This window comes from Urtica dioica, chromosome 2, assembly GCF_054948205.1.
Source record: "Urtica dioica subsp. dioica isolate 48M chromosome 2, U.dioica_male_clone48M_v1_H2, whole genome shotgun sequence".
NCBI classification, from domain to species: domain Eukaryota; kingdom Viridiplantae; phylum Streptophyta; class Magnoliopsida; order Rosales; family Urticaceae; genus Urtica; species Urtica dioica.
Genome location: NC_142757.1, coordinates 51,848,448 through 51,971,544, shown reverse-complemented (window position 1 = coordinate 51,971,544; position 123,097 = coordinate 51,848,448). Strand labels below are relative to the sequence as shown.

Below are 123,097 nucleotides of genomic sequence, written 5' to 3'. Positions count from 1 at the left end.
TGGTCCTGGTCGGGACCGTACATAGGAATTTGATTGTTGCCAGAGTAGGCGTCCATGAAACTTAGGATTTCATGACCTGCTGTGGCGTCTACTAACTGATCAATTCTCGGCATAGGAAAACTATCCTTTGGGCAAGCCTTGTTCAGATCTGTAAAATCCACACAAGTTCTCCACTTCCCGTTGGGTTTCTTAACCAAGACGGGGTTGGCCACCCACTTAGGATATTTAGTTTCTTTTATTGATCCGTTAGAAATTAGTTTATCTACTTCTTCCTTCAGAGCAGTATACCTTTCGGAGTTTAAAGCTCTTCTTTTCTGTCTGATAGGTTTTTCTTTAGGATCTATATTTAACCTATGACATGCTATTTGAGGATCTATCCCTGTCATGTCGGACTGCGACCAAGCAAATATATCTAAACTATTAGATAGGAGAGTAATTAAGTCACTTTTGGTACCTGATTCAAGATACTTTCCAATCTTGAGCTTCTTCTCAGGTTGATTTGGATCTGGGGCGACTTCCTCGACCTCGTCTCCTGGGCCAATTTCTTCTCGGCTCGGGAGGCGTGGGTCAAAATCTGGATCGATCATCATAACCTTGTGAACATCTTTGTCCTGACTCTCCTTGAGATAATTCGCATAGCAGCTCCTTGCGATAGCCTGAGTTCCGACTACTTCACCTATTCCATGCTCGGTAGGGAACTTCATCTTCAAATACTCCACCGACGCAACGGCCCCGAGGGACTGCAAGGTGGGCCTGCCAATGATCGCATTGAATGAAGATTTCCCGGGGATCACTATCCATGCTGTGTTGATGGTTTTACTCCTCGGGTTTTCTCCCACAGTTATTGGGAGTGAGATTAATCCCTTGGGCTGGATTGAATCTCCCGTGAAGCCATAGAGATTCTCGGGGGAAGGAGCCAACGCGTCTTGCTTAAGACCCATCTTGTTGAATGTGTCTTCATAGAGTACGTCAACAGCGCTTCCAGTGTCCACCAAAATCCGGTGTACGTTCCTGTTGCCGATTAAGGCCGAAATGACCAATGGGTCGTTGTGAGGATACATCACCCACCGAGCATCTTCTGCTGTAAAGGTGATAGGTTCCGAGCTAGACTTGGCTATCTTGTTAGGCCTCTGCTCGGCTGTAAACAAGATCTGCCGGGGTCCTGCGTAGGCCTCTCTCACATAGCTTTTTTGAGCGCTCCTTGATGTTCCTCCCACATGTGGTCCTCCGACTATGAGTGAGATTTCGGCATATGCCTCTCTTTTCTGCTCCTCTTGCTCCCCTTGCTCGGCCTTGAATTTCTTCAATGCTCCTCTTCGGATCAGGGCTTCTATGGCCTCTTTGAGGTTGAAACAATCGGCAGTACGGTGACCGATGTCCGCGTGGAAAGCGCAATATTTTGTTTTATCCCTCTTCGAGATATCTTTCTTGATCGGCTTTGGCTTGGAGAAATCTTCCTTGTCCTGTGTAAGACTAAATATCTCCTCTATCGGGGTATTGAGCTTATGATATTTGTCGAACTTACTGGAAAAAGGTTTCAGAGGTCCTGCTCCTGACCGGCTCTTCTTTGGTGGGCGGTGGTCCTCAGAATGTCGTTCCCTATGCTCTTCTCGGTAGCTCTTCGGCGGCTTTGCTTTTCTTGCCGCCAGCCTTGCTTCTTCCGCGTTGATATATTTTTGAGCTCTCTTCAAGAAATCGTTGTAGTCCTTTGGACTAGTCTTCTGAAGAGACCACCAGAATTCTGATTCTGTTCGGACGCCGGAAGAGATGCCGAAGAGCTTAAAGTCTTCGTTCAGATCGTCAACCTGAAGTGCTTGTTCCGAGTATCGATTAATAAAATCTTTCAGGGACTCGTCATGGGCTTGTCTTACCGCCAGCAGCCTTTCTTTGGGAGTTTTTCCTGAACTGGAGCCGACAAACTGTTCCATGAATTTTCTAGACAGCTGTTTCCAGGATCCTATGGAGTTTGGCTTTAGCTTTCTGTACCATCTTTTGGCTGAGCCAGTTAAAGTGATAGAGAAAGCTCTGCACATAACTTCTGGTCCGGCTCCTTGCAGCAGCATCCAAGAGGAAAAAGTGTCTATATGGTCTCCCGGGTCGGTCTTTCCGTCGTATACTGGGATGCTTGGCATCCTAAACCGATCAGGCAACGGGTGTTCTAACACGCGGGCCGTGAACGGGGAGATAGCTTCTCCAACCTTCGGAACAGACTCCTTCTGACCTAGAGCTACCTCTTCAATCCGACGTTCCAACCTTCTAAGGTTTGTTTTGTTGGTGCTTGCACTGTCTTCAGTCTCCGAGCTGTCTAAGCTGTGCCTGAAAGTGCTTGAATATCCTTTGTCCATGCTGGGCTGGTACCGATCAGGAATCTTTTCCTGACTGTACTGCTCCTTTTCGGACTCAGAAACATCTTCCATCCTCTCATACCGATCTCTGGCATGTTTCCGAGGTTTCTTAACCTGCGGATCTTGCCCGACGGGTTCCTTCCCTGATCGGTGCGAAGGCTCTTCATCTGGGATCACTATTGCACTTCGCAGTGTGACCCTTTTTGCCTGTAACCTTCTCTTCAAGTCCCTGTTATTTGCCTCTAAGACCGAGAGACGCTCTTGCATCTGTCTGAATTGTTCTTCGAGGCTGGGTTCCGGAAGGAGCTCAGCTATTTCTTCCGAGGTGAGAGGCAGGGTGCGGTTATGGTGCTCTATCTCCGTCTCCTGGTTAGAGACAGCGTTCACGGGTGCGGACGAACTAGCCATATTCTTCAGCTGGTCCCCCTCCTTCTAGCGCCAACTGTTGACCTGTAAAATTAGTACAACAATATCTCACGAAAATATACCGACTCCGAGTACAAGGCCTCCGAGTACAGAGGTGATTTAGGCAAGATTTTCTCTTTATACAGACGAATCTAATACAAGAGAGCAATGTTTTCTAGAGATTCTAAGTGACAGAAAAGTATCTGAAAAAGTCCGTGCTTCGTTCTGTGCTGCTGCCTCTATTTATACTCGTCTGGTCGTGTCTTTGACGGTTATTTTGAGGAACGTGGGGTGATCAATCCCACGTTCTGGACGGTTATGGGTAACTGCTTTTCGCCTCTCTCTGAGGTAGGCGGTTAATGCTCCTCGTGCGGTTTCTGAACCGTCGAGGTGTGCGTTTTAGAGCTTGAAACATGTTTTCTATTAGTTTTGACTAGTCTTTGACCCACGTTCTTCTCTTCTCTTCGAAGTTCTGATCGGTGGGTTTCGTTCTTAACTTATGAACGGTTCGTTCCTTTTTAATGGATGACCCTTGGGTTTACTTAACCTGAGCTCGGTGCTGGATTCGTATTTCTGCTCGGCGGTCCGACTAGCCAGGTCGGAGTCTGACTAATTTATCCCGTAACAGTGTCCAAACTCCTATTACGGGAGCCCATATAATTACTTTATAACTTAATATTACATTTTTCATAAAAAATTACTATAAATAAGTAACAATAACAGACGAATTGAGTTAGTTATCGTGGGATCGAGTGACACCGGGGATATTATTTTCTTATACTTAAAAGTAATTAAAGATGAAATATGGAGTAGTTGTGGTTCTCCCACTATATGATATTTAAAATATATGTTTTTTTTTTCTATATATATATATATATGTGTGTGTGTTTTTTGATCTTCAATACTGATATAGCATTGATTGTGACGATAAAAAACCGCTTCGCACTGAAAACTATTCTTCAAGTATCTATTATCGGAAATCCTTTAAAAAATCTTATTCTGATTTCAACAACTTGGCTATATCTCTATTTTACCTTGCGAAGCATGACTCGGGTTAAGTTTTCTATTTTGAAATATTATGTCAACTCACAAGTGAAAGTGAACAATTCGATTTGTGTCTGACCGAATTTCAAATTCGATATTTAGAAATCATAGTTATAAAAGAGAGCTTATGAACGCTAATTACTTGTTAATCTTGGCTAAGTAGATAAGTAGATGTGTACTGATCGTTTAGATATTAAACACACATTTAATCATAAGACTTTTAAATGTGAGTTTTTTTATCCATTAAAAGTCCAATAATAATGTTCCACATGTTTATGTTGGTTAAACACGCCTTTCCACCACCAGACCTCAGAAGAAAAGAAAATAGTACGAGAAATTAAAGGAATAACAACAATAAAAGACAATAACTTAAGTGGAAAACTCCAAAACTGGATAAAAACTATGGCCCACCTGAAAAAAACTCCATTATGTGAAAAATTGTTACAATCACATAAATTTCTCTCCCCAACCTTTCTCACAACATTCACCAAGAAATTACAAGAAAAATTTTTTACTAGAGCTAGTACACTTAGCTTATAGTGTTAACAATTGAGATTATTTGAATACAAACTATGAATCCCCTTTTATACCTTTTGGAGTTCACAAATTTATTCTTCCTTTCCAATGTGAGACTTTTGCACTTCTAATATCTTGCAAAAAAACTCAACATATTCCACCTTGACAAAATATTTGAAGAATCTTGTAGCTCGTGCTAACGCCATTGTCTTTGTCGACAATCATAACTCTCAACCCAGAGTACGATAACCTACTCCACCATCAAAGTAGACTACTTGGAACGCCAACATCCAAGTTTTCCTTTATTCGGCACATGTCGATAAAACCATGCTGAAAATAATGCAACATCCACTTGCTCGGCTCTCCTAGAAGTTTTTCAGCCATTGACATAACTTCCACCACACATGTCTTGATAACTGCCAAAACCAATGTCCCAAACCCTTGAAACCGCTAACATCACGTGCTCTATCATTGCAAAAAACATAAATACCATGATGATGCTTTTCGTCAATCTTAAGAGGAAGTCACCACCTCCTTGAACCAGGGAGACATTGTCAGCATCCGACCTAGAGCCCTTTGCCAATCCTTCTCTGTTCACACAATTTCTTCTTAGGTGTCTAGACTGTCCACATTTCCAACAACATGTCTTCTGCATGTAGTCATTCTTCTTCTTGAAGTTGCTAGTTATCATCGTTGAATCTTCATATGAAGTTCGCCCTTCACTTGTTAGACTCTTTTCCTCTAACATAAGTTTTTCACTAACTTCGGAAAAATTCAAAGCTTCCTTTATGTACATCAAGATTGATTTCATGTACTCGTAAGAAAATATAAATGATAGGATGAGTCTTAGGGCCTTATCTTCATCGTCTATCTTCACTTCGATCGTCTTCAGCTCATAATGATGTCATTGAGAACACTTGGACGGTCTGAGATTTTTGTACCTTCCTCAATTCACAGTGCGTGAAACTGCCCTTTCAGGTACAAATGATTTGAGATGCCCTTCGCCTGATATAATTCATTGTACATTTGCCACTACAACCTGTCAATGCTTTCCTCAATAATACACGATATTGTCTTTGTCGTTTTGGGTTGTGGGGCTTACTTTTCCATACACCGTCGTATTCCACTCACATACCTAAAATCCATAGTCTCCCAATCGTCATCACTCACGTTGGACATCTTAGAACCTTTGTTGGAAATATCTCCTCCCAGTATTGAACCACTATCACCGCTTGAAACTTCGAAACCACCACCAAAACCCTTCAAGGTCTTGCGTAACCTTGATTGTATCAGTGTCAAGAACACATTCTTGACTTGCACTTGCTACAAGCCAGTGTTGATCTTTCCATCGTCAAACTTTAGTGCTCTTATACCACTTGTTGGATAGAGAAATCTGTGTGATTGTAAGAATTTTTCGAATATGATAGTTTCTTTCTGGTTAAATTTGATGGAAATAAAGATTAACTTTGCCTTGTGGCAAGTGAAAGTCAAGGATGTGTTGATACGATAAGAGTTACACAAGGCCTTGAAGGGAAGACCTAATATGTTGGTGGTCCCGAAAGTTTCAAGCGGCGATGGTGGCTCAATAGCGTCAAGAGATATTTCCAACAAAGGTTAAGAAGTCCAGAATGAGTGATGACGATCGGGAGGAGATGAATTTAAGGGCTGCAAGTGCAATATGACTGTGCTTGGCACAAAAATTGTTACAATCACATAGATTTTTTTTCCCTAACCCGATTACAAAAACCAGGCCCGGCCCACCTTCTAGGCAGCTAAAGCAAAGGCTTTAGGCCCACTCTTAAAGAAGACCAAAAAAAAAAATTATATGTATATAATGTGACAATAATAAAATTGATGCTCCTGGAATCAAAGAGCAAGTGAACATACGTGATTGTACATGTGGTTACTTTGACTGAATGTACATATGTTATTGGGCCTTTGATTAGAAAAGCTCATTTTACCTTTTATATCATAGTAAGACAAAATAAAATGTAACGTAACGTAAACCAACGATTAAAAAGAAAAGAGAAAAGGAAGTGAGACACTTCATCTGTGACTTCTCCAAACGCAACACATCTTCTGACTTCTCCAAACTCCACACCATTGATCATTGATTGACGTTTGAAGAACAACAGCAACCTATACATTTTTAATGCTTATGAAAAAGAAAAAAAAAACTCTTATATTTCAGGTTTTATTCATCTATATTTTTTTTCTTTCTCACGTGTGTATTGCTTATTTGCTTGTTTGTTTTTTAAATTTAAATTAGTTTGTGATGTGTGTGTGATAGTGTGTTTTTTTTTTCCTTCTTGAAATTGTAGTGTTAATTGCCAATTGTTTTTTGTTTGGTATAATTATGTCAAGTAAAAACATATTTTTGTTAAAGATTTTTATTATTTGATGGTATCGCTATTATGATTTCATTATAATTTCGCTTTAGGACTCCGATTCTCTTAAACCGGCCCGGACAAAAACACTCTCCCAAAACTTTACACTATTCACACCTGTCTCACTAACTCTCACCAAAAAAATTATAAGAAAATAATTTGGCTAGAGCTAGTACACTTAAATTATAGTGTTTCTAACTGGGATTATTTGAATACAATCTATAAACTCCGTTTTATACCCCTTGCAGCTCACAAATTTATTTTTCCTTTTTAATATGGGATTTTTTCACTTCTAATATTTTTTGCCAAAAACTTAACAGTTCATCCATTAAAATTTTATTTATTAATTAAAAAAAAAGAACAATTTTGGTAACTGTAATTAATTTCAATTTAATGAGTGCTTAAAAAGGACACAATACACGTAAAGAATAATCACATTACATTTACTAAAATGATGCAGTTTTTTACAGAAGGTATGTAGCACCCAAAACGATGAGAAAAAGAGGTAACACCCAAAAGAATTACTGATGCAGAATCATTTATTGTTCTTGAATCAAACCAATTAAAAGGGTAAAAAGAAAAAGTAAAAGTAAAAGAAATTATCATAAATGTGATGAACCAACAAACTTGACACTCCGCTAAATACTTTTATTTTATTTTACATATTTATTGTGCAATCCATGTCCTTCTACGATCTAGCACTTTGGGAAATCGGACGGTGGAGGAGGAAGGATAGATGATTTGGTGGGCCCGTTTTGAACCTCAAAAGCCATAGCCAGTCCCCACGGCATATGCGCGTCCAGATGGCAATGCATGAACCACACACCTATTATATATATAGTCCAATTAATTCATAAGGAAAAATAAGAAAGTAATACAAAATAAAATGTTTAAAGTTTATTAATCTAACGACCGTTTGTGGTATTTCTTGTCTTTTAAGTTTACATGTTTGCTTACTAAAGAGTTTTATTTCCTACGATATATCACGATCGTTTCTATAGTTTGTTGGACTAAAATATAATTAAAGAACAACTGTTTTCCATCTGCATTAATATTTATTTATTGCCCACAATTATTATTCCTTCATTTTATTTATTGACATCAATAGGCAACGTACAGCTCAACCGTCAAGCATATAAAGTCCGGCTGTTTGTTGCACGGTCATATATGATATATATGTATATGAAACTTAATTGTTTAATAGTTATATAAGATCGTTTAGGTAGATGCAAAATATGCTAACTAACTCGTACATTACAATAAAAAAAAACCTAGCTAGAATTAAATCATTGTTTTTGCTAGTAAAAAAGAAAACCGTAGTACTTGATAATTAGCACTTGTATATCATGTTAATCACTTGTTTAAACCATAACCAAGACTTTAAGTCCATCACATTAGTTAAATCATTTACATTTTCTCTTCTTATTTTATAATTATTATCATTTGTAAGACAGCAAAAACAAAATTTGTTGTTCTTGTTTACTATATCTCGTTTTCCTTCAAAACAAATTTCCTTTAGTAAATGAAAACAATGCTGTAAGTAGGGTAAACACACTATTTGACGACCATTTTACTTATAAAAAAACGTCCAGAGAAGTTAATTCGTCAATCGCATGACTAGTTAATTTAAGGTCTATTTGAACTTAAAAAACATAATATTTTTCCACCAAGTTTTTTGTTATTATTTAACATTTCTCGTTCTTGTGTACTATCACGGTCCAAAAAACCTAGGGCTTCAGACATAGACAAACCTGGATTATTGGCTTGGAATCTGATGACAGCCCAACCACCAACCGGAACTCCAATAGTGTTACGGATCTGCGGATTCTTAAAGTTGAACTTCTTCGAATCCCTATTCGGCTCGTAGTTTCCGAACCCCTGAGCCAAGACGTGGAAGTTGAAGCCGTGGAGGTGAATCGGGTGATTCTCGATCCCGAGCAGAGCCGTGTTCTGAAGCACCATCTCAACCACGTCATTAAACCTAACATTCTTCACCTTTGTCCCTTTCGGCGCGAACAGAAGCGCTTGGCTACCCCCGAGGCTCGCGTTCGTGTAGTCGAAGACCGTTGGAGGGTTATCGGGAAAATCCGTGGTGTAAACTCCGGCGGTCTTCTTAGAGAAGAAGGCGCCGAGCATGGACGCCCCGGCGCGGGAAGGGACCACGAAAGATTCGTTGTTCATGCTCGCGGAGAATTTCTGCCCGAAGACCCCGCCGCACGAGGTCTTGTTGGGCCGGTCACAGGGCTCGAGGCCGAGCCCGAAAGTGACGAACATGTGGTGGTCGACCGGCCGGTTCGGGACCGGGACCCAATGGGGCGCGTGGACGTCGGAAGTTAGGTTGGTGAAGAACCGGTGGGCGGTCGGGGTGTCGTTGAAGGCCGGGAGGGTCGGCATCAATATGGTTGACCCGGACTTAGGGGCGGACCTAGAAACCAAATTTTTTAAAAAAAAATTAAGGACATAAAAACAAAGAAAATAGAATTTATTAAGAATTTTTTTAATTTTATTTTAGGGAAACTAATTTGTGGCTTTTGTGTCATTGAGGGGTTAATTGATTAGTAGTCTAATAAATTTTAAGGGAAGCTAAAAATATAATTGGTAATTAATGCCCTTAATTTATTTTGAAGACTTGTATATAATAGGTTGTTTGACTTAAATTATGTTCATTTTGATGAAGTTAAACTATCACATTGTTGTAGGGACCGGATAAATATTCCAAGTCTCCTATAGCAAATTAAAATGAATAGATTTATAAAATGGTAAGAATTACTTAAAATGTAAAAATATCAAGTTTTAATAATTTTTTAACGTCATACATTTTTTTTTTGTAAGCGATTAAGTCGATCATTTATATAAATCGTAATTTTTTTTTATATTTTCTTTTAGACAAAGTAACTTTAATTAGGATGCTGAAATTTTGAAATTTAATTATTTTTATATGATTACTTTGTTATTATGTTTTTTAAAATATACTCACAAAAGAGAAACACATATCAATGGAGATAATTTTTTACACACAAAAAAAAAACTAAGAGGGGTGTATTAGTAATTACTTGCGTCCTAGCCCCGGGGCATAGGAGAGGATGGCGCGGGTGGTGGTATTGTCGAAGGGCACTCCGGCGACAGAGGCATAGGCACGGGCGGCCATGAAATAAGAAGCTCCGGCGGTGCGGTTGGCACAGAGGAGAACGTCGGTAGTCTGGCCGGGAGCCACGAGAACGACGTCTGTTTCGAATTGGTCGGTGTACACGGCGTCCACGGCCACCACCGTCATCGAGTGGCCGGCGATCTTGAAGAAGAGCTGATTATTGAGTGCAGCGTTGATTATCCGTAGCAAGTACGTCTTCCCATGCACAACCTCCAAATTATACATATCTACATGCATGCCCATTATTATTATTATTATTGTCATTATCAAACATTAATTTATTAGCAATCATTGACGAAGCTAGAAACTCAAGTCGGGGGGTCAAATTTAAAAACATCATATAAATTTAAGTAACAAAATTTAAAAATGCTAAAGATTTTAAGGTAAAAATTGCAATCTTTAAAAGTTCAGAGAGATATTTACTCCTCCTGAGCCCAAGGTAGCAATTAAGAATATTTGCATGTGATAATATTTTTTTTTCTATAGTACAAAATGTTTTTATTTTATTTTAATTTTTATACTTAATTTTCGTTTTTGTCACACTTTTTTTAGGTTTAACAAGAATCAGTTGCAATGTTATTATGAGAAGTATGTAATTATGTAAAATTCAGAGTATTTTTTTTTTTTTTTTAATTTGTTACCATTTTTGGAGCAGGGATAGAGATCGCCAGGCTTTCCATTGATGGTATAAGCGTCGGAGTTCTTAGGAGCTCCGCCAATTGCAAGGGCCTGATTCTCAATGTCAACCACATTACCATTCCACCACTCCCCTGAAACATTATTCTATAAAATTAATTCTAAAATACACAAAATATTTGTACACTACGCTTCATTATTATTGGAATATCAATCTCCGGGTTATGACTCTTGTCAATAAACTGGAATTTTTTTTATTTTTTTTATTTTACTTTAGACATTTTTATGATTTTTCATAATATTGGCCAGCTACCGATTTGTAAACGACGTGTATGTCTATAAAGTGTCTAAATTGAGAAAAATGCTTGTACAAAATCAATTGTTGTAGTTTTTAGAGATGATTAGGCCAATTTAATATAAGTATTAGGAAGTAAAATTATTTGGTTAATTATTATAGTAAACGAACCTAGCAATATGGGAATTTCGGCTTCGGGTTCAGGGAAGGGACGGCTATTAGGGAACCGTGGGTGAATAATGAGAGCACCGTAGACGGTGGCACGGAGCCACGAGGAGTGAGCGTGCCACCACAAAGTGCCCTCTTGACCGGTGATCTTGAATTTATAAGTGTACGAATGCCTTGGTCGAATAGGGCATTGTGTCACATATTCTGGTCCGTCAGCCCATCCACTTAATAACTGAAATATTCCATGCCTGTTTCATAATAAGCATATCAATAATTTTAGGGCATTTACACTACTGTAAAGGGCAGATGTGAGAAAATAAGCACATAAATCTAGATTAGTAGATAGCAAAAAGTTTGATATTTTGTATTTTACAAAATATGAACACATTATTTTAGAGGCAATTAGGCTAATAGCTTAACATTTCAACATCCTTTTAAAAATAGCTCAATTTTCATTTTATTAGAAAAATAACTCACCAAGCCGAAGTTAATTAAATTAACTGTTTATTTAATTAAATTAATTGAATACTATTTCCCTAATAAAATAAAATTTTGGCTAAATCTATAAAATAGGTAAAGAATTAATTAGTTGCAACAAATACTTGCATTATTTTATTCCTAATTTGTCTCGGTTAACAAATGAAAAAAATGTTGAAAGCCCAATGACTGATTATAGCATAATTATTTAAATATTAAAAATATAATTTTATGCCTAAATATTTTATAATATGTTGCATGTGTATGTTGTCTTAATTTATACTGAATTTATCATTATTAGATAATTGGACTAGAATTTTCGGGTAAATGGTGTAAATGAACCTTACGTGCATGTGTCGGTAAAAATATGAACTTAATAAAGCAGGATTTATTTTTAGGTATATACTTAAAACATATGCATTTACTTACTTGGTTATGTGGTAAACTAGTAACACAATTTTAAAATGAAGGTGACGTGTGAGGATTCTTAATATGGAGCTAATCATTAGTGTATTAATTAATAAATATATAATATTATACGATTTCATTGACCACTTCCTAGCTACCGAACCTAGTTACGTGTAAATATTCTTTGCTAATTAAAAATACTTCTTATTACCTAATTAAGAACTGCAAACTATCACATCAAATTATTGTTGAAAACTAGACTATACCTCATCTATAAAAAAAGACTGATAAATCATGAAACTTTATTGCATACAAAGTTGATGAAATTATTATTGGCCAAGTTAAATTGCGCTAGTGATTGACCGGGTCACTTTATGATCCATAGGTTTACTATAATATATACAAATATTTAAAAAAAAAAAAAACGAATAGCTAGAAGAACAGCCTGATTGCATGTGTATTATTTTCTGCATCTTTTTCTTTTATTAAAAAGGGTTTTTTTTTAATATAGTTCAAATAAATAATTTTTTTGTCTATTTTTTTATGCACGTAAAATATGTGAATTTAAAATTAATCTATAAAATTTCTGAATTATTACCGTCTATTTATAAGCTCTATGTGGTAACAATTTTAAAAAATAACGTGTCGTATAGGAATTATTATTATCGGAGCTAATCCTTATATTAACAAGATATGTACATGGTAAACGATAATTCATTCTTATAAATATATAAGATCTCAATGAAAATGATCACTTCCTAGCTACCTAACCTAGTTATGCATTCATGCTTAATATATTATTTGCTAAGATACTGTAAGCTATCACATCAAATTGTTGAAAAATAGACTATATATTAACAAAAAATAAAAAAAAATGGTAACTCGTGAATTTTTATTGCATACAAATTTGCAAGTTTAATTGCGAAAGTGATTAACTAGGTCACAAAAAACCCCCCTACAAGAACAGCCTTCTTGCATGTGTTTTATTATTCTGAATCTTTTCTCCTTTATATAAAAAAAAAGGGTTAATAATTTCAAATTCCCACCCCAGCTATAATAGTGATCACGAATTACGTAATTCGTTGAAGTCAGTAATTTTTTTTTTGGTTCATAGTCCATGAAGATTTTGTAACAATAATACTCACGACAGAGATCATAATCAATATAATTAGTGCACGTTTAACTAGAATATATACATAATAATTGAATTACCAGTGTATTGTGATATTGTATGGCGAGTCGTTAAAAACTTCAACGACAAGCGTGTCGCCCTCTCGAACCTCTATCGCCGGTCCTGGCAATGTTCCGTTTGCCGAAACTACCACTTGTTCTTTGCACAGGTGGTTAACCGTTAGATTTTTCACCTGCGGACATATAATTAATATAAATAATTATATAAATATGTTTAACTAGAAAACCAATATTGGTAACTATAGGACCTAGGGTTTAATTTCATGCAGTTTTGCTTTAGTAAAAGTACGTATCCTTATAGTATAAAATTACATATATTTATTAAAGACATGATGCTTAAGAAGTATATGTCCTAAATGTAATTTCATGTAGTTTTTTTTTGTAGTAAAAGTATATCCTGATACTATAAAATAGGAAATATATATGCCCTAAGGATAGTAATAATAATGATAAAAAATGGTTTAGAAAAATTTACGTGTAAAGAGTGCTTCACTATAGTTGGTGATTGAGCAGAAGAAGCTATGATAGAGAGAGCAAATGCGAGCAAGAAAGTGAATGATCGTCCCATGTTGAAGAAGTAGAAAGAATATATGAAAGAAACTAAGATATGGCTTATGGCTAATAAGTGGCAAATATATTCACGTATATATAGACACACATATAAGGATATTGAAGGAAGGAGTTGTTTAGCTAGTAATGATCAGCTTGAGGATATGTTTCAATTTATTAAATAAAACGTGTGCCCACAAATGTACTAAAGATTTTAGTATTTTGATATCTCAACATATGCATTATCTATTTTTGTATTTTATAGTGCAAATGATAAACGAGACAGATAGATTGCGTGACATTACAACCAATATATTCGACGAACGGGTAACGGTCTCGAAAATGGACTCTTTTTTAGTTATTTATTTCCTTCCTTTCATGTGTTTGCAAAAATGTTAAGGAATACAATATTTATAAAAAAAAAAATGTTAAGGAAAATCGAAAGATAAAGAGAGCTAATAATGTTTACAAGGTCATGTTTTGATTATTTTATCGTCAATTTTTCACACGGTATTTACTTTAACATGTAATTTAAAATAACGACGAGGAGATAGTTTTTTTTTTAAATTTTTTATTTATTTAAAAACACTTGTAAATGACTATATACCTTCGCGAAGCTTGAATAATAACACAAGTTAACTTCATATTATCGTATGCTTTCATTCTTTGCGCGAACTATGGATATGACGGAAAAAAAGAGAACAAGAAAGATTAGTCCTATTTTATCCTATATTATTTTTCACCAAAGTAGCTGGTACTTGTAACTTATTGTATTTGTTTAAAAAAGAAATTAGCTGGTATTATGATAATGTACTTTTATCGGCTCATGAACATCTGTATATATTTTGTCATGCTTGCCACTGATAGGCTTAACCTAGAGCGAGTTGGACATATTTTATCGGCTCATGAACATCTGTATATATTTTGTCATGCTTGCCACTGATAGGCTTAACCTAGAGCGAGTTGGACATATATATATATATATATATATATATATATATATATATGAATTTGAATAATGAAGTTTTGTTTTTTTTTTTTTTTTTTTTTTTTTTTAGAGTTTGGAAAACATAATGTCAATTACGTGTTTCTAATAACATTATGTAATCTTTCTTTCTTAGCAAGCCATTGACAAAAAGTGTATATATGTCAGTTACGTGTTTCTAATAACATCATGTAATCTTGAAAAGTTCGTTGCGTTGATGATTCTAATTTTCTGTAGTAAATAGATAGAAAAAAAAGACGTTTAATCGCAAATTTTACATTACTAAATAGATACAAAGGCGCTTAAATTTTGTGGTTTTTATTTTTATTTTCTTTTACTTGCAAGACATGAAAGTAGGTTTCTATGCTTCTTCTATATTTTTCTCTTAATAAAATTCCACATTCATTAACATAGACATTGCTCTAAAAATGGAACATTCACGTTCAAATTGTGTTTTAACTGCCCTACAAAATTTGGACCTCAATTTTAACTGTTGTACAAATTATCAATTCTTTATTAGTGTTTATATTTAAAATGGTTATGTTTTATCCTTAGTAATTCATAAGCGATATATAAAAATATAATTGCATATCATCTTCTTAATAATTTAGCACACGACACATTGATATTTTAATATCATAATCCTAACAGGTCCTGGAATCGAAAGATCTTAAATCTTTTCATAGGTGTTCTATATATTTTCAAGCTTCAACCGATAGGATATAGAGAATACATCAATACGATTCCAGTAGTTTGATAGGCTAAATATTTTATCATACATAATTTTTAAATATTTTTTTTTCATCGATCTGAAATAGGATGCAGAAGTGCCGTGTATTATTTAGAACTTTCTTATTCGCCAACAGCTTTTGAATATTTTTCTTCATATCGTACAATTTTCAACGCGTTAATAGGATGATATTTTATTGGAGATTTCCTTTATTACATTTTCCTAGTTGGTTGTTAAACTGTTTTGTAACCCTTGACAATACTATTTGAACTTCGGATGTCATGACGACTACTATGTAATTATTAGTACAATTTTTATCATTAAAGATTGAGAAAACCAAATAATAGTTACAACATTGGTTGTCATGACAGCAAACGAAAATACAGGGCTTCTGGAGTATAAATACGACCCAGTCCAACATTTACTTATTTAATTTAATGTTTTGTTTCACGAATCATAAGGCAATTTGATCAAATAATACTTTTAATTATATGATTATGTATAGTTAAAATGTGCTCTTGAAATATCAAAATTATTTTTACAAATAAGGCCCAAAACCTCTCACAAAAGTCAGCAACAAAGCCTATTATTGTGAGCAGTTATTTAATGCGATTTTAAAGTTAAATATGGCCTTTAATATAAAAAAATACAACGATATAATTTTGATAAGCCAAATGTTTTTTATAGCATTAAAATGGTATTTTGCTCACTTATTTATACCTTCTTTATTCAATTTACAATATCCAAATAACATTTTTTAAAAAGTGATTTAAAGTTCAAGAGAAGAAAGAGCTCAAGAGAAACATAAAAAATAAATAAAAAAAAGGTTATATCTTCATAGCTATTTGTTTTTTTTTAATATAATATTTTTAATTATATTTAGTTGTATTGTAATTTTATATTTAATATGTTCTCTTACAATAATTTTATGATGTGTTGTTTTATTTTTAAATTAATCTAAATATAATTATAAAAGACTTATTTTATGCCAACTCGCCCAAGGCCCCCAAATTTCTTGAGCCGACTGTGTTTGGAAGTTGCAGTGTCTCATTGAAAGTTGCGGATATCTATTTCTCATAAATTGTATATTTCCTAGATAGCTTTTTATATTTTCCATGTAAAAATATATATATTTATGTTGTCTTCTCCATGTATAAATAGAGTCTCTCCTCTCATATCAATACAATAAGAAGAAAAAAATTTCTCTCTAAATTTCTACAATTTTCATTTACAAATTTATTTTTTCTCTGCTTAAACTCATTCTCAACCAACCACCCTCATATTCTTGAAGCTCGCCATCTCTTCTCCTCTTCAAAGCTCGTCTTCTCCCCTCATCTCTGTTGCCGGCGCGTCTCACCTGTCTGCAACCTCTCCTACTGTTCAAAGGTCTTCGTTTGCCCTCCTCTACGGCGAGTTCGAAGGCGTTATTTCTTTCTTGGAATCGTTGCTTGGGTGGTACTTGCTTGTTATTGATTTTGTTATTTGAGTGAATTTTCGCTTTCAGTTTTTGTCGGCTACACCGCTAGGGAAGTAAAGCAATTGCTTTATGCTTCCACTAAATCAAGGTCTAAGTCATATATTGAGTAGTCTAAATAGATACTAAGAAAAGGCTTACAAAATAAATTTGTGTTAGGCCTCAAAAATTCTAGAGCCGAGCTACTATGTATGTTTGCGGTTGAATTTCTCTTTAAATTAATGGGTTAGGGTTCTAAACTTAAAAGGGAGTTTATGATTTTCTATAAGAGGAAAAAAAGACCTTTAGAAGTGTTAAAAATCGCTTCTAAAGATAAAAAAATCGCTTTTAAATGACCTTTGGAGTAGTGTCTAAGGCCAAAGAGTGGCTAATTAGAACTAAGGTTCCGTGTTCTTGGGCACAAAAGTTTGGAAAGGAGTTCGCGTGAGACGATGATGATAGTTGTGGGTGTAGAGTTCGACCCTCTTGTTGCGAATTTTCTCGCACACGCAAGTGCACGTGGTCGCAATAGTAATAAATCGTAAGAACGAGTCGATCCCACGAGGACTAGCTAATTTGAAGATTCAAGATTCACAAGTTTGAATGAGAACCCAAAAATAATGATAGAAGGTTTGTCACAAAATTATCTAACAAGTAAATAAAATAAATAACAAAACTAAAGAACGGTTTTACAATTATGAAGACGGAGGACTATGGTTTTACGAGTTCAATCTACGGTTCGGATTCACGGAAATTACGCACGATTATTATTGTTCATATATTACTACTCGTACTCACGCTAATCGTATCACTAAATCTCTCTCGAGCATCTAGCAACCTAAACTCAATGCCGGAGTTTTATCTCTCGATCTCAACTCCTAAAAAGCACGGCAAGCATTCACAACAAGAGTACACACACGAGTCTAAAACAGCCTAGCTATCTCTAGCCTAGGAATGTATTTTAGTAATCCAAAACAAAAGCACAACAATCTAATCTTTCTCAAGCATTAGAATTGAACATAAAACATGCATAAGGTAGCTAATCTCATACAAGGCATTAAACATGGAATTGAACTAAGCAACATGACAAGAACAACAACAATAAAATCAATATATTTAGGAATCCATAACCGTCAAGAACTCGCTACACCATAGCCCTATGGAGGCTTAGTTCATGGTGATACAAAGAACAAAGCAAACATAAATCAAGAACAATGAAACCAACATAATCTTCATAAATAAATGGAGTTCAAGAGATAGAGGAAGAGGATAAAACTATGGTGGTGGTGGCTGGACGATTTCCGGTGAGATGGCACTCCGATCTCCTTCTTCTCCAAAGCAAAACCAAGAGAAACTCTAAGGAAAAAATGAAGAACAAAGAAAAGCTCTCTCTCACATGAGATGAGATGAGATCCCCAAACCCTAGCATGCCTTAGTATGATTGTATTTGTGTTTTTAAGGATGAATGAGGTCATTTTCGGAGCCATCTGGACCTTTCATTTTGATCCAATGGCCAAAATCCGCTCAGAAACGCAACATTGGAAAAAGCTGATTTCGGGACCGCGCGGCGCGCACTTTTGTCTGCGCGGCACGCATATCATTTTTTCAGCTTCGCACGGTTCGCGCGTACGACTCTGGAGGCAAAAACGGCGAAATTTTCGTCCGCGCGCCGCGCGCTTCCCGGTTCGCTGCACACCGTTTTTTAAACGGTCGTAACTCCTAGCTCCGATGTCCGATTTCTGCAAATAAACATGCGTTGGAAAGCTAAGAGGGAGCTCTATCCAATTATGGAAGTGGATCATCCAGAATCATCATTTAAAAATCCAAAAATCCTGCCGAAGAGGACGTCGTTCCTTGTTTCGCTCCAAGTTGTCCAAATGTGTATGAATCTCCTTGAAATTGTTCGGAATCGTCACATGATGCGCTAATAACCTCCTCAAGACCCAATTGACCTTTTAAACCTGAAAATCACTCACAAACATACAAAAACTATCAAAAACACTTGAGGACTCGTTAGTTTTTAGTCTGGGAAATAGGAGTTTTACGCGTAATAAACGCACCTACCAAATCCTCCCAAACTTAAACCGTTACTTGTCCTCAAGTAACAAAAAGAACAAAATCACACAAAATAAGTTATCTAAACAAAACGGGTAAAACTTAGCACTTGCAATACTCAACCAACTCGTGTTTGCCTCAATTAAAATCTATAGACTTACATAAACCCGAAAACCCACAATTTTAATGTTCAAACCAACTACCAAATGAGATAGAAATCATATGAGCTCATGTTACCTTAGACCGTTTGCAATGCTTACCCGTCTCGTGAGCTTTCGGGCACCAAGTCTCGTAGCCTTTTCAACCTCCATCGAGAGAACATAAAAATCGAAAATAAATAGGAATTTGTTTCAATTTGACACACCCATATGCCCCCTCTTCTCCCTTGATCTCCACTAATGTGCACACATCATATCTAGCTCGTCAATGAGGTCTTAAAAGGCTTGTAATGTTCAAGGTAAGGTCAAAGGTATGGAAAGAAAATTTTAGTGGCTCAAACATCAACTTTAGCGACTCAAATCTCACCCAAAAATACAACCCTCACATGAAGTTCACTCACTCACCCATCCCTACGTTCTTGGCATCAAATTTCGGCCAATGAGAACGTTTTACTTAGTGTTTTTATTTCCCGTGTTTTCCCCACAAACTTCGACTCAACAACAACAAGCGACAAGTCTCTAAAACAAAAACATAGAACACCACGCCAAAATATATGACATAAATAAACACTTTTTTATTTTTTTTTTATTTTTTTTTTTTTTCTTTACTTCTCTTTTTTTTTCAGATTTTTTTTTTCTTTTTTTTTGGGGTACATAACAATAAAATTAAAAATAAATAATCACCGGCGTGGCGTCTAATGGACTATAAAACACGTAGAGACTAGTCGAATAACATGTCATAAAATAGAAAGAATTCACTCATGTCACTCAAGAGTCGCTAAAGTCAATGAGGTTCTTTGTGGGATTTTCAAATCATCGGCTCGGCTTTTTCTGACTAAGTATCGAGAATGGATAGTGTTTGGCCTTTTGTGAGTGGGTTCTAAAAGATAAACAAACATGGGTTGGCTTTTTGGCTTGACGGGCTATACCTAATGCCTAAATCATCCTCGCTAGATCAATGTGCACTTAATTTCGCTTCGATTAGAGATCGGAGAGGGTTCTAGTGTGTTCGGTGTTCTCTTTCAAACGATCGGCTAGACTACTCCTCAAAGTTTCTTAAGCTTCGAGACATGCATTATTTGGGTCTAGTATGGCAACAATAGATCTCAACAACTTCTTTCACACAAGGTAGTTCATAGGTTAGACTCCAAAATCTAAGGCTTAAGATTATCAACATCCTTGGCAAACACATATGAATCAATCAAAGCAAGCAAGCACTTAGTTCTACCTAACACACAAAACAAATCTAAAAACAAACAACCAAAAGTTCCCGCAAGTCAAGAAAAAAATTCCCCCTAAACTTAGGATGCTATATTGTCCTCAATATAGACTTGAAAAACGTGGAGAAAGGACTTACCTTGCGGGGGTGGTGATCGCCCCTACTCGCGACCTTTTTAATTAACATGGAGGATCTTCTTTTTCCTCATCTTCCAATTTCGCTCGGGAGGCCTCGTCCATTGATTGACCCATGTAGGAATAAGCGTGATAGCATGATGGTTCTCCGAGCGTGGATAACTCGGCGGCTGTGGAGGCGTCGGATCGCGCTTTTTCTTTCTCCATGGAGGCGGTGATGGGCTCTTCTTTTTCCTCCACGACGCTGTCTTCCTTTGTCTCCAAGGAGGTGGTGGATGTGGACGAATGGGGTCGATGGAGATCGCCACGGATTTGTTCATGCTTGGCGGAATGAGGCACATGGGTTGGCTCTCATTTGTGGTAGTTTCTCCGCGTTTTCTTTCCACCGAAATTGACAAGCGCCAAGGAATTTGCAGATTCCAAGGAAGATCTCCTTGAGGGAGCTTGAAGCTTATAGCATGAAGGACAGGGAGACCATGCTTCTCAAGTGCCGGTGATGAAGTCACAACGTCAAGGAGACGTTGTGGGCATTTCTCATTTGTGGGAGAGAGGATTGGCGGTGGTGAAGTGGGCGGTGGGTTTGTCGGTGAAGGATCCGCCTCGCTCTCTTCGTCTTCACCTAGCGCGTCCATCTCGTCCTCCTCGTCTTCCTCGAAGGCAACCATGAGGCTTTTCTTCTCCACGAAGCTTGATATGGCTTCCTCTTGTTGAGCAATGAAGGCCTCTTGGCTTGCAATGAAATCCTCTTGCCTATTTGAGAGCGCAGACATCCAATCAATCCCGGCTTGCAACAACGCTCTGAGTTTGGAGTTGTCATCTTGAGGAGGAGGGGAGTAGTGAGGGTAGTTATATGAGTAATTGTGTTGACTATCCCACTCCTCCATGTAGTGGTATTCCGAGGATTGGTCTTGGAGCTCATATTGTTGTGGCGGTGGGGCGTAGTATTGTTGATGATATTGTGGCGCTCCCCACGTGTTGCACGGTTGATCATCACATGGCTCCGTGTAGTGGTGCTCATTCTCCGGCGTTCGGTACGTCGGCCAATTGTAATTCATCGTTGGTTTTCGGAATGGCCCATGAAATAAGAGAACGAACACATGTTAGACAAAAAAAAAAAAGTTCAAATAAAAACTTATGAAATGAATCCCAATTTAAAACTAATCCCCGGCAACGGCGCCAAAAACTTGTTGCGAATTTTCTCGCACACGCAAGTGCACGTGGTCGCAATAGTAATAAATCGTAAGAACGAGTCGATCCCACGAGGACTAGCTAAATTGATGATTCAAGATTCACAAGTTTGAATGAGAACCAAAAAATAATGATAGAAGGTTTGTCACAAAATTATCTAACAAGTAAATAAAATAAATAACAAAACTAAAGAACGGTTTTACAATTATGAAGACGGAGGACTATGGTTTCACGAGTTCAATCTACGGTTCGGATTCACGGAAATTACGCACGATTATTATTGTTCATATATTACTACTCGTACTCACGCTAATCGTATCACTAAATCTCTCTCGAGCATCTAGCAACCTAAACTCAATGCCGGAGTTTTATCTCTCGATCTCAACTCCTAAAAAGCACGGCAAGCATTCACAACAAGAGTACACACACGAGTCTAAAACAGCCTAGCTATCTCTAGCCTAGGAATGTATTTTAGTAATCCAAAACAAAAGCACAACAATCTAATCTTTCTCAAGCATTAGAATTGAACATAAAACATGCATAAGGTAGCTAATCTCATACAAGGCATTAAACATGGAATTGAACTAAGCAACATGACAAGAACAACAACAATAAAATCAATATATTTAGGAATCCATAACCGTCAAGAACTCGCTACACCATAGCCCTATGGAGGCTTAGTTCATGGTGATACAAAGAACAAAGCAAACATAAATCAAGAACAATGAAACCAACATAATCTTCATAAATAAATGGAGTTCAAGAGATAGAGGAAGAGGATAAAACTATGGTGGTGGTGGCTGGACGAATTCCGGTGAGATGGCACTCCGATCTCCTTCTTCTCCAAAGCAAAACCAAGAGAAACTCTAAGGAAAAAATGAAGAACAAAGAAAAGCTCTCTCTCACATGAGATGAGATGAGATCCCCAAACCCTAGCATGCCTTAGTATGATTGTATTTGTGTTTTTAAGGATGAATGAGGTCATTTTCGGAGCCATCTGGACCTTTCATTTTGATCCAATGGCCAAAATCCGCTCAGAAACGCAACATTGGAAAAAGCTGATTTCGGGACCGCGCGGCGCGCACTTTTGTCTGCGCGGCACGCATATCATTTTTTCAGCTTCGCACGGTTCGCGCGTACGACTCTGGAGGCAAAAACGGCGAAATTTTCGTCCGCGCGCCGCGCGCTTCCCGGTTCGCTGCACACCGTTTTTTAAACGGTCGTAACTCCTAGCTCCGATGTCCGATTTCTGCAAATAAACATGCGTTGGAAAGCTAAGAGGGAGCTCTATCCAATTATGGAAGTGGATCATCCAGAATCATCATTTAAAAATCCCAAAATCCTTCCGAAGAGGACGTCGTTCCTTGTTTCGCTCCAAGTTGTCCAAATGTGTATGAATCTCCTTGAAATTGTTCGGAATCGTCACATGATGCGCTAATAACCTCCTCAAGACCCAATTGACCTTTTAAACCTGAAAATCACTCACAAACATACAAAAACTATCAAAAACACTTGAGGACTCGTTAGTTTTTAGTCTAGGAAATAGGAGTTTTACGCGTAATAAACACACCTATCACCTCTAAATAAATTTATAATGGACCGGGTGGCCCGGTAATCCATGAAGGCCCATGTGACCCAAACGACATGAGAAACAATGCAACAACGATAGATTTGTTATTTGTGATATGTGGTTGCGTATAGTCAACAAGTTGATTGGGCCTGGCCCATATTCTACTTCACGAGTTCGGCCCATCTTCTGCAAGAAGCAGTCACAAAGTCGAAGTCAACATGAGACGCATCATTCCGCCTCGAGACCCGGAGTTGTTGAAGATTTCTACCTAGCTCTTCAACCAGGCGACGTGACGTGGCAAGACGAGAGACGATAAAAGACGAAGTCACCAACACGTGTACACGAAGATTTCGTACTTCACCGGCCCATAAATTCCTACTTTACGTGAAGAAATACACGTTATTTTTTCCTTACTTTTGGTTTTGACTTTCTTTCTTCTCAATTGTATCTTCAAGCTCGCTATCAATCTTTGTGATTGTTGAGTTCGGCATTTGTAATTGAGACCGCATCATTAATATAATCGTTCTTACTCCTTTTTCGATCAAGTTTTCTTTAATGTTCTGAGTTTACCCTTATTTTCATACGACGACTTTATGAGATCTACACTCTAAATACTAAAACGACATAAAAACTTTTCTTTTAATTTTCCCTGGTGATCCAGATTAAAAAAAATACAAAAATAAAACTTACATCCCGTCAAATATTCATTTGTAAATTTAATATATATCACATATAAATGATGATTGCTGTACCGTGCGAGTCATTGATGTACCGTGTCATTTGTAACTCACACGGTACATTTGTAACTTATATCACATATAAAAGCTGATTACGATCGATACATTTAACTCTTTAATGTATTTCATAATCTAGCACTTTGGAAAATCAGACGGTGGAGGAGGAAGTGTAGTTGATTTGGTGGGCCCATTTGGAACCTCAAAAGCCATAGCCATGCCCAACGGCACATGCACGTCCAGATGACAATGCATCAACCACACACCTATATATACGGTTCAAGAAATTCATAATTAGTCAAAGAAAAATGAAATCATAAAAGTTTTCAAGTTAAAAAAACCCTAATAGTAGTATAAGTAATTGCTTAGCGAAGTAAGATAATGGTTTTCATACCTTTAAGTTTGCTTTTTCTTAACTACGAATTTTATTTCCTACGATGTATCACGATATCGTTTCTACACTGGCACTAAAACATTAATATAATAAGTAATCGTTTTCTATACACATTAAAATATTATTTTCTTTATTATTGCGTGCATGTTTTCGTATCTTCAGATAGTATTATCATGAATTCATGATCGGAAAGCAGATAATGCCCAGCTGTTTCTCGCTCGGTCACATAGATGAACCTAATTATTTAATCAATACTTTTATGATCCCATACGTAGGTCTATAAGCAAATTCAAATTAGGAAAGAGCCGTGAATCATTTGATGATATATATATAAAAAAAAAAGGTTGACAAAAGTTAGTATGAATTTTTTTGCATTACTGATAATTTATACTTGTTTGCGAATCATTTGATGCGCAGAAGTTAAAATAAATTATTATAATGTGTAAGATTGTTCTTACATTTTTTGCACTGCATTTTTAGGACATTTTAATAAAATAAAATTAATTAATTTGTTAAATATTTAAAGTTTGTCTAAAATTATGAAAGTAGCGAAGTTTAAAACATTTGTAAGTATAAAGTGTCAATCAATATTTTGGCCCTGTAGAAAAAACTATAAAAGGGTGTAAATATTTTATATACATGTGTCAATATTTTTATGATCTATAGTGTCAATAATTTTTTTTTTTTTTAATAATTAAAAACATCTAATTTTGGTTATATCATTTAAAAAAGACATAAAACTTTGGACTATTTCGCTAAAAAAAGATACAAACATTGACTATTGCTTTCCTTCAATGGCCCAAGTAGGGTTTAGTGAACGCAAACCTGGATTATTAGCTTGGAATCGGATGACAGCCCAACCACCAACCGGCACGGCAATAGTGTTACGGCTTTGCGGATTTATGAGATTGAACTTCCACGAATCCCTTTCTCGGTCGAAGTTCCCGAATCCCTGAGCCAACACGTGGAAGTTAAAGCCGTGGAGGTGAATCGGGTGGCTCTCGACTGCGATGAGAGCTGTGTTCTGAAGCACAATCTCCACCACATCATTGTACTCAAGCTTCTTCACTTGTGTCCCTTTCGGCGCGAACAGAAGCGCCAGGTCGAATCTCAGCCCCGCGTCCGTATAGTTAAAAGGCATCGGAGGACTATCCGGAAAGTCCGTCGTGTAAACTCCGGCGGTCTTGCCAGAGAAGAACGCGCCGAGCATTGATGCCTTAGCGTGTCCGGGGATGACGAACGAGTGGTTGTTCATGCTCGCGGAGAGTCTGATCTGCCCAAAGATCCCGGTGCAATGGGGCGGGGGACATAACTCGAGGCCCAGCCCGAACGCGATGAACATGCGCTTGTGGACCAATAGCGGTACGCGGGTCCAGTGGGGAGCGCCGACGAGGGCGGTGAGGCTTGTGAAGAAGCGGTGTGCGGTTGGGGTGTCGTGAAAATCCGGCAGGGTCGGCATCATAATGGACCCAACCTTAGGCCTAGACCAAGAAACCAAATGCAAATAATTAGCAAACTAGCCAACTAAAACTAGAAGAATTTCTAATTAGTCAAAGTTTTATAATTTTTTGGTGAATAGCCAACGTTTTATAAGTTTAAGTAAATTTTAGGTAAATAGTCAACATTTTGATAGAGCTTTTCAGTCAATTTATACTTGTAAATATTTGATCATGACTATTTACCAAAAATTTACTAAAGATTGGCTAAATGACAAATCAAAACTATAAATAAGGTTATATATCTAATGGACCCTTACTAAAAATTTACTGAATACAGACTTTATAAAAAGCATGGCTGTTTTGCTAATCATTTAGTTTTGAATGAACATTTTATTTTATATATAAAAGTAGAGGGGGCATAATTGTAATTTACTTGTGTCCTAGCCCCGGGGCGTAGGAGAGGAGGGCGCGGGTGGTGGTGTTGTCGAAGGAGAGTCCGACGGCGGAGGCGTAGGCACGAGCAGCCATGTAATAGGAGGTTCCGGCGGAGCGGTTGGCAAAGAGAAGGACGTCGGTGGTCTGACCGGGAGCGATGACGACGACGTCTGTTTCGAATTGGTCGGTGTACACGGCGTCCACGGCCACCACCGTCATTGAGTGGCCGGCGATCTTGAAGAAGAGTTGATTATTGAGCGCAGCGTTGATTATGCGCAACAAGTACGTCTTTCCGTGCACAACCTCCAACTTATACATATCTGCCCGTTATCATTTATTAGTAACAATATGACATCATATATATATATATATATATATATATTAATTTCCACAATTTAGATGTATAATTACAAAAATCTCATTTTTCCTCCGAGAGTTAATTAGCCCTACCATTTTTCCTGTGAGATCTCATTGGTAGAAAATGTCTTTAATATTGAAATTTAATATTTACTTCCTTGTAATAGTTCTTAATAATATAGTGGTTTGTACATGTGTGATGGAAGAATAAAATAGTAAAATAAAATTTAAAAAAAAATAGAAATGGACTGTTTTGTATTTTTATTGTTACCATTTTTGGAGCAGGCATAGAGATCGCCGGGCTTTCCATTGATGGTGTAAGCATCGGAGTTATTAGCAGCTCCGCCGCTAGCGATGGCCTGATTCTCAATGTCAACCACATTACCATTCCACCACTCACCTGAAACATTATTCTATGCATTAATTCTCACATTTCCAAATATATATATATATATATATATATATATATATATATATATATATATATATATATATATATATATACATACAATGACGAAGCTAAGAAATTCTTTAGAGAGTGGCATTGTATAGTTCTTTGAGAGTGTCGAGTATAATATTGAATTAACATTTTAGTAACTCTTTAGTGAAGATGATGAAGATAATTTTATACAAATTGATATGAGCTTGGATATTTACCCAAAAAAAAAAAAAAAAAAACTCAAGATTCTATTTCTTTTTATATTGACTATTGTTTATTGTGTCACATATTCTAGGGACTTGTTTATTTTTATTGGCAACGACGTGAGTTAAAAAACTCAAGTAATAACTTTTTTTTTTTAAATGCCGCTTTCTTAAATCATTATCTCTCTACTTCGAAAAAATTGGTAGAGTCCCATCGCCAAGATTAAAAAAAAAGAGAGTACTTTAGAATATCTAAAGTGAAAGTGGTAAAAAAACAGCTCGTTGTGTTTTAGTGATAATCATATCCGCCATTTCCTCATTTTAATTGTAGCATAACTGTGATAATTTTGTACTTTCTAAGAAGAACAAATGATTTTTTTTTTTTTTTTTTTTTTTTTTTTTTTATCACTTCACTCCTCAAATAAATAATCAAATTATAAGTATAGTTATTCGGTTAAGCGTAAAGACCTAACAAGATGGGAATTTCGGCGTCGGGTTTAGGAAATAAGGGACGGAAAATGGGGAACCGTGGGTGGATAATAAGAGCACCGTATACGGTGGCACGGAGCGACGATGAGTGAGCGTGCCACCACAAAGTGCCTTCTTGGCCGCTGATTTTGAATTTGTAAGTGTACGAATGTCCGGGACGAATAGGGCATTGTGTCACATATTGCGGTCCATCGGCCCATGCACTTAATTTCTGAAATATTCCATGCCTGTTTCATAATATCTTATTAATTATTTGGCAAACTTCTCCACAAAATTTAAATCAAATAAACTAGTATATAAATACATTGATTTATAATGTCTAAGTTCAGTGACGGAGCCAGGATTTCAATAAAGGGGGGGCAAATTCGAGAAATATTTTTTAGGAGGGGCATTATTGAAAAAAAAACTTACAAATTTGGGTCAAAAACATAATTATTAGTAAAATTTAGGGGTAAAATTATAAAAAAGTATAAAAATTTGAGATTAAAAAATCATTTTCAAAAATTGAGGGGGGGCATTGGCCCACCCTGGCCCCCACCTGGCTCCGTCACTATCTAAGTTGGTTAATAACTATTTATCCGTTGACACTTATGGACCGTCCAGTTAAAATAAATTATTAATTCAGTGTTAGAAAATGAAAAATATGACAGATTTTCTCAATAAACGAAGATATTTTTGTATTTTCTTAAATAATGTGAAATTTACTAGTTATCCTAGTAAATATCTTAATTATATTTTCTCTAGTTAGCTATATGGTGATAAAAGTATGAGGTGAAGTATATGGGTAATATTATTGGAGCTAATCATTATATGATCTAGACATACATATGGTAATGGTAACCGATGATCAATTGTTATATATGATCCAAATATCATTTTCATGCTATATTTATTTGCTAAGGTACTCCAAACTATATATAGACTGAATCTCAACTAAATAATAAAAAAAAAAACTAACAAGTCTTGATTTTTTCAGGAACAGCCTGCCTGCATGTGTATATTATTTTTCTCGGTGTCTTTTTTTCTTTTTACAAAATAGGGTTTACAAATTCCAACGTTCCATCTATAATATTAATATTGACCAAATAAAATAATTTCTTCAAGAATTTGTTGCAACTAACTATTCTCTGAGCTCATTTTAAGATTTTAGTCAAAATTTCATTTTATTAAAAATAGCCAACCAGGCTCACAATTTACTATTTAGTTAATTAAATTTATTTTTAATTAATTAATTTACTGTGGACCTGATGAGTTATTTTTTTTTTATTAAAATAAAACTTAGACTGCTTTTTAAAAAGAGCGTGAACTATTGAGCTACTAACCTAATTCATAACAATGACACTTCAAGAGAGATCCTATTAATATTATTGCATGTTTACTATAATATAAACATATTAATTGAATAAAAATAATCAAGAAATAGAATTACCAGTGAATTGTGAGATTGTAAGGCGAGTCGTTAAAAACCTCGACAAAAAGCGTGTCGCCCTCTTGAACCTCTATCGTTGGTCCCGGCAATGTGCCGTTCACCGAAACTACCACTTGTTCTTTGCACAGGTGGTTTACAGTTAGGTTTTTCACCTGTGTACATATATACAATCAGAAATAATATAAATGTAAATATGACCATTAAAAGCGATAGTAGCTACGTTTATTTCATGCATAGGATGAGAATGGTCCATTAACACCAAACTCTACCCCATATAAAATTTGCTTATTTTATTTGTTAAACAAACAATTAATAAGCGTGTCATAAAATACTTGAATTTAAGAAATCAATCAACCACAATTCGGTTAAAAAATATCAAAATCAAGATCCATAGTCTTAAATATATACTAGATATATCTTAATTTTTGCATATATTCTCTATATATTTGAAAATCTTAATATACATATATAAAATAAAATATAAGAACTGGTATTGGTAGCATAAGTGATAGGGTACATAAAAATCACTCTTTTGTCATTTTGATGGGTAATATCATACCCTACCCTAAACTCGTATATGCGTTAACAGGCTAGTGCGTCAATATCTTAGCATAGTAAAAGTATATGCCCTACAACTGTAAAATCATTGCATATATTACGATGATGCTAAATAATAAGTATTATTAATATTTTCACCAAATAGAGAAGGAAAAAAAAACATGAAAAGGAAGAGCTAGTGAGAAAAATTACATGAAAATAGTGTTTTACTATTGGACTTGGCATTGCAGCAGAAGAAGCTATCATGTAAAGAACAAATACGAGAAAGAAAGTGAATGATCTTCCCATGTTGAAGAAGTAGAAAGAATATGAAAGAAACTAAGATATGGCTTAACACTAAGTGGCAAAAATATGGATGTACATATAACCAAGGAATTGAAAGGGAATGAGTTGTTTAGCTAATGATTATGATCAGCTTGTAGGTTTTAGTATTTCTATTTAATTGAAGCGATTTTGTATGAACTGTAGGCTTTAGTATTTAATAACTCAAGATGTATTAACTATTCCAAGTAATTTATAATGCATCTGATAAACGAGCTGTGACAGAAAGATCGCGTGACAAGCTATCCAATATTGGCGGGATTCGGTATGATTAATGGTTTTGAAATATTGGCTTGTTTTTATATCAATTTATTCTTTTTCTTTCTTTCTACTCTTAGCGTTTGATTAAACTTGGTTATATATATATATATATATATATATATATATATATATATATATGTATATTATATACATTCACTAACTTAAACAATCGATCTGAGATTTCGCACAAAGAAATATCTACATAGTTTATACATTGTGTATTATCGTGAGAAATACAGCGGCAAGAGCTGGACATATATTGACAAATTAATAAGACATTCTAAGTAAATTTAATGATTTATTTATTTCTCTTGCATGTGTTTGAAATAAATCAACCACGTTCTTTCTAGTAGATAACTACGTAAATGATCTGTCGTTTTGATTTTGACTTTTTATTATGCCGCTTGGCAAGCTTGTGAAGTTGAACTACAAATTTTTAGCTGGACATTATTTTATTAAGTTTTTGGGTGTTATTGTCTTTAAGCCTTAGTTTGTGATGTGGCATATTTACTGTTGCCATTTGTTATTTGTCCAGATGTATGGTCTTTATTAATTACAGTTTGTGGTTTTTTTTTCTTTCTTTTACCCTACTTTTGGCGCGTTTACTATTACTATTATCTCGTTGATAAATAAATGAAAAAGGAAAAAAAAATACATGAATACACTAGTGCTCAAACTATAAGCAAGATTTTCACTATTATATGAATCTTTCAAAGGGTGTATATTTATTTATGAGTCCATTAAGTAAATAACCAAATTAACAGTTTGACCTTATTAAATAGCCAATGTTTTATAAATTTTAGGTAAATAACTATTTTCATATATTTACAGACGTAAATCTTAAGTAAATAGTAACTTCCATTTATCATGCAACGTCATCTTTATGGCTATTTACTTAAGATTTACGAAACGTTGGCTATATAACAATTCCAAACGTTTTAGTTGACTATTATTACCTAATTTTTTGTTTATCTAGTTGATGCCTCGCGCAATTTGGACTAAATACTAGTTATTATTCAAGTTTCTCACGGTTTAAAAATAAATAATTTGGTTTTCAGGTTCTTGTGTACATCTTTTCAGCTGTTGAATAAGGTGTTTCCGCTGGCGTCGATGTTTCTAATTTTTTTTTAAAGCAAGAATCTTGTATGACGTGCAGGTGATCTTCAATGTGGCGAGGGTATTCATCGCTGTGGACAAAAGCCTATTTTAGGAACTTCGTTGGACAAACTATTCTGAGCGAAGGTCTTTAAAATGGTATATGTTTGTAACTATCTCAATTTTGAGGTGAAACACAACTTTCTGTAACGTTTCATAGCATTTGACTTGTCAATTAGAAAAATACTAAATGATGGACTGATACATCGACGGTGGATGCAATGACACAATTACGTTGGATTGCGAGAACTCACAAATGTAGAATTCGCAAACAAGGTTACTGAAATACAATGTATATCACATCATGTTTTTCTCTTTGATAGTGCGAATAATAAAGCGGACCTGGTGTTTTCATCTTAAAGCTTAGTGACAATTTGGAGACATCCTACTTTATAAGATTTCCGTATTCACAAACAAAAAAAAAGTTATTGATGTTGAAAAAACCCCTACAATTTCATATCAAATCACATATAGATTTCAGCGCGCGGCACTTAACTTGCGATGCAAGAATTGATGAACACGAAACAGAAAAGTAAAGAACACAACCAGATTTTATCCTGGTTCAGATTCAAAATAAATCCTAATCCGGTCAGGGATGAAACTCCCTATTTACTTCCGTTATATCCAATCGAAGATTGCAAGAAGATCACTCGAACTCAAGTCGCCGAGAATTACATAAAACAACACTCTAGATCCCCAATCCCTCTTGTGATTCTCTCTCTCTCTCTCTCTCTCTCTCTCTTAATCTCATGAATTACAACTGATTATTAGCCTTAGCTATTACACGTGATTACAAGGTATTTAAAGATTTATGCAGATGAATTTCAAACATGCTTTCAATATCGATAACACATCGTAAACTACTATGTGGACTAATATAATTTATTGGAGTATTACATCGAGCATAAATAATACGAGATATTTGAATATCGATTTTTTAATGGAGTGGATTGATATCAATAAAAGAATCTCATAACAAGTTTTTGAGCTTTTGAGTTCGAGGCTTTATTCTTAAGGTCCATTAGATCTCAAACCTAAGCCAAAATAAAATGATTTGATTAATTAACCGTATTTAGAATTAACTTCAAAATGAGTTCTGAATTAGAGCCAACTCTATGTCCAAAAGCTAGTTTTTGACCAAACCTATTTCTATGAACATAATAAAATCTGGGCCTAGGTTTCCTTAGAATATAAATTGAATTGTCAAGGCCCAATAATTGAATGGGAATTGAAGGGAATCAAGTGACCAAAATCAACCAAAACATAGTTTATGACACTTCTATATTAGTAAGTCAAAGCAACTACAAATTTACCCGTGACCTAATTTTTTTTTAAAAAAATTACCCATTTTCCACTTTTCCTCTTTCCAACTTTCCCTCTAAAAAATTTAAAAACAAATAAAAAAAATAAAAATAGAAAACATTAAAGACTATTCATTTCTTCGGTCTTACTCTCTGTATCTCTCTCTACGTTCTCACTATTTCTCCTTTTTCTTTGACTCTCTCTTGGCGAAAACGAGGGAAAAAAACCACCTCGCCCATAACCGTTCCTGCCGCTGATTTTATGATACACAAGGTATCGCCGAATGCCCCTAATCCTTATTTTTTTTACTTTTGTTCTCGGTATCGAAACCCTAACCTTCCATCTATCTTCTCCATTCCGAAAATCGCAAAATGAAGAGCAAAAAAAAAAAAGCACACCCGGTTCGGAGGAGTCCCAGGGCGAAGAAGGGTCATGTTGCACTGTCGTCCTAAAAAAAGGGGAAAAGAAAGATTGTCTCCCACGAAGTTGGGTGCAAAACGTCTGAATTCGCCCGCTTCGATATTGAAGCATCGCACTTCGAATTAAAGGTCACTAAAAGATCCAAGTTAACTCGTGTTCAATTGGTTAGTACGTACATGAAATTATAAGGTCACTAAAAGTTTATATATTTAATTTTGCTAGCGATCACAACAAAATTCTTATCTCATTATCAGTAGCTAATGCCTTACAAATAAAATATCAGTAGCTAATGGGGTTCTAAATGTTAGGAATCTCACATGAAAAAAGAGAATGAGAGCTAACAAGGTTTATAAAGATCATGGATTACTCATCTCATTACAAATTGGTTTTGAGATGAAACTTCATGATACTTTCACACTAAATAACTAATTTCTGTTGCTATTTCCGATTGAGGAACTAACATTTTATGTGGAGTTAGCTTAGACCTTAGATTAATATGTATACTAATCAACATTATTAAATATTTTGATTTATTTTGATTTATAATTTTTGCATAACCATATTATTTATCGTATCGCTAGATATGGATAGTAGATTTACAAGGAAAATACTAATTGTGGCTCATCGACGTTGGCTAGCCATTTCCTTATTGGCTTTACGTACCATTAAACTTCAAACATCTAACTCGATTAAATTAACTGAATTGTAAAGTTATCATATTGATGTTTAGTTCGGCTATAAATTACCAAGCTTAAAATTTTGTAGTCAACTTGACAAGTTGAACGAGCGGTATGATAAAAGTCAAACTCAGAACAATAGAGACCATGTATATGCACATGCACGAGAGATGAATAAATCATTTAATTAACGAAGAATGTCCAGCTCTTACCATACCGTGTATTATATATAATATATATTATTGATAGTTCTTTGTACCAAATCCCAAATTGATTGTTTAATAGCTATATAGATAACGAAATTTATGCGAGTAGAAAGGAAGAAAAATTAATTAATATATTAAAGAGCCAATATTTCAAGACCGTTATATGGAATCCCGCCGATATATGCAATATTATCACGCAATCCCTCTGTCACAGCTCGTTTTTTACTTGCATAATAAATTACTTGAAATAGATCATCCATGTTGATAGATATAGAAATATTGAAACCTACGATTCATACGTAGTTACATACTTTCTTTATATGGAAAGTCCTACAAGCTGATCATATTTTCCCTATATATAGATCCTTATTTTGCCACTTAAGTCTTAAGCCATATCTCAGTTTCTTTCATATATTCTTTCTACTTCTTCAACATGGGAAGATCATTCACTTTCTTGCTCGCATTTGCTCTTTCTATCATAGCTTCTTCAGATTCACTGATACCCTTTCCAACTATAGTCAAGCACTCTTTACATGTATTTTTTTTTCTGAACCATTATATATATATATATATATATATATATATATATATATATTATAGTACCATTTTATCGAATAATATTTTTCTATTATATCTTTAAGATATATACCTCTTTATAAGATTGAACTAGGCATATTATTCATTTAGGAATCAATTATCTAATACTTAAGAAAATAGATCAAACGACCACAAGAAGTATGTATGTCGTGATACAAGAGAGCTAGGGGTTAACTGTACTATATTTTTAATATACCTTAATAGTTAAGTTACAATTTTAATGACAAATATTGATATGCAATAACACAGGTGAAAACCCTGACGGTGAACCACCTGTGCAAAGACCAAGCGGTAGTTTTGGCAAACGAAACATTGCCAGGACCGACGATAGAAGTCCAAGAGGGTGACACGCTTGTCGTCGAGGTTTTCAACGACTCGCCTTACAATATTACAATTCACTGGTGATTATATTTCTTGATTATTTTGATTATGTTTTTGTACGCTCTATATATGTACATGTTTGTATATATATATATATATATATATATATATACATATTACTTTCTTGCAACAATTTTAATTCTTGAGTCGCTCGAACTCATCTCCTCGTTTGAGAGGCGACTAAGTTAGCCCTGCTTATATATATACGGATTTATTTTACTGAGAAATCTGGCCATAAAGCTCATTTTCTATTACCACATGCAATATACACACCATTAAATAATCAGTGGCGGCGCCAAAAATTCAAGTCATATATATAAGTTTGGGCGAAAAATATGAAAAATGCTAAATTGTTTAGGGCAAAAACTGCAATTTCTAGAAGTTCAGGTGGCATTTACCCCTTCTGGGCCCAAGGTGGCTTCGCTACTGTACATAATAATAGATGAAATTTCAAACTTTAATATAATATTCATGAGCTGCATGGTAATGTTACCAGTACAAAATTTTGTGTCCATTTTTCTTCATAAATCTTACAGCCGAATTCCCAAAACACTAATGTGATATTATGAAACAGGCATGGAATATTTCAGTTATTAAGTGGATGGTTCGACGGACCAGAATATGTGACGCAATGCCCTATTCGACCAAGGCATTCGTACACTTATAAATTCAAGATCACCGGTCAAGAGGGCACTTTGTGGTGGCACGCTCACTCCTCGTGGCTCCGTGCCACCGTCTACGGTGCTCTCATTATCCACCCAAGGTTCCCTATTCTCCGCCCCTTCGCTAAACCCGAAGCCGAAATTCCCATCTTGCTAGGTATATACACTTAATATTATAACTATATTGATTTTTTTAAACCCAAGCTTGCTTGGGCCAAGTGGTAACACCACTCTCCTCCCAAGGGAGGACGCGGGATCAAATCCCGGCGGGCGCAATGCCCACATTTAATTAATTCTGGGGTGTGTTTGTGTGGTTCTAGAAATAAATATTTATATTTGTCCAGCCCCCCATATTTGTAAATATCCGATCTTGTATCATTGGCTACTTATAAAAACCCTCCATAAAAAAAAAAAATATATTGATTTTTTTAAGTCACTATTTTTGTCTTTTACAGAAAAGAGAATGAGACCTAACATAGGTTTATCTCTATGATCATCGGTTACTCTTCTCAAATTTGAGATAGAAGCGCACATGCTGTTTTTCATGTTATCATATAGTCCAACAAATAATATTTTAGATTCGGCGGTGAACGCAAAATATACTACTATATCTTTAGATATTAAGTTAGAAATTTAACATAGAAAAGTACTGAGAACTAAGATAGTCAAAGTCTGGAGATTAAATTTTACGGTATCTCATTAGCAATTAGTCTGGAGATTAAATTTTACGGTATCATAAATATTTTGTTAACAAAATAGTCAAAGTTTCAACTTTTCAGCAAAGTAATCAAATTTACGTTTTCAAAAATTTTTTAACAGCCAAGATTAATTTTTTTTTTTTTATGATTATTATAAGCAATTTATCACTTTCAAAATAATTAATCTTGGGATCAAATTTTTTTTTTGAAATCAGATTATTGTACATTTTTGCTATTTCATTAAATTAAGACAAACTTTGGCTAGTTTGCAAATTTATAACTTTAAATTGGATATTTAGCTACATCACTCGTAAAAAGAAAGTGTGAATTAGTGACACTAATTGTGCTACATAAGACATAGGGAATTATAGCTAAAATACAGCACAACGATGTTTTACCAATATTTTGTGTAATTTAGACATTTTTGTAACTTATTTTCTTTGAATCTTGGTTGCTGAATTACCAATTTATCATAGACACTCACGTCTCATGGTTACTATATATTATGTCATAAATTTTACAGACACATCGGCATAAGGGCATTTTCGGTAACTAGACAGCCCAAAAAAGAGAAATATATATTTTAAAAGAGAAAGTGATAACAAGAATGTAATTAATTTCATACGCATTTTGTGAATGTGAGAAATAATATATGGAATATTATGATTTAAGGGGAGTGGTGGAATGGTAATGTGGTTGACATCGAGAATGAGGCAATCTCCAGCGGCGGAGCTCCTAATGTCTCCGACGCTTACACCATCAATGGAAAACCTGGCAATCTCTACGCCTGCTCCGAAAATGGTAACTAATAAAAAATAGTTAGATTTTTCAATAACTATACGTCTCAATTTGTCTAAAATTTTCATAAATTAAGTAATTCTCTCTTATTTTATAGCGGTGAAGGCGTACCTCTCATAAAGTGGGCAAAATGGTTAACCGGTTAAACTTTTAACTATTTTAAATGGTTAACAATTAACCATTAACCATTAAGAACGGTTAAAGATTTAACTGCTTAATCCTGTCTTTTAGAACAGTTAATTCAATATTATTTTTTTTCATGATAGTTGGTTAACCACGGTTATCCACTAAAACGAATAGTTAAATTGTAGACGAAGCGACCGGTTAATTTTAACCGATCAAAACACCCACCTTTAGTTGATATATTTTTTTTAATTAAGATCTTCAAATAAACTTTCATTAAATTAACTTACGAGAAAAATGAAAAAAAAAAAAAAATTAAATCATGTCATATTCTTACCAATGAAGTAATAATATTCTAAATAATGAAAATGGGCAGATATGTATAGCTTGGAGGTTGTGCGCGGGAAGACGTACTTGTTGCGCATAATCAACGCTGCACTCAATAGCCAACTCTTCTTCAAGATTGCCGGCCACTCGATGAAGGTGGTGGCAGTGGACGCCGTTTACACAGACCATTACACGACAGATGTCGTCGTCATCGCTCCCGGTCAGACCACTGACGTCCTTCTCTTAGCAAACCGCCCCGCCGGAACTTCCTATTTCATGGCCGCTCGTGCCTATGCCTCTGGCGCCGGAGTCCCTTTCGATAACACCACCACCCGCGCCGTCCTCTCCTATGCACCCACGTAATTACAAATATGCCATACTCTAATTTATTTTTGTTAATTGTCTTAATAATCATTAAATTTTGTAATTATTCCATCAATTTAACAAAATCTTTTTTATAAAAGATATGTGAATTATCAAGAGCTTTGCATCTCAAAATTAATTGGCACTGATAAGAGTAATTCGTGATTTTTATAAACTTTGTTAGTTTTTTTTTTTTTTTTTCCTTACGTGAGATTCTAATACGATCAAATAATTAAACAAAAAATTAGGTAACTAGCCAACGTAAACGTTTGTGATTGCTATATAGCCACTCTTTTGTAAATATTAGTTAAATGATCACAAATACGACGTGACATTCATGGTTTACTCTTTTATTGAAATAAAAAAGGCGAGGTATTTACGTCAATTTAAACGTGTAAATACATGGACGTAGTCATTTTCTTTATATTGACAATATGTGCTAGTTGGGTTCTCCAAATAGTTTTAGTTATATTTATTGATTATTTCGTGTTATTTCTCTAAACAGTTTCAACTATCATGTAAGAGCTTATCTCTACTTGAATTATGTATTCACTCTTCGTCAAAATTATCAATACTACAGTTTTTCATTCTTAAAAATTGGGTTCTCAGGGATGACTTCGAGTCGCGCCACAAAAATAAAATTCACTTTGAATCATTACCTTTATTGCGAATAATTTTGAAAATTAATTTTAGATTTTTAGAAAAATTTAACTATATTGGCTTTCCTTGATTTTTATTTTTTCTTCCTCAATTTTGGTTTTGGCATTTGATTTTTCTAGGTCCGCCCCTAATACCGGGGCAACCATATTGATGCCGACCCTCCCAGCGTTCAACGACACCCCGACCGCCCACCGGTTCTTCACCAGCCTCACCGCCCGCTTCTTAGCCCCTCACTGGGCCCCGGTCCCGCCACTTGTCAATAAACGCATGTTCATCGCATTCGGGCTGGGCCTCGAGCCCTGCAACCGGCCCAACAACGCCCCGTGCGCGGGAATCTTCGGGCAGAGATTCTCCGCGAGCATGAACAACGAATCTTTCGTGGTCCCTTCCCGCGCCGGGGCGTCCATGCTCGGCGCTTTCTTCTCTGGCAACACCGCCGGAGTTTACACGACGGATTTTCCCGATAACCCTCCAACGGTCTTCGACTACACGGACGCGGGGCTGAGCGTGGACCCCACGCTTCTGTTCGCGCCGAAAGGGACGAAAGTGAAGAAGCTCGAGTACAATGATGTGGTGGAGATTGTGCTTCAGAACACGGCTCTCATCGTTACCGAGAACCACCCGATTCACCTCCACGGCTTTAACTTCCATGTGTTGGCTCAGGGCTTTGGGAACTATGATCATGTAAGGGATTCATGGAAGTTCAATCTTCTGAATCCTCAGAGCCGTAACACTATCGCCGTGCCGGTCGGTGGTTGGGCTGTCATCCGATTCCAGGCTAATAATCCAGGTTTGTCTATGCATTTGAAAAATAATTTAAATCGTATTAAATAGTCAACTTACTCTTGCCTATGTCTATTTTCTTAACTTGAGTTAAGCTAGAATTTTAATACAAAAATTTAGCGATATAAGTCACATAAACATAAGTGTTTGCGTTTTAGCCAATGTTTTGTAAATTTTTTGTAAATAGCAAAAAATTGTTGGAAATATTTCGTAAATAACCATATTTACTAGAAATTTACTCTGCATTTTTTGTTATTTTAATAGCGTAAATAGATTTATGTGGCTATTTACAAAAAATTAACGAAACGTTGGTTATTTCAAAATTTTAACATTTCATATAGCTAGATAGCCAATGGACCCATTTTAATAAAGGGAGGTTTAAAAAATGTATGTGCCTACCTCCCACATATGTTTATATAATGAAACAAATCTGTGCAAAATGATTTAATTTTATTTAACTTATGATTTAGCAATCAAGTATAAATAATTAGTAATTTCTAAATTTTTATAGTAAATTTTGTGGACTAGATTTTTTATTCTTTTTATTAGTAAATAATTAACTTTTTCTTTATATATATATATATATATATATATATATATATATATATATATATATATATCGTAGGAAATAAAATTCTTAGTTAAGAAAAAAAGTAAACTTAAGGATATGAAAGTATTATTTTACTTCATCAAATCAATTTATGAAATCTAGGTTTCATCAAGCAATTAGTAGTACTAACGAATCGTTAGAGTTTTTTTTAAGTAGAAAACACTTTATGATTTCATTTTTCTTTTACTAATGAATTTTTGCATATATGTGTATATATATATATGTGTGTGTGTATATATATATATATATATATATATATATATATATGTGTGTGTGTATATACACGCAGGTGTGTGGTTAATGCATTGTCATCTGGACGTGCATATGCAGCTGGGCATGACTATGGCTTTTGAGGTTCAAAACGGGCCCACCAAATCAACTACGCTTCCTCCTCCACCGTCCGATTTTCCAGAGTGCTAGATCATAAAATAAATTAATAAAATAGACGAAGAGTCTGTCATCGTAATCTCGCCATTTCTATGGGATTTTATTTCTCTAATTGGTTCGAATAAAGCGCAAATAAAATGTAATCCGTGTATGTGTATGATTATTTGGTATCACTAGTTACCAATATTTTCAAAACCGTATTGGCTATATTTATTGTCGCGCAATCTCTCCGTCACAGTTCGCTTATCATTTGCCTCATAAGTTACATGAAAAAGATCATCTATACTACGTTGATCTATCCTAAGAGTATAAGTACCTATCGTTTTTTTTACTATTCATCATCGTCGTATTTGTACTGTTCATAACGCTACAAACCAATTAGATGTAGTAAGTGTGTGTGAGGTATAATTATCTCATGTCATCTTAGTGATATATGCTTTCCAAGTTTCACACTCTTTAATTATCATCTATATATATATACACCATAGCAAAGTTATGTGTGGTAGTCAAACAACAAGTTATATAACCTATATAAAATTTGTACTTTCCACGTTTATTAGGATGAAAATTTGTTTTTTGTGGGTCTATTTTACCCTCTTTAAGTTACATATATAATATTTAATGATCCATGCAAAAAGAAAAATATAATATACTATTTAATTAGTGTATAAACTCCAGCAAGACGGAGTAAACCTTGCTAGTATATATAAAAATACAAAAACCTCTTCTCAAAAAATAAAAAATTGCTAAAACCTACAGACTACAGTTCATATATGTGGTTACACCGTACACGCTCTTTAAATAAAAAGTCCCACAATCTGATAATATTTTCCTTATATATATATTATACATATATATACATATATATATCCTTGTTTTTTCACTTGGTCTTACGCCATATCTTTTTTCTTTCTACTTCTTCAACATGGGAAGATCATTCACTCTCTTGCTCGCATTTGCTCTTTCTATCACAGCTTCTTCAGCTTTACCGGCCACTATAGTCAAGCACTCTTTACATGTATCTTTTTTTTTAACCATTATACATATATGATTATTGTAACATTTTATCTAATAATATTTTTCTATTATATCGTTAAGAATTATAAGTCTTGAGTATATATACTTTTATTATACGAAAATTTTAACTAGGCATATAATCTGATAGGCTAACTATCTAATATTAAGAAAATAACTCAAAATAAGACAAGAAACATCTGTTTGCTACAAAGAGTATTGGGCATAATCTGGATTGTATTTCTAATATTTGAATACTTAGGTTATAAATTAAGGCTACTCAACTATTTCTAACAGTTTCTTTTATCATAATTTTCATTAATTTTGAAATAAAAAAATATTTATTTATTAAATTCATGTATGCAGGTGAAAACCACTGCTTTGAAGCACCTGTGCAAAGAACACGTCGTAGTTTTGGCGAACGACACATTGCCAGGACCGACGATAGAGGTCAAAGAGGGCGACACGCTTGTCGTTGAGGTTTTCAACGACTCGCCGTACAATATTACAATTCACTGGTAAATCTATTTCTTGATTATTTTCTCTCCATATACATGTAGACATATATAAATGACTTATTAGCATTTTTAGTTTTGGAGTAGCTCGAACTCATCTCCTCGTTTGAGAGGTGTTACTGAATAAGTTAGCGCATTTTTTATTTTGCATCTTTTATACTTGTTAAAGACACAACAATATAAAAGATTAAAAAAAAATGCAGAAATATAATAGACATGTATATATAGCACGGTATTCTAAAGATGCAATAACGGTTAAATAATAAATCAATTTTATTCAATTTTTAACCAACAATGAAAACTTTAACGTTGTGAATGTAATATTGCGTGTTGATATCTTGAGATATGCAAATTCAGTGTATTTAGGAAAGAAATGAAACTTAAATGCTTTTAATCTATTTGTACATTTGGAACTCCATGATTATGGCATATTATCATTCATGATCGGCACACTACAAATAATTAATATAATAAATGTGTGCATTAACGTCCATTGATGATGATTACAAGAGGAAAAAAAATCAACGCTACAATTAGTGTGTATTTAAAAAAAATTGATGCAATGCAATCGACTATTCATAGCAAAATTTCCATTTAAGGCTTTAAAAATATTAGCAGATCTCGCAAGAATATCATATTAACTATAAAGCTTTTAATTTCTGATTGGCAAATCAGTCTTTATAGATGAAGTGTATTTTGTAACAATTTGAAGCGACAGTTTACAGTAAGCAAATATATTCGCATAAGTGATCATTGAGATCGTATATAATAATTACCAATATTGAATAATTAATTTGTATGATTAGGTCTAATAATCATTGAGATCGTATATAGTTACCAATATTGTATCATTAATTTGCATATATATTTAATAGAGTATAATTAGACGATCTCCAATTGCACACCAAATATACAATTACAATAAATATTGTGCTTATTTTGTAAATAAATAAACTAATTTTCTATTAATAAAATCCCACTCCAAATTATACTGGAATTGAAGTTTTACTAACTTCATTTTATCACTTCCCACTCATAATAGAGTGAGTTGAAAATGTTCTTAACCCTAATAATATTAATAACCATCCCGATAGGCCGCATAATTTATACATGTTTACCACAGACAAATAGCCAAAAATCTTAGTTTACTGAGAAATATCCGGCCATAGCGTTCACATTATTTTCAGCAGATGCTTAAGAATTTATAATTTTAACTGACCGGTTAACATTTATACACAGATAAATCATCATCAACCAGATAATACGTTAGTAAATCATATAACAATAGTTGATGTGAAACAGATAAATGTATTAGCATGCATGAACAGTACAAAACTAAGTTTGGTAACTAGGAAGTAATTATTGAAATTTTTTTGTTATCGTTTACCATATACATATTTCTTGTTAATATATAATAATTAGCTCCAATAGTAATCCCCATACGCCATCTTCATTTTTAAAATTGTGTTACCATTGAGCAATATATATATATATATTTATTCCAGAAAGTTTCTAGATAATTATTAAAATTCACATCTTTTATGTGAATAGCAAAAAAAAAAAGTTGAATAAACTTATTTCATTGAGAAATCTGGCCATAAATTGCATATTTTATTAAGACATGCTATATATATACACCAACTAACAATACATGATAAGTTGTATGAAAGATGAAAGTTCCAAGCTTTATTAGTACTCATGAGCTATAAGTCTAGGATTTTATGTTTTTTTTTTCTTCCGAAGTCTCACGGCTGAAATCCAAAACACTAATGTGATATTATGAAACAGGCATGGAATATTTCAGTTATTAAGTGGATGGTTCGACGGACCAGAATATGTGACACAATGCCCTATTCGACCAAGGCATTCGTACACTTATAAATTCAAGATCACCGGTCAAGAGGGCACTTTGTGGTGGCACGCTCACTCCTCGTGGCTCCGTGCCACCGTCTATGGCGCTCTCATTATCCACCCAAGGTTCCCTAATAACCGTCCATTCCCTAAACCCGAAGCCGAAATTCCCATCTTGTTAGGTTTGTACACCTAACCTAATAATTTTACTTCCTAGTAAAATTGTTTTCTTAAGCAAGAGAATCCCACGTAGAAAAGAAAACGAGAGCTAATATGGGTTCGAATTGACACCGGTCACTCCTCATCTTATTGTTAAAATTGTTTAGATATAGAACTGCATATAATGATTTACATATATATTATGAGAGCCACACAACTAATAATCTTTGGGATTCGGTGTAGGATGAGTGAGCACAAACTGCCACCATCTTGTGGTGACAAATTATAAATCACATATAATAAATAAAAAGATAGTCATTTGAAACTTATTTGATTAGCAAAATGATCAAAACTTCAACTTTTTAGCAAATTAGCCAAATTTACGTTCTTTTTACAGCCAAGATTAATATTTTTTACGATTATTATAAGTAATTTATCACTTTCAAAAAAATTACTCATGGGGTCAAAAAAAAAATTTGATACCAGATTGATGTACGTTTTGGCTATTTTACTAAATTAAGACAACCCTTAGTTATTTTGCAAATTCATAACTTGAAATTGGCTATTTAGCTACATCACTCTAAATAAATAAATAAAAACCAAGAAATGACTAGTTTATTATCAATTACTTTTTTTTTATATTGAATTTCATGATACTTTACAAGGATATCATAAACAATTTATTATAGAAAGAAAGTCTAGATTAGTAAGACTTGTGCTACAGAAGGCATATGGAATTATCACTAATTTCAGGGGAGTGGTGGAATGGTAACGTGATCGACATCATGAATGAGGCGATGGCCAGCGGCGGAATTCCTAATTTCTCCGATGCTTACGTCATCAACGGAAAGCCTGGCAATCTCTATCCCTGCTCCCAAAGTGGTAACGATTTAAAAAAATTTGTTAAAATTTATGAATAATTTCATATCACATTAATAATGTCTACAACAACTTTTCATAAATTAAAGATATGTATAAGTTGGAGGTTTTGCGCGGGAAAACTTACTTGCTGCGCATAATCAACGCTGCACTAAGTACCCAACTCTTCTTCAAGATCGCCGACCACTCGATGAAGGTGGTCGCGGTGGACGCCGTTTACACAGACCATTACATGACAGATGTCGTCGTCGTCGCTCCCGGTCAGACCACTGACGTCCTTCTCTTAGCAAATCGCTCCGCCGGAACTTCCTATTTCATGGCCGCCCGTGCCTATGCCTCCGGCGCCGGAGTCCCTTTCGATAACACCACCACCCGCGCTGTCCTCTCCTACGCACCCACGTAATTACAAATCTTCCCCACTCTAATTCCTTTTTTCAAAAATTGATTTTGAGATTCCTAGTACATTTGACTCTTGGCCTTTCTTGATTTTTTTTTTTTTACTTAAATTTTAAAATTTGTGAGAATTATTTTTGGACATACTCGTTCCAAGAATATATTTATGGGACAATTAGGTCAATAATCCAATAGCACACCTTTATTTTAAAAAAGAGACATAATGTTATTTTATTCAGAGAATAGTTCAGCAGATCGAAGTAAATTAAATTAACTAAAACAGTTAATTCAATTTTACTTTGGTAAGACAGATGTATATTAAATGAACTAAAACAGTTAATTCAATCTATTTGAGCCTGGTGGACTATTTTCTTAATAAAATGAAATTTTGATTAGAATCTTAAAAGAGACTAGGGAGCTAGCTAGCTAGTTGTAACAAATTCTTCGATATTTACATTTTTTTTCCTTGTTGCTTACGGGTTTTTTTTTTTTTTTCATTCAATGTTTTCTGAGTTGATTACAGTCTCATCTAAAAATTAAGTTATTTATAATTTCTCCTAAATTTTTTTGTTTTTGTTTTGGCATTTGGTTTCTAGGTCCGCCCCCGAGGCTAGGTCAATCATGATGCCGACCTTCCCAGCCTTCAACGACACCCCGACCGTCCACCGGTTCTTCACCAACCTCACCGCCCTCGTCCGCGGGCCCCACTGGGTCCCCGTCCCGGGCCCAAAGGTCCATCACCACATGTTCGTCACCTTCGCGCTGGGCCTCAAGCCCTGCGACCGGCCCAACAAGGCCTCGTGCGCCGGCTTCTTCGGCCAAAAATTCTCCGCGAGCATGAACAACGAATCTTTCGCGATCCCTTCCCGCGCTGGGACGTCCATGCTCGGCGCTTTCTTCTCTAACAAGACTCTCGGGGTTTACACCACGGATTTTCCCGATAACCCTCCAACGGCCTTTGACTACACGAACACGGCGCTGAGCGTCGACCCGGGGCTTCTGTTCGCGCCAAAAGGGACGAGAGTGAAGAGCGTTAGGTACAACGATGTGGTGGAGATTGTGCTTCAGAACACGGCTCTCGTCGTGGCCGAGAACCACCCGATTCACCTCCACGGCTTCAACTTCCACGTCTTGGCTCAGGGGTTCGGGAACTTCGACCGAGCCAGGGATTCGTGGAAGTTCAATCTTCTGAATCCGCAGAGCCGCAACACTATCGCCGTGCCGGTCGGTGGATGGGCTGTCATCCGATTCCAAGCCAATAATCCAGGTTGGTGGGGATATATTTACATAATAATAATACGGTAAAATGAAAATAAACAAAGTGCAAAATGATTTGATTTATTTATTTAGCTTAATGATATGGCAAACAAGCATAAAATATAAATGATTAGTTATTTCTGAATTTGTATTGTTACTAGTAATATAAAAACGAAATCATAGTCTTTCTACTTGAAAAACCCTCATGATTCATTAGTATAAATTGCTTATCAAAACATAGATTCTATAAATTGTTGACTCGATGAAGCAGTTTTGTATACTAATGATTCATTTGTATTAATTACTTAGTAAAACCTAGATTCTATAAAGGGTAATTTAGCAAAATAGCCAAATCAAATATTTAACATTGCTAAATAGCCAAGGTTTTGTAAATACTAAGTAAATAGCCAGATATCATTTAAGACACTTCTACATTTACTAAAAAGCCCAGGAATTTCCCGCCCATAAGCTCACGGTTTACTTAAAAAAAAAGGAGGTAACGTGTAAACGAGAATTGAGAAAGTAATAACTGCAATTAATTACCGATTATCTCTCCACCAATATTCAATCTGCCATTAAGAAAAAATCTCTCCCAAATATATTTTCAAAACATCTCCTCTCTCCGACGAACATGACCTCCATTGGCGACAACCGACGAACTGAAACGATTTTTTAGACAACCGACGAACCATTTACTGGAACGACGAACAGTAAATGTGTGTAAATATTAAGTACTATTATATTTGGATATCTGGTAGAGTTTATTTACGCATATTTACTGCACAATTTTTCGTAGCCTTAACTTATTTACATATATAAAATGTAAGTATGTATTAACAAATATGCACTAATTTATTGGCATAACCACTTAACTCACCATGGCAAGAACAAAAATTCGAGCTATCAAAAGTAACGTACCATGTGATTTCCCTTTCAAAAATGTGCCATCCACCGAAATAACAGGCCTACAATACTGGAATCCATGGACCGAAGCCCCAAGAGCCAAGAAAAAATATTTGAATGACTTATCAAGATAAACTCTGTAACACAGTATGAACCTGTGTAAATATAGAAACAGTAAATCAGTTATGATATATTAACTGTCAAAGATGTAAATCAATGTAAATACAAATACAATGCTACATACATTTCCAGAAAAAATCAAAGCCAGAGAGTGATACTTAAAAATTGAAAATACATGGATTCTATATTTCTGGCCGAAAATAACAGATATAATATATAAAAAGAAACAAATAAATTACAACTTCCACGTCCATTTAGTTCCTAAAATAAAGGGAATCATAAATTGACTAAATCATGTTCACACCTATATCAGATTTAATCCGAAAATTCAAATATGTAATTCAAAATTCAAACGCACATGGGCAATTTTCGGAAATAAAAAAACCTATCATTGGGCCACGTCATCAGCATGGCTATTTACTTAGTATTTACAAAACCTTGGCTATTTAGCAATGTTAAAGATTTGATTTGGCTATTTTACTAATATTTTGTTCTATAAATGGATTCTATGAAGTAATATAATAGTTTTCATATCCTTAATTTAACATTTTCTTCTAAGCTAAGTATTTTATTTCCTACTATATATATATGGAAAAATGATATGAAATAGCCAATTCAAACTATGACTTTTGCAAAATAGCCGTAGTTTCATTAGGTATAGCAAAATAGCCAATTGAGAGTACTACGACTTTTAATCATGCCTCGATTAATTTTAATCCAGTTTTTATAAAGCTTACATTTTGTCTTTATAATTCGTTGGGATTAAATTTAATCCAGCCTAGATTAATTTTACTTGGGCTAGTTTGCTTATAGTTGACAAACTATGGCTATTTTGCAAAAGGTTAAGTTCTATTTAGCTATATAACCGCTTGACCCAATTATGTGTATACTTGCAGGTGTGTGGTTAATGCATTGTCATATGGACGTGCATATGCAGTTGGGCATGACTATGGCTTTTGAGGTTCAAAACGGGCCCACCAATTCTACTAGGCTTCCTCCTCCACCGTCCGATTTTCCAGAGTGCTAGGTCTTAAAATAAATTAATTAATTAAATAGACGAAGAGTCTCTGTTATCGGCCATTTCTAGGGATTTATTTCTCTAATTAGTTTGAAATTTGAATAAAGAGAAAATAAAATGTAATTGGCTTGATTATTTGGTATCATTAATTACCAAGAGTTGCTCAATTGTAACATTGTAAAATAAAAATATCTTTTTTTATAAAATACCTTAGTATAATTCTATTTTAAGGTTTTTTATTTACATAATCTTTGTTTTAATTTATTTTTGTAATTGAAACTAGTGTGCAACTATGCTATATTTGGGCGGCATTGCTCTAATAATTATATGATGAATTAGATAGAGGGAAATTCTTATACGAGGCACAACTAGGAATGACAGCCGGTACGGGTATGAACAGGTGCACCTAAACCGATACTCGACCCGTTAGAAAAAAATACCAATTAACCCGTACTTGTTTTCTCAAACAGGTTGGGTAACAGGTAATACCAGCCGGGTTGCGTGTGTGAAATTTCAATACCCGTTATCCGTTAACCTGATTCACAAATAAAAAATTAACCACTAATCAATAAATCTAAATATAAATTATCACTAAAACAAGTTAAAATTTAAAATTACAAAACAAACAATTTAAAAGTAGAAAGGTATCTAATTTTTTGAAAGAAAAAAATTTAAAAATTTATAACGGGCCAGGTTGTTCTCTGCCAGTTGTTCTCAACCAATTTCAGACTATAACTTCTACTCAAATTTTCCATGTTGAAATTTCTTCAAGAACCGGTTGGGACCGGGAGAAACAGACAACTAAAGTACATAGAGAGGGAGGGAGATAGTTACAAAGTTACTAATCAATGGAAGTTAGGTAAGAAGATCATTGGACCCAAGTTTTATAAGTTTAAAGATACTATTGCCGAAAATCATATTGAAAATTGAGATCATCAATTTGTTGGACGCCTAAAATTTAGGTGTCTTTTTTTTTTGTTTTTTTTTTTTTTGAAACTGGGACTTGCCCTTAACTCAAACGACCGCACGGTCGAAAGCCTCCCGCACAAGGGGCGGGAGATCCCCCATAGAGACAAACCCTGAAACATGATATTTCGCCTAAAATTTAGGTGTCACCAGTGTAAATAAACATTACATTCTACATGGTAGTGTAGGACATCATCCTCTTCTCAAAAGAGGTAAAGGCGATTCGGTTGCTTTTCGGGCAAGTATGAGCTTAGATGCGTGATCTTGTACATGATCTTGAGGAGCTAAACAGAAGTGTTGGGGTTGCATTATTTGCACCGTAAAATAGATTTTTGGGCAATTTTGAGCAAAGCCAAGGGCCATGATCTTCTACATGATCTAGAGTAAACGGAAGTGTAGGGGTTATTTATTTGCACCATAAAATAGATCTTTCAATAAGCTTTTTTATTGCCTATCTAATTTAGGACACCAAAGCAAGACGATATGATCCTTTCAAGCACCACTAAGCGCCGGTTTGCTTAAGTATTCTAATTTTAAATTGGAAGGTATCAAATTTAAAAAAATTACAACAAATTTGCTTAAGTATGAATTGGAAGATATCAAATTTAAAAAATTATAACAAATTATAAGGGCTCACGTTAGCGAATCAGGTACCTGTACCTGCACCCGCACCCGTTTATATCTAAACGGGTATTACCCACCATTTTGAACGAATAGTACCAACTCCGTTTAGACCAAGTAACAGATGGATCGATAAACGATTATCGGTTAATAATGCCATCCATATTTATCACTGATTCACAATATAATCCAATGAAATACCATAATTTTAGAAGGCAAAAAATAAATAAATAAATAAATAAAGAAGAAAAAAAAAAGCATTATCGCAGTAATGCTATCTCTATATATTTCTTTTGTCGGTTGGTCTTTTTAGTCCCACATGAACAAAGAAATTAGAGTGTGATAGGTTCATGCATTATAAACAGAAGTGAAATTAGAATTCTCAAGTGGCATTTCCCCATCTACCAACAATTTTTTGATGTTAAAGTTTAAATCATTATTGGCGGGAGTGAGAGCAGGAATGCTTATATCTTTCTTATTCATCCTCCACCGTTGACATGTTAATATATTGCTTTGTCAAATAAAAAAAATTCATTTTGTAGACATAACTAGCTAAATATTGAATTTGGTCTTCTTATGCTTGAAGTATCTTAACATGGACTCTTATCTCATTTTTGGACAAATATCCCTCTAAGACAATTTAAGGACTATTTTTTGTTTAAAACTATCATTTATCTCACTCTATTTCTCTTTTCCTCTTTTGGCGGCAAACCCAACTTTTATCTCCTAGACTTGTGATGGCGAGCGACAGTTTGAGACATCCTTGCGACAATCTCTGACATTCTCTCTTGATCTCCAAGCCTTTAAATAGGATTCTCAATATCCATCTTCTCTTCACTTCCTCACATTCATTATGCGTCGAATACCAACCATCGAGTTAATAAAAAATCTGTCTTTATTGGCATGAAAATTGGCTCATGATGCAGCTCCTCGATGACCCAATGTTCGAACTATACACGAACAACGAGTGTCTACTCTCTTAAACGAAAATCTGTCACATTTCATACCACCAAATCTTTACACCCCTCAACTTCCATGTATATTTAAAATTTTTATATAGGATATATCACCTGTCTTTCGAATAAAATTTCACTCTAAATTTGAAACTATTTTTTAGATCATATATGTAGATCTCATTTTTCAACTCTTTTTATTGCTTCCAAAAAAACATTCCCAAGAAAAATTTATTTTGAGCTACTTGTATTTTCAAAGGTTATTTGAAAATTGAAGACGCATATTGATTTGGTTCTTCCAGGATATCCTCGCCTTTGAACTCGAGCGCCTTCCATGATTAAGGCATGAACTCTAGTGTTTGTGCTCTCTGAGGCGGCTCACATGACGGTTGATGGGGCCGTGAGGGCTCCACAAAATTTTCCACGAATTCTTCATATTCATTGGGTGCAACAAAACTTTATAGCTCTTAACCAATGTGTCTTTCATCTCCTCGCCACTATGAGCATACCACTGCAATTTCTTTCTTTACCGAGCTTACACACAACGGAAATTTCTTTCAATTTATGTGTTTCATATAACACGCAACATGACCAACGGTTTCTACTAAGGCGGGACCCATCAGAATAGCACCCAATGTAAGGAACTTCAAGTTTTAAGTCAAACGTAAATTTGAAACTTTTCTATCAATTGAACGTAGCTAACGTCTTTTAAAACATCAAACGTAAAGGTCACAAAATATGTGAAAATCCATGTATGATCTTAATACTCCCACGTTCCATTAAATAAGACAAACATTCGTCAATAATCGCAAACCGTCGCAGTCATTTGAAACCCTCTTGAACATCGCAAATCATTCTTGGAATCGCAAACCATTGCAAATTTTTTTTATTTCATCATTAGTCATCACAAACCATCGCAATTCATAAAAATTCAAATTTTTTAATGCTTTACTTAAACTCTTAGGCTCCGTTTGGAACCCGGAAAATAAGAGAGAAAGTGCAAATAATAAAGAAAATGAAAATGTAAGAGAAAATAATAGAAAATGTCAAAATTTTAATTGTGTTTGAAAGTCATAGAAAATATGAGAGAAAATTGACGGGAAAGTAACGATGAGACTAGCGACGGAGCTAACTCAAGTCCAAGGTGGGCTCGAGCCCCCAACCCTCAAATTTTTTTTTTTACATTTTTTTGCCCATTTCTAAAAAATTTTACATTTTTTACCTTAAAATATTTACACTTTTGTCCCATTTTTTAAAAAAATTTCATTTTTACCATAATTTTTTTTAATTATAGCCCCCTAAATTTTTTTATTTACATTTTTTACCCATTTTTAAAAAGTTTTACATTTTAACCATAAAAAATTTACACTTTTGACCCATTTTTTAAAAAAAATGTAAAAATGTAAAACTTTTTAAAAATGGGTAAAAAATGTAAATAAAAAAATTTAGGGGGGCTATAATTAAAAAAAATCATGGTAAAAATGAATTTTAAAAAAAATGGGTCAATAGTGTAAATATTTTAAGGTAAAAATTTTTACATTTTTACCTTAAAATATTTACACTTTTGACACATTTTTTTAAAAATTTTCATTTTTACCATGAATTTTTTTTAATTATAGCCCCCTAAATTTTTTATTTACATTTTTTACCCATTTTTAAAAAGTTTTACATTTTTACCCTAAAAAATTTACACTTTTGACCCATTTTTTTAAAAAATTTCATTTTTACCATGATTTTTTTAATTAGCCCCGCTAAATTTTTATTTACATTTTTTGCCCATTTTTTGAAAAGTTTTACATTTTTACCCTAAAAATTTACACTTTTGACCTTTTTTTTTAAATTTCATTTTTACCATGATTTTTTTAATTAACCCCCCTTAAATTTTTTTATTTACATTTTTTTACCCATTTTTAAAAAGTTTTACATTTTTACCCTAGACAAATGTGATCCCCTCATAGACAAATGTGGAGAGATTCTCATTTTCTATTTGATTTTCGAAAGAAAATGACATCCTCATTTTAGTTATACACTTTCTCTTTCATTTTCCATCATATTTTTTTTTCTACCATATTTTTCTCAATCCAAACAACCTAAGTAAAATAGGAGGGATTTCCATTTTCCTTTCCCTCCTATATTCCGGATTCCATTCGGAGCCTTAAGTCAACATAGTAATCTAAACTTATTCAAAAATAAATAATTTACCTATTCTCTTCAACTTTAATCCACGAAATCTAACTTTTTAGTGAGAATTTGAGTTAGAGAGGGAGAAGTGGGAAAATGAAAAACTAAGAAAATTATGAAGTTAAATGCTTTCAAGGATTGTTTTGTTCGAAAATGTGATAAAAGTTCAGAGATAGAGTGATATTTGCTAGTTATAAGGTCTATAAATTGAAATTTCTCTTAAAAAAATACTATGTTATACATATAGATCGTGGGTTCTATTCCCACTCACATCAAAGTTGCTTTAAAAAAAAATTATGTACATTTAATTCTTATCTAGAACAAAGAATTTAGGTCCAGCTCCAATTTTTTCCAAATTAGTTTTAAACATACATATTTTTTTTTTACTTGTTTATGTAAAATTTAGCTTCCTCGAAGACATGATATAAGATTCTTAATTTAAAAATTAACACCAATAAGATTGCTGATTTTCGGTTTTTGCGGGTCAAGTACAGCAACAAAAAATATATTCAGACCTTTTTCCATTGTGTATTATTTATGTTTCATCTTTAATTGATCAAAAGTCAAAACAAGGAACGCCTGAAGCAAACTCCTTAAAAAAAAAAATAATAATAAAAAAAATTTAAAAAAAAAAGATGTCTTATTCTTTCAGCATTATGTTATGTAAACATTTATTATGGTCCTTGTTTCTTCAAGAGAAAAGTGGGAGTCGGTGTTCACCGGAGGCAAATGAAATGATGCTTTTCTTGAGCGGCGATATATAGTTGGCTCCGTGGAAAGCAGCGGCCCGTAAGACGTTAAGAGGTCCAAAATCGACCGAATAAGCCTTTTGAATACCGTCAAGGACCGCCATCATAGCAATGTTCTCTGGCTTCCTCTCCGCTTCGAATTTCTTCAACAGCGAGATCTGCTTCAATCCAAAAACACCTATGAGCAAAATTAAACAGATCTCACCACCAAATAACCCGATAACAGAATCTGGCATCGGAAGGTGTGGATGGTCTAAAACCAGTGTACTGGATTGTTCTAAAAGGTTTGGAAAAAATGAGGCTAGATTGGAGTTCAAAAAATTAAAAATTAAAAAGACAGGTCCAAACTCTTTTAGACATGTCCAGTCCGGTTTGGACCGTTAAATATTTTTTAAAAACTTTTATCAAGCAAACTGGATAAAAATGACTAAGACGTGTATAATCATAGTATTTTTAACATAAACATAATCACAATGTAACAAGCTCAACTTAAATTAAATGTTCAAAATTCAAATACCCACGAACTAAGAATTAAACATAAAAATATTTATACTAACTGATTTTCAAAAAAGCTGCCTATGTAACCAGTAAAATCTCAGTAACTTAGCACTCCATAAACCTTAAAAAATATTCTAAAATGGATGTGCGTTCTTCACAATTACATAAAAATATTTCGCTAATGTTTTACATTTATTTCAGGTATACCCACATGAAAAAAGAAAAAAGAAAAAAGAAAAAAAAAAAGGGTTAATAATGCTACTAATTAACAGAGTTAAGATAGAATTTCAGCAATAAGTGGATAAAGCAGTTGATCAGAAGATCTCATACCTCGCCGATGTCAGTTCCAACGGCAATACCTTCTGCGAGGACTCTTGAAAGAGCGAAAGCATCTCCGAAACCCATATTCACCCCTTGGCCGGCCAAAGGGTGAACAGTGTGCGCTGCGTCGCCTACAAGAACTACATTTTTCGAAGCATAGTTTTTGGCATGCCTCAGAGACAGCGGAAACACCATCCTTTCGGAGCTCAACTTGGTCACTTTTGGCGGGACCGCAAAGCATTCGTCCACACTCGGTTTGAGCCAAGACAACAATCCTCCGTTCTCTGAAGCGCTCGTTGAATTAGGACGAGGCCCGAAACCATCATCTAAAGCATAGTTCACTTCTTTCAAGAAATCATCATCGCACATCGCTTTGCGATCTTCTGCTTCTTTCGGGTTCATTGTCCAAACGATGTTGCTGAAATTATCCCCGACTGGCAAGAGGGCGATCGGCCCAGAAGGTAGAAATCGCTGCCACGCACAGTGATTCTCACCATTGTGCTGCACCGTACAGATGATCGCGTTCTGTGAATAACTCCAACCGGTGGTCTTGAGTCCTGCCAGCTCTCTCACCTGAGACTTTGATCCATCGGCTCCGACCTGCAATTATGTCCCAATTAAAGTTACATGAAATGGGATCAGATTGAATTAATATAAAAGATATCTACTAAAGCTAATCCCAAGTACAAATAAAATATCCAAACTTGTTACAGCCCGGGATGTGGATCTCGTGAAGAGAGTCGTTGCAACTTAGGTCTTAAAAGGGTTATTCGGAATAATGATAATGAATGATTAAAAATCCGAATTGCAAAATTCAAACCGCCAAATTACATATCAAAAACCTATTGGGTAAATATGTAACATCATCCAAGGAGACAAATGAAAATTACCACCAACTTCGTGTATACGCTACTTCCGTCACTTAGATCCAGCTTCACCGGGTAAAGCTGCTCATCCAATGATGACGGGGACGACTTGCTGTCCAACCCCATTGATGATGACGAATTCCGATGTAAATTCATTAGCTTCGATTGGTACATATGCTTTTGGATATCTGCACTCTGTTTACCAATGTATAAAGATAAAATACAAATCAAACAAATAAGCGAACACATAACGTGTTTGTTACAGGTGATAAATATCTAGGCAATACCTGTACGCATGATAACAGAGAGTCAAGCAGTACTCTGTTCTCGACTACACATCTGAATCGGGATGGTTCAGAAAATAAATCAGTGTTCTGAATTTCAAAACTAACAAATATCGATGCTTCGGAGCTTACCCAAGAGCATCTTTATTTACATCTCGCGCATGGTATGTTGTATATCCTAGGCCAGTATAGTCCCAAACCTATATGACGCGATATAGGTATATAAAATCACGGGGCTCCAAAACTTCTTACATCACTAAACGAGAATGCAAAAGAGTGGAACTACGTCTCATGCTCACCTGCATCTTGTCAAAATACGCATGTCGATGTTCTTCCACATATTTCCAAGCTCCAATATCTGTAAGCATGTCATAATGTTGAACTTCGATACGGTAACAATATTGCAAGATGGTTACAGAACTTCACATCTACTAACATTATTACTGTGGAAAAATGAAATAAAAAAGAACAAACTGAAGGTGGTCCAACACATTACATAATGAAATCGAATCATGTTAAATACCTTTGAAGAGTGATATAGTCGCTGGTGTGACTGTACTAACTCTTGGGTCGGGAGGGGCGTCTTTCTTGATTTCAACTCTGTTAAATAGTTTCGGGTTGCTATCAACAATCGCAACATTCAAGTGCTTGGTCAATGGAGTGCTTGCTGCATAATTTCATTGACACTATTAAATACACTGATATTGGCTCAAACTACATAACTATATGCATATCTTGGAATAATTTTTCAATACTCCACTGCCTAGTTTTAGTTCATCATAAATATGCGGCAATGTAAGCAAACTTCTTCGACTATAAATTGAATCCCATTGTATAGGGTGTGGCACTGACAAAAACACAACGTATTGTCGATTCATTTCTCATTGTACCCGGGAAAAAATAAATAAATAAATAAATAAGGAGAGGTCGAGTTCACAAAAGAGTAGACCGAGCAATTTTACATATTAACATCAATAGATGTATTATATACACAGTTTCTAGTCCAGAATCCTCATCTAAAAATAAAAAATAAAAATAAAAATTGAAAACCGTAGCAAATCAATAGAAACAAAAAGAAACACGTACCCAGTGAAGAAGCAAGAGCCAATCCAACCATACCACCTCCAACGATGGTGATATCATGTTGTTGAACTTTATTTGAAAATTTCGGTTCTTCCTGCAATTCCAAACAAACCTAAGTAATAGGTCGATTTCCAGTTCCCCAAATTATTTTCTTGCAAAAATAAGAGCCTAATAAGACTAACAAGACTCTAGAATCGACCAACTATAACTATTAAAGCTGAGAACATTATACACATATGAACAACAATGGTCAAGCAACAGAGATTATTACTTGCCCAGCTTGGCCAGGTTTAGAGCTGACTACTTTGGCAGCATTGCTGGTGCAGAAATTCCTGGCCTGAGGTCCCAAACTAAGCCGACGAATATTTTCAACACTTTTCCACTTGATTAACCTGTTTTCCAGTAAAAATATATATATATCTATAATACAGTCTATACGCTCGATTAACCCAAATTCTTGACGAACAGTATAGAAAAACGAATATAGAACAATAGAGAGAGCAAATTGTGCATTTGAAACGAAATAACTTTGTTCATCACCAGAAAGAAATGGAATGAAGAGAGACAAAAAAAAAAAAAAAAAAAAAAAAAGGCGTGCCTGCTCATAGTTTCTTCGAAGCACGATTGTGTTGAGTTCCAATGGCTTTTTTTTGTTGAGCTCTGTAACCGATTGTTAACTAATTTTAGAACGAGAGATAAAAGAGGAGAAGAGAAAATGGACTAGCTACCGGGAAATTCCCGAACCTGCGACGAATCAACATCAATGAAATTCGGTATCAGCGAAATCACCGGAAAGACCTAAAATCGGAGACTATCGAGCTCGCCTATAATAAATTCGATACAACGGCGTTGGCTCGTCGGATCACGTACCTTTCGAGGAAGAGGAAAGGACAACGGGGCTGAATCACGGCGAATCACGGCGGAGGAGACGAAGATTGACGCCGGTTCACGGTCCGTCTTACGGGAACAGTAACGGCGAGACTAGGCGTGGCGGGAGATAGAGATGAGTAGCGGGGCAGACTGGGCAGTAGAAGCGAATGTGGCAGCGAGAGAGTTTACGAGTGTCAAATTACTTATATATATGACGAAGGATAAATAGCATGTATATATTTTTGGTTTATGGAAAACACATTTCTACCGTAAGTTTACTAATTATAATTTTAATTTTGATTCAACTCATATTATTTTTTGAAAAATTAGATTTCGCCATCACTTATCTAACATATCTCACTCTGTCTCTCTAACACTGAAACCCATATAGCAATTTTATAAAAAGTTTCCCCAAAACAAAAACAACGGAGAAAAGGAGATAGATGAGGAGGCAAGGGAAGATCACGAATTAGACACGACAAGTCGCGTTCATATTTTTTTTCATAAAATAGACGCGACTTCATAGAACGAAATTCACAAAAACGAAGTAATACTCGCCGTGTATAAAACTTTCAAAATTTGAAACATATGCGACTTATTGCGTCTATTGCACCTAGCAGTTAAGCGTTTGTTTGTATCTTATATAGTGGCGTATGTGAAGAGCAATTATTATATACATGTTAAGAGCAATGAGTAGGAGTACTATAGTTATAAGTAATGAATTATAAGATTAATAAAACTATAATCTAACCATAAAAATTTGAATATATTTCACAACTTTTATAACTTGTCAATTTTTTTGAAACAAATTTAAATTATATAATAATCATAAAACACACAAAATTAGAACAATTTTGGATTTGTTAGAATAGCCTTTGATTAAATTCTTAGAATTTATAAGAAAGTTAATTAAGTTTATAAATACCTTTAATTTGAATTTGAGTAGTAGGTGTTGAATTTCAGAAAAAATAAATAGTTTGTTTGTTGAGAAACTTAATAAAAATGTTGGTAAGGACCAATGTTCAAAATATCGGGATATATCGGTGATATATCGCCGATATATCGTTTTTTGAAGAGTCTCGGTAAAATATCCGTTGTAATCGTTATCGTTTTATAAATATCGGTAAAATATCGATGATATATCGACAAAATATCGTTTAGTTAAAAAATCCAAAATATCGACAAATATCGACAAAATATCGTCCAAATTTGAAAATATCGTTTTTTTATTTATTTTTTTTATTTTATTTTTTATTTATTATTTCTTATTATTTATACATTTTACTTATTAATTTTACTTAGTATAATGATATTATCAATATTTCTTTATTTATATTTTATTATACATATAAATATATGTATGATACATAACGTATTATATATATAATATCTATACTAAATTACTAATAGACTAAATAATTAAATATATAATACTATTCTTTTTTTTATTATTTTAAAGAATATTTGTAATGTAGTAGAAAAAATATTACAATTTCTTTGAAAAAATATTTTATTACATTTTTTAATATTGAGAAAGTATGTAAATATTAATAATGTATATCTATAAGAAAAAAGTTATAGCTTATAGGTATATTTTAAATTTGATTGTTTTATTAGAAATTTAAAAATATAAATAGTGGTACATATTTTATTATATTTTGTTATAAGATTTTTGTCGATATATCAGTCGATAATCGATATATCATCGATATATCACCGATATAATCGGTAGTCGGTATTAAAATTGTTATAGAATATCCGTCGATATATCCGTCGATACTCGATATATCCGTAAAATCAGAACCTCGGTATGGGTATCGGTATCGATATTTTGAACATTGGTAAGGACTAAGGACCACTTTGCTCGAAAAAATAGTTCACGGGACAAACGCATCGCTAGCGTAATAGTTCGTGGACTAGTTTGCAAAATGAAAATAAAGAATTTGAAATAGAAAAAGAAAATAAAAAGAAACGAAGCACTTTCGTTGCGGTTAAGTCTGGTAGCTAGAACTGTGGTGGAACATCCCAACGAGAGAGAGAGAGAGAGAGAGAGAGAGTAACAACCATGGAAGAGGACGAAGCCACGCTCGCCACCGTAGAATCCGCCGGAGAAGAGGAGGAAGGCGGCGGAGGAGGAGGAGGAGGAGAGGAGAGAGCCGGAAGGGACAGAGTGAAAGGACCGTGGTCGCCGGAGGAAGACGCCATTCTCAGCAGACTGGTCAGCAAGTTCGGCGCCAGAAACTGGAGCTTGATCGCCAGAGGAATCTCCGGCCGATCGGGAAAGTCCTGTCGCCTCCGGTGGTGCAATCAGCTCGATCCTTCCGTCAAGCGCAAGCCGTTCTCAGGTATCGCGATTCGTCTCCTCTTCCGCCATTCCTGACCTAGAATTTCGACTTCTCTTTAGGCATCGATTTCATTTCGAGTTTTTCTTTTCTCTTTTCTCGTTCCAAACAATCAAGGTTTTTGCATCTTCTTTTTTAGGTTTATAGCATTGTGCCTTTTGTAATGACTTTCATTGAAGTATTTTTTTGAATTACTTAGACTATATAAACCTCGAAACAGGGTTAAGGAATTTTGAGATTTAAAATCCTCTGTCATTTCTGAACTCGAAGTGTGTGTAATTTAGACCCAAGCAATCAATCAATGTGTGTGGGTTCAATTAGTCATGGGTTCTTGTTCAACGTCCTGTGCTTATTCATATTTCCCTGTTCTTGGCATTAGTAGTTTCATTTTCCATGGTTTCACAGTTAAAATTCATGTTTTCGAGCGACAAAATTGTGTACTCACACAAGGTGCCGATACTGATGGATACCTATAGAGACGGACTTAATATATTTTTTTGTCAAGACGAGTTTGTACGAATCGTCATTATTATCCTCTACTAAAGAATATTGTTGCTTACTTTCTTTCCTCTAGTACTACCTTGCATTGCATGAGTTGCGAAGGTTCATAGTTCTCAGTCAATGTAAACCCATATGACTGAATTATGTAATATTAGGTTCATATTTCTCAGTCAATGTAAACCCATATGACTGAATTATGTAATATTATACAACAGAAAATGCAGAGCCGAGTTCGGAGAAACCAAAATCACTTTTTTTTTTCCTTCCTATTTGTGAGATTTTACACATAAAGAGTTTTGGGGAGTCAAGGGTTTTATTTCTTTGCACTCAAGACTGATAATTTTGTATCTTTTTTTTTTTTTTTCTCAGACGAGGAAGATAGGATCATAATTGCAGCGCACGCGGTTCACGGCAACAAATGGGCCGCGATCGCTCGGCTTCTACCGGGAAGAACAGACAACGCCATCAAGAATCACTGGAACTCCACGCTGAGGCGCCGATGGATCAGCTTTCCAAAGGCCAAGCTGGCGGACCCGACCGGGAGCGCGGCCATGGAAGAAGATTTGAGCTTGGACAACAAAACCAAAGGCTCGTCGGAAGAGACTATGTCCTGCGGCGACGCCAATTCATTCAGGTCCAACGCGGACCACGGAACGGCCGATAATCAGATTCAGACCGAACCAAGCTTCCCGACGGAAGAAGGTCAACGCGGTCAGGTTGACCCTCCGACGCTGTTTAAGCCCGTGGCTCGGGTCAGCGCTTTCAGCTTGTACAACAGCGATTCTCTCTCCTCGGTCCCGTTGGAAGGCCCTCTGGTTCGAGCCCCGAAGCCCGACCTCGGAGTCTTCGGCGCCCGGGCCGTGCCTCACCGGTGCGGCCACGGCTGCTGCGACTCGGGAGAAGAGAGCTCCCGAAAAAGAAGCTCTCTGCTGGGGCCGGAATTCAGGGACTACTCGGAGCCCGTGTCGTTCCCGAGCTACGAGCTGGCTTCGATCGCGACCGACATAAGCAACCTCGCTTGGCTCAAGAGCGGGTTGGAGAACAGCAGTGTGAGGGCGATGGGTGACGTGGCGGGTCGGATCATCTGCGGCGGATCTCAAGCTGCGACGATGGGTCGTTACGAAGATAATGTCCTCTCGACCTAAGTTATCGGAATGGTCAAAGACTCAAAGCTACTTAAGATTGCCTTGAGGCTCATAAAAAGGTTATAGAGAGACGTCCACGCTCTGGAAGGAAGGTAAAACTTTGCTGATACAATACAGAAGGATGTTCGTTGCACAGACCTGTGGATATAATTATAAACGGGAAAGAAAAAAGAAAAAAAAATACAGAGTATTTTGAGTCTCGACTTGGCTCTATTTTTTTTTTCCCCCATTAGGCTTTTGCTGTCGAGATAGCTTATTTATGAAATTGCAGCACAGTTTTCGAATTGCGGAGTTTGGAGATTTTATGGATTAGTTGAATGTGGGGTCCTGAATTAAAAATTATATTGGCGATTTGAAACTAACTAGCTAAGATTTATAAAGTTTATAGAAAATAAAGCAAAATTTGACAATGTTTTATTTGCATGTCTATAATTTTTGTGTGTGTGCGTGACCTACCTAGTATTTAACTTTATATAGAGAGTAGAGTACACAAAATATTAGCATGGTACATTTTTACAATTTTTGGCTATATTATAAGATAAATCTTGATTCTCTTACAATCTTTTTAGTTAAAAATAGTTATATAGCTTGAAGACTATTTTTTCAAGCATGATAGTTCTTCATTCACAATCACCATTCAACAGATGAGTTTAAAACTTCTAACTTCTCACGATAAATGCCTCGAACATGAGTTCCACTCATGCACACTGGAGCTCAATTTGGAATATTTGTTGTCTTTCCTTTTTATCAATGTGAGGTGTCCGGGAGACGACCAGTCGGGAGGCCGGTGGGGGCCTAATTAAGACGGGCGGGAAACGTCCCGCACGGGATAGAAACCTCCTTAAAAAGTTTTAAGGGAGTTCGGACGGGATTCGAAGGCAAAAGACCCGGCCATTCACGGGAGTCATGACAAGTCAGACGGCAGGATGTTGTTGGTCTCTATTCGGGGTACTTTGGTGTAAAGCTCTCCGCCACCCGACAGTCTTAGTGACTGAAGAGGCAGGCACGCGGGTCGGACATACATAGCCGAAGAGGACTAGTGTGTCGTTCGAGTTGGGATAGGGATGGACCAGTATTACCGTGGGGGAAATACTGCGCGCCTTCTATCCCACACGGTGGTGTGATTCCATAGAGTTTCCCAGGTTCTTGTTGATGTCGAAATCTCGACAATCACAAATATTATATAAGATATGTTATTCGATTTATTTAATGGGTCACAAAAGACTTCGTATAAGAAATAAACGATATTAAAAGAAATATTAATACGAAATAATAAAAGAGTGACTTTTATTTAAATCTGCTGTTTACAAGAGGCGAAGTGTCGAGCTCAAGTGGGCGAACTCAACAAATAACCAAGAGAATTTGAATAATAAATAATTATGTTACGTGAGCTTGTGTGTGTGAAAACGAATACAACAGTCATTATTTATAAGCAAAGGAAGGATCGTCTCTTGGACACGTGTCGATCAGCTCGTCTTCGCCACGTCGCGAACTGGTTAAGTCTTAGATCCGATCTTCTCGGCAAGATTGCGGGTTGACCACGACTTCGTCAGCACGTGCGAACTGGATGACTTCTCTACGAACTGGGCTTGGGCCTTTTCTCCTTGAACCGGACTAGATTATTTATTGGGCCTTTGGCGAATCGCAGCCCAATAAATATTAATATATATATATATATATATATATTTTATACCCCCACAGTTCTCAGTGTCGACCCCAGGGGAATCGGATTGATCATCGAATGGACATTCTCATGTCACAGACGGTAGGAATGTCCCTAACGCGAGGAGTCCGAGGTCCGACTCTATTTCTCGGGACTTGCTGCTTGACGCGCATGGCGTGAGTGAGACATGCGGGGATCAAAAGAATGAGGGATATGTTGTGAGTCGAGTTGCTCCTTCGGACATCCACTCGCATATGTTGCGAGACTGGATGTCGGAGTAAAGGACTTTGGGTGCAAGTTCCGCCCTAAGTCTCATGTACGCCTACTTGGGAGAGGCATACGATAGCCCAACGTGGAGGGGAAAATAGGGTGATGACTTGATCTCGGCCAAGGCATTGCACACGCGATCGGGTGGAGAATCACGCGGGAGAGCGCCGATGCGGGATTGGCCGAGGTGACGCGAAAGAACCTAGTAATGAGACGAGTGTTAGCGAGGCGCAATTTTTTTTACGTTTTTTTTTTTTTTAAGATTTAAAATATACACTATTTTGAAAATGTTACATTTAAAAATATATTTATGTAATTTTCCCCTTAAAACATCAAATATTAAACTAAAAGTTAAGCAGAATATTTTTAGATATCAAAACCGAGTCTAATAATCTCTAAATCTATAATTAAAAAAAAATAATGGTGGGGATTAGAGACGAAGGAATTTGGTCCTTTTTTTTTATTTTTTTGAGCAATTAATTTGGTCCTTTTAGTGAATCAGGTCAGCCTTGACCCCATGCACTCCTCTCTGTAGCAGACAGAGTAGAAAACAAGCCGCAAAAATAGTTAATGTATTAGCTTCAGAATAATTAATGTAGTAGGCTGCGTCTAAGGATTAGCATCAGTAAATAGATTTATCTCCATCATTAAATAAAGATATTTACCGTTAGCAATCCTTAATATCCACATACTAGTTCCATGATCCATCTTCCATGTATGCACTTTTTATTATTATTAGTAGAGAAAATGCCGGTAAAAATACCTATTGTTTTCGTGTACATCCATTTTGCTACCTAAACTTTTTTTTTCGCGGAAAAACTACCTAATGTCTTGTTTTTGTGTTGCCGTTACTACAAGCACCGTTTTTATGGTCAAAAGTTAACGGAAATCCACGTGTACACGAAAACACAAAAACAAGACATTAGGTAGTGTGGGAATTTAACAACGTGACTGAAGTATTTTTGGATGGCAAAACAGGAACAACACAGCAACTTCCACACACGATTACAGCCCTAATTATTTCCGGTTCAAGATTGTAATAAAGAACCAATTTGAAATTATCCAGAAACTAAACAACCTGTGCAGAGAAATGAAACAATGAATATATACGTGCAGAAAAGTAAAAGACACCAAGGATTATCGTGGTTCGGCGTCCAAATGCCTACTCCACGTTGAGCTCGGAGGATAAGCTCGTTTCACTAATCACAGAAGTCTTTACAAGCACACAAACACCGATTACAACCAGCCAAGTACCGCTGAACCAATACACACGAAAACCCCCAAACCAAACCGAAACCCTAGTTCTTTTTCCTGACTCAATCAAGAGTCCCGAGTCGGAGATTTCTCCACAAGATCACCGCGATCGCACTCGGACAGAACACACCAGGTCTCGGCAATGAGAGCAACAGATCGAGCGTATGTCAGAAAGAGATGAACAGCGAGAGGCTGCGAGATATTTAGTGAGAGAGAGAGAGAGCCGTGTAGAGAGAGAGTCAAAAATGCCGAGTGAAAACTCTGTCTAGGGTTGTCTTCTCTTATATGTGGATGTTGCTGCGTGGGCTTGCGGAATGGGCTTGGCCCAGATGAAAACCCATTGGACCTCTTCTATTCCAACAGGTAGTTTTTCTGCGGAAAAAAAAAAAAAAAATTATGTAGCAAAATGGATGTACACGAAAACAATAAGTATTTTTACCGGCATTTCCTCTTATTAGTATTATTATAATATAGAATCAGCACCTACTGTGCAATTATAAACCTTAGGAATAGGATATTTATTTATTTTTCTTCTATTTGCTAACTTGTATTAGTTTCTTTTGTAGTTTTTTTAATTTGATTTTTCATGATAAAATAATGAGACATTATAGCTTTCGTGTTGTTGGCGCAAGGCACAGCACATAAGATTCAAAGTATTGTCCCATTTCCACTAAACTGCCCTGTCACTGTGTGACATTTGGCGTGAGTTTTTAAAAAAATAAGAATGAAATACCATTTTTTTCAAAAAAAAAAGAAGGAAAGAAAGAATGGCCATTTCAATTCCTAAGAAAATGGCCATTAAAAGAACAGGTTTATTTTAATACATTATTAGATTCAATTATTTGGTCGCCAAGAGCGTTTCCTTTGTGGTACTGCCAGGTAGACACTAATTAGGATTCAGACAACAATTAAGTTTTGTCCGGATTCCCTCCGGACCATAAAGTTCAGTGAGGAAATAAAATAATAAAAGGAAATTAAAAACATGCTATAATTGAAGATAACTTGAAAACATGTTACCAAATAATAATTTTTTTTTTCCTTAAAAAAAATTATTATTTTTTTCTTTCTTAAAGGATTTAAGTGTTACAAAACATCATAACTAAGAGACAAAATCGGCAAAGTTAATTTATTTTTAGATACTACAACAAATTAGTTCATTAAAAATATAGAATTTTTAATTTAGTCAACATTTCGTTAATTTTATAATCTTACTATTAACAGAAATAAACGCTAGTATGATTTAAATGGCTTAATTAGTAATTCAAACGTTTTTAAATGACTTGCTTAGTAATTTAGTATTATTTATTTTTATTTTCACATAGATATTTTTGCCATTTCATGAAATACCGAATTTTGCATAACAAATGACAATCTATAACCTTCATGATCCAAAACTTGTTGCTCAAGAAACACGACATAGCCACCACAACCACCATCATCAATCCAAAATCAACTGATGTAATATTATGAGAGTCGTCCTAGCTTAACTTAATTCCTAAATTTCACCAAAACTAAAAAAAAACCCGGTAAAAATTCAACTTCTTTAATATCTCGAAACGCTTTTAAGCCGCGCCAAATGTTCGTCTCTTGTGCAACACACCAAATGATGCATTTTGTGCACGAGTTTATTCCTCCATAAATATTAAGGGAGATATTGGGCGTGTTTGGCACAGCTTTTTAAGCCTGTTTTTGCTGTTAGCAAAAACCAAACTGCAATCTTACTGTTTGGTAAAACAGTTTTAGAAAAAATTTCAAAAACGATTTTAAAAATTGTACATAAGTCACAAAAGCTATGAATCTTAGCTTTTAGAAAAAACGTTTTTGTATTTGATATAAAATTACTTTAATATCCCCACGTGATTATCCATAGCACTGTTAAATATTTATTTTATGTATATTTTAGTTTTTTTACTATAATATATTTATTTTACCAAACGCAAAATCAGTTTTCGTTATCAGCAACAACTGTTTTATAAACAGCTTACCAAACACCTGTTAGTTTAAAAAACAAAAAAAAAAAACAAGTTTTTTTCCAAAAATTGAATTTAAAAGCGTTTTTTTTTTTAAAACTATGCCAAACGATGTCATTGTTAGAATTTCTAGCGTTTTTTGGGTTTTGAAATAATATTACCTTTTTCAAAACGTTGTTGCGTAGCTTGTTCTTCAATATCTCGCGTAACATCATTGATTTTACTAATTAAGTTGGTTGAATTTTACTAATACTTCTCAAGTGTAAATCTGAAATGTAGTGTTATTTCGATTATTAGAACGAATTATTTTTCATCATCGCACAAATTTTAGATTACTTATCTTTGGTTGTTGATTTACTTTTCCGCACATACTCTAGTGACAAGGAAGTAAGTGGAACCACCGAAACCGGACCCAATAATTTTCCAAAGATGTGAAGTAGATGTATGTTTTTTCTTGTTTTTTTGTTTTAATATTTTATTTCTGTTTTTCCACTCCTTCTGCGACATTGGTGATGATGACCGTACAAATAGAATCACGCCATCAGAGGAGTAAGAATTTTTAATTACTTTATTAATCATTTCCGTTTCTTATTATTATTATTACCACAATATATTATTATTATCGAGTATTTTATTTCTTGAGTCTTGTGACTCTCTCTCTCCCTCTCTCCTTTTTCTAAGCAGAGTGTGAGTTCTGTCCAAAAACCCATTTATTTCTCTCTCACAAACCAAAACCTCAACTTTTGAACCTTTCCTCTCACAGCCCAACTAATCATCTAAACGAAGCTCGTCAACAAAAAAACAAAAGAAAGAAAGAAAAAGAAAAGAATATACAAAAAAAAAAAAAAAGTTCGTAGAGAGACATAGACCAAGACTTATTTTCACCGAACCCAATAAATACCCATTTCTTTATATAATCCCCTGAATTATTATCATTATTCTTCGACCAAACCAGAATTTTCTCCTTTTTTTTCAAAAAAAAAAAAAAAATGTCACACGACGATGGCGTGGATTTAGAGCAAGGACTCGATCGGCGTCGCCGCCACCATCTCCGACCCTCTCACAGCCGTTCGATCAGCGGGAGTGACGTCAGCGAGGACGAAGGATCGTGCTACTCGCAGTTCTTCTCGACAAACGGCGGGTCGTACGACGAGTACCAGTTCGGCTTCGTTGTCGTTTCCGACGGCGAGTCTCGGCGGGCTTCTTCGGCGGCGTCGCATTGTTCTTCTCCGCCGCCTCCGAACAGAGAAGGTCATCCCGGGGGCAAAGCTGTAATTAGCGAGGTAAAGGAGGGTAATTTGGGGTCTGTGAAAGTGGAGAGGGATTGTAGAATTTGCCACCTGGGTTTGGAGAGCAACAGCCATGAATCTGGACCTCCGATCGAGCTTGGTTGCTCTTGCAAAGACGATCTCGGCTCGGCTCACAAGAATTGCGCCGAGGCTTGGTTCAAAATCAAAGGAAACAAGTGAGTTCATTTAATTTAATTTCTTTTTTTTTTTTTTTTTTTACATTTGCTGCTTTGCAATGTCATGAATTTTAGGTCAATATCATCCCTTTTTTTTGTATGAGTTCATTTACTTTTTTTTCTTCTCTTCATTTATTATTCCATACATTTTATTATGAATTCTTGGACAACGACGCAACGTCAATCCAAATTTTAGTTATTCATTACTACAATTTTGATATCTAGTATAAAAATTGAAATCCCAAGTCCTTTTTTTTTTTTTTTTTTGCTTAATTATAGTTTTATAATGTTGTGGTTTTTAGGACAACATCGTCCCGATTTTTTTTTTTTTTCCATCGAGTTCATTTAATCTTTTTTTTTCTCTTTCATTTATTATTACATGACATAATATAATGAATTATTGGACAACATCGATCCAAATTTTATTTATTTATTGGTCATTAATCATTACTACAATTTTGTTATTTTAGAATGAAAATTGAATCCCAGGTCCTTGTTTTTTCTGGTTTTTTTTTTTTTTTGCTTAATTAGTTTTGTAAATATGAAGTTCATGAAGCCTAATTAGGAAGCCGTGCATGTTTAATGTCATCTTCCAAATTGGGTAGATATTCATTAGCAATAAATCTATGAAATGTTTCGCTTTTGCCGCATCAAGTTCACTTTTTCTTTATTTTTCGGTTTTTTTTTTCTTCCCTTTATTAGTCATTTATGGGGTTATTTTTTTGAACGGTTAAAGTAGTGACACATAGTGAAGTGTCATGTAGAAGACTCATTTATAGAATTGAAACAGAAAAAACTTTAGTCAATTGCGGGAGAAAAAAACAAGGGAAGGTAAAAGAAAATCAAAAGGACAAAAAAAAAACATTAAGAAAATAAAATAAAATAAAAAGCTGAGAGGTCCTTTGATTATGTCTATGGTTATCTTGTCCTATCCTGTCCTCTCACTGTCCCAAAGCTTATTCATTAGGATTTCTTTTTGTTTTTATTTTATGGAAGTCGGTTCTTTTGTCAACTAATTATTAAAAAAAATATATGATTTATAAAAAATGGGTTTTTTTTTATTTAGTCATTAATCAGGAAAATATAATATCAGTGACACAAATACATAAACACACATGAATTTAGTTTTTTTTTTTCTTATCTTCAATACCTTTTAAACTTGGGAAAATATAATTTCATTGACTATAAAACATACCGCGGACGCAAATAAATAAAATAAAGATTTGCTATGTGCAGCATTAGCGTAATTTTAATGGTATTTTGGTCTAATTAATTATACTTTTCAACTGTAAGACATTTTTTTCGGTAGAAACTATATTTTATACCGACAATATTTTACCAAAATTTTCTAGCTGAGCTCATACTCATGACTAGAAAATAAGGGTTTCATGACTTTGTTCTTCTCCCATGTGCATATTTTCTTACTCAATTATCATGCTCACTGAAAAAAAAAACATGGTTTCTGTGAATCTGTGTATAGAAGGTATAAAGTGTTACTGAGTACCATAAAGTACATATCGTAGTCATTCTTGAAATGTTTATGCCAAAGTGACATGTGTCTCTCTCTCTCTCTCTCTTGTCATAATGAGAGCTAATTTTGTTGCGTTGCTTTCCAACATATTATTGCCTAAGCCACTCATGAAAAAAGTCCGTCTGAAACTACCTATATTTTGCTTTTGCTCTTTTTTGCTCCAGCTTCTTTTTTTTTCACTTGTGATAATAATTTTGTTTCTCGTCTTGTGCTATAATACGTTGTTGTCACTTTCTTTTCTTTTATTAATCTGTGATTTTATGGAAGTACATTTATGTTTCTGTCTCTTAATATATTTGATCGTTTTTTAGCAGTGTAAAGAATCCTGGTCATTTGTCCTTTATTGATGTGATAATATAATATACGTTCAACTAATTTTAGCAGTAAAGTACAGAAAAAAAAAAGACTCGTATTATTTATTTGATTAGACGTATAAAATTGAAGCTAAGAGAAAATCAAGACACTTCAAGAAGAGTGCTTCAATTGATATTTCATTATTTTTTATTGTTTCCATATTAGCATTGTTCATTGATGTTTCACAGAATAAATAACAATAAGAGCTTATAGCTAATTAAAAGTAAATGATTTGTAAGATAATCAAGATTTATCTAAAATTAGTGGAATTGTCAAAAAAAATTATTCAGTGTCAATTTTTTTTTTTTTTTTTACATCATTGAAACTTTGGCTATTATGCTAATGAATTATTTTCAAATGGTTATTTTGTATAATTTTTCTATAATAATAAAAATATAATTTTTTTTCACTCGAATCCTTAATTTATTTTGAATTGGCAACTTGGATCAGGACGTGTGAGATATGTCAATCGATCGCACGAAACGTGATGGGAGTGAGTGAGATCGAGATGGCTGAGGTGGCGATCGAGGCGAATAACGCGACCGCCGTGTCGATCGTACCTCCCGAGTCGCGGGGCTTTTGGCACGGCCATCGCTTCCTCAACTTCCTTCTCGCTTGTATGGTTTTCGCCTTCGTCGTGTCTTGGTTATTTCACTTCAACATGTCGTCGTGATAATTATAACCTTGCAAAAAAAAAAAAAAAAAAAAAAATTAAGAGCGCAAAAATGAAAAGAGAAGAAATGGGTGTGTTTTTTTTTATCTAAAATATTTGAAATGGGTTTTAAATTAAACGATGGTTCTAAACGAAAATGGGTTATGAAGCTGAAGAAGATCTTCTCAACGCTCAAGCCTTTATACGTATAGAGAAAATTTGTAACGAGGCCTATTTTTATTTATTTATTTATTATGATCAAACTATTTATGGTTGTATAGCATTTCTTTTGCCCTGTTGAAGGAGCGTACTTTGATGATCTATATTTTAATGTAAACCAAGCCTAAAGTTCTGATGAGAGTTATAAATTAAGAGGCTGGTGTACTTATATGATAACGGGTTGTTCTATCGAGAAAACGGCTCGCTAGTACATTAATAAAAATTCAAATAATAATGCTTAGTTTTATTAAAGGGTAAAATCAAAATTTAATTGTCACTGTTATTAACGTTGAAATTTAAGTCTATGGGATCAACTGTGTTTATTGCTTTATTGTAAGTTTGTAACCATCTTAGAAGAGAGAAAAAAAAACATTTTGAAAGATATATAAACATTTTAAAGTAAACATCATATAGAAAAAAGAGTAATAATAATACTTACGTTTACGGTCGGGAAGTTACGATTTAAAATTATAATAATAATAATAATAATAAAAAAGAGTAAAACTAGGTAATTGCTATAAAAAAAGAGAAATTGCCTCATTTGCCACCAATTTCATAACATTTTCCCAATTTCCACCAAAACACTAATTTGTCCCAAAATGCCACCATCCACGTCAACAATGTTGACATCTATTTTTTCCTTTCACTATGAGATGTCAACATTGTTGACATAGATGTCAACAATGTTGACATCTCGGTGGCATTTTGGGACAAATTAGTGTTTTGGTGGAAAGTGGGAAAATATTATGAAATTGGTGGCAAATGGGGCAATTTCTCATAAAAAAAACTATCCACACACGATTAGTCATGTATTTTATTTTTTTTTTATTTTCGTTTCTAGGTATTATAAAAGCTATATACACAACACACGATTATTCTCATATACACATACACGGCCTCTTCTCCGAATCCACCAAACCCTAGATACGCCATGGAAGCCGCCGCGATGTCCCAAATTGGCCTCGCCGTAATGGGCCAAAACCTCGCCCTAAACATAGCCGAGAATGGATTCCCTATCTCAGTCTACAACTTCGAAGGTCGTCGAGACGGTGGAGCGCGCCAAGGCCGGGGGAAACCTCCCACTCTCCGGCCACTACAATCCCCGAGACTTGGTCCTCTCTCCGCCGCCCTCGCTCCATCGTCGTCCTCGTCAAGGCCGGCGCCGCCGTGGACCAGACCATCGCCGCCCTGGCGGAGCACATGGGCGGATCCGTGTGCTTCGCCAGGGCGTCGATTGTCTCGTCCACGGCGGCGCCGGCCTTCACGAGCATGACGACCGAGCGAGGCCGACGGAGAGAGAGGACGAAGTCTCGGGGACTGTGGTGGCCGGAGAGAGGGAGGTTACCTTGGCGCGCTCCACCATCTTGTCGACCTTCCAAGCCGAGCGATTGTACACCGACACCGCGAAGCCTTTTTCCGCAATGTTCAGAGCTAGGCTTTCGCCCATCGCTCCCAGACCGGCGACTCCGATTTGAGACATTTGTTTGGTTTAGGGTTTCAAAGTTCAGACGAGAGAGAAATGGGTCTGTCTAAATTAGGGATGGCAACGGGGGTACGGGTAAAGCCGGGTATCTATTCGTTATAATTTTTTCCCCGTTATCCGGATTCGTTTATCCGGATTTTGAGACGGGCTGGGTAACTGGGATATCCATCGGATAAGCGGGTTAAAAATATTGAACCCGTTACCTATTTATCCGATTTAAAAAAATAGTAACGGGTCATGTAAATCCGCTTATACCCGTTTATAAAATAAAAACCTTACACACACACACAAATACACCGTTCTCATTTAATCTCATAAATCCATATATACCTGTGCGTCGGAGGCCCGGCCCAAGCAGGCCAGACCTCAAAATTTTGGAAAAAAATTAAGGCCCCGTTTGAGGCCCAAAATATTTGTTTATGATTTATAAATTCTTAATTTGGAGAGCAAAATTCTCACATAATATTCCTCATTCTTTTTTAAACAGAAATGCTTAGTGTTCTAAATTGGGTCTTTGTTAATTTATTTCTTTTCGTATTTTGGGCCTTTTATTTGATGGCTTTATTTGTAAACAGAAATGCATCCCTTAAAAAAGCTTGTGAACAAATATGCGTAAATATGAAATTGTGTTTTTAGTTATTTATTTTTGGATATTATGTTTATTAAATTTGGGAGAGAAAAAAAACTAGTACATTTATTTGGTACACAAACAAGTTCTCTAGATTAATGGTTTCAGCTTTATTTGGAGAGTATGTTTTCTACATATTAGGTTTATTATAGATCAAAAAATAGAGTTGGAAGAAAACGACACCAATAATTGACATTTTTTTGGTTAGTGTTTTTAGTTCTTTGTTATTATATTTTTTTTATTATAAAGGGAATTGTAATATTTTGATTTTTTTTTTTTTAAATCAATGATGGTTGAAGATTTTTTTAAATATTTTTTTGTTTTTTTTATTAAATAATAGACCTAATTTTTAATTTTCGCCTAAGGCCTCGCTATATATCAGGCCGGCCCTGCGCTGTCCATGCCGAGTCTGAAGAGACAAACAGCCTGAAGGTGCAAAGCCATCAGCCAATCAGGAGACGCCACCTGTGCCTGCATCGCATCCCCCGAGCGCCTCTTGAAGCATGTCGCTCATCAGGTAACACCGTCGGACACACCATCGTCCCACTTTCTACAAACTGTTCGTTTGGAATATAAAAATATCAAACTCGAGTAGGACCTCGATGAGAACATGGATGATTAAGAAACTAATGACTTATTTCTTCCAAGAGTATAATCAAATTATTATACTAATTTACACATAATACCTTCCTAAAGAGTAAGCGGACTTACTTGTTTATAGGAATTGATCGTGGCCGCAAATTTCTTGCCTCTGAAAGCCGTGTCACCGTGCTTCTTCGAACTCAAAGCATCTTGCATTTGGTTCGCCCACATTTGAAAAGAAAGCTGCGTGTACCAAGAGGTTTATATTTTTCAATATTAAGACACAGAAACAAGGCAACGAGTTCGTAATCTTATATAGAAAATGCATAGATTTTTCGGGGGAAATTGTTTACTCTTGTTAAAGCAGATTGAGTGCAATTTGTTAAGCACTAGAGATACTATATGCTCATTTCACTTTAATGCCAAAAACTTGAAGTACGTAACTCCTCATTTTTACTTTTATCTTTACAAGAAATATGGAGGTCCAATTTTCAACTAATAATCATGCTTTAATCAATTAAATAAATGTCTATTCTTTCTCATTATTAATCCTAAAATATAAAAAACATAACTCGATCTAGACCTCAACTTTTGATAAACTTTATACCAATGCGAAATATTCGACGAGATGATTAACTGTGGTATAATAAGTAAATAAATAAATAAAAATCAACTGCTTATTTTTTTGGAAATTTCTTTAATTTTTGAAACTAGTATATTTTCTCTAAGAAAGACTCTAATGCTAATGGGTTACTCACTCATCCCTTATATTTACTCTATAAAAATAAAAATATAACCATTGGAGAGCAGAGGGGAATATAAAACCTCATTGGCGATCCCATTCTCGACCTTGTACCCGATCTTCTCCAATATTTCATGTATAGCAGTTAAATCCTTTCTCACACAAGCTTCACCAAAAGGTGTCAGTGGTGACAATAGACATCACTATCTTGGGAGATACCCATCAATACACGTGACGGAACCTGAACAAACGATGACCATATAACATGAGCAATTTAAACATAAAACTGTCCACACAAAAAGAAAAACAAAAACCTCATTTTCTTTCTGTAGTGAGATGAGAGAAGTGAGAAGGGACTTTGCGTTTGGCCTCTCGCGGGCTTCGTACTGTAAACATCGGGAAGCTAAGCGGACGAGTTCGGTTCCATCGTCGTTCGAGAAATTTCCCTCCAAGGCAGAATCAATCAGCATCAGGAAATTCTTCGCGCGTATCAGATTGAGGGCCTGAAGAGAGCTAGATGAGTTCAATAGTGACTCCGATAATCTCTTGCAGTTGAGTGAGGTCTACATTTTTCATCTGAAGCTCAGGAACTCATTTAGCCGAAAGCAAAGACGCCTAATAATAATTATTATAATATGTGTATAATTTGTATAACCTTTTTCTATCGATAGAGAGACGCAGGAAAATCGATCCGAGGACATGTTATCACTCACGGTAATAAACAGTAAATCTCACATGATTTGGGGGTATATGCTTTCCACTCAGAAGATCTATAACAATGTTCCAAAGCTGTAAATGACGCTCTCTAGTGTCACTCTACCTGCCATAAAAAGGAAATGAATAAAAAAAAAATTAGTCATATTGGATTAATTCATGCTAATCTCCAAGAAAATCTTGCCAGCAGAAGCGAAACGGACTCGAAAGTAATCCAAAAAACAGAACTTTAGTTCAAGAGGACCAAGGTCCCAAAAATTCATAACTAAGAAATAATAATAATGTTACTTCATATACCGGTTCTTAGGTACTCTGGAGGAGTAAAAGCCAAGTTTATGCTGTAGCTCTTGCCATCTTGGCTATTCTTCATGAGCCCAAAGCACGACAGCCTCGGATTTCGATCCTGATTAAACCGTAATAATATAACCCAATTAAACAAATTCTAAAGACGGATTGAGAGATTATGGATTTATATATACATATATATAACTGGTCAAACAAAACCCTGTAAGCATTTAGATCATGATACAATACATGTCCTTTACTGCTGCATTATTCCAGAGCTTGTGCCAATACAAAGCCACTCTCAATCTAATTGTTCATTTCATGGGATGAGTCTTCCCTATAAAAATTTCAAGAAGCAATCAACTATGATTAATAAATATATCAATGCATAGTTCATATATTTCCCTCTCTTTTTCTTTCTTTCTTTATTTCCATCAATAAAGTAAACGGATCATTCCAAGTACAACACTGTAGCTCCTAAATAAATGTTTTATCTTTGTTATACATCGTTAAATTTATAATCAAGACTGTCACTCTTTCGTTGGTACATTACTAAGATTCGTATATTGAAAGAGACAATACAAAAAGAGTGTGTAAGTATAGGACCACAAGAATCGTTTGAGAATTGACTCGTTGACGTTCAATAAAATATGTAAAAAAATAAAAAAAATAAAAAAAGCAGTCTTACAGTGAAAGAGATGTTTTGCGAGAATTTCATGAGGCATGAACTCAGCGACGATCAGATTCACCAGTCGCTCGCTTAAAAGACTCCCCACCGATCTCGCTACTTCCTAATCAGTTTTCGCCCGAATTTCAATCCATATAAATTCACAAATTAAATAAAATTAAAAAATCGATAGAGAGAGAGTGATCGAAATCGAACCGAATCGAATCCAGTCGAACCGAACGAACCATGAATTGGCGGGAATCAGGCCAACCGACTTTGTTTGAACCTCTTGACGGCGATCCAACGGCCGTTCTCGAGCTTTCCTCTGTAAACGAAGTTCATAGATCTCTATCCGTGCTCCGACACGATATTCTCCGGCGAAAACCGTCCCGTCGCCGTCTTCAGGCTCTCCAAGCTGAACTCGCCGTAGCTCGGCCACTGATTCGTCTCCTCTTTCGCTCCATTCTCTGCTGCAACAAAAAAAAATTGTTACAGAAAAAAGGAAGAAGAAATAGGAGAAGCGCGATGAAAAAAATGGAGGTTCGAGTCCGACTGTGGTAGCACCGCCGTGATCGGAGTGTTCGAGAACTGAGGCTTTAACGTGAGTTTGAGAGCGGAACCAGCAGAGAGAGAGCTTGGAGCTCTGAGTTCCCATGGACGAAGGAGAGAGATCGGACGGCGGAGATTGAACGATGAGGTTAGTACGATGATGATGAAGATTCGTTCTCTATTTTGAGAGATCCGACGAGTCTTTTTTTCTTTTTTTTTTGCCGTTGAAAGGTAATTGCTTTTTGTAGTGGACTTATAGATAGAGATATTTATATTAATGTGTCTTTTTTTTTCTTCTATATATATTGTGTAAAAAGTCACGTTTTCTATGTGTAGTGTGTGTGTGTCACTTTCACTGCATCACTTTCACTATATATTCTTATTTTTATTAGTTGTCGAAATTGTACAATATAGCAATTTGAAACTTAATTTACCTATTAAAAAAAATAACGGTCAAGAATAAAAAAAATTCACGATTATCATAAGCAATTTATCACTTTCAAAAAAATTAATCCTAGTTTCAAAAAAAAAAAAATTGAAACGAGATTAATGCACATTTTGTCTATTTCACTAAATTAAAGACAAATTTTAGTTATTTTGGAAATTCATTTGACTATTTAGCTACATCACACTATATATTTTATTATATTTCAAATCAAAAGAAGAAAATGAAGAAGAATAAAATGTCAAAAAATTTAATCCTGTTTTAAAAAAATTTAATCCACTGTGCGATAAATCAGAAGAAGAAGATGCAGAAAAACTCGACGACGATCTCCGACGGCGATCGAACACGTACAGCCTGCTTCGCAACTGATACGAAGAAATCTTCTTCACTCTGGTTGCGGCGGCGGCGGATCAGAGCTCCGATGTGTTTGGGACGGCAACGACGGAGAGCATCGAAGAGCTCATCGACAAAGATTAGGGCTGCATCGGTGACAGAGATCCACGGAGATTAGGATTGCGTCGTCGTCGGCGATAGAGATCCACGGAGATTAGGGCTAATTTCTACGGCGTCGGCAATGACGGTCGACGAAGATGAGGACGGCGATGGCGAGCGACGAAGACGAGGACGACGTGAGTCGAATTAGGTTTTTTATGGTTTTTTTTTTCTTCTGATCGAATGGTTTGGAGTTAGGTCTGTTTAGGTCTTAAAGGTATTGTGGAGTTTTTTCACGTTTGGGTTATTTTGCCCCAAATGGTGAAAGGTTGGCTATTTTACAAAGTCCAATGTTTTCAAATGAGCTATTTAGCCACAGAGCCCTTTTATTAATCAATAAATTTTAAATTGAGTATAATTTTTACATTATAAAAGTATATATTCACACGTTTATAACTCTCTCACACCAAACCCTATACACGCCATGGAAGCCCCGGCGATGTCCCAAATTGGCCTCGCCGGGCTCGCCGTAATGGGCCAAAACCTTGCCCTAAACATAGCCGAGAATGGATTCCCTATCTCAGTCTACAATCGCTCTGCTTCGAAGGTCACCGAGACGGTGGAGCGCGCCAAGGCCGAGGGAAACCTCCCTCTCTCCGGCCACTACACTCCCCGAGACTTGGTCCTCTCTCTCCGCCGCCCTCGCTCCGTCGTCGTCCTCGTCAAAGCCGGCGCCGCCGTGGACCAGACCATCGCCGCCCTGGCCGAGCACATGGACCCCGGCGACGCCATCATCGACGGAGGCAACGAGTGGTACAGGACCACCGAGCGCCGAATCGCAGAGGCTCAGAGCCGAGGCTTGCTCTACCTAGGCATGGGGGTCTCCGGCGGAGTCGAAGGAGTGAGAAACGGTCCTTCTCTCATGCCCGGCGGATCTCGCCGTGCCTACGACGGCGTCGAGCAGATCCTCCGGAAAGTGGCGGCGCAGACGGAGGACGGCCCGTGCGTGACCTACGTCGGCGAAGGCGGCGCCGGAAACTTCGTCAAGATGGTCCACAACGGAATGGAGTACAGCGATATGCAGCTGATCTCCGAAGCCTGCGACGTCTTGAAAATCGCCGGAGGTCTGTCGAACTCCGAGATCGCGGAGGTCTTCTCCGATTGGAACCGCGGCGAGCTGGCGAGCTTCCTGGTGGAGATCACGGCGGAGATCTTCGAGGAGAACGGCGAGCTTGAGGAATGGGACGTCGTGGATAAGATGTTGGAGAAGACCGGGACGAAACTCGACGGAGATTGGATGACTCACGAGGCAATCGAGTTTTCCGTTCCGACTCCGACGATCGCTACTGCTCTAGAAAATCGGTTGCTCTTGAAATCCGGCCGCTCCGCTGCAACTCCGACGGTACATTCGGTTGACAAGAAGAGGCTGGTCGATGAGGTCAGAGACGCATTGTACGCTTCCAAGATCTGTTCCTACGCTCAGGTACAATATAGCAATTTGAAACTTAATTTTCCTTGTCAATAATAAATTTTTTTACGATTATCATAAGTAATGTATCACTTTCAAATTGAGATTATTTTGGAATTTCATTTGGCTGCTACATCACACTATATATTTTATTATAGTTCAAATCGGTTGATTGATCATTCTTTGATAATAAGACTAAACTACTCTTCTTACATGGTAATCATAATAACTATAATATTAAACTTAACCTATATTAAAAAATTATGCAGGGGATGAATCTGCTTAGGGCAAAAAGTGCGGAGGAAGGGTGGGGATTGGACTTGGGCGAGATGGCCCGGATATGGAAAGGCGGGTCTATTATTCGGGGCGTGTTTCTGGACCGAATCAAACAGGCCTACCATAGAAATTCGGGTCTGTCCAATCTCATCGTAGACCCGAATTTTGAAATGGTTGAGCGTGAGACAGCGTGGCGGAATGTTGTTGTGCTGGCAATATCAGCCGGGGCCTCAACTCCAGCGATGAGTACTAGTCTCTGTTATTTTGATACCTATATCTCTGTCAGAATGCCTCGTTTTCTCGCTTCAGCCCGAGCCTGATCTCTTTTGTTTCGCGCCGAGTAGACTAAGATAACAAACAACTGAGTTAGCTCTTTATTTTGGCTTGTTTATGGTATCTTTGCTAGAGGTATATGTGTTTATATTATATCAACGGTCATGTTATTTTATCTCTATTTAACTTTGGCCTTTTATTTTGTCTTGTTTATGGTATCTTCAATATTTTGTGAAACAATTAAATGAATTTGTAGAGCTTTTTTTATTTTCAACTTCGCATATTGGCGTTGAAGCTCCAAAGCTATGTCTCCCCTCAAACTTCAAATATTAGGACCCACAAAAGCTTTCAGATACTCACAGCATATAGTTGACAAACAAGCCCAAGGAAAAATAAAATACTAACTATGCAACAAATTAAATAAGAGAATTGCTTAGAAGCATGGTGTCACAAGAATAAATACATCATGTAGTTGACAAACAAGCCCAAGGAAAAATAAATTCTATGCAACAAAATTATACAGTTAAAAAAGAGAATTGATTAGAAGCATGGTTCCACAAGAATGAATATAAAAAAGGGAAAATATCAATACTATCCCTCGTGTTTAATCGAAATGCGAGATTTATCCCCTCTATTTCTAGAAATATCAGACATATCTCTTTAGTTTAATATAAATGACATATACCTCCCCTAAAAAAATGTTATATTACAAATATCACCCTTTTCGTTTATTTTTTACAAAAAAATAATTTGAACTCTCCAAAATACCCTTAACATAATAAATATTTATTTACTATTTTATTAAAAAAAATCAAAATCTCTCTTTATAAAAAAAATCCTTAACTTTTTATAAAGAAATTTTTTAATTTAAACTTTTTGTATGTAGAATAGAAAATAAAAAATTATTTCATTAAGGGTATTTTGAGGAGTTCAAATTATTTTTTTGTAAAAAATAAACGAAAAGGGTGATATTTGTAATATAACATTTTTTTAGGGGATGTATATGTCATTTATATTAAACTGGAGGGATATGTCTGATATTTCTAGAAATAGAGGGGATAAATCTCTCATTTCGATTAAACAGGAGGGATACTATTGATATTTTCCATATAAAAAAAGCCTTGCATACACACAAATACACCGTTTTCATTTAATCTCATAAATCCATATTTACTCTTTGTTGTTTCTGGATTCTAAGGCTGTCCCATCTTTTAGCGTTTCCTGTGCGTCGCTGTCCATAAGAGACAAAGAGCCCGAAGGTACAAAGCCGTCGGCCAATCAGGAGACGCCACCTCTGCCTGCATCGCCTCTTGAAGCATGTCGCTCATCAGGTAACACCGTCGGAGACACCATCATCCCATTTTCTACAAACTGATCGTTCGGAATATAAATATATCAAACTCGAGTATGACCTCGATGAGAACATGGATGATTAAGAAACTAATGAATTATTTCTTCCAAGAGTATAATCAAATTATTATACTAATTTACACATAATACATTTCTAAAATGAGAGTAAGCGGACTTACTTGTGTAAAGGAATTGATCGCGGCCGCAAACTTCTTGCCTCTGAAAGCTGTGTCACCGTGCATCTTCGAGTTCAAAGATTTATATTTTTCAATATAAGACACAGAAACAAGGCAACGAATGCGTAATCTTATGTTATAAATGTACAGATTTTTCGGGCGAAATTATGTACTCTTGTTAAAGCATTTAAATAGTAAATCTCAAAAACATGATTGAGATCCATTTGTTAAGCTCTAAGATACTATATGCTCATTTCACTTGAAAGTCAAAAACTTAAAGTGCGTTACTCCACATTTTTACTTATATCTTTACAACAAATTTCATCTCCCTAGACACTCAACTCAACCCAATGAAACCATAAATAGCCTTCGAAACCCAACGACTGACCTTTGGAACGCCAAGACCAACTATTTGCCTCATTCAAACAAAAATTCAAACTTCGTTGAAGAAGCGAATAAAGATGGACACGTGTCACGAGTTGACAAGGAAACAACCATTGAGCGTGTCCTCCGATCAGAGTCATGGAGCTCACCCAGATTGTCTTTATTACTATGAATAACTCTTAAAAAATCCTAGAAAGGAATCATATTTTTTTTCCATAACTCACATATATTATACTCTCATTTCTCACTTATTATTGCATTTCGAAGCTCAGTTTAATATTTGATGTACTATTATTCAAATCTTGGCGATGAAAATTCAACGCCAATATACAAACAAGAGATGATTCTTACATGAATAATATTGTTAGCATGAACAATTCCAACCAGATCATGATTGTCTTAGGCTTTGTTTGTCAATCCAAGGCAACAAAATTAGAACAGGAGTTGCAAGTATATATAGACTATGAAAAAAGGGGTCAATGACCATGAGAGACCACCTATAAAAAAAAAAAAAAAAAACTCAAATCTTGTGTTGATTTTTGCATAAGCTCAATAACAAACATAAGGTTATTTTCACATCCTAGCACGGCTCGGCAGTGATGACCATGTAGTGATTCTAATCACCACCGGCTTCGAGCCTTTCACGAGCTGTTATGTACCTCCTTACTTCTCAACTTTGAAGCTTGCCTTGGTAGATCGACACAATCCTCCCAAGAAATCCATCTCCATAGTGTAAACTTTGCTTCTCATTACAACACACACACACACACACGTACCACACAACCAAACACAAACTACGACAACTACCAAATAATATAGCACACTTGGTTTCACAAGTCAGAGAGGAGTTCGTGAAGGCAAGGGTGAAGGCAGGGCCGGCTTAATGGATTTTGAGGCCTAAAGCGAAATTCAAAATTTTGTCATTAAATTAACTTTTTTTTTTTTTTGAACAGACAGCAAGATCTCTTTTTTAGATGGAATCAAATTTTTTCTCATCATTTTACTTATTCTAATCGTATCATTATCTCAATTTAATTTTTTTTAAAATGGACATAATTAATCTTTGCTTATATTGAAACTAAATTAAAACAATGGCAATGCACATTGATTAAAAAACACACACACACAAACTAATTTAAATAAAATATGTAAAGGGATAAAATAATAAAGTGAAAAAAACAAAAAAACAAGAAAAGCAGAACCAAGAGAAGTAATGTTTCATTTTGTAAAAAAATAAATGGTAGGATTGAAGATCAATAAAAAAATGGTTAAAAATTTAAATAAAAAGATGGGCTTTTGTTTTTTTGAGCAATAGCTTTTTGATTGTCTTTTACAGTCGGTTACATTGCTTTTGGTATCTTCGGCCGATAGGCCTGCAAAAGTTCTAACATTTTCTATTTTAATTTATTTATTTTTATCAAATTAGTATGGATTTCAATTTTTTTGGGCCTCCCTTTTATGAGTAGACCTAAAGCACAAGCTTTACAACCCTTGCGGTTGGGCCGGACCTGGGTGAAGGCCGTTTTAACTACAGTCGTCCTTACAATCGATATGGGGTTGATTTGTAGCCCTACATTTTAAAACCATTTTATTTACTCGCTATTTATTTCTGTTTTGCGATTAATCAAACAGTCAATACTGTGAGTTACACATCCTATACTTGTAAAGCTTTACAAATTGGAACGGTACGTACACTTGCGTCGTGTAAATTTTGCAACAATGCCTCATTCATTGGCTTGTTGCAAGCTGGCTTCTTGTGAGATGTGTTCATTGGCTCTCACTTGTTGACTCTTTGTGATATGTGTCACTCCACCTCTTGAACTTACTTTGTGATAGCTTCTTCTTATTCCTCCATGAGCCATGCTTGTCATTGTCATTTGTGGATATTCAACCATCTTTACTTGTTAGAGCTTTCAATGTCAAAGTGCGCAAGTCTATATTAAAAAAAAATGAAAGCCTAAACATATCGAAAAAAATGTTAAAAAGAAATTTAAATTCAAATATATTAGATATTCTAAATAATTTTTTTTTTAAAGACCCATAAAATAAACTTGCTTGGGATCTCAAAAAATTTAGACCCGGACCTATATGGAATGAAACTTTAACCAACTTCTATCAGCTATCCACTTAGAAAGTATATATATTTTACTTAGTTGTTGATTTGTTTGACTTAATTAATTAATTTGTCTTCAACTTAATCCACTAATCCGTCTATATCACTATGACGGTATACTAAAGCCAAGCGATTAAAATATCTATGAGGAATAATATTCAGGGAAGTTAATTTTACACGTCACTTGGCTGATAATTTTTTTTTTTGAATAATTTAGTTTTTATATCATACATCATCGATTACATTGAATATTTAAGCACAAATTACAAGATTTAATCTTCAAACGCCAATATTGTATTTTCTAGGGATTGAACCATCGCTCTCGCACAATTCACCTCACAGACAGAAGGTCTCATCGTCACCCGGAGTACTTGACTGATAATCTTGATCAACGAAACAGAACACGAATATTTGTATTTCGTAATAACATCTAATAATTTGACATGTAGTGAAAATGACATCTAGTGTCATCATTTCAAACTTAATGTCACCAATACCCAATTCATTATTTTTATTTAATAAAGGGTCTCTTTTTACAATATATTCCTTGTTAATCATTTCACTTGACATTTTTTTTGTTTACTGGTTATAGTTTCATTTAATTTTTACTTTGTTGTTTACAGTTTTATTTAAAATAAAGATAAAAGAATAGTCGTCTTAAAAAACGAGGTATTTGTGAAATTCTATCGTTGGCATACCATGTTTTGCAAGTCACGCTTCTTTTAGCTCAAGCGGATTACGTTGATACTTTTTGTAATTAATAACCGGAGTTTAAGCTCAAAGCTCACTAAAAACCGGTGTAAATAATATGAATATGCCAAATAGGGAAAAAAAATGTATTCATGTGAACTCAAACATGAATGGGACTCGTAGTCACAATGAAAATGATTCATCACCTCTTCTGATCAAAGAAGATGGCTCTTTTGAAAGGTATATAACTCACACTAATCCATCTCAAACATCTAAGCACCGGTATATACTATATAACTATGTACATCTTTATGACTTTATCCACTTTTATCAATTAGTTTATTCGTCTCCAAATATCCATCTTCAGAAATGTGTTGTCTCACAGCTAATTTTTCATGCACTCCCATGTGGCCTTCTCATGAATATAGACAACAAAACAGAACGAACAAAGGCCAACAAAGACAGAGAGACCGTTTGATTCACCATCCAATAGGGCAAAGAAAAAAAGTTCTGTGGATGACCCACCAAGGCATATCTTAGACCATTTATTTTAAAGCTGGAAAGTTGGTCAACAAAGCCTTTGATTGTTTCTCTAAAGGCTCCATTTTGCATGTTAGAGATGGGTCCTTTAAGTCCCCTATTTGGGTGATACCACTAATAGCTCTTTACATGTCAAGGGACTCGAGACATGGATTTCTTGTGTTTGGTCTCTAGGCTTTTACTTTAGGGGTTCATGAGTGTGTTCTAATTTCGGCCTTGGATATGTCTAAAGAATATGACATCTGATTGATAAGTTGCTACTTATTTATTTGATTTTATTGATGAGATAAAATACATATATCAAACAATTTAGAACAAGTAAAGATAAGACCTCATATTATAAACGATTCAAATATATAATCGAATGATGTACGTCGTCTTTAATTTTTTGATGGATTTAAGCTGATAGATAGTAAACACTAAACTTTGAACGACTTGGACCATTGATGGATTAATTCAAACATTGGAAGACCATCGACCAAGAGGAATGACGTTCAAGTACCTATATGATCAAAACTCGAATAAGAAACCCTAAATGATGATTACTCCTTCTAAAGAAGAAGAAAAAAAAACACAATAAAAAATGTAGAAAACACAAAATTAAATCCTAACAACATAAATAAACTAACGACGAGTCCCCGATTCGACAAAAGGCCAATGCATGAAAACAAATACATGTTAACCGCTTATCGAGACACCTAGACTTTGGCGACGCAAGCCACGCTATGTGCAACATTGGCTTTAGATTAAATCAACTTGAGGTCGTAACTTTCTTGTTAAGGGAGTTCGGCGTCCGTATTTTATAGTTGTTATGTTTCTTGTCCAAAAATAAACCCGTGTGTTATCTTCCAAAAAAAAAATATTGAACTTTCACATAGCTCTTCTAGACTCCATAATACATTTTGTGATATCTTATTACAATTATTTTATCAAAGCTAGCCATACTTACATTATGTCTTTATTTACTTTTGTTTTTTACTAGTAAAATTCTACGAGGCCACTTGAAGGGGATCTTCATTAAAAACAATATGCAAGATAAATGTTGGAATATCTGATCACAACAATGCAAACGGTTGGTTTTGGATTGAACACTTCATTGCATCCCAAAATTGCGAAGGCCAATCATGCCTAGGAAAATTGGCCCTCCAACAAAACCATCTTCTGTGAGCACAAGAAAATACAACCATTTTTTACCTCATCGCCACTGCCAAGCAACGAGACCACTGAACCTCGATTCGCCAAAACAAACCTTTTCCTTTCTAAAGCCAGAGAATCTGGGACAACTCTCGCAATCAATACGGCTAAGCTTGTGAAATAGTTACCAAAATTTGTAAAGATGATAGAAATACTGTTAAACCTACTTCTATTGAAACCGAAGAAAGCAACCGAAATTCTATTGCCACTAGTAGAATACAGATCAATATTAGGAGCTACCGACTACAAACATTAAGACTTGAAAAATCAGGAGCTCCTATTGTTTCAGAGGTACAAAAAAGAAGAAGAAAAATAAACAAGAAATAACTATTTTTATGAACCGTTCATCGCACCACTATCACCATGGACCGTGTTTCCATCTTCGAGTACCTTCCCATTTACCTGACTTCTCTGCCTCTGCATGCACAGCAACCAAGATGCGCAAATAAACGCGAGTCCAAACAGAGGAAGCGAAACAGTTTCACATTTCACTCCAACCGAGAGAATATCTTATGTTGAAGAATAAACTTACCCAATCGGTCGGGTCTCCTGAATTCCCATTCAACAGCTTGACACGCTCTTCTTTGGTCTTCCCGTCCTTCTCTTTCACAGTCACCGGTAGCAAGACAGAACCGACTCCATTGCTTCGATCCGCCAATTCTGCATTTTGCAAGTAAAGGTCAATAATGAGCTTTGACTAGATTTAGTTGTAAACACAAAAAACCAAAGCAATAATACCAAATGATAAAAAAGGAGTTTTAAAGGATATGTCCACTTAGCTATTACACAAATGACATGGTTTCTTTACTCATTTTTGGAGCAAAATAGTCCTCAGATGTCATTTAATTAGTTTCTTTCATTAAAATTGACAACAAAATGTCAACATATTTGTCAACCCTTCAAATAAATTAAAAAAAAAAGGCAAGTCTTACCAGGAAAGCTCTTGTCAACGTAGAATACCACCAAATTAACGGTATACCTACATGAACAGTATTTGTTTAAAATAAGAAATGGATTTAGAAAAGAACAAATGAAAATGTCAAACTACGTTCATTATGCTCTTATTAACAGAAGATTGTCCGTACCAAGCAACGACGACATCAACTGTGTAATGCTTGCGGGAAGCCACAATCAAGAAACTCAGAACGATGGCAAACAACCAAGCGAGCTGCTTTATGAACCTGAACCCATGATTCAAGGGGTCAGTTTTATTTTTATTATTTTTAGGAATATAATTCAAGCTCATTAGCTGTTCATCGAGTAATCTTAAATTTGTTTTACGCTGCATTTTGTGAGTAATTGATAATACCAAAAAAGAACGTAAATTACCTGCAAGAACCATATTTGTGATATGTGCGGACAAACACCAGAGTGAATATCATGTGTGATGAAAAAATCAAGTCACCACAACCATAAATAACACCGCGAGGAACTGCAAAGATGGAGAAACTGATGAGCAAACGCGTTTTATGAAACCAAACTAGGAAGAAAAACAACTGCAAATTTTTTTAAAAAATAAATCCTCACTCACAGTTAATCAAAAGGACTTCAAGAACATTATTGGGAGGAGGCAGCGTTGCAAGCTTTGAACCCTGTACGATATAGCAATTCATTTATGTTAGAACCAAGATTTGACCAATATCTCACTGAACATCAAGAGAAGGCCAAATGAGAAAACCCAAAAGGGGCTCGAGTAGATAAATACCTCTCGGCAATGGTAATTCGGACCAGGAAGTTGGGTGGCATAGAATGTGATTATCCTGAGAAATTGAGAACACTGCCAGAAGATAAACAGTCATCAGGACTTCAGATCTTGAACGTAGAATTGCCATTTTATGATTTAAAATTTTGGAAGAAATAAAGACAACAGAAAAAGGGTCTAAGCAACATAAAACTGCAGCTTTAAAATTAAAGTCAGTGCCGGTTCCTCAGATAGATAAGTCTCTTAAATATTGGCAATTAAAAAACGAGGCTTCTTGGTTTATTTCCCAATATACCAAGAAGCCTTGTTTAATACAAAGTGGAAGAGCAATAATACTACAAATACCAAACAAAATAAGTGCATCATATGACAACAAGGCACAAAATATTATAATCCATCACTTACAACTAAAAATGCCAGAACCCGGCACCATATTAATACTGTGTAGATCTTTTTGCTCTTAAAGATGAAAGGATGGAAAGTCCACTGCAAAATATAACATTTCATCAAGTTAAAGAAGGATTAGCTATACTGATTCACGAAGATCATACGAACATAGAGAGCATATTTGTAATCCCATGTAAGATAAGCAGCACTCGATCCCACACTATTTTAAAGACGGGAATAAATTTAATCAAGATACAAACAAATTGAGTAATTAAATATCACTGCATGTTTGTATAACAGCAGACAAGATAATCATTAAAAAAAATGGTATTGTTAGGATTAAAGTATAAGATAAATGTAAAAAAGGGTTATGCTTGCCTCTTACTAATATGTATATAAAACACTATACAATTACCTAATGAAAGACGTTCCGAATTCTTTATGATTCATGTTTCTTACCAGCAGTAACAAAGCAAGAAAAATTTCAAAGGTACATATATAATAATCCAAAACAAATAGGAGCTTGCAACAATGGAAAGACTAAAACCATTCTACAATTATCAAAAAAGAGATACAATTGGCATGACACCTAGATCAGGTAGAAAGTGGGGGAAGAACCCTTACCAAGAAGAACGATGCAAACATAAAGGTGAACAATGTTTCACTAATATAGGCTCTATCCTTTCCAAGCTCCTGTTACAGATGAAAATTAAAAGAGAAATAAGGCACTAATTCCAGTACGAGGCGCCAAGGTCAATATTATCAAGCAGCGCTGGGTGAAGAAGGCTCGTCAATAAGAATAAAGGGACCAAAAAAGAAACAAAAACAAAGCCTTGGAAAAAATCAATGCTCACCGGAAGAAGCATAAATCCAACATCCTGAAGGGTCGGTCCTGGGAGATGTATATAGTGAACTCCTCGGGCAGCAAGACCGTGTACGTACTATGGATAAGGAAACATCACCATTTAATGACTATCTCATCATAAAGATAAAAGGCGTATTGCAAGCTTTAATGATTAGAAGGAAACATATTTAAAAAAGTATACATCTCAAAGACTTCAGTTCTTACAAAGGCCAATAAAACTACAACTCAATCTTTGAAATGTAACTCAAACCTCATCATAAACTGAACTAATAATACTAAGGAACAAGCATAGTCTCTTCTAAAGAGCTAATATGAAAGCTATTATCGTTTTTCCCCCAAAAACATTGACCTTTCTTCAAAGTAAATACTTTGCAACAACCTCTGATTGTACACTTTACCAGCTCTTAATTTATTTTCAAGCCTAAAATAGCATTGAATTCTTCATATAAATTTAGAAAGTGGATCATTTTCAATTTCATCGTGGTCTAATCTAATCTAACTAAAATCCCCTCAGAAATTGAATCATTAATCTAATACAAATCAAAATCTACGAGAGAGCATAGCAATCTCAAATGTCATAAAAAAAATATAAAAAAATACCTGAAAGATAAGTCCCCCTAGAAGGTATTTCCAGTTCTCAGCAAGAAGATTGAGCTCTGTGGTTGTTTCTGCGCAAATCCTCTTCCATAACTTTACAACAACAAAAAAAAAAGTCAAACATAAGCAAGCACACACACCAAAAGAGAAGAAAAAAAAATGGTAAAACCAAAATGAGAAAAGAAAATAAGAAAAAAAAAACATACCTTTGAAGATTCGCGACCAATGTAAAACGACATTTTCTATTACTTCTTCTTCTTTGTCTTCCGTGTGCGAAACCACCACTTCCATATTACTTCACAGCCAAACGCTTTTCAAGGTCAACATCGCTCATCGCCTTTAGAATTTCTCACGGACCGTATAAATATAATATATATATATATATATGTATATATATTTATTTCACAGCGAGATAGAAAAAATAATTACGCTGAGATCCGATTACCAGTTCAAGGAAATCGAACCAGAAAGAAAAAAGAGACGAACTATGCGCTGTACGTTTCCAACGATAAAGAAACGAACGAATACGGATCGAAGGAAAAATTAGGGTTTAATTATTTATCAAAGGAAAAAAAAAAATGGTTCGGTTTCTCTTCTAAGAATCGACGCGAATTCAACACGGTATAGTTTTTTTTTTTTCTTTTTTTTCTTTTTTATATAAAGAGAAATGAAATGAAGAATACGAGGAATTAGAAGACGAAAGAGGGAAAAAGGAATGGGCTTATATAAAGAGCCAACGCGAGGCTTACGCGAATAAAATAAGAAAAGTTGTTGTTTTTTTTTAATATTAAATACATTTGCAAGATTTTGAAAATTCTAATTTTTAAAAATCTGATGAGTGATGATGATGCTAATGCCAGGAAAGCGAGTGTGACAGCGTGACAATGATAGAGTAAAATTGAACAAAAAAAATTTTAAAAAAAAAATGAATAAATAAAAAGCAGATCATATGATTCATATCATTATTATTCTTTTCGAAGCTGAAAATTCATGTTTGTGTATTTTTTTACTTTCCTTAAATTCAAAATTGTTTAAATAAAATTTATATGTTATTTCAAAATAAGAAATATGTGTATGTAACTGTATAAATTCAAAACCAGTGTTTTCCTTCAAAAACAATAATAATAATAATAATAATAATAATAAATATAAATATATAAGGGAGGAAATTACCCAAACTAGCCTAAAATGAGTTTAGACTTCAGATCTTAATATATAGAAAATGCATAGGTACCTATTTATTTCAACTACTTTATACGTTATTTACTATGATGGATAACTTTTGAAATTTATTAAAAAAAAAAAAAACTTTTAAAACGATTAATTTGTGTGATTATTTAGGAAAGCATAAGAGTTTTCCGAGTTCTCAAGCTAAATAGTCAAATTAAGCTACTTCAAGTCTAAATAAAAGAGCCAACATCTCAATCATTGTTGAACACTTGAACTTACTCAAAAAATAAAAAATAAAACAAAAATATTAGTCTCATATATCATTAACGTTTTGTAACTGTACGAGTCATCAGATTTATTTTAAAACGCAGTTTCATTCTATAGACCGTTTAAAATATGTTCATAAATATGTGTTACGTTCATCTTAAGATCCAATGTTTATAATGTTACTGAATCGCTTTAGTGATTATAATTTATAATATATGATTTAGTTATTGTTGATGTAATAGTTCGTCCTCCGACATAAAGTATCTTTGAGGACCGCTTCAACAACACTCTCGAACTTCAGAGACCAAAAACCGTTCAATCGCATTTCTCTAAGCCGCTTCATCAACTCTGGATCAAGCAATATAAGTGTTGCAAGGTCAAATTTATTATTTTCAATTCATCATGAGAATACTATTTTTTTTTCCTTGACGCGTACAACCATTATTTTCTTCGAGCTCAAGTTTATTTATGAATGTGTTCTTCTCATGCAATAGCTCATTCGTAGATCAATAAAAGCCTGGTTGCTATTTCAATTCAGCTCTTTCCAAATATAATTTTCTCTTTAGAAAGATAAAGAATATTTTAAGTGAATCATCACCTCAATACTTACCTATTAATTTTTATAATCAAATAGTAAATAGAAACGTAGTTAATAAATTATACAGTATGCTAAGGAATTTTTTTAATACATCTATTTTTAAAATAAACATATAGTAAATCTAAAAACATAATTCTAATCCAATTTGTCTTGATAAGCTATGTGGGGACTATTTTATTTAAATTGTACTAATATATAATAGACGTTCTTTATCATACAAATATCTATACGTATTCTTATAAAGAAATATAAATATTTTTAATCGTACTTTATAATATATTTATGAAATTATCGAATAATCTCAATAATGTGAAAGTGGAAGACAATATGATACATGTATTTTGCTTTACATAATAAACAAATAAATAGAGTAATTATTATCGAAACAATAGATGAGAAGCAGTAGTGGTGGTACTAGTAGCGAGTGGCAACAAATATAAAAATTAGTGGTTGGTGATTGTGCGTAGCAAATTGGACCATCAATTTAAACGACCAAATTAAAGTAAAAAACGAGTGATGAAATGGTCAACGGTCAAAGATCGGAAGAGACGGCGATTATCGGCACATGAATCCAATGCGACGCGACGCCCTTTAATTCGAATTAGCGCAGACTGGGTGATGCACGTGACTCCCACGTGCTTTATTCCCATTAACATGTTCACAGCATTATAATCTTTTTCAAAGGGAAAATAACACATTTATACCCCGTGTTTTAGTGAAATGTCGAGTTTAACCCTCGATTTTCAAAAATGTCGAGTTCATACCCTCTGTTTAACTAAAATAATGAAATTATACCATCTGTTTAACTAAAATGACGAAAGTATACCCTGAAATAGACAACAGTGTCACGAATATTCTTTTAGACTTTTCATTGACGTTGACTATAATATTTATATATAAACACCAATTATCTTTATTCATTCGCGCCATATATGTAATTTATTTAAAAACTAAAAAATAAACAACAATCTCTTAATCGTGAAGAACACAGAAAGAGGCAAAGAGGTAAAAATCGATAGTTGATAGTCATCAAAATCGCATATTCGAACAGAGAATTCAGGATTTAGAGTTACAATTCGAACACGGAATGAAGTCATTTCTTAGGAGGTATGAGTTTTATTATTTAATTTCAATCTAAGGTTATTTTTATTTCAAAATTGAGAATTTGGAAATTAGGGCACTGATTTAGATTTGATTTAGTTTTTCTTATATAAGAGTTAATATCAATTAAAGGGAGATTTGTGACGCTGTTATTCATTTCAGGGTATAATTTCGTCATTTTAGTTAAACAGATGGTATAATTTCGTCATTTTAGTTAAACATAGGGTATGAACTCGACATTTTTGAAAACCGATGGTTAAACTCGACATTTAACTAAAACACAGGGTATACATGTGTTATTTTCCCTTTTTCAAATGACTTAATTATGCAAAAATAATAAGTGTTTTAGTGAAATATCGAGTTTAACATTTGATTTTCAAAATGTCGAGTTCATATCTTTTGTTTAGCTAAAATGACGAAATTATACATTGAAATAGATAACAGTGCAACGAATCTACCTTTTATTCACTTTTCATTGACGTTGACTATTATATATATATATAAACACCAATTATCTTTATCCATTCGCATCATATATGTAATTTATTTAAAAATGAAAAAACGAACAACAGTCTCTGAACCGTAGAGAACACAGAAAGAGGTAAATAGTAAAAATCGACAATTGATAGTCATCAAAATTACAGATTCGAACAGAGAATCCAAGATTCAGAATTGCAATTTGAACACGGAATGAAGTCATATTTCGGGAGATATGAATTTTATTATTTAATTTCGATTTAAGGCTATTTTTATTTCAAAATTGTGAATTTGGAAGTTAGGGTACTGGTTTGGGTTTGATTCGGCTTTTCTTATATAAGAGTTAGCATCAATGAAAAAAAGATTTGTAACACTGTTATCCATTTTAGGGTATAATTTTGTCATTTTAGTTAAACAGATGATATGAACTCGACATTTTTTAAAACCAAAGGTTAAACTCGACATTTCACTAAAACACAAAGTATATATGTATTATTTTACCAAATAATAATAATAACCGAGTCGAAGACATGATACAAGTGAAAGGACCTCTTTTGAAAGGGTGAGAGTTCTGTCCCTATCTACCGAATACAAAGAATGTTCAATATAAAAGTTAAAGGATAATTTCTTGCAGTTTGTATTTAAATATATATCATTTTAGACCCTTCTAGTTTAGTTTAATTCGCTTTTAAACTGTTTTTAATGATATTTTTCTTACAAATCTATCAAGATAATTTATGCAAATTTTTATGTTATTTTTAATTTTTAAGATAATCATGTTAAAGTAAACAAGTTCGACTTAAATTTAGTATAATGAAATATTCATAATTATCGCACACAGCTAGCACATATGTACATTGTGAACGTGATTGTGATTGTGTTGTAATTGTAATTGTAATATACGAGAGGGAAGCAATTTTTTAAATCATAACTATTATCTTTTCGTTGAAGAACCAAATTATCTTCCAAATATTATGCCCTTATAAATTTGGATACAATCCTACGGAAAATAATTTAATCTAGGGGACAAGAATATATACATACATATATATATATATATATATATATATTATCATATTCAATAAATATCATATTCAATAATATCATATGTGCTCGTAAAGTAGGAAATCTTTTAGATTTTAGTTTAATTGCTTGAAAATGCCCATACTCTTTATCTTATAGGAATGTAATCATTGAAATGTTTTTGGAGGGTTATAGTATACTAATAAATGTGAAATGTTTGGGGTTGGCTAGGAAGTTTCTTTCTAGGTCGTGACAAACTCACTCGTAGATAAAAAGTGGGAGTTTTTCTTCCCCAAGAAGGAAGAAGAAAATGGAAACTAATTTTTTCTTACATAAATGCATGTGGGTCACATTGGAAAATATCAAATTAGTTATAAAAATCTAAACGTACATGTTAAAAAAACTAGGGCCTGTCATGTTTGATTATAGTACTTAGAAAACAAATTTAGAATCATGTTTCATTTTCTTTGAAATTTGTTTAGAAAACAGAAAACAATGAAAATGTGTTTTCTATTTTATCTCTCTTATATTTTAAATTAAACTCTAAAACAATTGAATGTAAAACATAACCAAACAACATTTTAAAATATTCTGAAACGTAATTCTAAATTTGTTTTTAAATTTAAAATTAGAATCAGAAAACAAAATTTAAAAAAAAAAAACAAATTTAGAATACTAAACCAAACGGCCCCAAGGTTTTAAATCTGTGGCGTCGCCTCTTCTCCAGACATGAAATTATGGTAGTCAATCGTCAAAGGATATATATATATATACATATATATATATACATATATATATATTATGTTTTGATAATCCATACATAAATTTGACTTTTATATCAATGGATCTTTGATTAGTATGGTTTTAAATCTCATTTTTTAGATCTGAACTTTATATTTATATTTGAGATATAATTTGTCCTTTTTGAGTGTGGATGATAGTCTGGCTAATTGTACATCTATAGTAATTTTCTCAACAAAGCTAATTGTAACTATCGCTCTTACTCTCAAGTGGTTTTTTTTTTTCCTAAGCCTTGTAAGTGCCTATTAAAGGTCTCTGCTTTATTAACTGAAAAGAAAGTTCACATTATATTCAAACCATATGAGTGTTAGATAGGGCCAAAAGAGCAAATATGATGGTCAGCAAACAGAAAGTTAAAGAGTTTTAATTTATGAGAGTTATACATAGCCGAAGAGTTGTAAATGGTGAGAAAATTTTGATGAAAACAAAAATTGAAAATATCAAAAATGTAAAAATGACACTTGTTGAATTATATGTACTCTTTACAATTTGAGTACAGGACCCTAATGATGATTATTATATGAATAAAAAAAAACAATGACGATAAATGTTACAAAAAATTATTTTAAATTAATTTGCATCTCACTTGATAAGTTGATATAATACATTGTGGAGACATTTATCTGATGACAACGTTCAACTTGCTCACCACCTGGTCTCTTACATCCCACTGCAAAAAAAAAAAAAAAAAAAAAAAATGTCATAATCACAAGTCGCCACAGATAACTTCTATGAAACCCTTGGTCTAGGAAAATTACCTGTAGCTTATTAATTTCTTCATCGGTGAGCGAGCGTTCCATGGACCGATACGTGATCCTGTAACAATGACTTGTCACGCCTTTCTTGTTCGTGAAATTGTCTATCAACTTCACCTGCAAAAAAATTCCCAAGCATAGGCTGTTACAGGTTTTTTGTGTAAAGGAGTTTCTTTTCTTTTCTTTTTTCACTGAAAATTTTATACAAGCGAAAATAGTAGTAAAAAGGCATACCTCCTCAGCAAGATCTCCGGCGGTGCCTCTAACCACTTCACAGAAATTGTTCTCCGTGAACGATTCGTTAATCCAAAAACTGATATCTTTATAACAAGGAGGGTACTACAATAAATCAAAGAGCAATAACAAGTTAGTATCAAAATAATCCAGTTTTTTTTTTTTCATATCCTTTGACCTTGTGTATTTTCGGAGTGAATATCTGGACTATTCAATCCAAAACTTATAAACTATGTTGGGATAATGAATAATTAACGCATGGATTGTAGATTTATTAAATAACACATTGCAAAGAAAAAAAAAATAGTACCTTTGATATGGCCTTGAATTTCACGCCCAGTTCGCCGGAGGAAAACTGTACCACAAAAGCACCAAATTAGATTGTTTAAGTGCATTTGGAGTCCACGCACCGAATATACAAGAGATATTTGAACACAAAAATAACTCAAAAACGAAAAACAAAAATATCCTGTAAGTACCTGAGAAGTGAATCTCTCGTCGTTTGACCAGAATAATCGTATATCGGGTATATCAAACAGGACCATTGCCAATCGCTCTAGTCCGAGCCCGAAAGCCCAAGCAACATTACTTTCTTTGCCACTTCTCTTCAATATCTCTTGTTCTGTAACCCCACATCCCAAAACTTCCAACCACTTTTCCTGAAATGTGATACAAAATTTAATGTAAGCACAGAAGCAAAAGATCGAAGCTGCATTCAAAACCAGACAGTTGGAAAAAAATATTTTTAAAAATTCGATAAATATTGTAATCACTACTTCGTACCTGAAAATATATCTCTAGTTCAAATGATGGATTGGTAAATGGAAAATATGTATCAACCCAACGCATTTCCACCGAACCTGAAAGTTTCATCACTATTAATGCGTGGCTTTAAAATAACTTATATCCTACATACATGGCTCATAAGTACTTGAAATAAAGCAAGCATTGAAAAATATAAATAAAAATAGTTCAATTTTTTTTTTTTTTTTTTTTTTTTGCCTTCACCGAACCAAGCTAAGCAAAACCCAGGAAAATACTCTTATGCTAATACTTTTAAAATCTATGATATTTTATTTAACAATAAAAGTGAGAAGAAGAAAAAAAAAAAAGAGCTGATAGTTTCTGTCCAAAATCAATGGAAGTAAATCAAAATAAAAACTTAGGAACCGAATTCACCAAGATAAGATTTCAGGGACCAAACTGCAACAATCTGAATAATTCAGGGAAAACTAAAGTCAAGTACCCATATATTTATTCATCATATAAGGCCAAGAAGATTTCTCTCTCTCCACTCACCAAATATATGGCGAGCCAAACCCTCGAGGCACTCCTTCAGGTCTTTCGCTGCATAAGATGTACCATCCATACCAGATGATTCCCAATCACTCTGAGAAAAGACCCGAACGCCTTCCATCTGTATGAGCAAGAAATAATATAAGCAAGCATTATATTATATTTGCATTATAGTCCCTCCTCCTAATGAAACTCTCTAGAATGTTGCAATTAATTACACATAAGCCACAACGAAAAAAAAAAAAAAAAAAAAAAGTTTTTGGGGAGTGAAAAACAAGCCTGGTGGAAAACGGGGTAGTGAGTGGAGTCAATGGAGTCTCTGCGATAGACATCGCCGGTGACGAGGAAATGAGTGTGACCGCCTCTCAGAAGCTCTGCTTGATGAGCGCTCGTGTGGCATCGCAGAACTGTCTCCGAATTTACGTAATACGTGTCGTTGTAGCTACGGCTCACGTGATCCGCAGGAACAAGCACATCATCAAAGTTCTGCAACCACCCAAAAAAAAATTAAATACATGATCATATTACTCATCTAGTATAACACTAGATCAATCCAGCTAATGCACAACACTTTGCTACAACAACAACAACAACAAAAAATGCTAAAGGAAGTTATGAAAAATAATAATTCTTCTCTAGTGAAATGAAATTATTGTCATACATTAGAAGAAAATTTTGATAATTTAGACTCTAAAATAGCTTTAAACTGTACAAGATTTTTTTTTTTTTTTTTGCTAACTATAACAAATAAAAAAAAGCTAACTACTTCAGCTGAATCCAAATGAAACTCTGATAAATAACCAAACTCATCTAGTGAATGCAAGATAGCTACTTTGTCACACATTAAGTAGAATGTATTGGTGAATTAGGGTTCAAAATTAAAGAGCTTAAATTTACTCTTCGTACCTGTTTGGTAGTAACAAGTGGGCAAAAGTCGTCGAACTTTTCAAAGGTGTTGGGATAATTGGAATCGAAGTACTCGTAAATGGCGTTCTTCAGAATCCCGATCGGATGCTTTTCTCTTCTGTGTAATTGCATTCCGAGCTTCGCGAAAATCGATTCAGGAACGTTGTTCGTCGGATCGTCCCTCACAACTTCTACATAATGTTTTTTTTTTAAAAAGACAGAGCAAAGGTCAAATAAAAGAAGGAAATATTTGGAGTTGAGTGAGTGACACTCACCGTCTCTGGAGACCTTGACGCCGCCGAGCTCGAGCACGGAAGCCACCGGAAGAGCCCACTTCTTGCGGTGAACCTTGGCCGGAGAGAGAGTAGAGAAGGAAGGCGCGATGAGAGTGAAGCGAATGCAACGAGAGATTGGGGTCGTCGAGAGACGGAGGGCTTGGGCGAAGGAGAGAGCTGTGGTTGTGGCTGCCATGGTCGCCGTGAGAGCTTTTCTCTATCCTCCGTTTCGTTGGTAATGCTCATATTCATTTCCTGTTCTCAGATTTTTGGGCTTTCTTTATTTGGGCTTCGTCCTTACCTCAGCTAGTGGAAATAGCCATAGCCTCTAATAACCGTTTTTCGTCATTTTTTTCAATAGAAGTTGTTGAACTTTTTATTTTTCATAAATAACTTTTTAATTTGGGTATATAGTCACACGGCTATAGAGAAATTTGATTTTAGCCAACCTTCTGTTAATTTCCTGTTAATAGCCACAACAATTTATTTACAGCATGTTAAAAGACTTGAATGACCTCAAATCATTCCCGCTCATTTTCACCCCAAAATTAAAAAAAATCGTGCATTAATTAGAATCCAGTCAAATCCCGCCCAAAATTTTCAACCCATTAATTAAAAAGGAAAAAAAATTAATCGGCCATAACTACATCGCGCAAATTGAGGGATACAATTAACACAGGATATTAAACCATCTGATCAAAACAAAATCTTCACGCAGCCAAAAAAAAAAAAAAAAAAAAAAAACTCATCTCTAACGAAAACCCTAAGAGGAGAGGTGAGTCTCGGTGTCGGAGCGGCGATGCTCCAGCGATGAAGGACTCTCCGTCGCCTGTAAAGAAGAAGAATTGAGAAAGAAGAACCCAAATATTTTATGGAAAGAAGAATTAGGAAAGAAGAACCCAAATGTTTTATTTTTTATTAATGAAGATCCTTCATTTTTATTCTCTCTTCTTCTTCTTTTTTTTTTTAATCGGAATTGCTGGTGGTTTTGAGTGTATGAGATTTGTTTCAGTGATTGTGAATTTGCTGAGATTTTGGTTGTGGTGAATTCTTATTCAGTATTGTAAATACAACATTGATTTATAGTTAATACCAATTGTTTCATCGTAAAATGCATTGTAAATACAAAGATGATTTTTTTCTCTCTTCTTATTCTTCTTCTTTTTCATCGAAATTGCTGGTTGTTTTGAGTGTATGAGATTTGTTTCAGTGATTGTGAATTTGCTGAGATTTTGGTTCTGGTGAATTCTTATCCAGAATTGTAAATACGACGTTGATTTACAGTTAATACCAATTGTTTTATCGTAAAATGCAATGTAAATACAAAGATGATTTACAATATATTCGTGTAAATAAACTGAAAAAAATTCTGGAAATATTTTGGACGTTCTAAAATTATGAAAACAAATAATATCAATAAATGAAGAATATATATACAGATTTTATCCATAATAAATTGCCACAAAAATATAAACTAATTAGTTAAAGTCAACGCTGAAAATTTCCAAATACACGTTAACAATTTTTCCAAATCGGTTAGATTCAAAATTTAAAAAAAAAAACTGCCTAATTCAATTAGCGGGTGTAATAAATAAGGGCAAATGTGTAAAACGAATTCAATTAATAAATGTCACGTAAGCAAAATGGCTATTTACGGGAAATTAACGAAAGGTTGACTAAAACCAAATTCCTAGTTTTTAAGATGGCTACGTAGCCAATTATTTGTATTAATTTTTAAAAAGTTCAATTCTTCAATAAATGTTAACCATATTTCAATAAATATTAATCATATTTCAATAACCAGATTTCAAAAATTGTTAATCAGATTTTAATAATTGTTGACCAGATTTCAAAAATTGATAACCAGATTTCAATAATCGTCGATCAAATTTGGAACAGAAAATTATTTTTGTCCGAAAAAAAGAGAAATGGTTACTGCCGAAATATTATGAAAACGCGAGTTAGATATAAAAAGTGATACACTTTTATACTAGTTATGTAATTTTTCCCCTCAGCTATACATGTCCATCAATTTCATCTGTAACTGGACATTTATTTATGAGAAAATTATGAAAATAGTGTTTTTAAATTAATTTTGGCTATATGACTGGATGTGATTTAGAAGCGACATTTCGATTCTAAATGCATGTATACAATTTAATAAAATAGTTATAGAAGCATATTTTCGCTTTTAAATGCTCTCCTGCTACATGGAGGGAGACAATTTAGAAACGAAATTCTGCTTCTAAGTCATATATAGACAACTCGTTAGAAGAAACTTTAGAAGCGGATTGTCGCTTCTAACAATTAGAAGCGACGTGTTTCTTCTGGTATATTTAGAACTCGCTTCTAAATAACTTCGGAAGTAATGTTTATGCTTTTAGAAGTCATGAAAGTTGCTTCTAAAAGCATAATTTATTGTAATGCATGTGCATAGGGGGAAGTGGAACCAAATCTCTACCCTTTTAAGTTTGTCATAAAATAGACATCGCACGTGTGATCGATGGGAGTCCATGATCTTTGAATTGATCTCAACTAGTTTTCAGTAGTCTGATCTCTAAATATATTGGATATTTACATCCGACTTCATGATTTTCAATCGGGTTTAACTTTAGAACGAGCACCGACGGAATTGAGGTATTATGTGGCTTTGTAGATGTCTAGAGAGATTACATGTTGATTATAGTCACCCTAGAAGGACGAAGATCAGGATCCGGGCCACGTGTTTATTTTTTATGCATGACACTTATTTTTGGGTGATCTTTCTCTACAATAGATACCTAACTTTTTGTTTCATTTGCGGCATCATTGGTCACAAAGATCGTTTTTTTTTTCTTGATGCATAGATATGGACAGCAACCCAGTCTTAAAGCCGTATTACATGTCGATGAGAGCTATGTCGAACAAGAGCATCACCAAACTGGCGCTCAATGGTTGAGGAGTGGCAGATCATGACTAGTACTCAAGGTGAGTGGCAAGGAGTGTACGAGCAAGGCTGAATATGGTGTTCAAATAGAGGTGTAGAAACTCATTTGTTGTCGGTGAATTAAGAAAAACTAATCAAGCAAGATGTCTGCAACATGTCACTAAGCTTTATGACAATGATTTCATTCATCGAATCCAGACGTCCGAATACTTATTCACACGATCAAGGAACCACGCATGAGGTGATATACATTGCATTTTCGTAATTTTGCTCACGAATTCTATATACGTGAGTTCTCACTAGTCCACCATAACTGAGTCATAACATCAATCATCAAGCTATCAATCCATCATTGTTAAATGCTATGAAGCGTCGTCACGGAAAGTTGTTTCACTTTAGGATTGAGGTAATTACGAATATACTATTTCGTTTGTGACATTAAGACTTCAAGCATTAGAACTATTTTTGCTTCGATTCGAGGAGTCTTAGAACGTTACTAATCTATTCAATACGTTCATTTAATATATTTAGGAGATCTCTAGAATCATAAACCTCTATGTCTCAAGATCAGACATAAATAAATCTGCTAATAAATAGTACTTCGATTGCCTTTTAGATTCTCATGTTACAAATGTTAGTTTCAAATAAACTCAAAGTATGAATCTTATTACAAATCTATACTCAACTCTTCTCTTATTTTGAGTCGTTTAAGGGCTTGGACCGATTCAATTTATAAGACATATCAACATCTTAATCCTTGCTTTTTATGTATTCTGAAATTAATATACTCAATTTTAATAAATAAAAAAAACTCATCTAAAAATATTTAAATTAGATGTGATATTAAATTAATAACCTTAATTTTTTTAAAATTAAATACAATTTTGCGGGGGATTGGATTATTTTTATTGTCCAACATTGCAATTATTTTATTAATTATGCACCAACAATTATATAAGTAGTCATGTCATGTTAATATAGTAATCACTATTCAAGAAGTGGAATAAACTAGCCACAATTTTCATTGAAATATAATATTTATCATGTATCGTCTCCAATTTCACAGAATCTCCCATGATAATAACGAATCGTTCATGATCAAAAGGATCAACTTCTACAAATAACAACATTAAAATTACAAGAAGTATTCGAGCCACGACACTTTTGCCCAAAGCAATGCTGTTACATCAAAACTCTCGTCTTATAATTTAACCAACCTATTGAGAGCCGCTGGACTACAGAAAGATTCTAACCACATTTGGATACCCTTTTATTAATTCATTATTTTAAAATAAACTGATAGACCCATGAGAGGAAAAACTCAAAAATGACTGAACTGCCCTTGTTCCTGTGAGGGTCGGTCTAACATAAACTGATCACAAAATGTTGCATTTTTGCAACCCAATAGCCGAAAATAGTCTGCTCTGAGTAGGCCAGAGAGCGGAGAACCAACCCTCTCGCGGGGCCTCAATAACGCCTTCGTGAGATTCCTCGGACTTGTCACTGTCCGAATCAACAGGCTCGTCTTCCTTTTGGGCCTTATCCAGAGCCCGATCACTTTGATCGTCCTCTGTTCCAGCGTGAGCTATTTCACCAGGACTCTTGTCAAATAGTCCCTTGAACTGTCTCCGAGCTTTCCTCTCCACTTCCTGGTCACAGAATAGCCAAGAAAATATCGACACGGAGGCTTTGAATTTTTAATCCAAAATAATTTATGGCATTTTTTAAACCAACCTGTTCCTTTTGCTTTAGTTTTACTAGAGCAGCTTTTGCATCGCTTTCGGAAGACTTGTCAACTTTTATCATCTAGATAGTGTTAAAAACATAATTGATTTATCAAAAGATCGAGAATCAAATCACGAAATCGTAAGGTTTATATGAATACGAGAATAACCATTTCGAAATCGCTCTTTGCTTCGTCAAAATCTCCAACTGTCATATACGCCATTCCACGGCGATACAGTGCCTTGGCATGAGCAGGGTTAGCTTCTATCACCTATTTGGTTTCATCAGCAACAAGATAGATGATCACAAAACAAAACAAAAAGAGCTAATTAAGCTAAAGTACTTCTAAAAATCCTGAGTAGTTATATTAGTTCATGTTCTCACATTACTGCATTATATATTGGAATCAAATTGTTTGTAAAATATATTTAAGTCGTCGTAGAAAATAATTATAATTATTAGGAAAGAATGAAATACACATACCTTGTTGCATGTCTCGATTGATTTTCTGCATTCGCCCATTTTTAAGTAGCACGCAGCCACATTCAAATACAACACATTCTACACAGAGAGCAAAATCATTCCATATAGCAGAGCGCAAAATCATTCCATATAGGATAAGCCAAACGACATTTTAAGGCCTTTCGAGAATAGTAATATTAATATATATATATATATATATATATAAAATAATTGAAAGCCTTACACGCGTATCTGCAAACACTTTTCCTTCCTCGTCATCTTGTGGATTCACGTGGTTAAACTCTCGAAGCACCTGTATAAAAACCCGCCCAAAAAATTACTCGACAATGATTTCTCATAACAATACTGCATTGTGAGCAAAAGTCACATTACCTTATCATATTTCGCCTTCGCAAGTTCGTATTTACCTTCTTTGAAGAGCCTGTTGCCCTAAAATATGATTTGACTATCAATCCTTTTACTCCCCAAGTTGAGAAGAGAGAAGAAAATAACAATAATACACCATACATGCAACCGCATTATATATGCATACCGTACTTCGGGTCTTCTCTGCGTCCTCCATTATAGACTTGAAATCCATACCAGTCCAGTCCTGAGTTGCCAAATAAATAAATACAACAAATTATATACAAAACAGCCACTTTAGAAAGAGAGAAGAAAATAAAAATAAAAATAAAAATAAATCCAGATGAGAAACATTTAGGTGTTTAGCCACTTTGGAAAGAGAAAAAAAGATCCAAATGGAATTCTTTCTTCACGTTTAACGAATGCTTAAGAAATTACCTTTGGCATCTCAAACCCAAGAAGCTCAATTTCCCACAATATATGAGCTCCTTCCGGAACATTAGTTGGCCTGGTAGATAGGAATTCGAAGCAAAGAGCAAACATTAGAAAAATATATACTACAAGAAAGAAACAAGTTTGTGATAAGTGCACACCAGACAGAGAAATGAGTATAGAATGTGACCTGGGAAACTTGTCATACGCATAATCTGGCGGACATGTTACAAGAGAAACCTCTTCAGGCAACATTAAACGAACACACATTTCGAAACCCTCGGGAACCTAACACGTAGAATATTAGTCTGGGTGATAACTGACACAATGCATACAAACATGAGGAATACTTTGTTCTAAGCTTGAATTTGACAGACATACCACAAAAAATTAAGCAAAAGAACGCATCATAATAATGAAAATATTTTACTTTCTAAGACGGTAAACAACTCACAAGGCCTTCGCCCGAACTGAACTCCAAAGGCTGTCCATCATTATCTATTCTTGTATCATAGAAGACTTTCTTTTCTTCATTGAGAAGCATTCCTTTGTAATGGACTCGTAGAAGACTGTCCTGAAGAGGACAGTCCATCGGGAACTCGCCTATATTTTTCAACATATTCTTATGTCAATGCAAAACTGTGAATTTAGAACCGGAATGTAAAAACAAAAACAAAAACAAACAGATTAACCAAAAAAAACACACAGATAAGAGCCAGTAGAGAAAAAAAGTGCATGTAGACGAAATGGAAACCAACATTTAGATGATACTTAGCATAATATCTTTCAATCTCTATTTTATATCTTGCTTATTAGACTACCTTTTCCATCCTGGATCCGGCGTTTTATCAAACGCCCATCTCCAAGCATGTCCCGGACCTATAAAAAATATGTATGTAGTTTGATCGTGTTTTTGGAAGGAAAACAAAAACGACGACAACATGACTTATATTATCAGAAAAACTTGTCATTATTAATTTTGCAAAAAATATAACCGTAAACTCTAGAAGTGATATATATTTGCAAAATTTAGAGCATTTGTAAACTTTAGAAGGGCATATTGTTAGTGGCAGAAATGTTAATTATCATGCGCAAATGGATGAGCAAGCGACCATGATACATCACGGAATAACTTCGCACCTGAGTAAAGTGGACAAGCTCCACATCAAAGTAAACTTCTTCCAAACCTTCGACATTAGGCATGAATGAGGATTCAGTTAAGTACTGACTCGTCACATATATTACAGCCTTCTCTTTCCTTGACATCGTACCAATTCCCATTTCAAGACCCTTTGGTATCTGAAATTTAGACAGCAAATCATTCTTTAAATATAATTATCATAGCCCAAGTTTTCCACGTCAAAGGTAAATAGTTAAGATGACAAATAATAAAACAAGGGACATTCATAGCTACTTTTCATTAGTGTCACAAACCTCCGACTTTCCAAAAGTAAAGAAGAAAGGTTCTCCTTCAGAACGTGGGACAATCACTTTTCCTTCTGCGGTCTTTGCCGAAATCCTACAAGCAGAGAACAATTTTGTTATAACCGTACACCAACTTTTTTATAGTTTTATTTTCTCTAAATCCAGACTTCAACATGTAAGATACAGCAAATAATAGCGAGGACCACTAGTAAAGGTTGAAAGTCGAGACAAAATAGCATATTAATTACTACCAAGCCTTTACTTCATATGGTTCCCTTGGTGATTCCCACCCCTTCCCTTCATCTATGACCTGTAAATTTTACATGGAAAATTATTAAAGAAAAATAAGTGATGTAAAAATCAATGGCCAGTATCGTGTGTTTGTCAATCACCAGCACTTTCACATTCAAAAGCTGTCTTAATGTCTTGTACGCATACGTGTTAACTAGAAAAATTGGATCGTCAAACAATAGTTATGCAGGCTTGTCGAACATTATTACCAATTTTATCTAGGTGAGCAGTAAAAATTGTTCAATGGGGTAAGAATCTGGGTAAGGTAGCATGTTTAGGTAGATACTGCAAAAGTTATAGGACCTGGATGTAGAAACATTGGAGAACCAACAAATATATACCCATTGTTATGTCAAAATTTACCTTTTGTCCCGCGTTTTCCAAAATTTTGTATATAACCACGAGTTTGTTAGAATTATACAAATATATCACTTCAATTCAATTTTTCATATTATTAAGCATAAAGAATCACAACTAAACTAAAAATCTGTGAGAACGATGGTTTAATTATTCACTACTTGATGAGATTTCACAAAAATACCGGGTTTCAGTTGAATTATTTACTGCAGAATATTTGAAAGAGTGAGTTTAGGGGATATGTTCGTATCAACTTGATATAATCGGGCTCATATGACAAAACTTTGACCAAACTCCTGATGATGTATCTGTTATCTTCCAAGCAACATTTATCCCAAGCAGCATTTCTTATATGGATCTCCACCTTCGAGATTTATTGAATGTACTTTACTAAAATTAAAACATAACATACGAGCTCATTCGAATTTTACATTACCTTCTTTATGACTCCCATGTCATCACTAACGACCTGCAATCAACGATCAAAGAAAGATTATAAGATTAAATCATGATCTAGGTCTCATGACTGTTTACAAAAATGATAATCGAGTAGTATGAAATTCAAATTCTCAAAAAAAAAAAAAATTACAAGTATGTGTATCAAGTTTAGTAGCCTAATTTATCATAAACCCAACTAGTAATAAGTTTATCGTCTTCAATTATATATAGTAAAAGTAAGTACATCAGTGATAACCCAAACAAAAACAAAAAACAAAATAAAAAGTCTTTCTAGAATACGGATAAATCCTGCTCATTTAATTGGTTAGCGGTCCGCCCACCTTGCAAACTCAAACCCGAAATAGATCATGGACAAGGTCAAACCGTCATTTTGGATACGTCAGATGAGACAGTTTAAAAGTAACGAATTTTAGTTTGACGCTACCTTTGCCTTAGAGAAATCTATCATTTCAATCTCAAAATGAAGTTCATCCTCCTTTGGAAATTCACTTGAAGCCGACAGTGGACAATCATCCTCACCGTAGTGCAGTTGAGGCTTCATCTTAAACTGAAATAAGGATTTCACAAAACTAAAAAAGTTAGTAAAACACTTTTCTAACTGATTTCCTAGTTATTAGCTACAACTGATGGCTTCACTTTCAACCCCCACCTTAGCCTTTCTATCCAAATTGAAGTTACAATCCAATAAAAATGATCATTTCCCTATACTATTTTTTTAGGCATAATTTTTTTTATTGATAAATCCTTCCCCTAATTTAAGCCCATTTCTAGCTAGGTAATGCTGATTGAGAAAAGAAACAGACACTTGGTGAATACTCAATGTCTCCTATACGACTTTCTTCATGTTTTATCTGGTTTTTCCCTACTATTGTCACACGGGAAAGCAAGAATCAAGCGTGCGCACACACACACACACACACACACACACATATATATAATTTAAGAAAATAGAAGGGCATTATTACCATTGCTACTTCACCCATAAACATGGTCGGAATCCCTTCCAGCAATCCTAATAGCATTTTACTTTTTCCCAAAACATGTCTTATCGGAATACCCTTCCCTGTTAAAAACACAACTCAGTCACAAAATGAACTACTACTTCACATTATCAATAATTTTGCCACCCTTTCTTATTTAACAATTCGTGTGTCGATACATTTTTTTTGCATTTCGATTTAACATGCTAATCGAGAATGAAAGCAACAAAAATATGTGAAGAAAAGCAGCTTTAAACCCATAAACCTCCATGCTCCGATCTTGTAGATTCGACTACAAATCCATCCAATGTCCGAACAGTGCTATGGTAAATAACCTGCATAAAAGCATACAACCCAACACAAATTTTCGGGATAAATTAAACGCTCGATTTCATAGCTGATCAAAATGTACAAGGTGATCAAATCCAATAATCATTGAAGAGCAAAGCAACCTGATCACCATCTGAAGGGTTCGATTCTCCTCCTCCGGGCCGCATTACAGCTTTCAACAGACTTCCCGGGACAATTTTCTTTTTCCTTTAACATCAAATAAAATTTCACAACACTGTTCTTCAAATCAAAAGCATTTTGCGATTCAATGCCAAAAGCGAAATATATCAATAAATAAATAAATAACCTCTTTTCATCTTCCGATGAAGTTTTCTTCTTCGGCGGCAAAAAGTCCTGTTCTGCATCAGCGTCCACAGCCATCGCCAACGGTCTCCGAAACCTAAATCGTTACCAGTGTCACGCTTCTCACTCTGAGCAAAGAAGAACAGTGCTCGCCTGAATATATTGATATATATCAATCACACATACTGAAAATCGAACACTCGTGAATTTAATTCGTCACGATCAAGTTTAGAATTCGAATTGAAGGCAACTTTGGTTTAGGCGATTTAAGCTTGATATTACCTGAAATTCTTCACTTTGAAAACGAACAAAGAGATTGGCTTGACAGAGGGAATCGTATGGTTCTGCACTTCTGCTTCGGTAGTTCAACAACCAAACCAAAGGCCGGTCCCGTGTTCAATCTCTTTATTTGTTTATTTTAAAATTTTGGTTTAATGAACCAACTAAATGTGGAGGAGTACGAAAATACTTAATTTCAAATAAGATTTCTAAATACATTAATGATTTTCATCAGCGGATGAATATCAGTGTTCTTATAAATATAGTGGCTACCCCTTAAATTTTAAGAAATACCATTTTGTTAGGATTACATGGGTAAAGTTGTACAAAACTGAATCGAAAATCGGATAAAATAGGTAATCGATCCTATCCAAAAAAAACAATTGGTGTCACGTCATATAATCGAAATTCGGATTCGAAAAAAACTGGATCGGATATCGATTTTGGATTTTGGAAAAATCGATATTAAACTGATTATTTTTTATTAAAAAATAAAATAAAAATAAAATTACGCTAGGATTATACGATTCATTTTTATTCAGATTTTGATTATTGTAATAATTTTATAACCGAGTATCAATATAAAAACTAGTTTCAAAGAGATTATGAATTTTAAGAACTCGATAACTGGTTTTTTTCCAGTTTTAAAACTTGATCCATATTTAAAGAATCGGATAACCGAATTTTAAATATCGGATATTAAAATTGGATATTAGATTTAAAAAACTGGATAATCAAATTTTCGTTTTTTGATTAAATTAGACTGGTTATTAGATCAAAGTTTTAAAATCGAAAATTCGGATATGAAAAATGACCAAAAACAAATCGAAACTATTCAGCTCTAGTCATATTACATGGTAGTGATGTTGGAATTTATAACATATCCAATAGATTGATATCATTCTCAAATTATGATCGATTAAATCTCTTGATTATTGTACTAGTTATAACACATTAGAGTCACGTTTAATAGCTCGCAAGTCCATTTATCTATGACGGATAAAGAATATACATATTGAATTAGTGAGTTTTAGTCTTTAAGCTTGTAATCTCCTTTATAAAAACATACATCATCGTATCCAAGATCACTAAGATTTTGAATAACAAAATTTCGGCATTTTCTTTCGTTTTGAGTCGTTGCCGACGATACGAGTCAGTGCCATAGTTCCGACGAGATTATGTTCACCAACAGCTAAAGGTAAACGCTCCATTCATTTTGCTTCTGCTATGGTTATTCTTTCTAATTGTTAGTGCTTAGAGTAGAGACTATCTATTTATTCTAACATTTGGTATCCGAGCAATTATCTATGGCCAAAATTTGGGATCTCGACTATCAATATAACTTGGATTGTAGTTCACACAACCATAAAGAATACCACTATTTCAAAAGAAATCTAATTTAGTATTGTACCTCTATTAACTATTAGTGAATTATTTTTCACTATTACATTGCCTTGTTAAAGTATCATTAGGTTCCATCTTAAAACCAATTGTCAATAAGAGGAGTAATGCATGACCTTTATAAAGAGCACAAAGGATAAATTCGCAGTCGATGTGGGACTTCCTGATACAGACAACTGGTGCGTGAAATTTGTAGACCCAACATCGAGAATGAGTTTTGCTCTGATATAATGTTAAAGTATTATGAGATTCCATCTTAAAACCAATTGACAATAAAAGGAGTAACGCATGACCTTTATAAGGAACACAAATGATACATTTTCAGTCGATGTGGGATTTTCTGATATGCCCTCCAATGTCTATCCCTAAAATGGGTTACCCATATTTGTGTGATTTGCATTCTTCTTGTTTGTTTTGTGATCTAATAATCATAAATATCTATTCCCAAACTAAACCTTTTTTTATATGGACTTTCATATATTATATTTTGCAACTGCAGTATGATAAATTGTCAAATTAAATCTTACATGTTGATCCGAATATCACCTGGGTCGCATTTTATATAATTTGTCAAATAAAATGATAAATTGACATTTGAAACAAAAATCAAAATAATATAAAAGATTGCATTAACCACTTTCATATTACCTAAAAACATATGCAAGGAATACTTAATTTGGGATGAAATTTAAGATGGTTTAAGATGTAATTTAAAGAAATTTGCGATTTCTTTTTGCGATGATTTAAGATTTTTTGAAATAGTTTAAGACGGTTTCATATGGTTTAAGATGACTTAAGAAAATTAGGGTATTAGCGATTGTTTGAGACAATTAAAGACAGTTTAAGATGGTTTGAGACAGTTTAAGTTGGTTTAAGATGGTTTAAAATATTTTCAAATGGTTTAAGATAATTTTAAGAGTATTTTTGTCCGAAAAATAATCAAAAGTCTAATTTAAAATATGTTTAGTCTACGATATCAAATTTCTGTTAGTATTCTTACTATGAGCCCATTAGACCGGCCCATTAGGATATATGCCCTTTTTTCTCTATAAATTGTAAACCTCTTTGAAAGCCCCAAATCATTATTCACAGAGCAGCCATTTCATTTCTAGGGTTTTATGTTATTTCTCTTTACAGTGTTTTAAGTTTGTATCGCATGGTTTGAGAGAAAAATGAGTAGATTCGCGGTGATGACTCCATAAAATTCAAGCTCAACAGACCGGAATGCAGGGATTCTCTTCTTATAGAGTATTCTTTGCGTGTCGATAATCCCGCTGAACTGAGCGATCTACATTTCTCTCTCTTTTTTATCACACTCGATATATATGTATATATTTTCTGATTTTGTTTAAAATCGGAATATTTTGAATCATCATGTGACGAGATTCGGAAAAATTTCTTAGGACACCTTCCTACACAGTACTAATCTACTGTGGATGAGAATAAAATTCCTTTCTGATGATGGTCTTTTTATTAAATAGAACAATGCATTGATTTTAAGAGATTTCGTTTAGTTTTTGTAATGAACATTAACGGAACGAAAGAGATTTAATTAATTAGATAAAATGAAAAAAAAACACTCGGTTGTGTTGACGTTTTTTTGGACGTAAAAGAGCAATATTACAAATAAAAGAAAGTTTGAAATCACTTGATATGGAACTACATGACTATAGAATCAATGACTTAACGAAGTTGATTTACTCCTCATTTGTGTAATGTGTAAGAATATTAATAAGCTCTTATGTAATCTATTTAATTTTCTTTTAAGATTATCTCCACCCAAATTGTGGTGTAAAAAAAGAATCAATCGCTAGTATAATAAATAAGCAAATTTAGAATTTTGTTTACATGACGAAGCAAGAGAAATTGAGAAACATTGCGAAGATTTAAAAAAAAAAATTATAACATATTCATAGGTTATCATAGTCCATTCAAAATCTGTCTTATCGTTTGCGGTGACAACTTTGAATGACTAAGGTTGTGTTTGGTAGTTAACTCAAACTGTTTTTTGTTTTCTGTTTTCTAATTTTTGTAGTTGTACTGAAAAACTGTTTTGTAGTTGTTTTCAAAAAGTTGTTTGATACAGTTTTCATTTTTGTTTTTGAGAAAGTGAAAAAACTGAAAAAAGTGTTTGGTATAATTTTCATTTTTGTTTTTGAAAGAATGAAAAGAGAAGATGAGGAGAAAGAGGAGGGAAGAGAAGAATTTTTTTTTCAAAAACACATTTTATTTGTTTTCAGTTTTCTTTACGTTTTTTCCAAAACAACTTCAAAATTTTTTGAAATTTTTTTCCGAAAACACATTACCAAACACATTTTTCAGATTTGTTTCCTATTTTCACTTCTTGAAAACTCAAAAACAGTTTTTGAGTTGATAACCAAACGCTCCCTAAAACTCTAGAACAATAAAAAAAATAAAAAAATAAAAAATAAAAACTACACCGAATCTATGAACATACGAAACATAATTTGACAAATAAACCAAACAATTGAACATGTGTAAATGAATAACTTAAAATCCTAAACCGAAAATTGTGTAAGGGAGAAAGATTATTGAGAGAATTTAGGACAGATAGCCTCTTTCTAGCGGGGTTGATTTTGAGAAGCAATATTGAGAGGAATTATAGAACTAACAGTCTAATTATCATTGTACGAAGATTAGACGTCTATTTTTCATTGTGCAAGTATTACGACAAAACGAGAAAAATGTCAATCATTGTACGAAGATTAGACGTCTATTTATCAGCCAATATAGTGATGTTTGTATTAATAAAAATGGCGAGAAATCCTGTTTCATGGCAATCACTTTATTCTGCTTCTGGTTATTATGTATGTATAGTAATTATTAGCTAATCGTGCTGAGTTTGGCTTCCCGATGTCCGTACTTTTTGGCAGCTATCTCCGTTGTATGAGATTATTTGATTTGATTTGTTTTTCGATGTCATTTGTTTCTCATGGCTGAATAAGTAGGCGAATTTCATTGCCTGGTTTTTGTACTCTTGTTAGGGTACTTTTTCCTCTTCGCATGTTTTTAGAGGGCTATTGAAGTTCTAATGAGACCCTTTCCCTTTTCAAGAAACAAAAAGGACATCCCTCAGACCTAAACATATTAATTCTCAATTAAAATCTTAAGAGAAATTGAATCAGGACGATGATCTTCACTACATTCTCTTATGTGCAAACGAACAGAGTACATATGTGTAGCAAAATGTCATGTAATCTAGTTATTATTATAACAAGCATAGTTGACTAAATCTCTTTGGCTAATCTACAACAGACTGAAGTATCATCAGTCTAATCCCTCCACTCTCCACTTTTTATTACCTTGTCATGATAAGAATTGTGAACAATTACATAACAGAAAAACAGTGTGTCACAAAGACAAATCAAACGCAACGCTCACCATAATTGGAGGGTCTTCATCATCAGCTTTGACAAATCAAATAATTTTCATATTCTCACCAGATGAGTCTCTGAGTGATTTCAATGAGTCAAAGTTTTACCCAGATATTGTTATTTGTGACCAGTGTAGCCCATGTTTCAGCGATCATGGGCGTAATTTCACCTAGAAATTCTGCGATTATATTTCGCGCTTAAATTTGAAGCTTAAAATCTCAACAAACACTAACATCTTAACGCAATTTAATATATGATTCACAGTTGTTGACTAAAAGCTATCTACGAAACCACAAACCAGACATAGTTAACTATCTCCCGGATCAAGCACCGGAAGTCGACAGTGGAGGCTGATCGACTTGTCAGTCTGGTGCGAGCCGGGAATAAAAAACTGGAAAATCACTGTCAACGAAGCCCCTTCCGGCGAAATCCCATAGAAAGCACAGTCAGGTTTCGCCAAATGGTAGCACAGACTCTTCGCGAAGTGCTTCACGCTTACCTGGACCTTCTGCGCCGGAGCCTCCTCCTCCGCTGTCGCCGGCGCCGGAGGACCTCCGACGACCGGAAGACTCCGAAACTCGGCGCCGAGAGTGACCGCCGCCGTGGAGATCTGCAGATGCAAATCGCCTCGCTTCGATATCGTGACGCTCAAAACATCTCCGACGCTCTTCATCCGATCGACGAAGCTCTGAAGCTGGCTCAGATCCGGAACCTGGACGAGCGTGGGAGGGAGATCCTGAGCTGAATCGAGCGCGGATTGGAGCTCGAGGATCTGAGCCCTAGACATCGGCTTCGAGATCGGAACGTCCTGGATCACGGCGGATCTGTGGCCTTTGGTCTCGAACGTGAGGAACGGCGCCGGAACCGTGGAGCTCGCCGGAAGCTTCTTGACGAGCTTGATCTGGAGGCGGTTCCGGTCGGCGCAGACGCCGGAAGCGCTGCGGAGAGCGCGGTGGAGGAGAGAGACGTCGACGGCGAAGGCGATGCGGTCGTCGTTCTGGCTGGAAATTCGGTAGTCGTCGAAGATGGCTTCTCGCCGGAACTGAGCGACGGACTGGATTCCGTCGGCGTTGAGGAGGTTGTGGAGGAAGATGGCGTGGTCTCGGGTGAGGTAGAGATGGCAGATCTTTCCGATCTTATCTAGGGCTTGGACGAACCTCTTCTCAAGGAGGTTCACTCCGTTGTCCGTCAGATATGCCTTGAATTTCATGGCGGCGGGACTCGAATTAAATGGCGCGAAAAGCTTTCGGTTTGGTATTTATCATTGAGGCTCGACTGTTAATAAGCGCACACTTTAGGGGTAAGATTGGAAGCGAAAAAGAAGTTCTATATTCCAGCCTAACCGGGTCCAATACCATCCTGGCAAAGTCCCATGGACACAGAATCCCTTAAATATCCCATGTTTCACATCATTCCTAAAATAACTCCTCCATGACAAAAATACTCTTAAGATCATATTTAATACCCTATTATATAAACTTAAAATTTTAAAATCTGCTTCATTTTCTTCGCGAATAGTATCTTTCCACTCTCTCCGGGGAGTTTATGAACTCGATTTGTTTCAAAAAAGATGAAGGCAAGACATAATAGAAAATGCACACATAAAATAAAATTAGGTATTCTGGCAATGAAAGTAACGAGATATATTATAAGTAAATCTTGAAAAGGATATAACACAAGACATAACTCAAATAATTTTCACTTAATCTTATTAAATCAAACCAGAAAATATATTGTATCTGTATAATATACAAAACCAGAAAACTTTCAGTGCGTTAAGATTCATACAACAAACGAGAATCAAAACCACATCACACGAGGAAACAAATCAGTAGAAAAATCAAGGTTGAGAATAGATCACCCAACAGAGAATCGAGAGCAAACTATTCAATTCCTAACCTCTTCAAAAGGGCATTGGTAGGGTGTGCTTATGTTCCACGTCATGAACCCGTTTCAACGACTCCTCAAAAGCCTGCAACGCAACGTGGTAATGGTCGAGAGAGATCACACCCTCCTCGACGATCTGCAAAGCGCTCTTGTACAGCTGGCCGAACCGATCGCCGAGATCGGCACCGTTGGATCCGCGATCGTCGGCGACACGAAGCCGCTTGTAATCCCTCTTCCATCTCGAGAGCACGTAGTTCGACGGAACCTCTTCGACCCCGTTGAAGTTGAGCACGCACAGAGCGTGGCGGCACAAATACCCGCGAAAGTTGAAGAGAGAGCAAATGCATCGGACCTCGCTGGCCGTCCGATTGAACAGCACTTCGTAGTCCCTGATCTCTCTCCCATTCCCATCGCAGACCGTTACTCGCTCCCTCACCAGGAATATGACCACCGGGCCGTCCACGTGGAGCTGGGTCGTGCTGAAGCAAGAGTACATCTCTTCCACTTCGGTCTGAAACCTCGCGAAGATCTCCCTCGTGTACACCCGGGACAGCTGGCACTCGAAAGAGCACCTCGTTCTCAGCTCGGGTTTCGAATCTCTCGACTCGGCGTCGGAGACGGATTCTTCCTTGTGCCTCTTCACCAGAGCGAGCTCGTACTTGTCGAGAAACTCCTTCAGCGGAGTCTGTTTGTGGACGTACTTGTCGAAGAACGGGCTCAGCGTCTCGCCCGGGTTCGAAGCAGCCATTCCCGCGAAGAACGTGTCCTTGAGGTAAACCAGAGCCCACTGAGCTCTGTCCTCGTACAGCGACCGAAGCCACTCGTGGTCGGCGATTCCGAACCGTTGGATCATGAGACCCCACGCCGTCTCGAAGTCGTTCACCTTCAGAGATTCGTACACCGCTTTACTCAGCGACTTTCTGATGGCGTCGTAGTTTCGCAAGCCTCCGAGTTTCTCCGGGACTTTCTTCATGATGTGCGACAGACTGAAGCGATGATGACATCTCGGGAGAACCTCCGCGATCGCCGACTGTAAGGCTTCACACCTATCGGTGATTAGAGTCTGCACAGAGTGTCCGAACGCGGCGCTGAGCCAAGCCTTGAACAGCCAAGCGTAAGACTCGTGGGTCTCACCCGATAGCAAACCACAGCCCAAAAGCACCGGCCGGCCATGGTGGCTCGTCCCGACAAAGGATACGAGCGGAATCTCGTAGTTGCTCGAGATGTATGTGTTGTCTAAGCAAACCACGTCGCTGAAATAGGCACACGCGGCCCTAGACCTAGCGTCGACCCAGAAAACGTTTCTCAGACGTCCTTCGTCGCTGATATCCAAAGAGTAAAAGAAGTTCGGGTTGGTCAATTGCATACGGCAGAGGTAGTTGTAAAGGGCTTGCGTGTCGCCTTTTTTCAGGTTCAGCCGGGTGGGATTGTCGCAAAGAACCCCCGAGACTTCCCTTTGGTTCGACGTTGAAGCCTCGTTGCCCTCGGAATCAACAACCAGCGGTTTGTACAGCTTCACCGTCCGAGCATCTACGTCGGAACTCGATTGGGAATTCCTTTTGCTTCCACTACCACCTGTTTTCTTGAGCGATTTATGAACCTTGGCTCCTAATAAGTGGTTGTGTTCAAGCGAAACTTCGAGCACTCTCCACCTTTTGGAGTCCACTAATCTCATCCTCATCATCGCGGGACAGCCTGTTCTCGTCTCTTTCCTCAGACGATTCACGTCTTTGATTCTCTTGAAACCTTGGCTACTACAGCAAAGAACCGCGCCGTACTTTTCCCTGCTGTTCCGCTTGAACCACGAATTTTTAACTCGGACGCGAAACCCCAGTTCTTTGGCATAGCAAATGTAGTAGTTATAAGCGTCCTCGTACGAATCAAACTCCATCCCGATAGCCGGAGAGACAAACTCTTTATTTACCTCGGGGTCACCATTTTGACCATCTATCTCTGCTGCCAAACCGTCTACGTCCATTGGAATCTCGAGGCATTCAGAGTCAAGAACTTGATCACTCCGAAGAGGAACTTCTTCCATCTAAAATAACCAAAAAACTAAAAATAAAATATAAAAAATTCGAGCAAAGACCAACTTGAGGAAAAAATTGTGGTTCAATGCATACCGTACTTCTAGTCCTCTCTGCGTCATCCACTATAATTTTGAAGTCCATACCAGTCCATTCCTGAGACAACCATTTGGGCAATACAACAGATTATCAAGCAAAGCAGCCACTTCAAAAAAATAAAGAATAAAAAAATCCAAGAAAAATTTCGGAAGTGCGCCATAAAATGGGTTGGAGGTAAAACAAAAAGGAAAAAAGTCCGTCAGTCTATTTTATAAATGCTAGAGAAATCACCTTTGGCATCTCGAAACCAAGAAGCTCAATTTCCCACAAAATATAAGCTCCTTCTGGAACGTTAGCTGGTCTGGTTTATTAGAAATTTGAAGCAGAGAGTAGACACAAAAATTACATATACCACAAAAAAATTCAGTCCGCGATTAGCAATAACACAATCGAAAGAGAACACAATTTGTGAGTAGATTACAGCAAAATAACCTGGGAAACTTGCTGTATGCATAATCCGGTGGACATGTAACAAGGGAAACCTCTCCTGGCAACATTGAACGAACGCACATTTCGAAACCCTCAGGTACCTACCACGTAAAATTATTTGTCCAAAGGAAAGGCGAAGCAGATACATAAGATCAATCGATTTTATTGTAGGACAATGATCTTAATCTAAGTTTATTTTGAAAGACATCCCACAAAAGAAATTGAGGCAGATGATGCATCGAAATCATATAAATATTATATATTAGAAATACTTACAAGGCCTTCTCCCAAACTGAACTCCAAAGGCAGTCCATCGTTTTCGTTTCTTGTATCATAAAATACTTTCTTTTCTTCATTTAGAAGCATTCCTTTGTAATGGACACGTGGAAGACTGTGCTGAGGAGGGCAGTTCATTGGGTACTCGCCTACATTTTTTAACATATTTTTTTTATTGGAAACAAACATACGTTTAGTTTAGAACTCAAATATGCATGTTCAAAAGAGAGAGGAAGCATGAAACAATCATTCGGATGGGATTTAAAATATACTCTCTTTATTTTTACTAAAATAAAATCTTGATCCCACACCTTTTCCATAACGAATACAGCGTTTTATGAAACGTCCATCTCCAAGCATGTCCTGGACCTGTCAACAAATACAGCACACAGTTTACTTGGTCATGTTTTTGCATAAACAAACAGCGATGTGACTCGCTTCATATGATAACAGATTGTCAATAATACTGGGTGAAGCTACTATTCAATAGTATGATCACTCGGTTTGATTAATAGTTATTATCCACATGAAGAAGCCTGAGTGATAAGAACTAGAAGCTTCAAAACCATAATACACCCAATGAAGTTAGATATGCCCATTCAGACATTTCAATTTCTAAGATATTGTTCGAAGACAGTAACAAATAAAACCTGTTATGTTAATTCAAAACCATAATTTTTAACATAAATTAATAATAAAATAAAAAGTCAAAGTCGCAGACGTGCGAATGATAAAAATGTAATAGTTTATTTCAAAAATAAAAATATAAAGAATGAAGTAGTTACAAGTTTCAACAGATCAGGTAAACAATAACCAGCCCCGTGTATTAAGGCGTTTAACTACTATCTCTTCATATATTAGTGGTAACTTTTTGGAGGTGGTGTGGAACTAGGCCAAGCTACCACCTATTTTAATATTTTAATGGAAATTAAATTGTTCAAATCACATTAGTGAAGTCAAACCTACATGCCATAGATGGTATGTGGTGATAATAAACATAAACTATTTTCTGTCAAAGCATGTAAACACCACAATTATATAATCAATCAATGAAATGGATTTTTACATCAGCCAAAACGCCATACCACATCACGAAATTACTTCGCACCTGAGTAAAGTGGTCAAGTTCCACATCAAAGTAAACTTCTTCCAAACCTTCAACGGAAGGCATGAATGAGGATTCAGTTAAGTACTGGCTCGTCACAAATATTACCGCCTTCTCTCCCATTGACATCGTACCGATTCCCATTTCAAGACCCTTTGGTATCTGAAATGGATAACATAAATCACTATAACCCTAGTTTTTCCAAATCAAACGTCCATAGGAGGACAAGAATTTAAAATAAATATAAACCAGGAGCCCAGTTGATATCCGAGCGGTATTTTACAAAAGGGGACTTCATAGCTAATTTTCATTGCTGTTGCGAACCTCCGACTTTCCAAAAGTGAAGCAGAAAGGTTCAACTTCAGAACGTGGAACAATCACTTTTCCTTCTGCAGTTTTTGCTGAAATCCTACAAACAGTGCACTTTTGTTATAACCATAAGCCAAGTTTAATATATTTTCTTTATTTCTCTAAGCCGTAATACGCCATTTTAAGACAAGCCAAAACTAATAACAAGGAAATTAAGAAAGATTAAATGCAGAAAATAAAAAATAAAAAAACATATTAATACCAGGCTTTTATTTCATAAGGTTCTCTCGGTGATTCCCACCCTTGCCCTTCCTTTATTACCTATCAATTTTTAGCAGAGAATGCATTAGAAAAACAATTGACATCCTAAATGACTGATGAAATCAACGGATGACAACTTCTATTTATATAACAAACAGATTTGCATATACTAGCTTCTGTAACATCTAAATGCATTTCAATTTTATTAGAAAAGTGCTATGTCAACAAAAATTGAATGTGATTTTGGCTTGCCAAAGAGTCCAAATGAAGCGAGAATCCAAATAAGTCATCCTCCGTAGGTAGACAATGCAAAAACCAAAGGGATCTACACATAGCAACTATCTTTCCCTCACAGCATTTCTTATATAGATGTCATGCTGAGAAATACTCAATGTAATACATATTTTAAAATTTCCATTACCTTCTTAATGACTCCCATGTCATCACTAACGATCTGCAATCATACATATAAGAGAGATTGTTAAATTTATAGATAAAGCAACAAGTCCATGATATAAGTACATCCAATTGGGTAAAAGAAAGAACTTTCTTGTAATAACTGAAAAAAAAAAAAAAAAAGTTATCAGCAACAGATGAGAATCTGATATGTCCAGAATATATGATTAAAATGTAACGGATTTCCGATTGACATTCTTACATTTCCTTTAAAGAAATCTACCATCTCAATCTCAAAATGAAGTTCATTCTCCTTAGGGAGTCCATTTGAAGCTGACACTGGACAATCATCCTCACCGTAGTGCAAGTTAGGCTTCATCTTAAACTGAAATAAAATATTCAAAAACTAGTAAAATCATCTATATAACTTCCCTAGTTCACAGCTTCAACTAGTGTGTCTTTCATTTACCATTATCCTTCTAGTTTAGCAGATCCAAAGGCATAATGAAACATTATTTTTCCCTACTACTGTCATGGAAGCATTATTTTAAAGTAGGACACAAACAAAACAACAGTGAAATCGATATACAGTTCGAGAAAATAGGAAAGGTGTTACCATTGCTATTTCACCCTTTAACATTGTTGGGATGCCTTCGAGCAATCCCGATATCATCTTACTTTTTCCCAATACTTGTCTAACTGGAATGCCCTTCCCTGATATAATCCAACTTGGTTATTCTATAGAAAGGTATGATAAGAAAACAAAACAAACTTCTTATACGACCATTTTATAGCATATTATATGAGCATTTAAGATTACACACAGCAATTTAGCTCATAGTTCATCTGGATGTCAAAAATTTACTCAGCATGTTCTAACTGATTCCATGTATTTACTCTGGTTTCAAATTCACTCCACAAATCTTCCTATTTTGCTTCTACACGTTAATCTAATGAACAAAAAACAACAAATGCATCAGCTAATTCCGAGGCTTTGCTTGGAATATGAAATAAAATTTTAAAAGAAAATGAAAATGTTAGGAAAGACTGAGTGGAAACATATATCAAAATAAAAGGATCATGTTTCGAATCGTGAAAAAATTGAGGGGAAAATGCAGATTCCTTTCTATTTTCTCAATCTCACTTGGATGTGTCAAGAGATTTTGAAGGGAAAAAATATAGAAAATTTAAAAAAATTAAGGAATAAAAAGAAGCACACATGTGCAAAAAAAAAAAAAAAAAAAAGAAGAATTGCTCACGCATGGAAGTTTCCTTAGATTTTGATTTTCCTCACTATTTCCAAAAGAAACTTGAAGCCAACGTATAGTTTCACATTTTCCATTCAATTTCCCCAAGATTTTTCCTCCCTAAATGCTTCTACTAGAGAACAGTAAGAATTAAAAAAAAAAATCATCGCATTTTCCGGGTTTCAAACACAGCCTCAAAGAGTAAAAGAGCTTATAAACCTTCATGCTCCGATCTTGTAGATTCGATAACAAGCCCATGCAATGTCCGAACAGTGCAGTGGTAAATAACCTGTATAAAAGCATATAACCCATCACGAATTCGGGGCGATTAAACGCTCGATTTCATAGCCGATTTGATTTACAAACTGATCAAATCCAATCATCATTGAAAAGCAAAGCAACCTGGTCGCCATCCGATGGTCTCGAATCTCCTCCTCCGGGCCGCATTATAGTTTTGATCAAGCTTCCCGACTCAATTTTACTTTCCCTTAGACATCACAGAAAACAAGAAAACTTCACAACATTGTTCTTCATAATCACTTCTTTAGCAATACAATGCCAAAAAAGCAAATAAAAACCTCTCTTCGTCATCTTCTGAGGATGTGTTCTTCTTCTTCAGTGGCAAATATTGCCGTTCTGTTTCCTCTTCCATACCCATCGCCAACGGTCTCCGAATTTCTAAAACCTAAATCGTTACCACCACTGTCACACTTCTCCCTCTGAGCTAAACATTATATATATATATATATATATATATATATATATATAATCATATACAGAATATCGAAGACCTAGAGACAAACAAATTCATCAGTATACAGTTCGGAAATTCTAATTAACGCTGTTGATTACCAAAATAGATTCTCAAAAAGCAAAAATAGCGTATTCAGTGATTTGTATTAGCTAATTCGAACTCGAAATCACCTGATATTTCTCTTCTCCGATTCGAAGACGGTACAGAGACCGGTCTTGACTGAGAGAATCGCCGAAATGCGATGAACTCGGAAACTTTCTTTGGGAAAGAGATCTCGACCGTTCATCTCCTCTGCTGTGATTAGGCTCTATTAACAATACGGTGGAGAGGCACGCAGGGGATACTTTTTTTTTTGGCGCCGTCTAGTAGTTATTTGGTAGTTGAACAACTAATCAAAGGCGGTTTCGCGTGTTTAAGTTAAAGCTCTGTGCGATTGACACGTGACGACTTTGAATTTTTCTTTCCTGGTAGTTGCTGTGTTGACTGCTTGCAACAGAATTTCCTGATGAAATTCAATGAACATGCTTCGAAATTAATTATTCCACAACAGTCCGAATTCGTAAAATGTCTGCGTTGAATTTTCTTTTATTGTCAATAG

At 35.2% G+C, this 123,097-nt stretch overlaps 14 protein-coding genes and 2 non-coding genes across 21 annotated transcripts; 7 read left to right on the top strand and 9 right to left on the bottom strand.

Moving 5' to 3' along the window:
• Window positions 1-7,119: 7,119 nt before the first annotated feature.
• LOC149405487 (laccase-7-like) lies at window positions 7,120-13,619 on the bottom strand. The gene is made up of 7 exons (XM_089603500.1): window positions 13,496-13,619; window positions 13,042-13,193; window positions 10,948-11,192; window positions 10,487-10,615; window positions 9,751-10,072; window positions 8,449-9,122; window positions 7,120-7,523 (listed from the first exon to the last, which is right to left on the bottom strand). Exons 1-7 carry the CDS (start codon window positions 13,586-13,588, stop codon window positions 7,393-7,395), a joined length of 1,746 nt encoding a protein of 581 aa, XP_089459626.1. The 5' UTR covers window positions 13,589-13,619; the 3' UTR covers window positions 7,120-7,392.
• A 10,067-nt stretch (window positions 13,620-23,686) lies between these two features.
• LOC149405486 (laccase-7-like) lies at window positions 23,687-29,840 on the bottom strand. The gene is made up of 7 exons (XM_089603491.1): window positions 29,731-29,840; window positions 28,981-29,132; window positions 27,531-27,778; window positions 26,692-26,820; window positions 26,062-26,383; window positions 25,015-25,670; window positions 23,687-24,061 (listed from the first exon to the last, which is right to left on the bottom strand). Exons 1-7 carry the CDS (start codon window positions 29,824-29,826, stop codon window positions 23,931-23,933), a joined length of 1,734 nt encoding a protein of 577 aa, XP_089459617.1. The 5' UTR covers window positions 29,827-29,840; the 3' UTR covers window positions 23,687-23,930.
• Window positions 29,841-34,313: 4,473 nt separating this feature from the next.
• Window positions 34,314-40,302, top strand: LOC149405485 (laccase-7-like). The gene is made up of 7 exons (XM_089603480.1): window positions 34,314-34,415; window positions 34,727-34,878; window positions 35,433-35,677; window positions 36,891-37,019; window positions 37,516-37,825; window positions 38,609-39,279; window positions 40,172-40,302. The coding sequence occupies exons 1-7, from the start codon at window positions 34,314-34,316 to the stop codon at window positions 40,300-40,302; spliced, it is 1,740 nt and encodes a 579-aa protein (XP_089459606.1).
• Window positions 40,303-41,194: 892 nt separating this feature from the next.
• Window positions 41,195-48,430, top strand: LOC149405484 (laccase-7-like). Of its 2 annotated transcripts, none has more exons than XM_089604709.1 (7): window positions 41,195-41,287; window positions 41,650-41,801; window positions 43,587-43,831; window positions 44,562-44,687; window positions 44,777-45,086; window positions 45,677-46,347; window positions 48,257-48,430. In XM_089604709.1, exons 1-7 carry the CDS (start codon window positions 41,195-41,197, stop codon window positions 48,385-48,387), a joined length of 1,728 nt encoding a protein of 575 aa, XP_089460835.1. In that variant the 3' UTR covers window positions 48,388-48,430. The 2 variants fall into 2 exon arrangements, with proteins under 2 accessions (XP_089460835.1, XP_089460828.1); XM_089604702.1 differs by having other exon boundaries at window positions 44,562-44,690.
• A 5,124-nt stretch (window positions 48,431-53,554) lies between these two features.
• On the bottom strand, window positions 53,555-57,876 carry LOC149405483 (FAD/NAD(P)-binding oxidoreductase family protein). Of its 2 annotated transcripts, none has more exons than XM_089607231.1 (11): window positions 57,771-57,876; window positions 57,499-57,644; window positions 57,172-57,292; window positions 56,904-56,994; window positions 56,341-56,484; window positions 56,117-56,175; window positions 55,950-56,017; window positions 55,821-55,872; window positions 55,558-55,728; window positions 54,677-55,267; window positions 53,555-54,006 (listed from the first exon to the last, which is right to left on the bottom strand). In XM_089607231.1, the coding sequence occupies exons 2-11, from the start codon at window positions 57,504-57,506 to the stop codon at window positions 53,791-53,793; spliced, it is 1,521 nt and encodes a 506-aa protein (XP_089463357.1). In that variant the 5' UTR covers window positions 57,507-57,644; window positions 57,771-57,876; the 3' UTR covers window positions 53,555-53,790. The 2 variants fall into 2 exon arrangements, with proteins under 2 accessions (XP_089463357.1, XP_089463358.1); XM_089607232.1 differs by having other exon boundaries at window positions 57,499-57,560; window positions 57,771-57,870.
• A 1,873-nt stretch (window positions 57,877-59,749) lies between these two features.
• MYB1 (myb domain protein 1) lies at window positions 59,750-62,120 on the top strand. Its single transcript, XM_089607233.1, has 2 exons — window positions 59,750-60,115; window positions 60,983-62,120. Exons 1-2 carry the CDS (start codon window positions 59,836-59,838, stop codon window positions 61,756-61,758), a joined length of 1,056 nt encoding a protein of 351 aa, XP_089463359.1. The 5' UTR covers window positions 59,750-59,835; the 3' UTR covers window positions 61,759-62,120.
• A 5,441-nt stretch (window positions 62,121-67,561) lies between these two features.
• Window positions 67,562-71,266, top strand: LOC149405481 (uncharacterized). The gene is made up of 2 exons (XM_089607229.1): window positions 67,562-68,377; window positions 70,713-71,266. Exons 1-2 carry the CDS (start codon window positions 67,902-67,904, stop codon window positions 70,933-70,935), a joined length of 699 nt encoding a protein of 232 aa, XP_089463355.1. The 5' UTR covers window positions 67,562-67,901; the 3' UTR covers window positions 70,936-71,266.
• Window positions 71,267-73,241: 1,975 nt separating this feature from the next.
• BSK6 (kinase with tetratricopeptide repeat domain-containing protein) lies at window positions 73,242-76,974 on the bottom strand. The gene is given in 16 exon segments (XM_089607230.1): window positions 73,242-73,730; window positions 73,732-73,768; window positions 73,770-73,801; window positions 73,956-74,069; window positions 74,652-74,761; window positions 74,764-74,809; window positions 74,883-75,071; window positions 75,304-75,341; window positions 75,344-75,388; window positions 75,580-75,690; window positions 75,777-75,854; window positions 75,857-75,904; window positions 76,256-76,358; window positions 76,480-76,515; window positions 76,517-76,704; window positions 76,799-76,974. Coding segments are annotated over 16 exon segments (1,374 nt in total). The 5' UTR covers window positions 76,890-76,974; the 3' UTR covers window positions 73,242-73,622.
• A 1,132-nt stretch (window positions 76,975-78,106) lies between these two features.
• LOC149405479 (6-phosphogluconate dehydrogenase, decarboxylating 3, chloroplastic-like) lies at window positions 78,107-79,951 on the top strand. Its single transcript, XM_089607227.1, has 2 exons — window positions 78,107-79,143; window positions 79,398-79,951. The coding sequence occupies exons 1-2, from the start codon at window positions 78,145-78,147 to the stop codon at window positions 79,722-79,724; spliced, it is 1,326 nt and encodes a 441-aa protein (XP_089463353.1). The 5' UTR covers window positions 78,107-78,144; the 3' UTR covers window positions 79,725-79,951.
• Window positions 79,952-86,308: 6,357 nt separating this feature from the next.
• Window positions 86,309-90,307, bottom strand: ATIPCS1 (Inositol phosphorylceramide synthase 1). The gene is made up of 12 exons (XM_089607226.1): window positions 89,882-90,307; window positions 89,679-89,768; window positions 89,068-89,154; window positions 88,838-88,906; window positions 88,232-88,312; window positions 87,830-87,901; window positions 87,656-87,716; window positions 87,454-87,556; window positions 87,210-87,305; window positions 87,057-87,103; window positions 86,657-86,784; window positions 86,309-86,541 (listed from the first exon to the last, which is right to left on the bottom strand). Exons 1-12 carry the CDS (start codon window positions 89,912-89,914, stop codon window positions 86,458-86,460), a joined length of 951 nt encoding a protein of 316 aa, XP_089463352.1. The 5' UTR covers window positions 89,915-90,307; the 3' UTR covers window positions 86,309-86,457.
• A 5,245-nt stretch (window positions 90,308-95,552) lies between these two features.
• LOC149405477 (phenylalanyl-tRNA synthetase class IIc family protein) lies at window positions 95,553-98,830 on the bottom strand. The gene is made up of 10 exons (XM_089608037.1): window positions 98,579-98,830; window positions 98,304-98,494; window positions 97,677-97,883; window positions 97,401-97,518; window positions 96,885-96,961; window positions 96,581-96,760; window positions 96,412-96,456; window positions 96,102-96,206; window positions 95,871-95,984; window positions 95,553-95,782 (listed from the first exon to the last, which is right to left on the bottom strand). The coding sequence occupies exons 1-10, from the start codon at window positions 98,772-98,774 to the stop codon at window positions 95,732-95,734; spliced, it is 1,284 nt and encodes a 427-aa protein (XP_089464163.1). The 5' UTR covers window positions 98,775-98,830; the 3' UTR covers window positions 95,553-95,731.
• A 4,020-nt stretch (window positions 98,831-102,850) lies between these two features.
• Window positions 102,851-109,069, bottom strand: PAS1 (FKBP-type peptidyl-prolyl cis-trans isomerase family protein). Its single transcript, XM_089607221.1, has 21 exons — window positions 108,917-109,069; window positions 108,639-108,787; window positions 108,454-108,538; window positions 108,267-108,336; window positions 107,987-108,084; window positions 107,446-107,568; window positions 106,999-107,031; window positions 106,166-106,224; window positions 105,924-106,008; window positions 105,630-105,788; window positions 105,311-105,368; window positions 104,944-105,092; window positions 104,680-104,777; window positions 104,496-104,565; window positions 104,245-104,304; window positions 104,085-104,141; window positions 103,936-104,004; window positions 103,713-103,790; window positions 103,399-103,500; window positions 103,239-103,310; window positions 102,851-103,153 (listed from the first exon to the last, which is right to left on the bottom strand). Exons 2-21 carry the CDS (start codon window positions 108,710-108,712, stop codon window positions 102,881-102,883), a joined length of 1,872 nt encoding a protein of 623 aa, XP_089463347.1. The 5' UTR covers window positions 108,713-108,787; window positions 108,917-109,069; the 3' UTR covers window positions 102,851-102,880.
• A 2,424-nt stretch (window positions 109,070-111,493) lies between these two features.
• LOC149405475 (small nucleolar RNA Z107/R87) lies at window positions 111,494-111,603 on the top strand. The gene has a single exon (XR_016295953.1). It is a non-coding gene; the product is annotated as a small nucleolar RNA Z107/R87 (small nucleolar RNA).
• A 79-nt stretch (window positions 111,604-111,682) lies between these two features.
• On the top strand, window positions 111,683-111,780 carry LOC149405474 (small nucleolar RNA snoR31/Z110/Z27). The gene has a single exon (XR_016295943.1). It is a non-coding gene; the product is annotated as a small nucleolar RNA snoR31/Z110/Z27 (small nucleolar RNA).
• Window positions 111,781-113,927: 2,147 nt separating this feature from the next.
• On the bottom strand, window positions 113,928-114,991 carry LOC149405473 (Hus1-like protein). Its single transcript, XM_089605069.1, has one exon. It carries the CDS (start codon window positions 114,917-114,919, stop codon window positions 114,017-114,019), a length of 903 nt encoding a protein of 300 aa, XP_089461195.1. The 5' UTR covers window positions 114,920-114,991; the 3' UTR covers window positions 113,928-114,016.
• Window positions 114,992-115,316: 325 nt separating this feature from the next.
• LOC149405472 (protein FAR1-RELATED SEQUENCE 6-like) lies at window positions 115,317-122,757 on the bottom strand. Of its 4 annotated transcripts, none has more exons than XM_089607217.1 (16): window positions 122,670-122,757; window positions 122,324-122,430; window positions 122,148-122,232; window positions 121,965-122,034; window positions 121,115-121,212; window positions 120,761-120,883; window positions 120,524-120,556; window positions 120,104-120,162; window positions 119,857-119,941; window positions 119,536-119,694; window positions 118,739-118,796; window positions 118,428-118,576; window positions 118,155-118,252; window positions 117,954-118,023; window positions 117,720-117,779; window positions 115,317-117,634 (listed from the first exon to the last, which is right to left on the bottom strand). In XM_089607217.1, the coding sequence occupies exons 2-16, from the start codon at window positions 122,401-122,403 to the stop codon at window positions 115,613-115,615; spliced, it is 3,249 nt and encodes a 1,082-aa protein (XP_089463343.1). In that variant the 5' UTR covers window positions 122,404-122,430; window positions 122,670-122,757; the 3' UTR covers window positions 115,317-115,612. The 4 variants fall into 4 exon arrangements, with proteins under 4 accessions (XP_089463343.1, XP_089463344.1, XP_089463345.1 ...); XM_089607218.1 differs by having other exon boundaries at window positions 122,324-122,423; XM_089607219.1 differs by lacking the exons at window positions 120,761-120,883; window positions 122,670-122,757 and having other exon boundaries at window positions 122,324-122,475.
• Between the last annotated feature and the right edge of the window lie 340 nt (window positions 122,758-123,097).

Coding starts and splice junctions, on each gene's coding strand:
- LOC149405487 (XM_089603500.1), bottom strand. CDS start 13,588: ATGGGACGATCATTCACTTTCTTGCTCGCATTTGCTCTCTCTATCATA. Junction 9,123..9,750: donor GCCCCGGGGCTAGGACGCAA/GTAATTACTAAT, acceptor TTTGGTTTCTAG/GTCCGCCCCTAAGTCCGGGT. Junction 7,524..8,448: donor ATTCCAAGCCAATAATCCAG/GTTTGTCTATGT, acceptor TATATATAATAG/GTGTGTGGTTCATGCATTGC.
- LOC149405486 (XM_089603491.1), bottom strand. CDS start 29,826: ATGGGAAGATCATTCACTTTCTTTCTCGTATTTGTTCTTTACATGATA. Junction 26,821..27,530: donor CGAAATTCCCATCTTGTTAG/GTCTTTACGCTT, acceptor ATAATGTTTCAG/GTGAGTGGTGGAATGGTAAT. Junction 26,384..26,691: donor CTATGCCTGCTCCAAAAATG/GTAACAATAAAA, acceptor GATAACGGGCAG/ATATGTATAAGTTGGAGGTT.
- LOC149405485 (XM_089603480.1), top strand. CDS start 34,314: ATGGGAAGATCATTCACTTTCTTGCTCGCATTTGCTCTTTCTATCATA. Junction 35,678..36,890: donor CGAAATTCCCATCTTGCTAG/GTATATACACTT, acceptor TTATGATTTAAG/GGGAGTGGTGGAATGGTAAT. Junction 39,280..40,171: donor ATTCCAGGCTAATAATCCAG/GTTTGTCTATGC, acceptor ATATACACGCAG/GTGTGTGGTTAATGCATTGT.
- LOC149405484 (XM_089604702.1), top strand. CDS start 41,195: ATGGGAAGATCATTCACTCTCTTGCTCGCATTTGCTCTTTCTATCACA. Junction 41,288..41,649: donor TAGTCAAGCACTCTTTACAT/GTATCTTTTTTT, acceptor TCATGTATGCAG/GTGAAAACCACTGCTTTGAA. Junction 41,802..43,586: donor TACAATATTACAATTCACTG/GTAAATCTATTT, acceptor ATTATGAAACAG/GCATGGAATATTTCAGTTAT.
- LOC149405483 (XM_089607231.1), bottom strand. Junction 56,018..56,116: donor CGTATTTTGACAAGATGCAG/GTGAGCATGAGA, acceptor CGCGTCATATAG/GTTTGGGACTATACTGGCCT. Junction 55,268..55,557: donor GCGTATACACGAAGTTGGTG/GTAATTTTCATT, acceptor ACATAATTGCAG/GTCGGAGCCGATGGATCAAA.
- MYB1 (XM_089607233.1), top strand. CDS start 59,836: ATGGAAGAGGACGAAGCCACGCTCGCCACCGTAGAATCCGCCGGAGAA. Junction 60,116..60,982: donor CAAGCGCAAGCCGTTCTCAG/GTATCGCGATTC, acceptor TTTTTTTCTCAG/ACGAGGAAGATAGGATCATA.
- LOC149405481 (XM_089607229.1), top strand. CDS start 67,902: ATGTCACACGACGATGGCGTGGATTTAGAGCAAGGACTCGATCGGCGT. Junction 68,378..70,712: donor TTCAAAATCAAAGGAAACAA/GTGAGTTCATTT, acceptor AACTTGGATCAG/GACGTGTGAGATATGTCAAT.
- LOC149405479 (XM_089607227.1), top strand. CDS start 78,145: ATGGAAGCCCCGGCGATGTCCCAAATTGGCCTCGCCGGGCTCGCCGTA. Junction 79,144..79,397: donor AGATCTGTTCCTACGCTCAG/GTACAATATAGC, acceptor AAAATTATGCAG/GGGATGAATCTGCTTAGGGC.
- ATIPCS1 (XM_089607226.1), bottom strand. CDS start 89,914: ATGTCGTTTTACATTGGTCGCGAATCTTCAAAG. Junction 87,902..88,231: donor GGGTTCTGGCATTTTTAGTT/GTAAGTGATGGA, acceptor ATCTTCTGGCAG/TGTTCTCAATTTCTCAGGAT. Junction 87,306..87,453: donor CACAAATATGGTTCTTGCAG/GTAATTTACGTT, acceptor TCATGGGTTCAG/GTTCATAAAGCAGCTCGCTT.
- LOC149405477 (XM_089608037.1), bottom strand. CDS start 98,774: ATGGCAGCCACAACCACAGCTCTCTCCTTCGCCCAAGCCCTCCGTCTC. Junction 98,495..98,578: donor CGTCAAGGTCTCCAGAGACG/GTGAGTGTCACT, acceptor AACATTATGTAG/AAGTTGTGAGGGACGATCCG. Junction 96,962..97,400: donor TTTGGCTCGCCATATATTTG/GTGAGTGGAGAG, acceptor TGAAACTTTCAG/GTTCGGTGGAAATGCGTTGG.
- PAS1 (XM_089607221.1), bottom strand. CDS start 108,712: ATGGCTGTGGACGCTGATGCAGAACAGGACTTTTTGCCGCCGAAGAAG. Junction 108,539..108,638: donor TCATCGGAAGATGAAAAGAG/GTTATTTATTTA, acceptor TTGATGTTAAAG/GAAAAAGAAAATTGTCCCGG. Junction 104,566..104,679: donor GCGTATGACAAGTTTCCCAG/GTCACATTCTAT, acceptor CCTATCTACCAG/GCCAACTAATGTTCCGGAAG.
- LOC149405473 (XM_089605069.1), bottom strand. CDS start 114,919: ATGAAATTCAAGGCATATCTGACGGACAACGGAGTGAACCTCCTTGAG.
- LOC149405472 (XM_089607217.1), bottom strand. CDS start 122,403: ATGGGTATGGAAGAGGAAACAGAACGGCAATATTTGCCACTGAAGAAG. Junction 122,035..122,147: donor GACCATCGGATGGCGACCAG/GTTGCTTTGCTT, acceptor GCTTTTATACAG/GTTATTTACCACTGCACTGT. Junction 117,635..117,719: donor CAGAGAGGACTAGAAGTACG/GTATGCATTGAA, acceptor TGGTTATTTTAG/ATGGAAGAAGTTCCTCTTCG.